General features: G+C 37.4%; 1 long non-coding RNA gene across 1 annotated transcript; it reads right to left on the bottom strand.

Annotated features, from left to right (window-relative positions):
- Positions 1 to 39340: 39340 nt before the first annotated feature.
- On the bottom strand, positions 39341 to 142383 carry LOC117661952 (uncharacterized). The gene is made up of 5 exons (XR_004590179.2): positions 142339 to 142383; positions 113258 to 113391; positions 87010 to 87181; positions 42719 to 42869; positions 39341 to 39633 (listed from the first exon to the last, which is right to left on the bottom strand). It is a non-coding gene; the product is annotated as an uncharacterized LOC117661952 (long non-coding RNA).
- Positions 142384 to 144179: the final 1796 nt, after the last annotated feature.

Genomic DNA, 144179 nt, shown 5'->3' with positions numbered 1-144179 from the left:
ATAATTTGTTTTAGAAAGAAGTTTTATAGTTGAAAATCAACAGCAATAATGCAATTAATACTGCATCAATTCAGAATAAAAATTGAAATCTAGCTAGGAAGAAACACCGTCACTAAAAACATATGGCCACAAGCATACCAATACATATGTTTTAGCTGTTGAAAGAGAGAAAGTAATTTGTGACAACCAGAATTAATATTTTATGCATATCTTTGCTGACATCTTGTGGGTGTCTGGAGTTTTGCAACCCAAATGTAGAAGCTGCAAATAAGTAGTCTCAATTAATCCTCAACCACTTCATTAGGTAACAACTGAAACCAGGCAAACCACACTAAAAGAAACATTGTTGAAAGAAAAATGCCACTCACAGGATAGACACTTCAATGATATAATCCTTTTAAAGATTTTTTCAGAACTTTTTTACAAGATTGGAAAAAGCCAAACTTTGTTTACTTACAAGGATAATTCCACATTAGCCCAGATGGCACAGTTCAGCTAAGTTCTCCTTAAAATATGAAACAAATTAAATCTTAAGCTTCTCAACTGTCAGGGTTTGCCTAACAGTACCTTATTTTTTTGTGCTGTCATTGCAAATAATTCAGATGTGACAGCCGAGATCCAGACATAAATGGACTTATGAAATTTTCTCCCTGAACAGTAAAGAAAAGTGATGTGTCATGACTTATGGAGAAGGATATACAAGCCTACTCTGCTTCTAGGCTAGAGTAGGCTTATTGTTCGTTATATGTTGGTTTTTGGGGTATTCCATTGTATGTGAATTCTTTAAAGTAGTGCATTTGAATAATGTATGCCATTTCAAAGCCACTTGGGAAAGTTGTCAATTAAGCAATAATAACAAGGCAAGTCAGATTATTCCAGAGATAGCATCCATCATCCATTCAAAAACTCGTATTCAAGGTCAGAATCAGAACTCTGACTTTTAACTATGAAACCTCATTCTGGATGCTTCCTTCCACTATCACTGCCAATCTTTAAAACTGATGGCTCCTAAGATAAGAAACTCTGACGTGAGCCTTCTTGATGCCGTTTGAAGGTTAATCATTAATCATTATCAATATTCTACTGTGGTCCACCACTCAATAATCTATTCATTGTTGATTCTTCCTAATACTTCTCAACATGCCAATGCATAAAGAGCAGGTGTTTACAAATGTCTAAGCAGCTGTACTTTTTTGTTGCATTCTCACATGTCTCCCAAAAAAGTTTTCTTGGTGTTTTCTTTCAACTTACTCATGTTTTATTAATGTATTTCTCAAAGTTATTTCTATTTCTGGTTAATAATGTTTCCTATTCTAGTTTTGTTCTTATGCTTTAAGGCAGGGGTGGGTTCTACTTACCATTACTACTGGTTCGCATCGTGCCTGCGCGCCCCCACTTGCTTCACTCGCATGCATGCGCAGATCACCTATGATGACGTCCGGGTCACTGGGTGGAGCCTCCCGCCGGTTTTACTACCGGTTCTTAAAAACCAGTCCAAACCAGGGGCAACCCACCACTGCTTTAAGGTCTCTAATTATTAAACATTCATCATTTTAAAAATTCCAATTTTCCTATTATTCAGATACGTTTCTAGGATGGTAGAAGGATGGTTTTCTAAGATGCTTTTTGGAAAAAGGTCATTTAGAAACCAGTTCTTCTGTTTCTAACAAGAACAAAAATTATTTCTGCTGAAATCAAGTTTGACAGAAATAGAAAATTATTAGGAATCATTGACACATAGTAATTGCTTAGTGGAGCGATGAATGGGTCTCAGAAAGTATCCAATTTCTAATTAGTGTAGAAATATGGGGCTGAATGCACACAGTGTATACCACTGCTATTAATACTAACAATTCAAAAGCCAAGGTATAATGCTCTACCAAGTAGTGACTACTAAAAAGTGGTGGGTTGCCCCCGGTTCAGAAGAACCGGTAGTAAAACCAGCATGAGGCCCCGCCCACCACCCCGGATGTCATCATTGGCGATCTGCGCATGTGATCCCGTTGCGAACTAGTAGTAAAAGTAAGTAGAACCCACCCCTGCTACTAATTAATATGTGTGTACTATGTAACTTTATTTCTCCTACTTTAACACATTATTAAGGTTTCCTGCTCCTTTTCAAAAAGTAAAAGAAATCCCTGCTACATACATGTTTGTGTATATTTCTGTGTATGAGACCGAAATCAAAAGAGACACGGAAACCTGCCAACAGATACTTCTTTTAAGCATTTCAGTGTAATTAATTGGTTTTTTTATCTCCAGACAATGATATTGTACCAATAGTGATATTAATTATTACGAATGATATCACTGCTGGTCAGTGGTGGTATTCAGCTGGTTCTATCTGGATCGGATGAGCCAGTAGCGGCGGCTGAGGGGGGCTCCACCCACCTACCCGGATGTAATCACATCCTGTTTTTGATGCTTTGCGCATGCGCAGAAGGCCCTGCGCATGCATGGAGGTAGTCACATCCGGTAGCGAAGGTAAGTGAATACCACCCCTGCTGCTGGTCCACTCAAGACTTCTTGCTTCCTGAGAATTGCCAACTAAATCATAAGCCAGTTCCATTAATAAAGCAGAGTCATCTACCATATAAGAAAGCATCATACAGTGGACTCTTTTTTTTATTCAGAAGAGAGTTTGTCCTTTTACTAAAGTTTAATTGGAATGTCACCATTCACATAAATTACATCTTTATATAAATGATGTAAATTGAAACAAATGACAAATGCTGCAAATGATGTAAATTCAGATTTAATGAACATCTGGATGTGAAGGATGCCTAGAATGTTCTATTAAATTGAAGAAGAGGATCCGATTATATGAATGTTTTAAGGAAAATGCTGTTAAAAATTAAGATTTCTATTCTAAAGGCTTGGAGTGGGGAGGAATTTAATTTCTTCCTTTATCACAATCTTGTTTTTTATTTTGTTCTGAAATATATGTATGGGGGGCAGGTGTGTGTGTGTGTGTGTGTCTATATGGTGTGTGTGTGTGTGTGATATTATATATGGAAATAATTAGTATAGCATAGCAAGAGAAAAAAGCCTAGAAACTAGTGATTGGGATTTCACTGAACTAGGGCTGCATAAAAATCTTGGTTTACGTAGGAAGAACCTGACTAAAGAGAAATACACATAAAGACCTACGAAAAGAAAAGAAAACAAATACTGTACCTTTACAGGGAGGATACATGGGATGAAGGTGTGGCTAACTGATTAGGGTTTATAAGCCTGAAATAGATCTATCTTAGTCTCCTTAGTCTCCCAATGGGCAGCAGGGAGCTTGCTGGCTACTGGAGAAAAAAAGCCTAGAAACTAGTGGATTGGCATTTCACTGAACTAGGACTGCAGAAAAATCTTGGTTTACGTGGAAGAACCTGGCTAAAGAGAAATACATACATACATATATATACACATACACATACACAATACACACACACATATATATACTTTCCCGTTCTTTATTTTCAGTATAAAGCTTTCATTAAAACAAGGCTTCATTATCACTTAGCTTCATTTCATGATTTAGTCTTTGGTGTCCTTCTGATACCATGCAGCTAGAACCAAAATTCAAACTCGATCCAGTTTTTAACTTTTTAAAATAAAATAAATGGATGAAAAGCTCTCAGTACAACTTAGAACAATATATTACAAAGTACCACTTCATAATGAAAGGTCAAATGATTTTATCTGGTCCACTTTAATCCAAAAAATAGACTAACATCAGATACCTTCAGATACAATTATGGGTTAACCTGAGGGAAAAAATGGACAATCTAAAATAGAATTTTAAAAATCCATTTCATTCTATACAGAGAATGTTGTATCACGAAAATCCTACCTTGTGTTTGTTATCATAAAAATAACAAGCAAATACATAAAATGCGTAGTTATTTATTTATTTATTCATTTATTTATTTATTAGATATATGTGCCACTTATCTCATCTACCTAGGTAAATGAATGTATAAATCAGTATGTGTGACCTTCTGCTCCTAAGCATTTTTTTGTAATTATATACAAATAATGATAAATATGTTGATAATGACAAAAATAAAGAAGTGGTTTGTAACATCAACACGAAGAAATGTATTCTGTATGACAAAACTAGATGTCAGGGGCAAAAATAGACAGCTACAACACTTTCTCTGAATTCAAAGCATGTTAAGAGACGTTCAAATTAGGACCACTGGGCTGACGATTTCTGATGCATTTTCCTTTCTTATCAGTCACTTAGGGTTTATTTCTTTTTCTTGTAAATATGGGGATAATTTTGACTTCACAAATAGCAGAAAGGAAAAATGCCTACAAACAAATGTTCTGCTTCTCATATGCCACACAAAAAATCGTTGCAAATCGCTGGATGGGTTTTTATGATTAACAAACTTAAGGTTCCCCACTCCCCTACCCCTCGCCCTTTGGTGGAGAAATGGACATCTTATAAGCAAATATTTCCCCTCTGTAGATGTCCAGATGGGCAGAAATAGAGACAACAGTGAATTAGTTGGTATAGACCAGGGGTGTCAAACTCAAGGCCTGTGGACCCAAGGATTTGGTCAGATCCAGCCCATGCGGCCGTCTGGGAAAATGTAAGGGACTGGCCCACATTGCTTCAACCTGGTCTACCCAATGTGAAGAGGAAACATCAGGTCAGTGTGGCTTCAGCCCAGTCTACCCAATGCGAAAATGAAAAATCAGGGCAGCATGGCTTTGGCCCAGTCTACCCAGTGCAAAGAGGAAACATGCCAGCACTTTGGGGAGTGGTATCAAGCTGGCCATGTCCACCCAGTTGGCCACACCCTCCTAGTCTGCCATGCCCCCTGCCCTCCCCCCCCAAGGTCAACCACAGTCCTAATGCAGTCCTCAATGAAATCGAGTTTGACACCCCTGGTATAGATCTTTCCTATATGCTGAATTGTAATTATTGTTTCCACTAAAATCCATCATAAGGGAAATAAAGGGTATGATACCCATACATTCTAAGGCAGGGCTGGCAAACTTTCGGCCCGCAGGCCAGATGCGTCACGTGCTGGCCACGCCCATGCCCAGTTTAGCGAAGGGGAAAAAAGTCTCAATACGTCACGTGACATGACAAAGTGAGTTTGATACCCTGTTCTAAGGAATAACTGTTGATAAGATGCATTAAATATCTTGGAAAATATTCTTCTCACATTGTCATGTGGGAATTGTTATACAGTCCAAAGAAATATTCTGCCATCTGGATCATCAAAGAGATTTGATGTGATTTCTCTGAAACTCCATCTTTGGATGGATGACATATTGGATGCAGCCTCGCAATTACTTATGTCTGCTCAGAAATGTTTAAACAAAATTATCTCACACGGAATATATCTATCCATTTAGTGCAGTCATCAGTTTGCTGACTAAACATACATCAAACACAAATATTGCAGTAACTTTCACAAAAGATTTATATAAATACTTGAATTTGCTGGTGCCATTTACGAGACAACTAAAGACAAAGAATTCAATCAGGCTTAAACAGTTACAAAATAACTAAATTGGACCAGTCAAAACAGCATATTTTGATGCAAGAGAAAAGATAGATGTAAGTAGTTCAAGATATAGAAACGATTCAAGATCAAAAATAGTTATGCATAAAGATAAAAAATAACAATAAACATTTAAAAATATGTGTTGGATTGATATAAGAAGTTAATTAAAAGTGATACATTGGCAGAAAGCTAAAGTAAAAGCTAAAAGGTGTAAAATAACTTCAAGGAACGTTTACAAAAAATGCACATACATACTTCAAGTTTTAAAAAATACAGCTGTAACTAAATTTGATAAAATAAATATTTTATATAAAATTACTGTGTGATATGTGAAAATTGGAAAACTAATAATTACAAAATAAAAATGAAACATAATATGTTGTGGAACATGATAGGTTTTATTACTTTATTTATATCAATGTATACACTGATTGCAATGTAATTTCAAACACTGCTTTCTAAATGCTTAGGAATAATGGCTTGAAACTGGCATCTTAAGGCATGTGGTATATAACACGGTAAAAGGACACTGAGAAAGGAACAGGGGCAGTCAGGCCATTGATACAAAAAAATGACACCCGATAAACTTCTGATACATTACAGACTTGAAGATAAGTTAGCCTGCTCCTATTTGGCAGAAATTAGGAGATAGGGAAAGAGCCAAAAGCAAACAAGTAGCTATTGTGAGATTTAGAAAGAAACTGCCAACAAAAAAAGAAAGGCAGCTCCTCTTGAACATAGATAGTGACATTACAGACAGTGCTCTACTTCCGAACAAGGTTGTTTGTAAGGTCAACCAAGCATAAACATGCACAGTTCTTACCTTACAATATGCAAGCAGATCCGTAAACAGTATTAGAGTGGAGAAGGCAGGAAAGCATAAAGAGCATGCTGGAAACTAACTATTTCCCTGATTTCCTGGACCTTCTAGACTGGAGTTGTGGACAGTTTTGTTTGTATTCATAGAACTTTGTAACTTTTGTAAGTTCATAAGTAGAGTAACATCTGTATTCAAATGTGAGTACTGAATAAAAATAATTTGCTCTCCAACAGTGATTGGTCAATTAGGGTGGAAAAATGGTTTACTTCCATATAGCTGGGAGTAAGCACATACAGTATATCCAGTATTAAGTACACTTTATCGCATCTTGCATCTTTTGGCCCACTATAGTGCTGTATGATATATTTTGGATGCTGTTAGATAATAGATGAAATCTAGAATTATCCACTCACCAGCTGGATGGACAGTTCATAGAAAAAAAAATTGCCTGCTCTCTCCAGTTTTATGTCTTCCCCCAAAAACTTCCTTGGAGATTTTTTGGATTGGTTCAAGGGAATGGAGGAGAAACATTTCATTGTACAAGTTGATATCTGTTTACGCTATGGTGGATGTGAACCCTAATATTGTGAGATTTTAATATGATTGTGCTTTCAGGGTTCCAAGTAACAACCCATATGAAATCAAAACTCCAAGGCAGGGTTCCTCAAAATATAGATTTATTAGGCATGTCATACTGGCACAGCTGATAAAAACCCGAATCTGAAGTTCCCCAGGTTTTCCCCACCCAGTTCAAAATCCAAAGTTCTTCCTCCCATCACAAACAACCATCACATTTCCCAATCAGATCTCTCTCTCCATCCTAGATGCCTCCCATCCAGTGCTGGTGAGAGTGTGCTTGGTTCCCAGAAGAAAGAATGCTATTTTGGTTACATTTTGCCCCAGCTATCTCTACTCCACTCTCCCTTTCCCACAGCTCCATCCAGCCTCGCTGTGGCAACCCTATAGACGCTCAAAGATGCCTTCAGAGTTGATGTGCATAGTCAAGAACCATTTTGGAATAATGTTTCAAACATGGATTAATATATAGGGAATGAGGGGAGAAAAGTGCCTGTGTCTGCCATGTACATATCTCCACTTAAATAGAATGTTTACTATAACATTTACTAACTTTCAGCTATGATTCTACAATTAACAAAGCTATAATTAAAACTAAGTTTGTTTGTTTCTTTATTTAGCTTGGTATGCTTAGTACATGCTAAAGACTTTTTAAAATTTCTATGTTTAATGAGTGTCAATAGTGGTTACAGATTGCTTTTATTAAGCTTAAGCAATTTTTAAAATAAAGTATCAGTTAAACCTATAATACAGGTTTACTGATCTTTTGAAATAAGTCTGTTGGCTACCATACTGCTATTCTTAATAAAAAAAAATAAGATCAAGAGCATTCAAAGAATTTGCATATTTTACATTGTCCTTTTTGTATTTCAGGGATTAGTGAAAGTAAAATACTTTCATTATTGAAATAAACCAGCAAATCCTGCCTTTCAGATTCTTTTATATAATTCTGATAGAGGCATTTTGAATAGAAATTAAAATGGAGATTGCTTTTAAATGTAATCTTTAATGGAAACTAGCAACAGTAGATTTATTCATAAGAAACCTATGTATTTGAGTCTTACAAATATAAAGAAAGGAAAACCTGTATGAAAGAAAGAGAATGGAGATATAGGTAGAAAAAGACTAAAAAATATTATACAAGAAAAAAAAACCAACAATAGAAAGCTATTTTTAAAAAAACTTAAATACATTGTATTTATTTATCAAGGGTTGCATAATTTCTGCATGCTAATATTATTGCAGTCTGGTCAACAAAGGGTTTTTTTTTTCAACAAATTGTTTTGTTTTGTTTTTTTGTCTCCTACTTAAAAATTAACACTAAAAATCAAGATACACCTAATTTACAAATTAAGCCATCTTTTATTAGAACTTGAATCAATTACAAAACCCCTAACAACATGGAAAGAGTACTGCTAATGATGGATCAGTTAAATTAAAATGTAAGTTTATCTCTGGGTTAGGGTTACCATATCTGTAAATGTATCGCTGGATGTCTCTTAAAATACAAATGATGATTGCAGAATAGAAATAAATTACTTTTAAAATAAAAATGAAGAAGGATTTCTGAACTTCCTCACAAGTTGGCTGCTGCATGATAAGAGCTTCTTTTTTCTCTTATTGACAATCTTCTGATTCTACTGTCTAAGCTTTCGCAGTGCTGTGCCCTGATTTGAATGGGAGCACTTAGAAATGACCCAAGAAGATTTTTGGATGATCGTGGACCCAGTTGGAGGTGTGGAAGGGGACTTGAAGATTAAAATTCTCTCTGGAAGAGATCAAAGTCACTGGGCATATACATCTTCCTGTCAGCAATTTTGTTTTCTTAAGAATGCCCAGGTACTAACTTTCACTTTTTGAACTTATTGTTTCATTTTGTTTTCTATTTCTAAAGTTGACTAGTGGTTGAATGTTAATTTATTTCAACCCTTTGCTGGTCTGTAATTGTTTTCTTTTTCTTTTTTGATATATATTGTTCTGGATAACCTCTGTCCTCTCCACATAGAAGCACGGCAGGCATTGGGAAGGTGGGGGTGAAGAGTTTTCAGACTCTCACCACAGGATTTCTGTACTTTTTGAACTTGCAAAATATCTGGAGTTTATTTCTATTGGTTTTTTCTTTTAACTCCTAAGTACGCTCAGAAGGCTAGTCCACCTCCTGGAAATTTAGAATAGTGCAAATCACTCCATTTAAGCCTTGCACACTCATATCTATGAAGAGAAAATAGTATTTAACCACCTGCACAATAGAAGAATACAGTATGAGGAATCACCAAGAGTTTACATGGAGATTATTTATGTTTAATTTATTCATTCTATTGGATGCCACCCAACTTCAAATGAAAGGGACCCCATTTCTTTCCAGAATACTGGAAATACTTTAAAATTTTTATTTTAGGGTATTTCCCTAAATTTGGAGAGCCAGATTGATGTCTTAGTTAAGGCATCAGGCTGGAAACCAGCAGACTTTGAATTCTAGTCCCACCTGGGCACAAAGCCACCTGGGTGACCTTGGGCCAGTCACTTTCTCTCAGCCATGAGAAAGAGTGAGTCCACTTCTGAAAAAAATTGCCAGGAAAACTGCATGGACTCCCCTAGGCTGTCTCTGAGAATAGGATATGATTGAATGAGAAAAAAAAAAACACAGTAACATTCTTCCTCAATTTCTTCCATCTATTTTTATAGAATTCTTTTTCTTTTCTTTCTTTCTTTCTTTCTTTCTTTCTTTCTTTCTTTCTTTCTTTCTTTCTTTTGTTTTTTAGGCATAGAATTGAGTGGACCAAACCATGTCAGTAAATATCATTTCATCAATACTAAAAAAAAAAAAAAATTGTCTGTCTTGAGGTTTGCTGAATGATATGGTTTAAAGGCAGGGTGTGAATGAATAGGTACTAATGACCTGTAGAGAGATCCCATAAAACTCTGACTCTCATTAAATCTCTAGGATCACAAAGCAATTTGAAATAGCTGAACAGGAAAACTGTTCAGAGATTAAGGTATTATATGAAATTGCCACAAACTTGGTAATGGATGATTTTAATTACTATTATTGATCGGAGAGCTACCTAATAATAGAGCGAAATACTGTGAGGAGTGAGCAAAAGGAATGTTCTATACATTTTATTAAACAGCCAATGTTGTCTAGGTACTATTATGTATTCTATTCCTCTTAAACCTAGGAAAGAAAGCCAAATATGATGAATTATTGAAGAAACTGCAGATGACATAAGTGGGAATAACCATTGGAGAAAAACATTATAAAGAATTGTGGGATTTCTTCCTTCCTTCCTTCCTTCCTTCCTTCCTTCCTTCCTTCCTTCCTTCCTTCCTTCCTTCCTCCCTCCCTCCCTCCCTCCCTCCCTCCTTCCTTCCTTTCTCTAAATTACCCTAGCACATTCTAAGCATCTTTCTTAAAGCTGAGAGTTGAGTAAATCATTAATAACTGTAAATGATTATGGAATAGTAAGAAGACTTTGTTACTTTGATAGATGCACTACTAAGTCATAGAGCTCATGGTACATGTTCATCCAATGAATTATCCATCCGTATCTGAAAAACAAAGCTAACCATTTTCTAATGAAGTATCAACCTATTACTCTGTGTATCTTCACATCTTGAATGCTCAGGTTTGACAAATTAAAGAGTGAAAAAGAAATCAGCAACATCTTGTCCGCAAATCCAGGTACACATGACTCCTAGGATTCTCTGTGCCATTTTGTATAGTTTGGGTTTTTGTAGTTTAAACTACACCACACTGTTGTATAGACATGGAGTCACCTGCTTCTTAACTTTCTTATTGTCAAGCATGTTTGTGTGTGTGTTTGTATGGGAGAAATGTCAACATGGTGAGCCAAACACACCCCTCTTTGCATGCATTTGATGCAAAGGGCTCAAATTAAAATGGGGCCATAGTTTGATTACCTGGTTGCATCTGCCAGTGATTCCCCACCCCAACCCCCATAGATACTCATGATTACTGTGATGAAATGTATCATATTTCTATTTAAATCATAGTAATTATTTCTAAATTATTTTTAAATTTGCATCTTTACATATTCATAGCACACATTTTATGCAAATCTAGTTTGTCATTCTGGGGAATTTATTTCTGGTGTCCTTTTTTTAATTTGTCCCTTTCTTTCCTTTTTTCCCCACATGTAGGTAAATGAACCTTGCTCTTTGAACATTACCTGTTCCACAGTTGCACCTGTAGCTGAATTATTTTTAACTAATTAAAACAAAACACAAACATCCCAAAGTCAATAAATGATATACTAACTATCAGAAGAAAAGGTATATGATTCCCAACAGAATATGATGTTTAATCTTACAATGATTTAATTCTTAGGAAACAGATGTTTCTTATTAAAATAAATCTCTTAATTTTACTGCATTCTTTTTCTTTGTTTTTCTTGCTCTCTCTTTCTTTCTTTCTGAGAACACACACACACAGCACAAACACAGATGCACATACAATAAGGTGTGTTCTTCACATCACACAATAATTACATCAGACAATAAACACAGATGCACACACAAGTACTCCAGTCCTCTGCTCGCAATAGAATACCTATGCCACCAGGCTTGAAATTTTGGACCTGGACAACCTAGAACTATACCACCTATGGTCTGACCTAAGTTTATTACACAAAATTGTCTGCTACAAGTCCTACCTGTCAATGACTACTTCAATTTTAACTGCAATAATACATGGGCAAACAATATATACAAACTCAAAGTAAACCACTCCAAACTCAATTGCAAAAAATACAATTTCAGCAACAGTGGTCAATGCCTGGAATGCACTACCTAACTCTGTTGTTATATCTACAAACCCTCAAAACTTTAACCTAAACTGTCTACCGTGGACCTCACCCCATTACTAAGTGGTCTGTAAGGGGGCATGCATAAGTGCACCAGCGTGCCTACCATCCCTATCCTACTGTTTCCATTTATTCGTACTCTTTTCTCATATATATGCTTATTCCTGTTTATACTTATATGTTTATATGTTATGTTCATACTTATACTTGTTTTCTCATACATGCTTGACAAACTAAATAAATAAATAAAAATAAAAAATAAATAATACACATACATATTAGCACACATGCACATGATGATTGTTACCGACTTTCACTTTCTCCTTTAATAAGAAATTTAATTACAATTCTAAGAAAGATTTAAAACATGAAGTCTTTTAGAAGTGACTTTTAAAAAAGAAGAAAATTGTCCTTCTAGCGTCAAAAAGAAGAAAAATAAGGCTCAAATTCATTCATTTTTTTATATTCACTCCTTTGTGGTCTTAGCATTTAGAGCAAACAGATTCTCACTTATATGAGGTTTAACTCAGTTTAAAAACTGGAGGTTTTCCTTTGGCAATCATTTCCTGAGAAATAAAATATTGAAAATCCTTCCAAGAATTTGATGTTTTCTAAGTTTACTTTGCATTTCCTAAATATGTATATATCTATACCAAGGGTGAAATCTACTTACCTTCCCAACTGGTTCAGAAGTGCATGCATCATATGAGCGCTTGGCTCCTTTGCGCATGCGCAAACCCTTCTGCACATGCGCAGAGGGTAAAAAAACAGGTTACTTCCTGGTTAAAGCCAGGAAGTAACGATGACCGGGCAGGTGGGCAGAGCCTCATGCCGCCATTGTTAGCAGTTCTCCGAACCACCGGCTGCCATCACTACCAATTCAGCCAAACCGGTCCAAACCGAGAGCATTTCACCCCTGACCTATACCTATATGAGTCCATGCATATAGATATAGGTCTATACCTCATTTTCTATGGGCAGATGTAAATACGTAAAATTTCTTCTGAAAATTTCTGTTAAAACAATTTGGGGCATTTCATTCTCCTTAGTCATTGCAATGGAATAGCCATTAGCATCAAAAGTCCAGCACAATACATAGCTCAACATCCATTCATCATTTCACCCAAATAAACAAATAAAAAATATTTTTGTAAAGTTAGACACAGCTGACTTTAAATGATACATGCATACAAAAAGTCTGTACTGGGAAAATTAATGTTAGGGGACAAAGACAGGTTTGTTTGCTCATTTATTTATTTGAGTTATAAAGTTGCTCATCTCACGTACACACATTTTTTAAAAAAAAAATCATTGTATAATTTATGTTAACAGCTATGAAAATTAAAGGAAGAGGTGTACTACACCTCTATGTTTTCAGGGTAAAAAGCTAGTCTAGAATATTGCCATACTAACACAATTAATAAATGAATCTGAGGTTTAGGTATCCACATACAGTACCTCTACCTGGAGATGAATATACTCAGAAAAGTAATTAATGCAACATTTTAACAGAAGCCCTAATCTTGGGATTTCCATTTTTCATTAGCTTCTCAATGCTAGGATTGATTGACAGAATTCAGAATAATGAGCATATGATTTCCTTCAGAGTACTGGTTTGAGACCATGTCTGGAGAAGAAAAGAACTTTGCTTCCTACCTTGTCACTCTCTGTCACTCTCTTGTCATGTTCTTGTCAATTCCAGCTTGTACTGCCTTTTCTTTCCTTCTATAACATTGGAATTCCAAGATAAGATTTGGCAGATTCTTTGAGAACTAAGAGGCAATTGTAAAGTTAGATCTTTCCACCCACAGAATATTCTTCATTCACAAATCATTTGGCTTCTGAGAAGATTCTTGGGTTCGTTAGATTACACCAACTAATCTTCAGTGACACTTAAAACAAAAGAAAGAAATGGGAAAATCGTTTTCAAAATTCTCTAAAGATCTTCACTGTTTGCCATTCTATTAAAAATAGATCTAATGCTTTGCTTTGTTTTCTTAAAGTGATAGAATGAGTGTTTATTTTTCTAATAAATAGTCATTCAGCTGTATCTAGTAAGGATAGTGGTAACTATTCAATATTTGGTTACACTTTGCTTACAATAATTTCTATCTGTTGCCATTTGCAAAATAAATATTAGAATACCCTTAGTTCCCATTGCCATGTATTTTCATAATTTTCAAAGTTACATATCTATGTTTGTTTTGTGAACTAAATTATGTTTACTATTTCATATCTTCACTTTCAAATCTAAGGCTGGTTGTAATACTTGTCATTGTTTTGGTCTTCTTTATATTTAATCTAATCCATTTTTTTTCACTGTGCTCCTTGACTTTAAATTCTAGATCCTTTTAAACCAGGGGTGGGCAATTAATTTTCCCAAGGGGTCACGTGAGAAACTGAGACTGTTGGGGAGAACCAAACCAACAGGGCTTGTGAAGGTGTGTAAGCACACATACATGCACATATGTAAATAAAGCGGTCAGCTTCAAAATAAAAGTTATGAAGTTGTATTGTGTGCATGACGTATAACTTACTTACATTTGATTTCTAATTTCTGACCTCAGAAGGCCTAGGCAAAGACAGCCAAATGGCTGAATGTGGGTCGGGGGTCTAAAATGCCCAGTTTGTTTTAAGCTATGAGGGTAACATCATCCGCATAGTGCAGGTTATTGAGGTTTCTGCCTCAAATTTTAACTTCTTTCCTTAAAATATATATATAGTGTGTGTGTGTGTGTGTGTGTGTGTGTGTGTGTGTGTTTCACTTTCATGGGAACTAAAGGTATTCTAAGGGAAACAGATAGAAATTATTATAAGCAAAGAGTAATCAAATATTGAATAAGCACCACTGTCCTTGATTTTTGCCCAGAGTAGTATCCTAGAGATGGTCATTCTCAGGTGGGGTCAAACTTGCCAACAACTATGTCTTGGAATTAGATGTTGTAACACTATATCTCATCTCTTCTTACAGTTTTCTGAAACACTCAAGTTCCTTCTTGGCTTTGGTTTCTCTTTTTTCTTGTCAATTTCCATAATATTTCTGACATTCAATTTTATTCCTTCTGTTTAAAATATAACTCTTATGACCATAAGATAAGACTGATTCAACAGTAGAACATTTTTCTATTCTATTATAAGAGTTGAGGTGGCACAGTTGTTAGAGTGTAGTACTGCAGCTACTTCAGCTGACTGCTAGTTCAGCAGATCAGCGGATCAAATCTCAGCAGCTCAAGGTTGACTCAGCCTTCCATCCTTCCGAGTGGGTAAAATGAGGACCCAGATTGTTGGGGGCAATATGCTATTTAGTATACTGTCTTTGGTGTAAGCCGCCCAGAGTCCTCAGAGAGTGGGCGGCATAGAAATAATAATAATAATAATAATAATAATAATAATAATAATAATAATAATAATAATATTCTCTCAATTTTTAAATTTTCTGTATATTGAAACAAATTTTAAAAATAGTTTTTTTAAAAAAAATTAATTCAGGGATCAGCAAACACCACCACACAAGTACAAAATAGCTGACTTTTTCCAAGCTATATCCAGAAGGAATCAATATCTGCTGAAGATAGTATACATGTAAGTACTCATTCCAAAGTTTGTCAACCAACCATGTTAGTCTTCCTGAAATCAAACTAATCCATGGTCAGGAACAACAAAACCATACATATCCAAAAAAGCAATTTAATGGGTATCATGAAAACCTTATTGTTGTGAGATACTTAAAACAATCTGGCAGGGTTAATGTCCTATAATGAATCTATTATGCTTGTTGCTTTCATCCCAGTATAAAACAAGACACAGGTTTGTCATTTTGATCTTCACGTGAATTGAATTATGGCAATTTTTAATAGTACATCCCCAGTTGTGGAATATAAACTGATTTACAAAGACTAAGACAAATTATGAATACTGATTTAACTATAATTCCTTCTCCCTAGAAAGTTCTGGACATTTTTCTTCACTGAAAGGAATGATCTCTTACTAAACGCTTTGCAGCAAACATATACCCTAAGCTACAAGTGCAGCAATTGTTTAAGAGAGTCCTGAGTATAGACTTGTTATAAAAAACAAAAAAGCTATAATGTAGATTCACCCTAATATGAAAGTGGGAGTAATGTTGTAAAATGGTAAAGAAAAGCTCATTCAGATCATGCATAAAAATGATACTATAATATTGCAAATACTTTTTGTAAGTTTTATATAAAATCCAGGCCCACCGTTTTTTTTAATTATTATTATGAACCACACTTATCCATGGAAATTGCCATATGTATGAAGTTGATCAATGAAGGAACAGGATATGAATTTGTCAGGCAATTGTAGAAGCAATGTATTCAACCATCAGCCCTCAACCTTCCTATTCCAATTAAAGTGGATAAAAAAAAAGCTGTTGAATGTATTTTCAACCTACTGTACTCTCTGATTAAGAACTGAGTCACTGCACTTCATCACAATGAAAGAAAAATGTATAGTGCTTGGTAAGAGCTAGCAACTTTGACTTTCTCTGTGGAACAATGAATAGCAAAAGATTATTTCATCCCCTATCTAGGCCTGCAATCAGAAAGTATTTGGAGTGTAGAATAAACATTTTGAGAGCACACTTGAAAATAAAAGCAAATGATTTAACAAGGCATTATGTTTCCTGTTTTGGAAGTTTGCAGTGATTATATGAAGAAGATGAAAAAAGTAGGAAAGCCAGACCTGGACCAAGTTATGAATATTTTATAATTTTGCTTTTAACCTTGAAATACCTCTTTAAAAGCGGTGTTTTTCCAAGTGAATTCCTTGTTCTAGTATTTTTGCTTGAATGGAGACAACTTGCATGTCTTTTTTCATTGTTTGCCCTCTATGTTTTATAAAAATGAGGAAGGTTTTTTTAAAAAATAAAATGGATGGCATAAATATTTATTGTATACTAAGGAGAAGGTATTAGTAACTAAAGAGTTTAGGCGGGATGTTGAGTTGCTTTAGAGATTTGATTAATATGATCTTGCCTTCTGAAATTGACAACAATTTTATCATTTATGCATGTGGAGCTTTGATCTCAGAATTTATGGATTTGTGCAAATTAATGCATATCTCTATGCTGTTCCCGATGCTCTGAAGCACAAATTTGGTAAGGTTGCAGATCCACATTGATGTATTATATTACCTTGATTTTTATTTACTTATTATGCTATTTCTGCTTAACATGTAGTGCATTTACTCCAGGAACTAGAAAAAAATAATTCAGTGTATCCAACAGCTGAACATCAAGTATTGCCTGTTTTTGAACTTCTGCTTATTTCCCTAAATCCATGATGGCGAACCTATGGCACGCGTGCCACAGCTGGCGCACAGAGCCCTCTCTGCAGGCACGCGAGCTGTTGCACAGCTCAGCTCCACCGTGCTTGCATGCATGCGCCTCCTACCAGCCAGCTGATTTTTGGGATGCATGAGGGGTGGGGTGCATGCAGGAGGCGTGCACATGTGCAGGGGGTGTCAAGCACATGTGTGGGGGGCAGGGGCAGAGTGCATTTTTGGAGGCCTGCTAGGCCAAAAACAGGGGGTGGGGGTTGTGTGCGCATGTGCAGTGGGGGGGAGAGTGGGGGAGTCATGCATGCATGCTCAGGGGAGACACGCATTGCATAATGGGTGTCGGCATGCACGCGCGCTTTCAGCACACAATGAGAAAAAGGTTAGCCATCACTGCCGTAAATCTTTATTGGAGATTAAAGTGCAGCCAGAGTTGTGTTTTTAATACTAGTCATGCAGTGCTCTCAAGATATAATCAACAAGGGGTAGACACTTTGTATTAATGTTTGATTATGTAATGTCAGCTCTACTGGGTATGATTTGGTGGAATTTGCACTGAGACATTTTTTCCTTTCACTTGAGTGCTTTTTCATAAATATTTTAATTTTAAAAATGTTCATTCTTATTTTCTCTTAAAATCACCAAAGATAAAATTATTGGTAGAAGATCAGTAGCTGGGGGCCTCATCCTGTATGAACCCCTCTAGGTGGGAGAAACATCAATAATGATATTTTTGCACATACAAAGGGCCAGGTTACTTAAGGAACCATCTCATCCCACTGGGATTGGCCTGCCCCACCAGTACCAGTAGAGGAGTCATTCCGTGGACCCCATTAGCTAAGGAATTCCAGCTGGTGGGCTCCAGGAGAAAGCTTTTCTCTGCCATTGTCCTGCACCCTGAAGCATCTTGCCTCCCAGAGTGAGGTCCACTCCAACTCCCCTGACCTTCCATAAGAGCCTAAAAACCAGGCTCTGCCAGTAGGCTTGGGGCTTCATGTTGGAGGTAATTGATAGGTATCAAATCCCAACTCCCCACCCACCCATCCTACTCTCTCCCTCCCCATCTTTTAGCTATTGTATTTTATATTTCATGTTTTGTAGTATTTATATAGTTTTATCTTTTAATTATTAACGTAAGCCTCTCAGAGTTACCTTGTGGTAAGATGGGCAGCCAATAAATTTGATAAATAAAAATTAGATAGTGATACCAAGGAGACATCTGAGGTAGATATGTACCCCAACTACTAAATATATTTTTTTCTACAATGATCTGTTTTAAGGGATAAATAATATCAATGTTAATGTTACTATTAATGTTACCATTAATTTTTATACATATACTAAAGATACGTAGAATTAAATAGATTCAATATTTGTTATTGTGTTTGTGCCTTAAAGTCAGCCTTGAATCCTGGGCAGCTGCTTGGACAGGTTCCTGCAGTTTTCTTGGCAAGGCTTTTCAGAAGAGGTTTGCCATTGCCTACTTCTTAGGGTGGAGGGAGAGTGACTAACCCAAGATCACACAGCTGACTTTGTACACAAGACAGAATTAGAACTCACAGTCTCCCAGTTTGATACCTTAACCATTGATGTAATTTAACCATTACATCAGATTAGCTCCCTAATATTTATCTGGCTCTATTTCAGTGGTAGGTTGCTACCGGTTTGCCCCGGATCAGGCGAACCCGTAGTGGCGGCGATGGGAGGGTCCACATGCGCAGAAGCAATCCACGCACGCTCCCATGAGCAAACTGGTAGTGACGGGTTTTGAAACCCGCCCCTGCTCTATTTATATGTAACTTGAAGGTCATTTTTCAATTTATTAAATTTAAAACATTGTGGATTGAATTCCTTGTCAGTATAATTTTTCAGTTGTTGCAAGGGAAAAAAAAGGCTTAAACTCATTCTGTTCAACACTCAGTCATGCAGTTATGTTCTACCATTGTTCAACATTTGGGCTTTTTGTGATAGGAGTCCTGGTATTTTTGAAAGCTTTCATTTCCTTTCCTTTTTAAAATTATTAATGAACAAGACTAGGCTCTTTTTCTGAATATCTTACAAATCCTAGATAAACTCTTGTGCAGCACAAGTCCTTTTCAGTTTTCCAGGAGGATTAAAAGTAGGTTTTTGCCTTTGATATTGCCTTACAATATCTCAGGGAGGGAAAAATCTTTTATGTAATGTAAATACAGGCTCATCATAAGACTGTATGTCTGTCATGACTATGGTTTCCGTGACACAAACAATGTTTTCTAATATTATTTTTTTTGTCATTAAACTGGTAGCTTTATCTAAGAAGCAACACTGTAATATATGTTTATTTGATATGTACATATAAAACATCTATTTTTCTCTCAGATGGATCCAGGTTTCCAAAGAACAATGTAGGTATAATGGATCTGAATAGCCTGCTAAATATTTGATAAGATTCCCCTGGAGCAGAATGAATGCTGAATCCCTGAGGTTCATGTATATCACCCTATTCTTAGCAGTCTTATTTTGTAATCATCAGTTTAGGAGAAAAAGAAAGATCTCAGGTAGAAAAGATGCAGCTTAAAGAGTGATATATAAACAACAATCTTGAGATCCCTACAGCCTAACTTCACAAAGTCTCATAACCAGCTACAGAGCAGTGCCCATGAAAGACATCAAGGGGTCAGGGATGGCAATAGTTATTCTCCATACCAGCCCTAGCTTCATGGACATTGCCTGGCAAGGGACATTCAGTGCCCAATTAGGTTCTGCAAACAAGGTCAGCCCCAGAGGTGGGTTTCAGCCGGTTCTGACCAGTTCTGGGGAATCAGTAGTGGAAATTTTGAGTAGTTCGGAAAACCGGTAGTAACCTTCCCTTGGATTGGGGGAGGGAATGAGGATTTTGCAGGATCCTTCTCCTGGAGTGGTATCCTTCCCCTGCCATGCCCACCAAGCTACGCCCACCAAGCCATGCCATGCCCACCAAGCCACACCGATAGAACCGGTAGTAAAAAATTTTTGAAACCCACCATTGGTCAACCCTCTTGTCCTTGGTATATATGTTTGTATGTATGTATGGAGAGAGGGAGGGAGGGAGGGAGGGAGGGAGGGAGGGAGGGAGGGAGATAGAGAGAGAGAATAGCCAATATATGATCCTCCTTAAGATTTACTTAGGAAAATGTAGGCAACTTGAATCCTCTGAATTATGACATGAATAATAATGAATGATTGATTTCATTATGGAATGAAACCACTTTGAACCATTGCTTCAACACAACACAATTCAGCATTTCAGTTTCAAGATTTCAATAGAAGGGATTGCACTGACCATTTTATCTGATTGTCACTTAGCACCAGAAAAAAAGCCATTTCTGATCATCTCAACTCTCATGTAGTAATATGCATCAATAAGAATCTAACTCATTTTACTATTCATGTTATAAGGGTAGAATTCTAGTCCATTTTTAAGGAAGCAAAATTGTTGATATTTAGAGGATCTTCTCATATGGAATTTATTGCTTCCTCTAATTTGTATACTATTTAGTGAGCATTTTGGGGTTATTTTTTTTAAATGCATAACATAAACATTTTTAGATGTAAATTCTCCTGTGTAAAGTCTTCTAAAATATAATTAATATATTCCAATAAGATATCTCATTTCAGAAGCACATTTGTGAGCACGTTACGAGAAATCATAGTGGACTTTGATACAAACATTTATGCATTTCAAAGCCTGTCATGAAATTCTTTAACACCTCTCTTCTGCTGAAAATCACTAGGACACTCAGGTTCCTTTGTATTAAAATAAATGATTATATGTGGGTCAATACAAAGGAACTAAAATCGAAAATCTATTCATTTAACTATGCCTTTAGATCAAAATCTGGTTGGTACCAGTTGTAGACATATTTTAAATTTTAAAATGACCTACATAATATGGTATCTTTCAAACCTATTTATTATCCTCGAGTCTGCAGATGATAAAAAGTGTGTATTGTTCAATGTCTGACACAGAAACCCATATACAGAGAATAGATTTTCCTGTGTGAATTTTGGTACAATGTGTAAGAGACTTTCATTTCACTCCTCTACTATGAATTCCTGGTGGAATCTTACAGAATCCATTAGCATAACCTCCTTGTATCTAATTGGCCACTTACAGGACAGACACCAGAAGGGGTCTGTCAGTAAATTGCTTCCCACATTCATGTTTTAACATTTTATTTTTAAATCTGAAGGATTTCCCCATATCCGCACACATTTGTTTATGAAAGGTTGTTTATTTATTAACTAGATTTATAAGACCGTCTGATTCAAACGATGTGATTATGTATGGTATGCAACAACAACAACAACAAAAACAAGTGCAAAATATATCATGACAACCAAGCACAATGATACAAATAAAAAAAAGGAACTCCATGCAACAGGACCCAAATGCCGAAGGGAGGAAACATAGGTTTTAATGGCTTTCTTAAAGATTAACCAAGTTGAAGCCTGTTGTACTGTATATCAAGGCAAGGGCAAGGGGTCTAGCCTTCCCCTGGAGTCAGGTGGGAATGGAGATTTTGCAGTATCCTTCCCCTGCCACGGCCACCATGCCACGGCCACCAAGCCACGGCCACATAACCAGTAGTAAAAAAAAAAATTAGATTTCACCACTGGAGAGAGCGTTACAAAACACACAGGCAACTGCTGAAAATATATACTACCTAGATTTCCTAATATTACAAGATTTAAAAGAGAAAACATGTAGTATACACTTCCTATGGGAGCCTATGAGGTGGCAGATGTTCATGGAATTAGACAGTCCCACAAATATATTGTAATCGGCAATTATTAAAATACATTCATCAATAAAATTGTTATCCATTTTTGTCAACCAAATTTGTAAACCAAATTAAACCTGTGCAACTCTACGACACCAGTCTGTTTGTCACATGGTGCTAAGGAAGTGAAACTTTAGAGAAAAATAATTGGCAAGCAAGAATGTGAAAGAATTTGACTGCCAGTTCTGAGGGGAGTACGTTTGTGATTTTTAGCCTTCACAAAAACACCATGTGAAGTCCAATTCAATTTCTTCTTTCTCAATTAAAAATCTGCCAAAGTCCAAGACACTGCACTTTTTACATGTAAATAACATTTTAATTTACATCTCACATGCTTTAGTCCATTCAACCTGAATGTATATGACCACCTGGAGATCAGAGAAAACACTGAGACTGAACAAATTTCTTAGGGAAAAAATGCTGTGCCCTTTACATGTAAACAAAGATTGAAAATCCTTTGGTCACCTTTTAAATGCCATCAAGTTAGTACAATCCCCTAAATTGTCCTGAATTTTATATTAAAAAAATTTCCTTCCACACCATATCCAAATATTTCCCTAGGAAAGATACATAAAAGCCCATTTTTACAAGCCTTCTCATTGTTAGTGGCAAGCATAATTTAGCATTACAAACATGGCTGAAAATGCAGTAATACATGCCAAACTTTCATCTTTCTGGATTAAAATTTCTATTTTGCATTCTCCCAATTTTCATCTTTTTTTCAAGTGAAAATTATCTGTTGTGTGAATGAAAAGAAATGTAAAAGGTTTTGTCTATGTTTTGATTTTTAAAACATGAATCAAATACAATGTTCAACTTGACTTGATTGAACTTTGGTCACAGGAAATTATCACATAGCTGGTCCAAATGGAAGGACCTCTGTTGTACAATGTCATTTGCTTGCTCTTCAGCCACCCAACCAGAGCTACAATTTATTGCTCCCATAATACTGCTCTTGGTTTTAGAGTTAGGCATAACTTAATGCCAATTGTGAAATGTTTTATAGAAGTGAAAAGCATTATTTGATGATAATGATGGTGATGGTGATGGTGATGATTAGGAGACAAAAAAATTATTGTAAAGATAAAGTGGGGAAACCTCAGCCAGGCCAAACATAATGGCATATCCTGTTTTCCCCAAAATAAGACATCCCCTGGTAATAAGCCCAATCGGGTTTTTGAAATAAACGTTTTTGGCAAGCGCTTATTTCAGGGTTCAAAAAAATATGAGACAGGGTCTTATTTTCAGGGAAACATGAAAATATTAATATCTGAATACTATTTGGTTTTTGTGATTGTTGTTTTATATCAGTGATGGCTAACCTTTTTGCCATCGTGTGCCAAAGGAAGGGAGAGCATGGGGGGGGGTCATGTGCATGTAGGCTGGTGACCCCCAGGAGGAGGGCCTTCTCTGTGGGGGCTCCTACCCTCTGGAATCAGTTGCCCCCTGAGATAAGGAGAATCCATGACCTCAATGCCTTCTGTCGTGCCCTTAAAACCCATCTTTTCCAGCAAGCCGGGCTGGCTTAAGAAGAAATTTTTAAATTCTTTTAATCAGTTTGTGACTTCTTAACTTTCAGGCCAAATTTATATATATTTTTAACTGTTTTTAATATTTGTATTCTATGTTCTTATCTTGGCTGTACACCGCCCTGAGTCCTCAGGGAGAAGGGCGGTATATAAATTTGAAATTAAATTAAATTAAATGTATGCCCACACCCATAATTATATGTGCCCTGCCCCTGTGCATGCGTGCAGACCCCCTCTGCACTCCCATCACTTTTGGCACACAATGGCATGGTAGGCCCAGTAGGCCCATTTTTTGCTCTTCCCAGGCTCCAGAGCTTTTCTAGGAGCCTGGGAAGGGCAAAAATGGCTTTCCCCACCCCCCGGAGACCCTCTGGGGGCCGGAAACAGCCTGTTTCCCTACTTCTGATGGGCCCAGAAGACCCAAAAATCAGCTGGCCGGTGCGCCGGAGCTGAGCTTGTGTGCCCACTGATATGACTCCGCGTGCCACGAGTGGCACACATGCCATAGGTTCGCCATCACGGTTTTATACAATAAATCATGGGTGTCAAACTCGCGGCATCACTTTACCATCATGTGACATTCTGTAATGTTTTTCCAATTTGCGGAGCTGGGGTGGGCATGTCCTGCACATGACGGATCCAGTCCATGGACCCCTGCAATAGATCATCTATAACTTCATATATTGTAATACAGACCTGGACAGAGTCTTCTGATAGAACCTATGAAAATGTATGGGAAATCCTGGTAGTGAGGAAATCAGTGAACTGCAGCCATGACCAGGTTAGACTAAATGCTCTATTGTGAAGGAGAAAAAATGAAAAAAGAGGATTTTTTTTTTAATGCAATATAACCTGTATGCAGGGGAAACCCTGTTTTATTCTTCTCTCTGAAATGCTAGTTTTCCATCACATGGCCTGAGGATCAGGGGGGGTGAGGGGGTGGAGTTATAAAATGGCTGTATTATTCTTAAATGACTGTGCAATCTATGGATTGTACTATATATCTGTAATTGTTTAATTGTGTTTAATGTTTGTATTATTTGTATGGCTCATTTATTTGGGGAAAAGTATGGTTTATATTTAAATTGTATGACTTCCCAGATTCATAAATATAAATTGAACAAATAAATAATTCTCTCTAAAATATAATTTTATTGAACTCATTAGAATATAATATACAAATTAAATTGAAAATAGGAGTAAAAGGGGAAAGTGGAAAAAAGGAAAGAGAAGTGATAAAGAGGAAAATAAAAAGAAGGGGAAAAAACCATTAACTTCCAACTCTTTTTTGGTGCAGTAGAATCAACATAATAACATTAGAGCCACAACTTTCAACTTTACATACTCAACATATATTGGCCATTTCTGTAACAAGAAGTAAACCCCTCTCATCTAATTAGTAAATCCCAAAATAAAAGTTTCATTTTTTCTGTGTCCAGCACAAACTCTAGAAGCTTCTTTCCAGATAGAAAGAAAATTAGATGCATTTTCCTCTTTAATTAAAGCAGTTAATTTGGCCATCTCTGCTAGTTCCATCAATTTCTCCAACCATTCTTCCCTCATGTGAATTAATACACCTTTCCATTTTTATGCCTAAAGCATTCCCGCTAATAAATAAATAATTCTCTCATGCAAAGCTTCACCACTAGAAAACTGTTAGCGTTTGACATGGCTGATGGTAGAGTCTGGCTCACCATTGGCTCCCAGCATTCTGCAGCATTTACCTGACATGAAGTCAATTGCTGCACAGGCTTCATCAATGGGGGTCCTTGGTGAGTTGTCCCAGCAACAAATGCAGCTGGCTGTCTTTATGCAGACATCTCCCCTGCTTTTAGCTGTATGCTAACTGGGTGCACAGAATCCAGCATGTCTTTTCTGCCTTTAGCGACAGTGGTTCCTTTTCAATTAATTTACCTCATATTTCCTGACACTGTGTTACACTTAAGATCATAAAGATGACACTGGCAGGTTGCATGTTTCTCTCTCTCTCTCTCTCTTCCTGTCTCACAGAGACAGCTACTGAACAGCTTGTTGTGTCCTGTACCACTATGAAGTTGGTTTTTGTCAAAATGACACCATTTCTGGCAACAGCTGTGTGAGGGAATGCAATAACGCCAACACATCTGGAACATCCCACTGTCTCATATTTCAGGAAGAATATTGAAGAGGAAAGGCAGCTGCTTTCATTCTCAGCTGCTTTAGAGAAATACAGTCTACCCTTCAGTTATATATATACACATATATATATATATATATATATATATATATATATATATATATATATATACACACACACACATATATATATATATATATATATATACATATACATATACATATACATATACATATATATATATATATATATATATATATATATATATATATATATATATATATAGTTTGTTTAAAAACTGGCATTCTGGCATAAATTTCAAGGAACAGTGGAGCATATCAACAAAAATAGCCTCTCATGTACAACTCCCTCAAACACTTACATTCATAGGCCACACAACATAATTTAAATTTCTGCACTTGCCCTTGAAAATAATACATAGTTTATTCACGTAAAAACTAATTAGAAATGTTGGCAAGCACTCATGTAGCTGCCCAGCCTGGCTCCATGTGGCAATTAAAATTCTTCTATATTTTAATGATGCACAAAATAAAATGAAACCAATCAAATAATATCACAAGGACACTATGAGGGAATGCAAGTAAGTATTTAAGGGGATTTTTTTTCTTACAACTAATTCATAGAAGTTAAAACAGCCTTTTCCATTGAAAGATTGGGTTTTTCTCTCTCTATCCACACCATTTCTTTGCTTATATATCCTAAATATTAACTATTTTTAAATTTTTAATTTGAACTAATAACAAACCCAAATTCCACAAACCTTAAAAATGTGCATTTTAAAAATGTTCTGATATAGTCTTTTCAAGAAATGGCAGACATAAAAATGCATATATGGTAGAAGAATGAAATGAAAAATATATTACAAAACATTGTTCAAAAAAATTAAAAAAATATTTTTAATCGGATTTCCTATTTACAATAAGAAAATTCATACAAAATTTGATAAAACATTTCATTTTCTCCCCAAATTTTCAGATCAGTGCAGACATGACAAAAAAAAAATACATCTACAATTAGAAGGAAGAAAAACTAAGGGAAACTGAAATTAATTATTTTGTCATATCACTGAAATCTAGTTATACCAGATTATAATGAGGAAAACAATCTATACTTTTTGTTTTCTTTTTGCCATCAGTTTTGACTTTTGGTGACTGCCTGAACAAGTCCATGCAGTTTTCTTGTCAAGGTTCTGCAGAAATTATTTGCCATTGCCTACTTCTTAGAGTTGAGGGAGAATGACTGGCCCAAGGTGTCTCACAGGGGTGAAATCCAGCAGGTTCTGACAGGTTCTGGAGAACCTGCTGGAGAACTAATGGAAATTTTGAGCAGTTCGAAGAACCAGCAAATACCACCTCTGGCTGGTCCCAGAGTGGGGTGGGAATGGAGATTTTGCAATATCCTTCCCCCAGGAGTGGGGAGGGAATGGTGATTTTTCAGTATCTTTCCCCTGCCATGCCCACCAAACCACACCCACAGAACCAGTAGTAAAAAAAATTTGATTTCACCACTGGTCTCTCATCTTATCATTATGCCGAAGGTAGCACTAGAACTCTTCCAGGTTCTAGCTTAGTACTTTAACTTCTGCACTGAAGTTTATTTATTTTATTTTTCATTTTATTTTGAATTTGTATACCGCCCTTCTCCCTGAGGACTCAGGGCGGTGAATATATATATATATATATATATATATATATATATATATATATATATATATATATATATATAAAAATTTGGCCCCATTAATTAAAAACAATAAACAAAACACTTAAAAACACTTTAAAAATTAGGCCAGCCCGGCTTGCTGGAAAAGGAAGGTTTTAAGGGCACGGCGGAAGGCACTGAGGTCTTGGATTCTCCTTATCTCTGGAGGCAATTGATTCCAGAGGGTAGGTGCCCCCACAGAGAAGGCCCTCCCCCTGGGGGTCACCAGCCTGCACTGTTTGGCTGATGGCACCCCAAGGAGGCCCTCTCTGTGGGAGCGCATGGGTCGATGGGAGGTCGTCGGTGGCAGCAGGCGGTCTCGAAGATAGCTAGGCCCTATGCCATGGAGCACTTTAAAGGTGATAACCAACACCTTGAAGCGCACCCGGAAGACCACTGGGAGCCAGTGCAGCTCGCGCAGGAGCGGTGTTACATGGGAGCGCCATGCTGCTCCCGTCACTACCTGCGCTGCTGCGTTCTGGACCAATTGGAGCCTCCGGGTGCTCCTCAAGGGGAGCCCCATGTAGAGACCATTGCAGTAGTCAAGGCGAGAGGTGACAAGGGCATGAGTGACTGTGCACAGGGAATCCCGATCAAGAAAGGGCCGCAACTGTCGGATCAGGCGAACCTGACAAAAGGTCCCCCTGGTTACAGCCGTCAGATGTTCCTCCAAGGACAGCTGCCTATCCAGGAGGACTCCCAGATTGTGAGCCCTCTCTGTGGGGGCCAACGACTCGCCCCCAATAGTCAGTGATGGAGTCAACTGACTATATCGGGATGCCGGGAGCCACAGCCACTCAGTCTTGGAAGGGTTGAGCCTGAGCCTGTTCCTCCCCATCCAGATCCGCACAGCCTCCAGGCACTGGGACATCACTTCAAGGGCATCGTTGGGGTGGCCTGGGGTGGAGATGTACAGCTGGGTGTCATCAGTGTACTGGTGGTATCTCACCCCAAAGCCACGGATGATCTCACCCAGCGGCTTCACATAAATGTTGAACAGGAGGGGCGAGAGGACCGACCCCTGAGGCACTCCACATATAAGAGGCCTTGAGGTCGACCTCTGCCCCCCTGCCAACACGAACTGCGACCGGTCGGAGAGAAAGGAGGAGAACCACCGTAATACGGTGCCCCCCATCCCCAACTCTTCCAACCAGTGCAGCATGATACCATGGTCGATGGTATCAAAAGCCGCTGAGAGGTCTAACAGGACCAGAACAGAGGAACAACCCCTGTACCGAGCCCTCCAGAGATCATGAACCAATGCGACCAATGCCGTTTCCGTGCTGTGTCCAGGCCTGAAACCCGACTGGAACGGATCTAGATAGGATGTTTCCTCCAAGAATTGTGGAAACTGTCGCGCGACCACACTCTCAACAAACTTCGCAAGGAAGCGAAGGTTGGAGACAGGACGATAGTTGGCCAATATTGCCGGATCCAGGGACGGCTTCTTGAGGAGAGACCTCACCACCGCTTCTTTCAAGGCGGCGGGGAAGTGACCCTCACTCAACGAAGCATTGATAACACCCTGGAGCGAGCCTCGTGTAACCTCCCGGGAGGCCAGTACCAACCAGGAAGGACACGGGTCCAGTAAACATGTGGCCGCACTAAGTCTCCCCAAAATCCTGTCCACATCATCGGGAGTCACAGCATCAAACTCCTCCCAGGTAACATTCTCAAGACTATTCCTCGTCACCCCACCCTGATCTACCCAGTCAGAGTCCAAATCCCCCTGGATCTGAGCGATTTTGTCATACAGGTATTGTCCGAAATCCTCCGCCCTGCCTTCCAAGGGATCCTCCCATGCTCCCAGATGGAGCAGGGAGCGGGTTACCCTGAACAGGGCGGCCGGATGATTCCCTGATGACGCAATAGAGGCGGAAAAGTAGTTAAACTTTGCCGTCTTTATCGCCACTAGGTAGGTCTTAATATGCGACCTTACCAGTGTTCGGTCAGATTCAGCGAGACTGGCCCTCCAACCACTCTCTAGGCGTCTTTTCCGGCGTTTCATCTCCCTCAGCTCCTCGGTGAACGAAGGAGCCGCGAGGGATCGACACCGGGTCAGAGGCCGCAAAGGCACGACTCTCTTGAGTACTATGTTTACTTTCATATGAGATTAAAGGCATATTACAAATATTACCTACCTCCAGTGGTGGGTTGCCCCCAGTTCGGACTGGTTCGCACGAACCGGTAGTAAAACTGGCTGGAGGCCCTGCCCACTGCCCCGGATGTTGTCATTGGTGATCTGCACATGCGCAGAAGCTTCTGCGCATGCTCAGAAGCAAGGCACGCGCACTTGCTTCATGCATGCAATCCCGTTGCTAACCGGTAGTAAAGATAAGTAGAACCCACCCCTGCCTACCTGCTATACAAAATGCACCCACAGAGACATGGATGATAGATAGATAGATAGATATTAGATGATAGATAGATAGATAGATAGATAGATAGATAGATAGATAGATTGTCAAACCCCCGCCCGTTGGTAACCTCACAAGGAAAGAACAACTCGAGTCAGCTCTTTGATGCACGAAGTCCTTTAATCTGGGTCACAACGAGAACGGCAGGTGACATCAATGCAAACTGCAGAAAGTCGGCGTTGGGAGCGGCTGCCTTCCAACGCCTTTTAAACTAGCGCGCCGATAAAGAGACCACCCTTCCGGGTTGGGCGGCCACAGCGCATGTGCCAGAGCTCCGCAAGAGCGGAGGGCGCGCAACCGTATTCCTATCCCGGCCGCAGGGTGACCGACCGCCTGAACACCTGGAACATCACCCCCCTTCACCACAGTGAATTATGCACGATCACCCCCACCCCCACCCCGATCCACGCTGCTAGGAGCGAACGAGCGAACGAGCCCAGGTGCGTCCTGAGTGTGGTTGTCGGGGACGCTGCGGTGAGCTGTCGAGGGCTCTTGACAGGCGGCCCCTCCTACCAGTGCTGCTCCTGGAACACAGAAACAAATGTATTACTTTTAACATAGAGAAGCAGATGCTTTCCCCCCTCAGGGCCCAGGTTTGTGTGGATAGTGGGTGTGAAACCGTTTAATCAGCCGATTAGCTTGTATATCATCGGCCCTGACCCACGAGGCATCTTCGAATGGATACCCTTTCCACTTCACTAGATATTGTGTCTTGCCTCTCCAATATCGGGAGTCTAACAGGTCCTCTATTTCATAATGATTCCCGTCCACTGGCCCGGGCCTAGGTAAGGTGTCTCGGACTGCGTCGAGTGGTCTCAGTAGGCTACTATGAAACACAGGATGGACCTTACCTAACAACGGTGGTAACTTCAGTTCCACGGTGACAGGGTTAATAACGCGTACAACAGGGAAAGGGCCTAGATATTTCGGGCCTAGTTTTCTGCTGGGGGTACGGGGTTTAAGGTATTTTGTAGATAAAAAGACTTGATCCCCCACTACAAATGGTTTGTGATCAGCCCTTTTTTTATCCGCCTGGCGTTTATATGTTTCTGTTGCTTTGTCTAAAGCCATTCGTATATGTGGCCACTGTTTCCAGATGTGTGTAGCCCATTTGTCTGGTGCTAGCTGCGTCCGATTTTGGATGTCCAGTTCAGGTATAGCAGGAAACTCTTTACCTGATACAATCTGAAACGGGGTATACCCGGTACTCCCATGAACCGCATTGTTGTATGCTATTTCAGCAAACGGGAGTAGCTCAGACCAATCAGACTGCTGGTATGACACGTAGCAACGTAGATATCGCTCTACCAGTGCATTCGCTCGTTCTGCTGCTCCGTTAGTACACGGATGGAATCCGGAACTCAGGCCCTGTGATGACCCTATCAATTTCACGAACATATGCCAGAATTTCGAGGTAAACTGGACCCCCCTATCTGATATTATACGTTGAGGAGCCCCATGTAACCGATAAATGTGCCAGATAAACAATCGGGCTAATTTGCGAGCTGACGGTAGTCCAACACAGGGAATGAAGTGGGCCTGTTTAGAAAAGAGGTCTATTACGGTCCAAATTACTGTGTGACCATTACTCTCTGGGAGATCGACAATGAAGTCCATTGCGATTTCATCCCAAGGACGTGTAGGCTCCGCTACGGGTTGTAGGAGACCAAGGGGTTTTCCCATACCGGGCCCAATCCCCGGTATACACAGGCTTGCCTTAATTCCCTATCCAGGCCTAACCGGAACTGGTGCACTAACAGCCGTTCAGGCCATGCTCGTAAACGTCCGGCTACAGTACGGAATTCCTTGACGTACTGCCGTGCAGGGCGTCCCCCCTGCTTCAGGGCCACCAGCTCCCCTTCCAACAACTGTGTCCGTGACTGGTCTTCAAAGCGTAGGCGCAATGCCTCTAGGAAACATCCCACATCCGTCAGTTCGTTGGCATGGTCGCTATGGAGGTCAGCGACCCAATCCGCTGCCTCACCCGTCAGCACGGACGTAATAGACACCACGATGGCCCATTGTGACGGGAACAGGTGGCCGTACAAGTCCATATAGCTCAGGACTTGGCTGAGAAACAAGGACACCCTGTCCGCACTCCCATCAAAGGTCGCCTGTAAAGGGGGAGGCCCCCAAAAACGATGCTGGGGTTGGCCTACACCCTGTGCCCATATAGGGGCCGGGGCCCTGAACCGGGCGTCTTGACCGGCTCCGAAAGCAGTCCCCCCTTGAGGCTGCCCTGGCGGCCCCCTAAGAACTCCCTGGGTTTGTCCCCACTGCCGGGGAGCTAACTGATTCCCCCCTTGTGAGGGCAGAGGCGCAGGAAGCGAAGGGCCCCTATTGTCAAGCCGCAACTTTGGGCTAGCTAAACGGAAGCGGGAGTCAGCACTACTCCGGGCCTCACTCCGCCCCTGCCATGTGTCCTGCACTGGCGCCCACGGCTGCCACGAGTGGGCGTCTCTGAAACTTGCCTCACCGAACTTCTCACGCAGTATGTCCAAAGTGGAAACCCCCAGCCCTGTAGAATGACTTCTCTCGGAATCGTCCTCCTCCAGCCATCTTCTTTCCCTCCACCCCTGGAAAGAGGGCTCGCTGGTCTGGGGGGTCGGCTGTCTGACCTCAGCAATTGCGGGGCTTTGCCACCACTCCCCCTTTTCGAGCCGTCCGGTACCAGCCGCCTCCGCGTCCACCAGCGCCGGCTGCTGTACCGTTTCCTTGGGCCTGACCACCGTTTCCTCAGCCTCCTCCTCCTGGCCGTCGACTGTGGGGCCCGTTGTGATGGTCTCTGCTGTATCATCAAGTCCCGATAGACCGCCTGTCGTGCCTTCCGCCATCCTCCAGCACGCTCCAGTCGCTCGTACAGGACGAAAGGTGCAACACCGACTTTTCTGTCAAACCCCCGCCCGTTGGTAACCTCACAAGGAAAGAACAACTCGAGTCAGCTCTTTGATGCACGAAGTCCTTTAATCCGGGTCACAACGAGAACGGCAGGTGACATCAATGCAAACTGCAGAAAGTCAGCGTTGGGAGCGGCTGCCTTCCAACGCCTTTTAAACTAGCGCGCCGATAAAGAGACCACCCTTCCGGGTTGGGCGGCCACAGCGCATGTGCCAGAGCTCCGCAAGAGCGGAGGGCGCGCAACCGTATTCCTATCCCGGCCGCAGGGTGACCGACCGCCTGAACACCTGGAACATCACCCCCCTTCACCACAGTGAATTATGCACGATCACCCCCACCCCCACCCCGATCCACGCTGCTAGGAGCGAACGAGCGAACGAGCCCAGGTGCGTCCTGAGTGTGGTTGTCGGGGACGCTGCGGTGAGCTGTCGAGGGCTCTTGACATAGATATAGAGATATAGAGATCTGTAGGTAGATAGACAGTCAGACAGACAGAGAGATAATTTACTTTCATATATTTATTACATATGAGGTTAAATCAATCTTTTCACTTAAAAAGGGGAATCTGGGTCATTTTTACTTTCAGTTATCATTTTAATTACTTCTACCAAACATCCTCATGAAGTATTAAGAATAAGGGAAAATCCATAATTTTCAAATGATGAACACTTAATGATGGGAACAGCATGAACATTTAATGATAAGGGAATGAAATTTTTATGGTTTTCCATTTTTTTTGTACAGAGTTCATGAAGCAGCATAACAGTAAGGGAAATATAAGTTGTATTTAGCTTAATAAGTATATGTTTATGTTTCCCTGGAAAAAAAAATCTTTTGCACACAGAGATACCCTACAATTTTCATTCAGTTTGATGGAAATACATTTTGGCAATTTTTTGAAGGAGAAACAAGCTTTGATAAAATACTTGCATGCGTTCTAAAGGATTTTTCCACTTTAATTATAAAATAGCTGAGAGCATGGTTGAATAGCATATAATTATTTATTTAGTTAGTGGAGTCTCTTTGGCTTTGGCTTTCCACACTTTCTATGAAAAAAAAACCTTAAAGGAACTTTCCCACTGAACTTTTCAGACTGAGATATACGATTGCCATGGAAATTTTGGAGGGGCAGAGAAAGGTGAAAAGAAAGGTTTTAAAAAGTTGCTATAAGAAACTAAATAATTTTTAAAACATTTCAGGAATAAAATAGCACAAAATGGCACAATTTTTCCCCCTAGGTGGGAAAACATTCCTAGGAGAACATTTTTTGACACCATATTAATTGAAACCTCAGTGTTCCAGGTTGGTAAGCACAAATGGTAAGCGTTATTGGCTGTTCATTAAAATGTTCCAGCTAAATAAGGATTAGAATTATCAAACTAAGATTATAGGAACACAGGAAAGTTGCTGGTTAAACAAGATATTTTTGTGTCCAAAATGGCTGTCAAATACTTCTTGTGAATCTGCAAGATTCAAGATGGGGATTTTCTCCAGTTGCTGCTTCTTAACAATGAATGTTGCCCAGCGTTACAGACAGCATGATAAGCTCATGTTGTTTATACAAATATTACTTGACTTACAACTGTAATGGAGCCTTGAATTTCTATTGTATGTTATTAACTCAATTTTACAACACTTTTTGTGCCCATCATTAAGCTAAGGCGGTAATGGTTAAGTCAATGTGGTGGCCATTAAGCAAATACCATGGTCACTAAGTGAATGCAACACATCTGCAATGGGCATTTTTTTGCTGAAAATTGAAAGTAAACTATGGTTTCCAGCAAAAAAAAAAAAATTGTAAATCGCAGCCACAGAACACAAAAAATGTGATCATGTGACTGTAACTTTGAACACTTCCTAAGTGATGGGCTATAAATCAAGGGGGAACTATATCTATTTTTTCATTGTTGTAAATTGTTTTAGAATTTTCCACCACTGAGAGTCACTGGGTTGAGATGGGTGGCTATAAAAAATAAATTAAAAAGTCACCTAACCGTAAGTATAACTGTATTTAATGAGGAAACTATCAACATACAATTAACATATTTATCAATTAATTAGTTATAAAATGAAATGCAGGGCACTTTTAGTCCAATGTAAACCATCAATCTACATAAACTGCCTCAGGTATTTGTTTTCTATGCATGTTAATAACTTTCTATAACTTTTCGTTAACACATTTCCATTCTTAAGCAATATGCATTGGTTATGTAACTTACTTCCCAAATACTATATGCAAGGCTGCAGTATTTGTTTTTTCTTCTTCTTAATATCTCAGGTGTTTCAGATAAATTTAATTTGCATCTGAAGAAAATGCTAGTGGATTATAAATGATTTTTTCCCACTGCAATCCCACCCTATCTCTTTCCTTTAAATGTATATTTATTCACTGATAGTCAATTCAATAAATTCAGTGCTACTGTATTCAGAATACAGTTTGAATGCAAATTATTCCAATGAAATGTGGTAATGATTTGTTTAAGTTTTTGCTTTATGTTGGCATCAGGTGAACCAGCTCCTCTCTGCTAAATCATGCATAAAAGGCCTAAATCAACCTTTGGGCAATTTGAGTCTTAAGGAAAAAATGGGTTAGTACCCCAGATTTCCTATTTTGAAATTATCCCCTTCTCCCCATGTTCTTTATTCTGATGTATGGCTCCAGTTTGTTTATACTTTTAAAGAACTGTTCTAAAATAATGCATTGCAAATGAATCACGGTACAAGCTAGTAATGCTCATGCACATTTCATTTCTGAGCCTGGGTGCTCAGCAGGAAGCTTAAACTAAATCAGCAGGCTGAAGCTTTTCATGGTAGGATTCATGTTTAGTGAAGCCTTTTTTAAAAAAGCAAGCGAAACTTTTGTATGGGTAAAGTCTTCCCTTCCAAATCCTCTTTTGCTTTTTACCCTATCCGTTTGTTAATAACTTGTTTCTATGTGACCTTTCACTGTTTGTGGATTGTGTTAGATAAATTGTGACTTACATGCTAACATTGAAGTTAAACACTAAAGTTGTCTTATAATATTTATAACATTTTCTGAAAAATCTGCCAGGAGAAGAATACAACTGTGGATGTTGCCTGGTAGAAAAAATCTGTAATTGTAGCTTTCAAAAAGTCTTATGAACCTTTTCTTATTATTAAAAACCTGATTTGGGCATATTCATTTGATAACCCAATGGTTATATTATCTCCAGGGATTCTTGATGCCAAAATCTGTTGTGATGCATCTATTAATCTCTTTGAATCACATCTTATATAATCCATATTTATCAACTGCATTATGCAAGAAGATCCTATGTCTTCTTTATTTTCTCCCATAATATATCATTTCCATTCATATTTTTAAAAATAGCCAGCATTTGATGTTCGTTGTTTACAGCTACTTAAAATTGTAGGATGAGGGAGCTGCTAAATAGCCAGCAGAGCACCATACTTAGCTGCTTCACATGACTTACACTGGAGTTTTTTTGCTTGTTTTGAAAAGAGATAAATCACAGCATTAAGATACCAGTCAAAATCAGTGAGTTTTTTTTCTCCTTTTTTTCCAGCCATTGGTACTTGCTTTCCCATTTAATACCATGGTAAGCTCTATACAACCTTAAAATAATTCCATGTCCTCAAAGTAGATGAAATGTCAACCCCAGATCTTTCATGGAATTAGAGACTATTTCAATTTTTCCTTATCAAAGAGATCTTTTCAGTTCTCTTCATGGGACAAGAAAGCAAAGACATGAATTATTTTGTGCTTCTCAAAGACAGCAAAAGAAAGTCATTTTTTTAATGAAATGGCTTAAAACAAAATTTCTAACATTTCTACGATTGAAACTATACATATGGAAAAAAGTACACCAGTTGATCTCAGAAATTGACAGGAAACATGTTGCACTTTTAACAGATGTAAATTGAAAAATGTAAAATTCAATTATGGCACTGATTTAAACAATGACAATGAGCTAGGATATTTGACAAACTTTTCAGGGAGGTCCATTTTATAAAAACTGACATCATGTATTTAAATATAGGTTCTTATTTTAAAAAATAATTAATTTACTTGGCAACATTTTTCATACAAATTGTGTTTTAACAAGAAATACAAATATATAATAGAACACAGTTCTCAAAACAATAAAGCAAAATCTGGAATTATGAACAAAAAATAGCTTTAATGAGTATTTTGACAATTACATGTAGAAAGAAGTAAACAGAGAATCATTACCACTAACCTTAACATTACTTTAGTTTTGAACAGCAGATTTATAAATGGGTTCCGATTCTGAGCGATCCAATGTAAACAATGTAATAGATGTTGTCACTCAATAAGCTTTATCCTAATTGGAATAGTGTCCTTATCAAACATTGAACAGTTGGACAGAATATAAATTTATCTTTCCTTCCTTTTTCTTGAGTCAATTTGTACCCAGCCTCCCCACCCCTCAGTGAGGATTCAAGGCAGCTAAAATTTAAAAAAACAAAACAAAAAAAGAATATATGAAGTTAGAAACATGGATTAAAATAGCACTGAAATAGGATGTGAAATTTATCTAAACATTAATTTAAAGAGAGCTAGAGAGATCTTTTCAGATTTTCTAAATGTAAAGGTTGAGCCAACACCGTTTTTCCCCAAGCTTGGGAGCAGTGCAGCAGTTACTTAAGGATGGGAAAACCTTGAAAAGACAGGATCAGAATAAGAGAAGCAGTCGTGAAATCCAAATTTTTTTACTATTGGTTCTGTGGGCATGGCTTGGTGGCGTGGTGTGGCTTGGTGGGTGTGGCTTGGTGGGCATGGCAGGAGAAGGATACTGCAAAATCCCCATTCCCTCCCCACTCCTGGGAGAAGAATACTGCAAAATCCCCATTCTCACCCCACTCTGGGGCCAGCCAGAGGTGGTATTTGCCGGTTCTCCGAACTACTCAAAATTTCTGCTACCGGTTCTCTGAACTGCTCAAAATTTCCACTACCGGTTCTCCAGAACCTGTCAGAACCTGCTGGATTTCACCCCTGCCTTAGATGCTTGGCTTCATTTGCTTAAGATTTTAAAAGGTAATAAAATATGGTCTCCAGTGAGCCAACTCAACTCCTGGTTACTTAATAAATACATCCATGTAGTTTTCTTGATAATTACATAGAAGTACTTTACCACTATCTTCTTCCAGGTGTTCTTTTGACTTCCTAATCTAGCCCATTCTGCCCTAGGATTTCCTGATAGTCTTCAATTCAGGTATTAATTAGATCTGATTCTGCTTAGCATTTTCAGATTCCCAGCTTAAAATTCAGTATAAATATTCCACATTGCATACAGAATGTTCAACTTTTTTTGGTGGTCTTATTAGGGATGTGTATATGCTTTCCTTAACTTCTAGGTATAATGTTTTTTTAAAAATTCCTAGCCTTGTTTCTTTCTGCAGGCACACAGCATGCACATACCCCACTTTTAGCACATACATTTGTCATAAAAAATAAACCACAGTACAAGGAACAAGAGGCACTAAAATGCTTGTCTGAATGCCCTTAAGGATGATCAAGTTGATAAATCTACCAAAGGAAATTCTCATTTGTATCCTAGCTTGTATCTCTTAAAAAGTAACTTCAAATAAATCTCATATATACTTTAAAATAATTTCCTTTTGTATTTAATCTGACTGCCACAACAGCAGTCAAATACTGACTTAATTAGACAATTGCCTAGCTTTGCTTGTGATGATGGTATCAAAGAGTAAATCAAGACACATGGCAATGTAATTTTCAATAAAACAAGCAATAGAATAATGGTGTACATTAGATACATTGTCCTTTTGCAGAAAAAGAAACGAATATCATTAAAGGACTTCCAGTAAGGATTGTTATCAGTGTAATAAATATGCAGTTTTCTTACCTGACATTTACAAATGGATGAGCTGCATAAGGTTAGCATTTAGAGATTCAGTTGCTCCTTAATGTTTTACTGATACTTCATCTAGGACTCTGAATTTAACATTGAGAGTGCTGAACCATTTCTGAAATTTAACTCTAGCCATTATAATTTTTCAGTTCATCTTTTAAACACTTTATTTAAATAGTTTTATTTTAATTTCAACTGTGGAAAACTCGGATAGAGTATATGTGTTTCCTCTGATCTTATCACATTTCTTGATTATTTGGAGAGTTCTGCTCAAATGAATGCAAGTAGAATTGATATTTGACCTCTTTCTTGAATGTGGGAAGGTTGAACTTTGAAAGGATGGTATCATTGGAGGTCAAGTTTTATGCATGCATTTTTATCTCCTTAATTTTAGCCCTCATGTAATTTGCCCTTAGGAGAAGAAGAATCAGAAGAGTTTCTGAATCATCTGAACTATGAAATTGCTTTCAGTATCTTTCCAATGAAAGTGGTTCTTAAAATGACTTCTTTTTTCAAGGACATCAGTAACAATCCTTGCCTACTAAAAAGAAATGGAATAAGGTGATAGCTATAGAAATGCCTGCATTTATCAGGGGGATCTTACAACAATAAATTCCCACAAATCCCCTAATAAATCAAGCACTATTCCATTATGCCAAGGTATCAAACTCATTACTCTCCAGATGATGTTGACTCTTATAATACTTCAGGATTAGCTATGCTGGTTGAGAAAACTGCAAAAAGTAATTCAGTAGCATCTGGAAGACTTCATATTCTTCTTCTTTGCATAAACCATGGCCTGTAGAAAACAAAGCCAAGAAAGACCAAAGTATCAGGAAGAAACTTAACCATTTCAGAGAGCACTTAGAAAATACAAGAAGCTATATGACAACATATAAAAATTGTAAAAATTGTAAAAATATGGAAGATGAAACAGACTGATCCAAACACAAAGGGGGCGGGGGAGAAATTTTTCCAAAAAAATCTCTGAACTCAGAAGAAGTTTTAACCTCAAATTGGCCTGCTAAAAAGATGTCAATGGACGGATAATGGATTCAAAGAAGACCAAAGATGAAAGAGTGACAAGGCTGTATAGTTTCTTTTATTTATGCAAGTTATATTCTGAATATATATAGTGAGGGTAGATGGATTGAAAGAAGATGAATATGGTTTTAAAATTAGAGAAAGAAACATCAATACTTGCATTATGCTGGTGACGCTCCTTTGCAGACTGTAGTAATGAAAATCGAGGAACACAATGAAATACAGTGAAAAATGAGATTAAAATTAAATATAAAAGTAATGACAGCAGGCACAGAAACAAGCAAATAGATCATATATAACAAATCAATTCTCATTCAAGGCCAATTTACCTGTACAGAAGGAATCTAGTCATCAAACCATATTAAGAAGGTAAACCACCCCTTTAATTTCAATTTGAAATTCTTTTATAGTGACAACTCCCAGGTAGCATGTAGAGCAAGGTATTTTATATTAACTGAAATTTCTGGGGGTCTTCCAAGGCAATCCCTGCAGAGAGCATAAAGTGTATTTATGTTTATATATACTGTCATATTACCAACTATTATTTTTGTGGGACTATGCAGGAGGACAAATAGTGACCTACACATAACATCATCATGCAAATGATGCAAACTGTGTGAGAATTGACATACAAATTCATAAGGGAGACATTTGTGGGATGATGTAATTATATGCATATTCTTATTTTGGCATCATCACAGTTTGCACTATGATCCTGCCAGCCATCCTACAGTGAATTGAATGTGCAGTTATGGAAAACTGAAAAAAAGGATCCACAATGCTAAGTCTATAGATGTCTCTGCTATGAATATAAGGGAAAAAAATCTTAAAAAAAAAAAAGAAATTACATTATCTGTTTCAACCACCGCTGCAGAGAATGGAAAATTTCTCCTTCCAATGAGAAATATGGTGAATAGTTTTTGCACATTTCTCTATGATTAGTTTGAAAAGGCTATAGGCAAGAGAAATTATGAAGAAAATGACCTTAACATTGACTAAATTTATAAAAGTAGGCTCATTTTGTTTATTAGCTAAGTTCTCTTAAAGTAGAGAACAAAAAAAATGAAGGTTTTTTTTTTCTCTTGCTATAACTGTTAGAAATTGGTTTTTGAAAAGACATTCCATATGAAATAAGCACCTCGTTTATTGACTTAAGCCAAATACAGTATAAATAAATCAAAATTAAAATATAAATCTCAAACTTACTGTTACTTTTTACCAATCATGTTAAATGTGCTTTAGAATTAATCATATTAATTAATACATTAATTAATACATTAATTAACCGGACATTAATACAATTGAGCAAGTACAGAGGTATTTCACGAGAAGAGTACTCCATTCCTTTGCTCACAATTCCTTATGCCACCAAACTTGAAATTTTGGACTTGCACAACCTAGAACTATGCCGCCTATGGTCTGACCTAAGTATAGTACACAAAATTATGTGCTACAATGTCTACCTGTCAATGACTACTTCAGTTTCAACTGCAATATACACAAGCAAACAATAGATACAAACTCAAGGTATACCGCTCCAAACTCAATTGCAGAAAATACAACTTCAGCAACAGAGTTGTCAATGCCTGGAATGCTCTACCTGACTCTGTTATTACATCCTCAAACCCCCATAACTTTAACCTTAAACTGTCTGCTGTGGACCTCACCCCATTCCTAAGAGGTCTATAAGGGGCGTGCATAAGCGCACCAGCGTGCCTACTGTCCCTGTCCTACTGTCCCCATTTATTTGTCCCCATTTCCTGTGTTCATATCCATTTTTATACTTATATCTGTTATCTTGTACATGTTTGATAAAATAAATAAATAAATAACATAAATAAATAACATAAATAAACCTACCCTCTGGAATCAGTTACCCCCAGAGATAAGGAGAATCCAAGACCTTAGTGCCTTCCGCCATGCCCTTAAAACCCACTTTTTCCAGCAAGCCGGGCTGGCTTAAGAAGAAATTTTAAATGTTTTAATTGGTTTGTATTTTTAATTTTGGGCCAAATTTATATATATTTTAATTGTTTTTTAATATTTGTATTTTATGTTTTTTAATTCTGGCTGTACACCCCCCTGAGTCCTCAGGGAGAAGGGCGGTATATAAATTTAAAATAAATAAATAAATAAATGTACTGTATACTTTGTAAAATTATTCTGAAAACCTTTAAGCAATTGCATAAAGATAGCTATGTGAGGTGTCTGGTTGCCTGAAGAAAGCTTTCTACTTATAAATATTGTTTAATTGAATGAAAGTAAACATAAAGAAAAATGGCTAATTACATTAGCTCCTAGAATAATTAGCCAACATCTAGGCTACCTTTCCACAGAAGTTAAAGTCATATATAGACTTCCTTTTTATACCAAGAATACAAAACAAATGTTTTAAAATATTACATGAACATTAAAAATATTGTTCAATTCTTCAGTCACTAGGCCACATGGTAACTTTATTCAGTTGGGATATTTTAGGTCGGTCTCTAGAACATCTGATAGAGCTGATAAACCTAATCTACAAAATATTCAGAAAGCAAGAGCCCAAAAGGAAACAAACAAACCTTCCTTATCATACATCCTGCAATCAACAAGTAGATAACTGAGAACAACACAAAAAGAAGGAAACAGTCTAAGTCACAACAATACAGTCAAGAAGCCAGGCATACAAATTACAACAATCCTGCTGAAGACAGACAGGACAAGCTGCCACCATTTAAAAAAACAACAACAACAGCAAATCCACTTCCTTATGTCAAAATTAGCTTGGCAATGAAAAATTTGCAAAAATAAAGGGAAGAGGGAATGAGCCCATTTCTAGTTCACACAAAGATAAAAGGATGGATGATGGAAGCATATTCACACTTGTAAGATTCAACTCCATTACATTAAAAGAAGTATTGGCCTACATCGATTTTGTTTAAGTCTGGTCTATCTTGAAGGGAAGACACCAAGCTCAGCAAACACCAAGATCGCTATATTTTAACCATGAAATAAATAAATTATATATTTATTTATTTCATGGTTAAAAGATAGCAATCTTGATATATTCTCCATTATAGCTTATAATAAAGTATGCAATAAGTAAACCAACAACTAAAAATACAATGAAATATTCTGGTGATATAACAGTATACATAAAGCTAATGTAATTCTGAGCTATATCAAAAGGGTTATGCAAATGAAACAAATTAAGTTCAAAATACACATTTACATTAGTAGTCAGGCTAAGTCAAAACATTTAGTAAGTTGCCTGTTAATGCCAAACTTACTTTTGACAAAGCTGTCTTCATTGGTGGCAGCTTATCAATAATACACCACTTCTTTCAACTGAAATCTGTCGTTTTATAATGAATGAGTTAAAAATGACATCAAGGATCAATGGCCTTTTCAATGGTGAAGTACAGATGGGAAAGCTGCACCCTGAAAAAAAATGACAGAAAGAAGGCATATATTTTGAATTACAAATTTGGAAAGGTTATAAAAATAAGAATGGAAAAGCTAACGCTTGCTATTGGAGATAATTCAAGAAACCAATCATTTGTCCAAGGGGCAAATTGCTGCTCTATAGTCTAGCTGTCTTGAATATAAAGGTAGACAAATAAAGTGTCTTCAGTTTGTGCTTTGACAAGTAGTTGCTGAAATTGTATTCTCTCCTATCTCCCTTCAATCATGGAAGGATGTAAGTGTGAAAAGTGTGGTTTCTTAAGCACTGCTCTAAAGAAGGCCCCAAAATACCTTTGAGCATCCAATGACACTGAGATTTAACTAGAAAGAAGACTGGGAGTAGGAAGGATGGTCTTGCTTGTGGCCCTATCTAAAGTCACACTGAGTAGTATTTGGCAGTTGTACTTCATGATCTAACTCACCCAGTTATTTCTGAATGAAACCCAAATGGGACAATATGGAGTTTGATGCTTGGAGGATTCACAGAGCATTCCCAATCAGAAGGAAACATCTGTTATAGTCCATGTCTGCCTCTGGCGTTATTCATGTTTCATGCCTGACTGACTCTGCTTTTGGACTTTAGAGGTCCTTTAACCAGGTCTCTCTTGTGCCTACTTTTCCTGGATGCAGGTAGACGATGAATCCCTGGGGCTGTTATTCAGATTATTGCGATTGGCTGATGAGTAAACTCTTGACAAACCATGCTGACTATACTTAAGCAATGCATTGGTTCACTAACCAACAGCAGATTTATAATTTGCTGATAATCCTAATCTTGACAAGCAAAAGTTGCCATACTTTATGCTGTTATTTTTATTTTTTTATTTTTTTGGCTTACTAGTCACTATGTTGGAAATGATAAATCACCACTTCCTGCCTGAATAATTTCTATCTTGAGAAGTAGGAAATGGGAAATGAGGTCAGCATCATTTTAAAAAGGTTTTTTAAAAAAAATCTTGTTTGAACAGTGTTGTTCCAATCAACATACAAGTTTGGGAAAATTGTGTCTAATTCAATTGCTGATATATACTCAAAAGAAAGAAGATAGTGGAACAAGTCAGGGTAGTCTACAGAGATCTTTACCTGTCAAATTCAATAATTGTAAAGGAGGACTCAAACCACTGTAGCCACCATTCATTTAGATCAAAAATGACTCGTTAGTGTTTTCAGTTTTTTTAAAAAAATCTTTGTGATTTAAATGAAAATTTCAAAAATATTTGAAGTTAATCATCTATTTTACTGTGTGTGTATACCAGTGCATATTATACCCATACACCATCCCAACTTATCATTTGCGGCCAAACACAAAATAATAATTTTATATATACTGTATTTCTGTGGGCTCATTTGACAGCAGCACAAAAAGTTAGATCTGAAAAATCAAGAGAATGTAAACACCTAAGAAAAGCTACACATCACACAAAACCTAATTCAGTGCATCTATAGCTTTTTGACCCAAACAAGTCTGGGTGAGATTTATCAGCTATGTATATGCTAAAAAAAGGTGCTAGGCAAGAATTTGGGTCATGTATCTTGAATTTGGGAATCTGAGAATAATAATAATAATAATAATAATAATAATAATAATAATAATGGCACTTAGCAAGTCAGATTAGAGTGCTAATGATTTCATAGGCACAGCATGGAAACAATTAAAATGGTTTGCCATTGTCTTCCTTCGAAATGTGAATCAACCTACATATCTTTTCTACAAATCTAGTAGTTCTTGGTTGTCTCTGATCCATATTCTAGCAAGTCTGACCCTACTTAACTCAATCCCCAAACATATTGGCTAGGTGTTGACCACAAAATCAGTTCTGACATGAATTTAGTTTGTGATTTTGGGGTTCTGTATGTTGGGCTAATTTCTATGAACTTTAAATATTTAGTTGGATTCATTCTTCCTTTCATCTACTCAATAGTTCCTATGATATTGGCTGATATATGATATTGACACAACTCCAAGACATAATAGAGCCACCATTGTGCTTGTCAGTTGGCACTTTTTCAAATGTATTTGGCTGTCCCAACAACTCAATTCATGTTTCATCAATCCACACAGTTTAGGGATTGCAACTATCGTATAGTCAGACCATGTATAATTGACACTGGATTTTAGTATAGATTTTAGTAGTTATTTATCACTTTATACTAGATGTTTTAAGTGTATATATACTGAGTGCTTTTATTTGTTCTAAGTGTAATAATAAATTGTATTGTATTGTAGTCCAAAGCAATTTCTTCAAAAACATTTCAAGATTATCAAAGTGTTATTTTCCATATTTTAGATAAAGTCTTTTGGGAAGACAATGGGGGAAAATTGCTTTTGACAAATGTCCCATAAAGATCACTCTTATATAAGCAATTCTTTTCTATGGACCAGTTTAACCACTACTCCAGCATCATCTAAACTTCTAGTAGTAATGACAGTTGGTTCTTTTTCACAGATATCATCAGTTTTTGGAAAGTTCTGATGACGTTTTTCCGATCTTACCTTGATTTCAATAGATTATTTCTTAATAGTGATTTTTTTTTTTAACAATTGAAACTACTATCTTTTTAATAGCCTTTGTGGGAGTGATTTGTCTTTATTTTTACATGCTTGAAGAACTGCCTAGAAGCACTACTAGTTACTTAAAATAGACAGAAAAGTCACAAACTGAAAGTTTAGAAGGCTCTGAGTAGTTGCTCACCTATGGAATTGTCTGCACCTGGCTAACTATTTTGTATACTGTAGGTGTTACGTACGACATACGGAGCACCCATCTGCATGCCCATTGGCTAATCTAGCTGCAGGAAAAAATAAACCGCTGTCAGTGGCCGGCAAGACTATTGGGGCTCTTTAAAAAGAGAGCTCCGGCAGCCTGCCTCTCTCTTGTTCCTGATCGCGGCTGGAAATAAAGTGCTGAACGGACTATGGCGTCCCGTCTCTTCTATTCACGCCCCTTATCTAACAGTATGTGTATGTGTGGGAAACTTAATAATGTTACAGTTAGCATACAAATCAACTGGAAACTTCTACACTTACCATATTCACTGGGATTTTTTAATTACAGACATTATTCTACTAATGAACTTTCAAGTTGCAAACTTTTGCTAATACAAACAAACCTGTTTGCATCCAGAAAATGAAACCCAGAAAAAAGCCAGTCTTTGGTCCACCACATACATAGGCAGTATGCTGAAACCAACCCTGTCCTATCCTCTCCAGACCCCTGGGAATCTTGGCTGGAGTGGTGACCAGGTGCAGCACAGTTCACACACACACAAACGGCAGCATCACAGCAAGATTTGATGGGCCCAGAGAATCTTGCATGGTAGTGGGAGAAGTGGGAAAGGAAATTGTGAAAATGCAGGAAAGAGCCAGTTTTCAGCACACTACAATATGGCATGCCAGAAACCAACTACCCCCAACCCTCTCCCACTCTTCTTCCCCCACCCAATACTCCCTCCTGCCAACACCCAAAGTCCAATGGACCACCATCCATATAAGGAATGAACTGCATTTTGCATATTTCTTATGCTTGTGGACTTGTGAATAAAACAGACTTAAAGACAGCCTCTTGGAACATAAGCCATTAAATAGTAGGTGATTGTATTATTATTATGAATATTAGAGCTCTGTCCCACGTGTTGTGGCAGAAAAAGGTAGTATTGGCTATAAAGTTTGATATCATAGAGAAAATTAGTGGATTATGTATGATAGAGAAATCTGCACATGGATTAGAGAAGAAACAAAAGTATACAATATTATCAAGAAAGTAAAAGAATGGAAATGGAAATGGGCTGGTCACATAGCAAGAACTTATAGCAGGTGGACCAAGGCAGTCATAGAATGGATCCCACTTGATAAAAAGCATTCACAAAAGAGACTTAAAACAAGATTGGTAAAAGAAAGCTCAGGACCAGATAGGTTGGAAGCATATGGAAGAGGCCTTCATCCTGCAGTGCATAGACAATGGCTAAAATGATGATGATGATGATGATGATGATGATGATGATGATGATGATGATGATCAGAACAATATTCTGATCCCATCTTAGGTCTACCAAAGCTCCAAAAAAGGGTGATAGCTGAATAAAACTTTATTATCAGGACTTGCTCTCAAGTAAATTAATAAAGCAATAGAAACTTTAATTAAATGCAAGTGTCTTCTTGACTTGTAAATCAGCAGCTTAAAACTGATCAGATTTTCATAGCACCTGTTATAGACTTCTGCTGTGATATATCTGATGTAATTTATCAATCCATATTGAAATTAGGGTTACAATAGTTTAGCTTTAAAAAAGAGGACACCCTAGGGAAGGAGTTATAAATGTAATGCATTCCCTTCATTTATTTTTGCTTCTCTACACAGTGAAACTGTGAATGGCTCATTAAATCAGTTATTGTTCCTTTGGTCTTTCCCAAGAGAGCTAACTAAGCCTAAAGCACTATTTCAAAATCAAAAATCTCTGCCACTTATAACCACTTTGATATGCAATGCATACTGCACTAAGTACTTGTGATGTTACACTGATACAATGAATGAGTCATTAATTGATTGTAAACCAAGAGTACCTTTCTAAAAATTACAGTGAAGATAGTTAGCTAGATTCTAAATAGCTAGGCAGCTAGATACCTGGATAACTAGACAGACAGACAGATATTGCTTAGCATTTAATCTATGTCTCTGGGAAGGATAGCAGTGCATTTGGAACCTCATGACCTGGTTCCTAATGCTCAACTGACCACAGTCTTGTGTTGTTATTATTCTCCTGGCAGTGAGATGGGTGGCAAATAAATTTAATAAATAAATATTCTGGAGTCTAAGGTTATATTTGCATTTGCTGAGTTGCTCGATCATGAGTATGGGCTACCAATAGAGTCTGGACAACAGGATCCTTCTATGCCATCTTCTACGTACCTCATGCCCATTGTGAATGCAAATTCCATCCATTTTTTTCCCTCCTCTGAACTGGAAATAGTATTTGTGGGCTTATGCTGATGATCTGATTGCCTTCTGCACATTGCTTTGTTCTGGATCTGATGGCCAAGAGCCAATCTGTGGTTCATTTACGCAGCGTAGGGGCCAATCAATAATGCATGGTCGAGGAAAGTTGAAATTGGTCACTTTATTTCTGATCAAAAGCAAAAGAGCTCTCCATTGACTAACAAAGGAGCTGTGGGTTCCCCTGAGCAAGACTGGCATTCTATTTTTATGCCTGAGGATACAGAAAATTCAAAACAGCAGTAGAATGATTGGTTACAAATTTCTTATCAATATAGCATCAGTGGTGGGTTTCAAATTTTTTTACTACCGGTTCTGTGGGTGTGGCATGGTGGGTGTGGCATGGCTTGGTGGGTGTGGCAAGGGAAGGATACTGTAAAATCTCCATTCCCACCCCACTCCAGGGGAAGGATACTGCAAAATCTCCATTTCCTCCCTACTCCAGGGGAAGGATACTGCAAAATCCCTATTCCCTCCTGATCAGCTGGGACTCAGGAGGCAGAGAATAGATGGGGGCGGGTCCAGTCAGAGGTGGTATTTACTGGTTCTCTGAACTACTCAAAATTTCCACTACCGGTTCTCCAGAACTGGTCAGAACCTGCTGAAACCCACCTCTGTATCAGAAGTGCGCATGTGCACAAGAGCGAAGCGACCGTGCACGTGCAGCCCCATTGCAAACCGGTAGTAAAGGAAGTAGAACCCACCCCTGCTTACAGCCCAAGCTGAACAAGTTCTAGGTACTGTTCTAACCCCATCCTGTGTATCCAGCTATAGTTTCTGTGTGGGATCTTCTTTCAGCATTCCTTATCAAGCATGCAGATCTTATTCTCATCTAGCTAAACTGTTGGCAGCTTCTTGTTCAAAGTTTCTATGCAGACAAGACAAAAACAGATGGAAAAGAATTGAAAAGAGTATGTTCCTTTTAAAATGAAGTGCTTTGAAGGTTGGGGTCTCAGGCTCGTCAGATCTGAAACTCGATTGATTACCGCGTCTTCATTCTCCCAGCTTTCGTCAAGATGGTCTCTTCTGGTCATCCTGTTATAGGACCTTCTTGGCGATTAGAACATTTGCTTGATGTACTGAATATCCATGGTTTGAAACCTGCTCAGAATAATAATTTGCTGAGATGCTTCCTTTATCTCTGTGCTTTTTTTTTTTAGTATACTTGTGCACTGATTTATTTTTTCCACCAGTCTCTTGAGGTGAAAGTTCCCAAATAGTGTATTTGGTTCTGCATAGCAGGATCAATTTAAGAATGCAGTTTTAAACATTAAATTAAGAAGGAAGACTATATCGTAAAGAAAACTGCCAAAAGATATTTCCAATCCCAGTACTCCAGATTTCCTTTTTCTTTATTTACTATTCTAGTGTCATTCTATAATAAGACATTAATAATTCTATCTTCTTATTTGAAAATACTACTTGACACTCACCCACACACAAATATACACATACTATGTTTGAATAAATCTATACTTTTTTCAACTGAAGCCAATTTCTTGCTGTGCTTTTAAAAAACACTTGCTACTATAGGAAGTGAACATGGCGGTAATTTTCTTCCTGTTCTAATTATATTTAGAAAATTAAGTTTGAAGTTTCTAGAATGCCTATGAAATCTGATGTTTAGTTTCCTTCAGCTAAGCCATACTAAAAAGGTGGCAGACATTATTAATTAGGGCTTTCCTATATGGGTAGAAATCAGATTTATCAATAGATAGTAGAAGAAAAATAGAAAATCTCATGTCTTTTCAGTACAAATCCTACAGCCTTGTTACCATTATCATCCCAGATAACAAAATAACATTTCTGTAGTCTCACCCGCTCTTAATATTACCTAGATGTTGATGACATATTACAAAAGCAAGTGGTTCTTCGAAAAGCACTAAGTATAATTTTGCTACTTATAATTCCATAGAATTATCTATCACAATTCCATGGTTTTGTCATTCTTTAAAAAAACAAATCCTGCTAAATGTGAAATAATTCCATAGAAAGGTACTTTGGCGACGAGTAGGTGGATGTTCAGCATCCTTTTGCTGATTTAATGTGTTCTCAATTATCTCCAATATCTTCCCTTATGGAATACTATACAAAGCGTAAGAACCTAAGATGACTAGTTATTGTATTTCTTTAATATATTTTAATGCCTTTCCTTTATTAAAGAAGTTAGCACTCTTATATAACTCTGTGCATATGAGGTAAAGGTTTTTAATAGGAATTTGCTCATACTGAGAAATACATTCTAATACAGATGTGCTAGTTAAGACTACAGACTCCCCAGAGGTGGTATCAGTCCTTTACTAATTGCTGAAAGTATGTGGAACACTGAAATACTTGGATTATTGTACTATAGAAAATGTTAAATACTTGATGTTATAAATCCCTTTGCTAATACTTTTTTCAATAAGATATTGATTTCCTTCTATATAGTTCTGCAGGGATCACTTGCATGCTGCATATATGAAATTTGTTCTGATAACTATGCACGCTTCTTTATCATTATGCTGTCTATTCATTACCATGGTTGCTCTCCCTTATCGGCTGATTTATTATAATACAGAAATCCTGGTCCAATAGGAGAGTGTCTCTAAATATATTCTACTTAAATTATGCTAGTATGAATTATTCCTTTTCTCAGACTATTCCTATTCATTAAAAATCACTTCCTTAAATACAATATCTATATGTAGAATTATAATAATTATGAAGGTTCAATGTAGATTTGGAATGAAAACTATAACAAGATCTCCATACAAGTTGAACTCTGTGTTTAAAATAATAGCTGAGCTTTAAAGTTGTCAACAAGATAATGAATTATGGTAAGGGAAAAAAATTCCCTTACTATTTTAGGTTTCACTTAACAGAATCAAGGAAAAGAATCAAATATATAATTATAAATTAAATTTCAGTCATAGTGAAGATTATTTCAAATGTTCCTATTTTTAGATTAGAAAATCAGAGCTATTACAGAGCTGTGCAGTAATAGCAATTGAGCAGAATTTATCAAGCTTTTCTAGAAATCTGAAATGACAAGCCAATTAGTAGAAAAGTTACATTTGTCTCTGACCTACCATAATGGTTAGTAAGCAGAAGAATTATTAAGTCAAAACTCAAAGTGTAATATTACAATAGAACATGATGAATTCATTCAGTAACTCCCTCTTTCTGGATTGGGCTAAAGATTACCTTATGATGAAATATTTTTCCAATCTCTATTTTCAAATCATGGAAAGCAAAGCATTAACTTTTGCCAAGAAGGACAGCCTTCTTCTTTTCTTGATTTTCTTGAAGAAGAAAACCAAGATCTGGCAGAAAACCTTGACTTTGTGTCGGAATGGTCAAACAATTGGCAACTCCAAATCTCAACAAACAAATGCTCTGTCTTACACATTGGCAAAAAGAATCAGAACACAAAGTTCCCAAGTCCCAGTCTAACAACATCGCCAAAAAGGCATTAAGAGTTGTAAAGCCACCAGACTTGAAATTCTAGGCTTAGAAAACGTAGAACTACACCACCTTCAGTATGACCTAAGCATGGCTCATAAAATTATCTGCTACAATGTCCTACCTGTCAATGACTACTTCAGCTTCAAGCACAACAATACATGAGCACCCAATACAAACATAAAGTGAACCACTCCAAACTTGATTGCAGAAAATATGACTTCAGCAACAGAGTTGTTAACTCCTGGAATGCACTACCTGACTCTGTGGTTTCATTCCAAACCCCCCAAAATTTTAACCTAAGACTATCTACTGTTGACCTCACCCCATTCCTAAAAGGTCTGTAAGGGGTGCGCATAAGAGCACCAGCATGCCTACTGTCCCTGTCCTAATGTTCCCTTTATTTGTATTCATTTTATGTATTCAGTTCATGCTTATAATATATATTATCTAATACGTACTTGACAAATAAATAAATAAAATAAAAGTTTATGCAGGATGGCCAAATTGTTTGAAAGATAATTGGCAGGGGAAAAGCAAATAAACCACTTTTTCAGTATGAGAGGTGTCCCAATCTTTCTGGAAATCAAGACCAAGAATCCATTGTTTTAATTTAAAATTGGCTCTCTGAAGCAAATATTGGTCTGAGGGGCCATAATATCTAGATATGCAAGTACCTCTATCTTCCAGAAGGCTACAAAATTATCATTGGGGATTGGGGATGCCAAAGATGTCTCCATAGGAAGCAGTTTTAACCAGAATTTGAATTGGCACAGACTTGGATAAACTTCAACAGTAACTAGTCCTGATTCCAAGCACAAAATGTATGATAACATTGTGGTACTTAGCTCTAATGAGGTCAAATTGAATTATTTCTAAGGTTTTCAGTCCTCTATAATAGCAGCTTTGTGAACTACAGAGCAAATATTTTTGTTGTCAAGCAGAGTATTCAATCTGGTTTCAATATTATTATTTGTTTTTAAGACTTAAATTGTGTATTACATATACATTTAAAATATTTCCTTTCTATTTACTTGTATGTATCTGATAACTGTTCAAAGCACTATTTCTCTTCCTTGTTCCTCCATAGACAATGAGATATCTTTCTAGCATGTTTTCCAACAGAAACAGTTTCTGCTGTCACTTCTTAGATAGGTGTTGACTAAACATACTTCCCTGCAGGGGATAAGATGAGTTAAAGTGCTATGTCAAACAATATTTATTTATAGACTTACCATATTTTTTGGAGTATAAGACGCACCTTAGTTTTTGGGGAGGAAAATAAGAAAAAAGCTGATTGGTGGATGGATCGGCCTCCCAGAATACCCCCAATCAGCTGTTCCCAGAGGTGAATTTTAGCAACAGGTTCATTGGTTGTGAGCTCCGTGCCTTACTTTTTTTTCAGCCTCTGAAACTTCTGAAACTCCATTTCAGAAAAAAAAAATCTGCCTCTGAAAGCCTCTAAAACAGAGCTTCAGGGGGAAAATAAGCTTTTTTTCTAAAGCTCTGTTTTGGAGGCTTTTTTTCTGAAGCTTCATTTCTGAGGCTTTTTTTTCTGAAGCTTTATTTCTGAGGTTTTTTTTCCTGAAGCTTCATTTCTGAGGCTTTTTTCAGCCTCTGAAACCTCTGCTTGAGAGGCTGGGCGGAGCTATATTCAGAGTATAAGACGCACCCAGATTTTCATCCTCTTTTTTTGGGGGGGGGAAGGTGCATCTTATACTCCAAAAAATACGGTACTTATTTAGGAGGCCACCTAACACAAGAATGATTCTGGGCTCCTTATATATTTTTTTTAAAAAAAGGAAAAACAATATTCACAAAAGAAAAAAATCAAGATCCAGATAAACCACACTCTAGATGCCACAAATACACAACTAACCAGGATTCCATAACTACCTTAAACCAAGATCTGGCAGAATGAACAAATGTTTAAAGACTGAATATCATCAGGGTGGGAAAGAAGGATATAATTCCAAAAGACAGGCATAAGAACAAAGAATGCATGCTTCCTGGGTCCTGATAGCTCTCTTAATCAAGAGGAGCAAAGAAAAAAATGTGTTTTCTAGAAATTTAAAAAGATGCTTATCTTGAATAAAAGAGATTCAAGACAATGACCAAATTACTGAAGTATTGCACCAATTCCTCATGCAAGTAAAGTCTAGTTTACCATTGTAACAAAGAAAGATAGATCCATGCATGGAAAGAGAAATACCAAACAGGGAGGTTTCAGAAAAGATAGAGAAAGATGAGTTTAGATGTTAATGTAAAATGGATAATGGAGAGAGAAAGTAAATACAACAAATAAGCACTTCGTTGACTATAGAAAGATCTCTAGATTTTGCCAGAATATAAAATACATTAAGGTTAGTATCTATAGAGTTTCTCAGTCATCCAGGTCATGGTTGTCCCAAAGGTGCTTTTTCAAGAGGCAACTGGACTTTCTAGTTCTTTGAAGACATTTCACTTCTCATCCAAGAAACTTTGCCAGCTCTGAAGAAGAGTTTGGAAAAGCTTCTTGGATAAGAAGCAAAACATCTTCAAAGAAAAACCAGAAAATCCAGTTGCCTCTTGAAAAAGCACCTTTGGGATTAAAGGTAATAGTTTTCTATTTATGTGGTTGCTAAGAATTGACACAGACTTAATCATTTATAATAATAATTTTTTTAAAAAAAGATCAATGTTTTTCAGAACACAAAATTGTTTTTCTGGAGAATCTGTATAATGACTAAAAAGCTACTCTAAGTTGAATTTGGAAAAATAGAATGGGTCCGAATAAAGAGTGGAGCAAGACAGGAGAGTATATTTTTGCCCATTTGTATTTAATTTGCACAACAAATTAAACAGTGGTCAAATTAGTGGCTGTGGCTCCCGGCGTCCCGATATAGTCAGTTGGTGCCATCTCTGACTATTGAGGGCGAGTCGTTGGTCCCCACGGAGAGGGCTCATAACTTGGGTGTCCTCCTGGATGCATGGCTGTCTTTAGAAGAACATGTGATGGCCGTGGTCAGGGGGGCTTTTTATCAGGTTTGCCTGATTTGCCAGTTGAGTCCTTTTCTGGATTGGGACTCCTTGCACACGGTCACTCATGCCCTTGTCACTTCCCGCCTGAACTACTGTAATGCTCTCTACATGGGGCTCCCCTTGAAGAGCACCTGGAAGCTCCAACTGGTCCAGAACGTGGCCACGCGGGTGATTATGGGAGTGTCATGGCGCTCCTATGTAACACCTCTCCTGCATGAGCTGCACTGGCTCCTGGTGGTCCTCCGGGTGCGATTCAAGGTATTGGTTACCACCTTTAGAGCGCTCCATGGCTTAGGGCCTGGATATTTATGGGACCGCCTTCTGCCACCGAGAGCCTTCCACCGACCAGTACGCTCCCACAGAGAGGGGCTCCTCCGGGTGCCGTCGGCCAAACAATGTCGACTGGCGGCCCCCAGGGGGAGAGCTTTCTCTGTGGGAGCACCTGCCCTATGGAACGAGCTCCCCCCGGAGATACGGACGATTCCAGACTTACATACTTTCCATCAGGCCCTCAAAATTTTTTTATTTCATCAAGCCAGGCTGGCCTGATCTCTCCAATTGTGTAATTTTAATTTGAATCTTTAAATGGGGGATTTTAACTGTTGGGCCAAATTGTTTAATATATTTTTAAATTGTTTTTAAATTTTGTATTTGATGTTTTTTTTTATTTCTGGCTGTTCACCGGCCTGAGTCCTTTGGGAGAAGGGCAGTATATAAATTTAAATATTAAATTTAATTTAATTAATTAATTAAATTAGAAGAGATGATTAGATGGAATAAAAATTACAGAATGAAACATTAGTAGTATAACTTATGTACACAACAGCATTTTAGCAGAAGAAAATACATTACAAAAGTGAAAAAATATGGTTTCATGTTAAATAAAAGGAAACAAAAGTGAAGTCAACTTGCATGTGTAGTGGACTTACAAATGATGGCAAAATGTGAAGTACTCAAGGGTAGGTAAAATCAACAGTATAATATACTGTTGTATATTATATACTGTCAGTTAGTATAATATACAGTATATTAGTATAATATAGATTAATTATTAATTAATTAATTTTAGGGAAGAAGGAAATGACAAACTAACCTTGACTCTAAAAGATGGAGACATTGCAGTTAAAACAAAAATCAGAATAATTGCAGCAGTGGTGCTTCTAATAGTAATGTAAAAAAATAATGTGAAAGCTGTATACTAAGAAAGAGCAAAATAAAAATAAAATAATAAAATAAAATAAAAATAATAAAATAAAATAAAAATAAATAAATTAAAATAGATTTCACTTTTCATTATACATTTGGCAGCCCTTCTCAAAATAGCAAAAAGTGCATGTGAAATTTCCTTGGAACTGGTCTATTGAAGATGGAAGCCTTCTCTAATCTTTTTCCAGATATAAACATACATACCAATTTGTGTTATGCCAAATGCAAAAAAAGAGTAATAGTAAGTGAATAAAATAAAATTCATTAGTTAAAAAAACATAAAAGGAAATATACCTAAATCGAGTTTCCAATAACCCTATTCACTACTCTTTTCCATATCTCTTTATATCTGTGAACCATTCTTGCAAACCACAAGGCTTTCACCATAACCAAAGTTTCATTCACTGTTTTCATTTCTGTAATCGTATTTTTCTCAAAATACATATTATATATTTTTTTTCTTTGCATAATTATTCTATTTTGCTGTATGTATTTTTCCTCTCGCCATTTTCATTCATTCTTAGGTCTACAAATAGCCCAAATACTTGTTCATATTTTTAAAAAATCCCATTCAGCCATTAGCATCTTCTAAAACAATTCCATTTCAACCTCAGATCACATTTAATCCGCATATTACACAATTTTTCCCCAACCTCATGTCTCTCTGAAGTTTTTTTTTTTTACTTCTATCCACATTGTGTACCGCAGCATAATTTGCAGCTATCGCCACTAATGGATTCTTACTGTCATACACATCCACAACAACCTAAGCGATGGCAGTTCATACTTTTCAACATACATTTTAGCTTTTTTTTCATCCATATATGAAACCTACAGCTTCACTTCCTGTGCACTCATCAATTCCACAAGATTAGAACACTTCCATTAAGACCTTCATCATCCCTTTACTCTCTAGTATGTTTCCTCTAAGATCAGTGGTGGGTTTCACTTACCTTTGCTACCGGTTCACTTGCGTGCGTGCCCTCACTTTGCTCACTTGCGCACCACTTCTGTGCATCCGCAGAGCGTATTTGACGACATCCAGGCAGGTGGGCGGAGCCTCCCGCTGCCGCTTCTACCAGTTTGCCTGAACCACGGCAAACCGGTAGCAACCCACAACTGTCTGAGATGCAAAGATTAATGTTTCATTGCTTGAAAAGGCATAGCAGGTAAATGCTAATCCTTGGAAATCAGAGGAAGTCAATGGCGATACATATTGTTTCAAAGGAAACTACATGAATGTGTCGAGGTAATCTCCAGGAATGAAACTTGTCTTGAAGGAATTTATTTATACAGTTTAGGTAAGCAAAAAAAAAAAAAAAAATACTTCTGCTATTTTATGCCATTAGCATTTGGGATTTGTAATTTTGTGAATGGAAGAGTCATACTGACTTTATGTTATATCATATAATATATGTGGGTATATGTGTAATTTTGTATTTATTTATTTTGTCATGTTTATGTAATGTATATAGGAGGTGGTGACCCTTTGAGAGCTGTATGCAACAAAATTTCATTTTAATGTATGCCAATTAGTGTGACATTCAAAGTGACAATAAAGTTATCCTATTCTATTCTATTCTATTCTATTCTATTCTATTCTATTCTATTCTATTCTATTCTATTCTATTCTATTCTGCTGTCTGCTCTGCTCTGCTCTCCTCTGTTGGTCATAAAGGAAAAGGATTCTCATTTCTTTATATTCAACTCAGAAATTTCAAATTCAACTCAAAAACAGAACTATCAGTTTTTACTAAATCCAGGATATAATTCATCATGAAAGATTAGAAATGGTTGTTGGTTAAACAGTGGAAGAAAATATAAAAAAAAGCAAAATAATTTATCCAAATAGGTTTGTTAATGAATTGCTGTTCATTCATTAATTTATCATGCACTATATTATTGTTTTAATATAGAAGGATGGTAGAGCAATCATATATATTTCACTTGGTAGTTTCATGTTCATATTTGCTTTCATTGTCTTTTCTTTTGGATCAGATTCCTTAAAAGGTGCAGAAAATTGGGGTGTAGACATCTATAAGCAAGCTCTGGAATCTTTTATTTTTTTGAGTAGAAAGCCATCAATAATGATTCATATAAAGCTCAAGACTATACAATTTCATATTGAAAGTAAAAACATCTGGCTAGTTTAATTCACTTGAAAGATTTAAAAAAAATGTTCTAGATACTTCCACACACACCCAAAAAATGTTTCTCATTCATAAAATATTTGTCCTAGTCTTCTCAGTTGTGTTTTTGACTGAAATGAATATTGCTGTTCAGAGCAATGTAGAAATGTAACATCCATTTGCTTGTTAGTAAGATATTTTTTCCTGCATTTACAGTGTAATCAACCTATTATGTAAATTTTAAAAGGGAGAATATGTACCATAAACTTGCAAAGTTTTTTGGCATAAGAGTAAAGGAAAAAGCAGTAACATTCATTACAACATCAAGACTTCAATGAATAGGGACAGCTGTTTCCAAATCTGTCACGTGAACTGTATTTTGAATACAGAAAAGTGCTATGAGTTTATGAGAAATTGGGGCTCTTGTATATTTATTGAAACATGCAGTACTTTGATTCAAGTTGTACACTGAATATTTTGTCCTATATTACTTAGCAAATATTGTAAAGAAATAATATATGCACCTGATATGAATTAAGTCATCTAGCAAAAGTCCCATGAAATCAATGGAATTATTATTCTGAAATTGTTATTCATTTTTAAAAGAAGATTGGTTTTCCAGTTCAGGTTATTTCTTGTTGGTATTTGAGTTTGGCACATGAGATACAAGAGCGAGGGAGGGAGGGAGGGAGGGAGCAGGGATGGGATTCAGCCGGTTTGTACCAGTTCGGGTGAACCGGTAGTTGTGACCTGCAGCCGGGCCTCCCCACCCACCCTGGCGCTATGCTGTCCTATTTAGCTCCATTTTTTAAGCCGTGTGCATTTGTGCAAGCATGTGCGTGAGCAAAGCGCATGCGCAGAAGGGAGCAAAGTGATCGTGCACATGGTCACATTTTCAGTGCTGGAGTGAACTGGTTGTTAAATTATGTGAAGCCCATCTCTTTAGGGAGAGACAGGTCTGTGTGTGTATGTTTACTTATCTTCTGTCATATTCCTCTTCTTCCAACGGGAGATTCCCAGTCAGAATTCTCCTTCCTTTTTGAAACTTTGTGAATGATGAAATCATTCATTGTTTGACTCAGTTGTTTGGGGGATTATAAGAGACTGGAAAGGATGAAACAGGTTGTTGATGGAGGTATTGTTTTTTTCTTCAGGGTTTGTTGACATATCTAGTACTCTTGAAGCAAGTACACAACTTGGTTGTCTTTGAGATTCATGACTACTGCTGGATGAACAAGGAGAAACTGTTCCCAACTTTGGCTGGTGGACAATTGGAGCTCTATGTACCAATATTTGTCTGGACTGTTGTAATATGATCTGCTTGAACACTTTGAATATCTCTAGGAAGTTTCACTTAGTCCCAAAAACAGCAAAATAACTGCTGTTATATCATTGACAGCTTTGTTCCAGGTCCTCGGTCCCTGTAGTATATGATGCACTGTGTTAGTTATGAACTTTAAGACCCCACGTGGCTTGTCATTGGAGTACCATGTTATCCAACAGGTTTTGACCTACTTAACTTGGATATTCTAGGAGAATCTACCTGTAGTTCCTGACTTTTATGAAGCAAGAAGGATGGAGAGTTTGGTGTTTCTTTTGCTCTTGTGCGCCTGTACTTCCATCTACCTCTAAAAATCTGATCATTATTAGCTGTCTGTACATTATGAAAAATTAGATTATTTGAGATTCTGAGAATCAGTTGATGCCATTTGTTATAGATGCTTTGTTTTGTGGGCAATTGTATTTATTTTGATGCTTTTTTTTTGTCTTTATACCTCAAATATTGTATTATATTTTGAAAGACATATGTAATTGCTGATAGTCATTCTTGATTGCAGCAGTCCTTAAGTCAAATAATTAAATTATTCACATGTCCCTCATGAAGCTTCAGTATGGTAGTGTTCAAGAAATAAATAAATGAGGAACAAAATGAATCTGTCTCTGAAGAAAAAAAGGTGGAGATAGAAACATGTTCCTGGGCCAAGGATGTTTGTAGCTTTACTTCTCCCATAGTACTTTACTGTACTATGTAATGGGCTTGCAGTAATGATACAAATCAGTCTTACAGTGATGATACAATCTCCAATGCTGTCCAATTCATCCTGCATCAGAGAAATTCTGTCATACCTTGGAGAATGTCCAAGAGCCTCTGAATAAGTCCATATGTTTCCAGGGAAGGCTCACTGGGGTTTCAGTATCTCCAATAAGTTTCATTTCATCTGCTTTCTGTTTCATTTCATTTCATTTCATTTATTGGATTTGTATACCACCCTACTCCCGAAGGACTCAGGGTGGTGAACAGCCACAGAATAAAAACACATAAATACAAAATTTAAAAACAGAATAAAACTGAATTAAACAATTTGGCAGAGACAAATTTAAACCTTGAAGCACACCCGGAAAACCACCGGGAGTCAGTGCAGCTCGCGCAGGAGAGGTGTTACATGGGAACGGCACGTCTCTCCCATAATCACCAGCGTGGCCGCACTCTGCACCAATTGGAGCCTCTGAGTGCTCCTCAAGGAGAGCCCCATGTAGACAGTGTTGTAATAGTCCAGGCGGGAGGTGATGAGGGCATGAGTGACTGTGCGTAAGGAATCCCAATCTAGAAAGGGGCGCAACTGGCGAATCAGGTGGACCTGATGAAAAATCCACCCGGTCATGGCCGTCAAATGCTCTTCTAAAGACAGCCATGAATCCAGGAGGACGCCCAAGTTGCGAGCCCTCTCTGTGGGGGCCAGCGATTCGCCCCCAATAGTCAGTGATGGCGCCAACTGACTATATTGGGATGTCGGAAACCATAGCCACTCAGTCTTGGATGGGTTGAGCCTGAGCCTGTTTCTCCCCATCCAGATCCGCACGGCCTCCAGGCAGCGGGACATCACTTCAAGGGCATCGTTGGGGTGCTCTGGGGTGGAGATGTACAGCTGAGTGTCATCAGCATACTGGTGGTACTTCACCCCGAAACCACGGATGATCTCGCCCAGCGGCTTCACATAAATGTTGAACAAAAGCGGCGAGAGGATCGACCCTTGTGGCACCACACATATGAGGGGCCTCGGGGTCGACCTCTGCCCCCCTGCCAACACAGACTGCGACCGGTCGGAGAGAAAGGAAGAGAACCACCATAGTACGGTGCCTCTCACCCCCAGGTCTTCCAACCGGTGCAGCATGATACCATGGTCGATGGTATCAAAAGCCGCTGAGAGATCTAATAAGACCAGGATAGAGGAACAGCCCCTGTCCTGAGCCCTCCAGAGATCATTAACCAACGTGACCAATGCCATTTCTGTGCTATACCCAGGCCTGAAGCCTGACTGGAATGGATCCAGATACGTCATTTCATCCAGGTGCTGGGGGAGCTGTTGCACAACCACACTCTCAACAACTTTCACCACGAAGCGAAGGTTGGAGACCGGACAATAATTAGCCAATACTGCTGGATCCAAGGAAGGCTTCTTGAGGAGAGGCCTCGCCACCACCTCTTTCAGGGTGGCGGGGAAGACACCCTTGTCCAATGAAGCATTTATAATCCCCTGGAGCCAGCCTCGCATTACCTCCCAGGAAGCCAACACTAACCAGGAGGGACACGGGTCCAATAAACATGTGGTCGCGTTCAGTCTGCCCAGAATCCTGTCCATGTCATCAGGAGTCACAGGATCAAACTCATCCCAGATAACATTCTCAAGACCTGCCTCAGTCATCCCCCCTGGATCTACCCAGTCGGAGTCCAGATCTTCCCGAATCTGAGTGATTTTGTCATACAGATACTGAACAAAATCCTCGGCTCTTCTCTCCAAGGGGTCCTCCTGTGCTCCCTGGTGGAGCAGGGAGTGGGTCAACCTAAACAGGGTGGCCGGGCGATTATCTGATGATGCAATAACAGCAGCAAAATAAATACATTTTGCTGCTTTTATCGCCACTAGGTAATTCTTAATGTGAGATCTTACCAGTGTCCAGTCGGATTCAGAAAGACTGGCCCTCCAACTACTCTCTAGGCATCTTTTCCAGTGCTTCATCTCCCTTAGCTCCTCGGTGAACCAAGGAGCCAGATGAGAATGGCGCTGGGTCAGAGGCCGCAAAGGCATGACTCAATCCAGAGCTCCAGTGGCCGCCCTATCACAGGCGGACACTAGGTCTCCAGTTGAGGCGTGAGCCAGAACCTCGGGGATTGGCCCAAGCTCCATCTGGAACCTATCAGGCTCCATCAGGCACCTGGGGCGATACCATCTTGTTGGTTCCGCCTCCCTGCAGCGGGGTGCAGCGGTTCGAAGGTCAAGGCAAAGGGGAGAGTGATCCGACCATGACAAGGGCTCGATGGTTTCCATTAACCACCGCTCCTATTTCTATTTGTATCCCTTGCCTCTATAAAACATAAAGGGATTTAAGAATAGAGAGCACATGACTGAAAACATAGCTGCCAAGAAATATAAAATATTCACATGAGGAAAAAAGTATCCATAATCACTCAAGCTGAAAATATTTGATAATTCATTGTGATTTTGATCCATATTTTGACAGGAAGTTCCACTGTGGGTTATACTTATTATACCATGCAAAATAATTGGTTATAAAAATAGTCATCAGCAGCCTCATATCATTGTCTTATTTGAGTAGGGAAAAGCTATGATATCAAGCAGAAGGGTGCAGGAGGTGGAAGAAATAATTATACACTAACATTGCTTTGCTCCAACTGCTATTTATAGACGTGACTACAAGACTACTAGAACAAATTAGCTCTTATTTTGATAAAGTGTATACAGATGAAGGGCTAATTAGCCCAGGTTGTTGCTGAGGTGCAACTTCAGATGGATTATGTTTGAAATTTCAGTTACTTGTCTTTGTAGGAATGAACTTTAGACAAATCCAGCTGTTTAACTTTTAGACTAAAAACTGGGGACTTGAGCAGAATTTAAGAAATTAACTACCTCCATTGTGCCAGAAAAGAAAATGCCTGCTTTTAACCTTATAAAATTTAAAATGCTATCTTTTATACAAAAATGATACTATAAATACTGACAGAAAGTTATTATAGCACTACACACATTGATGGATCCAAGGGTGAAGTGATATGATTCTTCCCTCGTTTCACAGAAACAAAAGAATTAAACTATGTTAGTCTGAAAGCATATTTTAAGATGTGGAACTGGTGCCTGCTTAGGAACCCCTTGGGATCCATTACAGAAACTGCTTTTTGAGTTTCTCAAGGAAGTCATCAGTAACATTGAAAATGAGTCTAATACAAATTTGAGATTTGAAAGGAAAAAGAATTAACTTGAACAAGTTCAAGATCTGATTTGATAAAAAATAGCCATTAAAAAACATCAAAATACCAAAAGCAAGATACATGGTCATGACTATAATTCATTCCATAACTTTGGATTTGGTTCAGAGGTGGATTTCAGCAGGTTCTCACCAGTTCTGGAGAACCGGTCGTGGAAATTTTGAGTAGTTCAGAGAACCAGTAGTAAAAATTCTGACTGGCCCCACCCCCATCTATTCTCTGTCTCCCAAGTCCCAGCTGCTTGGGAGGAAATGGGGATTTTGCAGTAACCTTCCCCTGGAGTGGGGAGGGAATGGAGATTTCACAGTATCCTTTCCCTGCCACGCCCACCAAGCCATGCTCACCAAGCTATGCCACACCCACCAAGCCACACCCACAGAACCAGTAGTAAAAAAATGTGAAACCCACCACTGATTTGGTTGTGACCTGAATCTAATTTTAGAAATTTGGCGCCTACAAAAACAATGGCCCAGAAGGGGAAATTGGCCACGAAAAAAAAATATGTGAATTTTTTGGCCAGAACCCGATTTGGTTGTAGTCAGAAGTGTTCATGACCAGAAGTTCTACTGGATAATGAACATAGCAGGAATGGTTGCTGGTTTAAAGGACATTAATTCCGCAAATTTCTGGCTAAATAATTTTATGGGTTTCTCACTGTGTGTTTTTAAAAATATTTCTCCTACCCCTTTTTTAAAGTACAGAAAGAAGCAATATCTAACTGAACTTGGATATATTTGAAGAAAAAAGAAAACCTAAGCACTATTGAAGTTAGTGAATATTTTGATGGGAGAACTCTAAGCAATCCTTGACCTAGAAACTAAACTGGGAATAAAAAAAAAAATCTAAGAAAAAGCACTGACCAATTCATTCTATATTTTTGACAACAAAACAACACAAACATTTCCAAAGATTAATAGGAATTGAGACTGAATTGAGATAGTTTTCACCTCGAGGATAATAGAGGTAGCACAATAGCCTCCAAACTGTCCCAATTCCCTCAACACTGTCAAACTATTTACTAAATTTGCACTATTATCAATCTTCTCATCATTCCCACCACCCATCTCCTTCCACTTATGACTATATGACTGTAATTTTGTTACTTGTATCCTTATGATTTATACTGATATTGTTTCCTGATTGCTTATTTGTACCCTATGACTATCATTAAGTGTTGTACCTTATGATTCTTGATGAACGCATCTTTTCTTTTATGTACACTGACAGCATATGCACCAAGACAAATTCCTTGTGTGTCCAATCACACTTGGCCAATAAAAAATTCTATTCTATTCTATTCTATTCTATTCTATTCTATTCTATTCTATTCTATTCTATTCTATTCTATTCTATTCTATATAGAGCTTAGAATATCCTGCTGAAACAATATAGAATCTGTCCTATTGTCATTTCATGTTACAGACTGAGGATGGCCTGCAATGCCCTGACCATTGGCTTTTTTATTAGTACAGCTACCCTACTACAGTGTGCTCTTAGTATTAAGTTGCCTCTGTGAGGCAACACATATCTGATTTTCACATATCTGTGAAAATTGCAAAAGTATTAGAGCAGAAGATCCTAAAACTGAATCTTGGGAAGTGATTCAGAGGTCCTTGATTCTATTCAGTGTCTCAAATGGTTCCAAGGACAAATTCAGTTGGATGTCCTTCAAACTGAATCTTGCCTACAAACTTCACACAGTTCTAATATAATGAAGACGCGTATTCTACTGTACTCTTAACCACAGAAGCTCAGTGAGTGATGTTAGGATAGTCACTCTGTTTTAGCTAATCTACCTCACAGAATGAAGGTTGTGAAGTTAACAGGAGGACAGAGCACTATCTTAAGTTCTCTGTCTGTAGAACCTGTGCTGAAAGCAATGGCTCAAAGAAAACATCAATACTGCTAAGATACTGTAGTTACATTTCCAATTTGGAGTTCTCATTTCTCCTGAGGCAGCAGGAGAAATACAATCTCACTAAATAACAATTCTCTAGGGAAATTGAACTATGCTTTCAAGGGATTGATAATGCGGCCTTCTGACTTTAGTTGAGGAAGACATCCATTGAAGTTTATGCTTTGCAACTCAGATATATTTTTTTCTCCTCTGTGGATATGGATATGGTTCTGAGAGAGAGAGAGAGAGAGGTGAAGGGAGGGAGGCAGAGAAAGAGAGGGGAGTTATTGTGGGAAAACAATGGGAGGAGAAAAGTTTGCTCTGTAAACTATTTTTGAGCTTCTGGAGGAAAGGATTGAATATAAATGTAACAAAGAAATAATTTAGATTAGAGCCTCTTTTCAAAGTATTGTGGAGAAGGGATGGGAGAGATTTGGCTGCCTGCTTGCTCACATGCCAAACATTAGAGTCCTTTACAGTGCAAAAACTATTTTTGTTTTGTTGTTTCACTGTATAATCATTATTTGGTTTGAATTTACACTGAAACCACACTGGGGTTGAATTCGGTTAATATTTTCGGTCTAATCTGGTAGTTTGTGGGAGGGAAAAGCAGCCTCACATAGAATGCTGATCTAAGTAAAAATATTGTTCATTTACTGTAGTATGTAGGGGAGTAGGTAAAAGATATTGCTGGATCAAAAATTAGAGCAAATACTTTTTTCCCATGCTTGAATTTTGTCTATCCAATTATATACTATATAATTGACACAAAAGAAGAATTCAGGCCTTCAATGGACAGTGAATGAGAGTAAACCTGCCGATTATGGATCATATGTGAGAGATATGTGAGAGATCATATGTTGCCTCTATCCTCGGATTTTATTTTATCCTCTTTCTAGTTCAGCAGTAAACAAGGTATATGAGCCATAGGCCCACACACAGAAATACATGTAGGAAGATTGTCAAATCAAACAATGGTATACAGTATTTCATTGTCCACGCTGCCTATAGCAGCAGAAGCAGCAGCTCACCTTCAGGCCAATATTTCAGATGCGATAATTTTCCTTGACCTCTCATATGTTCAGTGCACAAATTAGTGGGAACAAAACTGTCATCCCTGCAGAGGATGGAGCAGCTGCACACATTCAGCTTAAGATGGAGCAGTTACACACAACCAACTATCAATGAATATAATTTAAATGAATATATCAGCCCAATACAAACAGTGTGACTATATAAGATTTCACTGAGGTATCAAAACAATTCAGTTACATAGACAAATACATAATATTGTGTGATGTCAACTCAGTAAGAAACATTCTGGATAACGTTGAAGTTTCTGCTTGCACACATATACTGCACTCAACATAGCCATTTATTTTTTTTGCTTTCAGCCTACAGATTTTCCCAACCTATGGATAACTGCTTTAGTGATAGGAATTTATATATAATTTTTATTGCACATTTAATTATACATAGGATACTTTTTAATGATATTATCGTTAGATTGAAGAAGAACTAGAAATTGATTAAGAATTTTCCCAAAATTATCAAGGACTATACAAGATCAACTATACTTACAATGGTATAATGTAAATGGTCCAGAAGTTTAATTTTGCCATGTGAATCATGTTGAATCAAAGCCAGGGGTGGGTTCTACTTACCTTTATTACCAGTTCGCAATGGGGCTGCGCGCACACTCTTCTGCGCAAGTACAGAAACTTCTGCACATGCGCAGAAGTGTTTTGATGACATCAGGGTCAGTGGGCGGAGCCTCCCGTCGGTTTTACTACTATAGAACTAGTGCGAGCCGGAGGCAACCCACCACTGATCAAAGCCTATTGCTAACAACTAGGCTTGCTGAGAAAATTCACATTCAGGTGCAGGTTCAAAAGTTCTGGAGGGGTTCCAATCTCAACACATCTGTAACATGTCAGATTGTGGAGATGATTAAGATCTTTCCTATGTCTTCCACACATCCGTACATTTCACTACCTTAAATTATACTACTGTTGGAACCTATAGCAGTATAACTACTGTTTGGAATCATTTAAATAAATCAGACATAAAGATCTCCTAGGAATTTGCAATTTTCTGATTGCAAACAGAACATTTGAACTATCATTAATAATGAGAATGAGCTAAAAAAAAGAATTATATGACAAGTTAATTGGGTTTTGATCAAATACTTTTGCCATTTATAATATATATCCTGCTTGAATAGTTAGGAAACCTTTCTTTTGCTCATGACTGTTTTCCTTCAAGGGATAAATTGGCAACTTTCATTCATGTGAAGAAGCATTTATTCATGCAAGTAGTTCCTTCTATCATTCTGATTTATTCACCAGGCTTTACTAGGTAGTATTTTTATTTTGAGAAAGAATAATGGTAAGAACTGATTTCATTCCACATCCTTATCTTGGCTGCTTGCTTAAGCAAATGTCACTGCATCACCCATATACAAGAAGAATGGCTGAACTGGGGATTGATGTATCAGCCATAATTTGTTTTCCTGCTCTATCCTCCCATTGGCTTCATGAGTCTAGTAGTATAATTGAAGTTATGGACAAAATGTAAACATATTAAGGGCCCTAAGAACCTTTAGATTATTTATTAAGGCTTTTAATTTAACTATATTTCAGGGAATGTGGAAATGTGGGGTTTTTTTCCCAGATTAGAGCATAGTTTCATATAGACGCAGAGGAAAATGACTTCTGATGTCATTTTCCTGAAAGATGGTGGATGGGGAAAACAAGATAATTATGTTTCACCTGCTTTGCTTCCACAAATAATCCCACAGAACCAATGGATGTTTCAGTTTCAGGTTTTCTTGGAAATCGAAAGCTTTTAAAAGTTATAAGGAAAGAATGAGAAAAGAAAGTGCTTATCCTGTTGCCTGACAAAACACTGAGAGAGAAAAATAAATGATGGATAATGGGTAGAGAAAGAGAAAAGGAAAGCAGAGGAGGAAGAAAAAAAGATAGGTGGAAACACCTAGAAATCTGGAGCATCTAACAAGGTGGATGGGTCCCAGCAGACTCCTTGACTCCATGGTCTCTTAACTTTGAATCATCTTTGGAGACATAGCTTGGATTTGGATCTAGAATTGTATGGCTATCAATGCCAGAGTAGAATAAGCAACAGGGTCTACAGCAAACCACAAAGATGACAAAAACACATGCACCAATACTACCATTTTGTAATGTCAGGCTGATATCTATAGAGGGACAATCAAGAGCATCCTATCATATTTCATTATTGTCCAGTTTGGAAGCATTACTGCTTCAGACAGGAAGGCGGTATAGAAAGTGTTGAGGATGGCAGAAAAGATCATTAGTAGTTAATTTCCTTCTATCCAGCATATAAGCAATGCTTGAACAGAGTCAGCAGAATTGTCTGAGACACTACATAACCTCTTCCCGACTTGTTTTCCTTGTTACCTTCTGGGAGGAGGCTTCGTAGTATCTGAAGCAGAACATCTACATTCAGTCAAATTTTGTTCCATATAGCACTAACCTTGTGAACTCTCAAGTTTCCTCTTTCCACTATGTATTCAAAACGGACAGTGATTAATATATAGCAATAGCAATAGCACTTAGACTTACATACCTCTTCATAGTGCTTCCCAGCCCTCTCTAAGCAGTTTACAGAATCAGCATATTACTCCCAACAATTTGGGTCCTCATTTTACCAACCTCAGAAGGATGGATGGCTGAGTCAACCTTGAGCCAGTGAGATTTGAACTGCCAAATTGCAGGCATCCGGCAGTCAGCAGAAGTAGCCTGTAGTACTGCACGCTAACCTCTGCGCCACTGTGGCTCCCAAATGTACAAATATATATTTGTATACATATACATACACATACACATACACATATACATAATTATACATATACATATACATCAGTGATGGGTTTCTCCCAGTTCTGCCCGGTTCTGTTGAGCAGTGATAATATGATGTCACCAAACCGGTTCTGCCTCCCCCACCCCTTGCCCCCCCCACGTTATTCTTACCTTTTATTTGGTCCAACCCCCAATCTATTGTTGCCTCCTGAGTCCCAGCTGATTGTCTAGAAGGAAAGAAACTGTTTAAACTCTTGCCACGGGGCTTCAAAGTGCTGCCCTATAGCTTATCAGTATTAAAAGGCAGTATGTTGGTAGACCGGTGCCTCCCAAAACAAATGAGTAGACTGGTGCCTACAAAAATAAATGGGTAGACCACTGCCTCCAAAAACAAATGAGTAGACCAGACCCTGCAAAAATAAATGGGTAGACCAGTGCCTCCAAAAACAAATGAGTAGACCAGTGCCTGCAAAAATAAATGGCTAGACCACTGCCTCCAAAAACAAATGAGGAGGCTGGTGCCTGCAAAAATAAATGAGTAGACTGGTACAGCTCTGCAAGCAGTTAAAAGCCTGGTAGACCAGTACCTCTGCTAAATCCTAAAGAATTGTCACATGACCATCAAGCCATACCCACAAAATAAGCCACGCCCACAGAACCAGTAGTAAAAAATTTTAGAACCCACCCCTGATATACATGTATACATACATATGTACGTACATACATACCAGTGGTGAGTTGCTCCCGGTTCGGTCCTGTTCTATAGAACTGGTAGTAAAACCGGCGGGAGGCTCCGCCCACCGACTCCGACGTCATCATGGGTGATCTGCACATGGTCCCGTTTGTGAACCGGTAGTAAAGGTAAGTAGAACCCACCCCTGATACATACATACAAACACATACAAACATATACACATACATACACATACACATACACATACACACACATAGATATAGATATATATGTATGTATGCATGTGAATGTGTATCTGTGTGTATGTGTATGTGTATGTGCATGTGTATGTGTGTGTGTGCAGGTATACATTTATGTGTATGTATAGCATGTGTATATGTGTGTTAAGTATGTGTTTGGGTGGATATATACTTTCTTTTGAGAGCAGGCAACAACATTTCATTTTTAATGTGGGTCAATGTACTCACAGTAAAAAAAATGACAATAATCTTATCTAATGCAAGTATTAACGTCACAGCATTTGATGATGAAGTTGTTATGCACGTATCATCATTATTGTCCCTCTCCTTCCTTCTTGGATGTCTATGATGAGAAACATCTGTTGTAGTCAACAGAGTAAGTAGGCTTTCAGGCTAAGCAAAAGAGCTCCTTTTCAAGTTTTCCCAGCTTACATGCAGACTTTTCAAATAGTGGCAACAGAATGAAGAGGAAAGAATGAAAAAACTTCAACAACTTCTTGAGAATAATATAAATCTAAGATGCAATATAAATGATAGAAAAGAGCAAATAACAATTAACAGGATTTAAATCTTAGCATGTAACTGGGTTTACTGAATTACTTAATAAAACTTTCAAGAACACATTGGCCACAAAAATGTAAAATGCATTGGCAGAAAGTAAATTTAATTAAATAGTGAGCTGTTGAGAAAGGAATTAAAGGGATGACGCAGTTACCTGTAGAATGTCCATACAACACTTTGGAGCACTTAAAGAAGAGTTTGAAGATGTAATTAGCATACGGTATTCAATATTCAGGTTTATACACATTTTTAGAAGGTGTTGTGTAGCAAAACACATTACCAAAGAGAAAGAATTAAACCTGCTTGGCTGTTAAAAAATTCAAACAGGCTACATAAATCAGATTTTTTTTATGCATTAAAAAAGCTGCATGAAAGAATTGGGTAAAACACTTTGGTAAAATATGAAAATATCCAGTAATGTAGAACACTTTCTTAAACAATTTTAAAGCCAGACAATGTGAAACTGTGTGTAGATCTGAATAATTTAAAGACTAATGCATTATAATAGATATCACAGCTATGGTACATTTTCATATGTCACAAAATTAGAATTTGCCAATCAATATGGAGCTGGTTAGATATTGTATTTGCTTTCAAATATCTGTTTGTCACAATTACACAATTACACTATTAAGGGCGCTCTTACAGAGCAACTTTCACCAAAATCATAATTGGTGAAATAATAATATTTACTTATCTACTTTAACAAATCTCCTTTATAACATTAGCCCTTTTTGTATCTCCATGTTTCTAACTTCTGTTTTTATTATCTAACCATTGGTAAAATAAGTCCCATATCGAGAAATATTCAGTAATTGTAACTGTTAATCTGTTCATTTCTGCACATTCCAATATTTTTTTTAATTACATTCTCATCGGCTGGGGTGTCTTCCCTTTTCCATTGTTGTGGAAATACAATTCTGGCTGCAGTTAGTACATGTAAAATCAAATATATATTCCCTTTAACAAACTTTTCCGGTAAAATTCCCAACAAAAATATTTCTGGTTTCAAGTTTATATGTTGCTTTATCATTTTTTCCAACCAAGTATGTATTTTCATCCAATATTTTTTTGCCTTTGGGCAGATCCACTACATATGATAATACGAATCAGGTGTCTGGTTACACTTCCAACATTTAGCGGACATGTCTTTAAACATCTTTGCCAATCTTGTTGGTGAAAAATGCCATCTATAAAACATTTTATACAAATTTTCTTTATATGAGCCTAGTTGTTTTTCCCTAAATGGTATCTGACTAGACTCTTGAGACGATGATAGCAGTCTCCATTTCACCCAGGCCCGATCATGTGAAAGCTTTAATCATATAAGGTTTATCATAAGTTCTAGTACCTTACTTTATCATTAATTAGTTAGTTAGTTAACTTTATTGATTAACCCATGGGCCATATCAAAATGCAGAGTTCCAAACACAAATTATTACTAAAATCCAATAAAAACAATTTAAAATGGAATTGGAATAAAATACAATTTAAAATGACATTGGAATAAAATACAATTTAAAATGACATTGGAATAAGATACAATAATTTAATATATGGATAAATAAAATATGACAAAATTATATTTCAGTGTCACCCCTACAATCTACTCCAATCAGTCCCACGTGTGGCAATCTCAACTGAATCATTTTGCTCAAATACTGTGCTGTATTAAATGTTGTTTTCAAATTCTGGCCGCACATAATTTATCATTTGTTTAGTATTTAGATGGAGGTACCTATCTTTCACCCTCTTATATAGGCAACAATCAAATAGGATGTATTCACGCCCAGTTGATTTTTATTGCAATCCATGGTAGTTTTAGTAATCTGTCTCTAATTTCACAATTGAAGGCATATCTCTTCTTTTCACTTCTCTTCCTAAATGTGCAGTTTTTGCAACTATACTTCATTTGAAAGGCCATTACTTTAATCCTTTTGATGCTTGTTATCATTATAAATCCTGTTAAGCCTTCATGATCTTTTTTCTGTTTGTTAATGACCTTTCTCCTTAAGGTTAATCTCTACTACTGAAGCCCACTGACCATTCTTATGCATTCTTGAGCCTTAGAAAGCAAAACTATCTATCACTGTTTCATTGTGAATTGTGAGTTCCCTAAATTATGCTGGCTGACACCTCTTACCATGAACTAATGAGCTAAGAAAATGCCCACTAGAGACTGAAGGGCTATGGCAGGGGTCGCCAACCCATGGCTCTGGAGCCACATGTGGCTCTTTCATCCCTCTGCTGAGGCTCCCTGTCACTCAAAATATAGGTCACAGCCAGTGGTGGGATTCAGCTGGTTCACACTAATCCAGTCAAACCGGTTTTTCTGCAGTTTGGCAAATTGGTTGATCCCACCACTGGCTGGCCCCGCCCCTCACCCCTCTCCTCCCAGTCACTCCTTGCCTGGCCTGAGAAGGTAAAGGCAGCCGCGGGGGTGGGGGGACACAGCAAGGCGATGGTTGGAGCCTTAGTGTGGGAGCAAAACACCTCTGTACTTGCCATACTAGCCACTATGGGTTCAATATGAATTTGCTTCTATCATCCAATTTTGACGAGGGGAAAAAATAGTCTTTGAAATATTGAGCGTCACTGAATAGCAAACCAAAGTTAGTGCTTTTGGAACAGCAGAGCCCTAAAAACAAATGACACTTGGCAATATGACAGCTTTTTATGCAAGTTAGCTTCCCCAAAGTTTAGGAAAAAATCTTTTGAGCTACACATAATATGTTCCCATCAATTTTATTACAGGACAGATTCCCCGAAACCTTACCAACAAAAGCCATCTCTCCAAGTGACTTTGGGAAAATAGAATTGTCTAACATGTATGATTCATTGTGAATTTTACATGGATTTGTGAAAAGAATATAAACCTCTCTGACTGAAACATATCCAGGAAGGACCTAAATGTTCTTACAAAGAAGAACATTTTCCAACTGAAATTTAATATATATAGGTAGATTTTCAAAAAGTGATGCATAAGTAGGGGAACACATAAAACTTAAATTGGAATTTTTAAGAGGAAATTAAATGTCAGCATCTTACCTTGCTGAGATGTACAATGTCTGTCTCAGAGTTATTTCTTAAAGATAAATTGAAGGAAACCTTTGCCTTTTAAGAAACAAGCTCTATTCTGAATCATGTCCAGCTACTTAAGTCAAATTTGAATTGGTGTTCCAATCTCTGCCACTAAGCACAAAACTATAATTGTTTACAGCCAACTCTCAGCAGAGTTGATTGGAAGGCTGAGTTAGAAGGCAAATCAGTGAGATAATAATGTTTTTATGTCATAAACATGTGATACTTTCCCCCTACCTCTTGACGGGTTTTTAAAAGCATGCAATTTGAATTATATTTAAATCTTGAAGGTGAATTATGAATGCTCATCCATTTTAGTTCAAAATTAAGATTATTACATCATGTGGTAGATGTGATAATATTGTTAGCCATTTTAGACAACCCCTTTTCCCCTCTTGTTCCAAATCACAATAAGCAAGCCAAAGAATTAATGAATTGTGATTTAAAACTCATCTATGCCTTCTTAACAATAACATTTTTTTAAAAAAGACCACTTTTAATCTTGTGTAACAGATAATAACACAATTCCTAATGCAAGAAGAAGCCATTTTGAATTCAAATGAAGGCCCTTAACTCATCTAGCTTTTATATTCATCCCATAATTTATGGGGAACAATCTCTTCTAATGCTGGTGCATTAGTTCCCTGATGGAGAAAGAAACCATTGCGAAAACAAGAGATCTCCTACATCTATGAATATATTTCTTTGAAATCCTGGTATTTGTGAGAGTCCTGTGGCGATACACTCAGTTCAAAGGCAAATTCTGTATATTTTCATCAAAGTGTCATGTTGAGAGAATCAGCATTTCTTAAATTAGTTCTTTAAATGAAAAGTTTAACATTTGAAATGTCAAAATAATTAAAGAGTTATCCTGATCTAGAGGATTTTTTTGTGCATATCAAGTATTCAAAGTACAACACATTTCCTCAGTGTGTACCAAAATGGGGGGAAATGTAATTGAAAGCTATTTGTTCAGCTATGAGTGATGCAGTGCTATAATAAAGGAAAGGTTATGTCAACACTATATGTATTTGTCTAAAGATTATTGTAAAATTATAAAAAAGTATGATATTGTTAGTCTTAAGATGTACAGGCACTGATATACACAGGGAAAGAAAATTGCAATCACAGTAAGTCTGGTAAAACTATTACAGTGTATTTTGTGCTTTTACCACAAAGATTTTAAAAAAAGATTTTTAAATCTTTTTTTTTAAAAAACCTACATACTGAAATGTGCAAGTTAGAGAAGTTAAATGCATTTAAGAAGTTGAGATCAGTCAAAAATTAACAGCCTGTTTATTATTTTTACAGTATTTATGTAACAATTCTTCATGACAAGTACCTGTTAGGATTAATGGGAAAAGAGTTAAGATTGAGTCTGTGCACATTTTGCAGAACTTCCTACATTTGAAATTTTTCCATTCCTTAATGCTCATTCTTTTAAATTGGAATGTTAATTAAAAGTGTTGCTTTAGCAGAGTATCAAAACTGAAAGACTAAGTCAGGGCTGTCAAACTCCCGGCCCATGAGTTAGATGCGTCATCCACTGGCCATGCCCATTAGTGAAGGGTTTAGCGAAAGGGGAAAAAGTCCCAATACGTCAGGTCATGACGCCGTGATGACGTGAGTTTGACACCCCTGGACTAAGTGGACAAAACTCCTTTTCTATGAATCCCTTCCACAGCTCAGATGTTTGTTGGTGAGATCAGGTACACTATCACAAATGCAAGTATTTATTAAGTTAGGCAGGACAAGATAATGCCTCTTCTCCTTTACAGAAGGTGACTGGACTGACAGCTCACTTCTAGTGATGGGATGATATCTTCCACCACCACCTTAATAAGCAGGATGCTTTCACTGGCAAAGAGCAAGTTGTGTAATAAGATAAAATTAAGGAATGCTGCCATTGACCTCATCTCCTTCAGCATCTGTTTCCTGAATCTAATGGACCATTGTATCTAGTGATAGAACTGGTCTTGCAACTGGTCCTATTCGTTGCTTAGTGCAGCACACTGGTAGGATGTTAGAATTCTTATGAAGTATTTCCAAGAAGAACTTATTACTTTCAAGATAATCTGTTCTACCATTAGTCCTCTACTGAACTTTTAAAAATGTTTAGTGTAAAAGGTCCATATTCTTCTTTTGGATACACTTTATGTCAGGTTTTCTCAATCTTGGCAACTTTAAACATGTGTATGTCAACTCAGAAACCTTCCTTCCTCTTAAAGTTGCTAATGTTGAGAAACACTGTTCTAGATTATCAAATCTTTTCTTAAATGTAGCAAAAAGAAGGAGAAGTAAGATTTCAGGTGCAGTTTGTCCAGTGGAGATGCAAATGGAAAACTTACTCATCATGATCGGGACACAGCTCTAGACTGACTTCCTAAAATTAGTACTGTTTATTTGTAACATTTTAACTTATTTTATACACTTCCAAACAGAATAAGACATACTGTATATTAAGTTAAATGGCTTGATACATAATTTTACTCCTACGGTAAGTATTCCAATTTAAGTATTCTTGTGATCCACACATGGAAAAATTTGTAGGAGAAATTTGTGCAGAAATTAATTCCCTATCTCAAAGCAAATTACAGCTGGCAATTTCATTTCTTCTCATTAATTCCAAGGGCAAGGAGGACACACTGTTTGATATTTGTATTTACATTTATTGGAGTAGAAGGATTTACAAGTGACTAAACAGACACACAATGGGGAATACACATTGAGAGCAATGTACTAGAAACAACTTTTTGCCTAGGGCACTCACAGCTGCAAGCCATATGCTGGTTAGGAGGCAAAGGCCTTCAGGGTGTAACTGATTAAGATCTTGTCAACTTCAGGTGCAGTTTAACATTTTAAGGAAGTGTTGAACCTCAGAGAAAAGCTGCCCAGGAAGAGATAGTTTGTTAAATACCCCAAAAGCCAGACAATGTTTCAGTTTAAGGTGCTGCCAGATAAAGTGCATGAGGACAAAAAGAATGTCTGTTGTGGCCCGCTGGTGGCCAGCAGAGCTGACAGCAGAGTCAGACAGTGAGGAGCTTCTGGAGGAGCTTGGGCCAGTCCTGGGGGCTGGGGAAAGCTCAGACAAGGGCTCTGCATCGTAGGCGAGAGAGGGCCAAAACCATCTGATAGTTATGTGCAGCCTCCGGAGTCTGACAGCAGCGAGGCAGAAGAACAGCGAGAGCCTGTTCCCAGTGTGTGCATTTGCAGAGCTGCCAGACGACAAGAACAATTAAGAAAAAGGGTTGACGTGGAAATAAGGTTTGGAGATGACTGGCCCCTCCCATAAGACATAAAAGAAGAGTGAACAGGACATGAGCTTTTGCAGGAAGCACTTAGTTCATCTGGCTGATTCAAGATTTGAAATTTCTGTTTGTGACTCTGTGCCAAGTTTGGCCTTGTCCTACATCTGGAAATTAGCTTTCTGGCAGCGTTCCACGTGAAATAGGTGGGTGTTGATAACCTTCCTCTGAAAGACTGTTTATCAAGCCTTGCAGACTGTAAATGAAAGTAATTTACAGTCATATAAATAAAAGAGGTATTGCGGGACTAAGATTGTGCTTTATACTTTCAAAGGAAGCCTAGGTCAGAACAAAGTCCTTCTTTTGCTGGAAATCTGGTAAACCTAGCTTAAAACTCCATGCATTCCTTCTTAGTCATCACTCAGAAGCAGTGACTTTTTGCTGCCATGGCTAGTACTTTTTTGACCCAGTCTTGATTTTGAAATACTGCTGCATTTGGTCAAGGTTTCTGCGGCTATATAGAAAGCTGAAGATTCAGCTGAAGCACATATAATGAGATCAGTATTGAGTTTATTCTTAATTCAATAGCTCTTTAGGTATTAAAAAAATCTCATTTGTTTTACTAAATCCCATTTCACACTCTGCAGTGCTCACTCAGAAAGTGTTAATTGCATTTGAAAGGTGAAGATTATCTCCCATGTGTCAAATTGTATCGTAAAGTAACTGAAATCCTTTATATTCTGAGTAACAGTCAAGAGGACAAAAATGTAAAACCTCCTTTTTATTACTAAGAGCACTTTAGAAACTTCTTTTTAAAAAATGTCCACAGTGGTATATTTATTTTAGTTTACACATTTAAAAACTCTTATCTAGCTCAACTTTTTTAGTTTGTTTATGCTAAATGGGTTTTACTTCCCTGCTTCTAAGTTTACTTTTCTATGAAAATCAGTTTTAAATAACTGATTAACAATCTTTTTTATGTTTTGGTTTTTCTAGTCAAAACATTTTGTTGCATAAAAACTTCTTTTGTCACTTGACCAAGAAGAGCTTTGCCCAATGGCATTTAAGAAGACCACAGACAGGAGATCTCAGTATCTATCTATATGCTACTAAAACTCTCATTGTCATGACTTTTAACTGGGTGAAATGTGCATCATAAGATGATTTTGAACTAAGATACCTCAAATGGGCTAATTTATACAATGTGTCCAAAACCTGGGACACAAAACTTCCAAAGGAATTAAATTAAGTGAAGATGTGGCAGCTTCAGTGCCACTGGCTGCTGCTGCAGTGATGAGATGTTTATTTTCAACATTTCACAACAATTCTTCAGCTGTTCTCACAATCCCACATTCCTTTCCCAATCCAGTAACTAACCTATCATATCTCTACAGCAGAGACTTAAGCTGAGAAATGTCACAACTAGTCCCTTTCCCTATATGTGCATGCACACGTGGACACAGAGACGTCTTTTCCAGAGATGCCTTTAAAAATTGGCTTCTCCCTCCATGATGCTGACCTAATTATCATTAAGCCTCCACTGGTTAAAATGGATCTCAGTAAGATAATCATAGGGAGGCAGTGATTCAGTGGATAAGATGCTGAGCTTGTCGATCAAAAGGTCAGCAATTCAGCGGTTCAAATCCCTAGTGCCGCGTAATGGGGTGAGCTCCCGTTACTTGTCACAGCTTCTGCCAACCTAGCAATTTGAAAGCACATAAAAAATGCAAGTAGAAAAATAGGGACCACCTTTGGTCCCTTTTATGTGCTTTCCTACCTTTGGTGGGAAGGTAGTAGCGTTCAGTGCACCTTTGGCATTTAGTCATGCCAGCCACATGACCATGGAGACGTCTTCGTGCTGGCTCTTTGGCTTTGAAACAGAGATGAGCACCGCCCCCTAGAGTCTGGAACAACTAGCACATATGTGTAAGGGGAACCATTACCTTTAATATAATCATCTCCTCAGCATGTAACAGGGGAATTCAATTTTCAATCTCTAAGAATGTCCCCTTATTCTGTTTAGGAGATGGATGCAAAGTCAGAGTAACTGCTGAAAAATTTTGTGGACCATCACAATCATCCATGGATCTGATGGAGCATTTATTAAATTTACTAGGATTTCATAAGTTAAGTTTCAATTGTGGTTGATAAATCAAGGAAGCATTGACAGTTGTTTCTTCAATAAAATGTGATTGAGCAAACCATGGCTAGGTTTAACAGTGAGAATCCAGATATAAAGTTAGTAATCATATTAAATCATGCACCGATTCAGGTGACACTTACCTCCTTGTCCAAACACTGCTGGTTATACAGTACATTTAGCACCTGGGTATGTTCTCAGCTCATTGCTAAAGAGTCCTGACTCAAAAGCTGAGAATCATATCCAATTAAAAATCTGAAGAGCTGCTGTTACTTCCACTCACTAGAAAATATGGTGCTAAATGGATTAATTTTATGCAATTTCATCTATTTGGATGCCAAAATAATACTGTGCTACTTTTCACTAAATAACATAGGTGTTAATTGTTTTTCCCTTGGGACACTAATAATTGTTGCCCAATAATTTAAAATTTCAATTATTCTCTTTTTTTGTATTTAATGAAGTTCAAATTTCACTACCTCTTTACTCAAGGCAAAGAAAAAATTCTCAAAAGATGCTGAATGTAGTAAGGACATGATTAGAAACCTTTTACTGATATATAAATTCTTTAATCAGTTTGCTGATACTCTGAATAATATTGCTTTGTTATTCAAAGCAGAAGTGGGGGAAATAGTATCCTTACTTAGCATTTGTTAGACGGTTCAAAATCATTTCCCATAATTTTTAATTTATTTTAAATCTGGGTAGGTGGAGACCTGCATTCAACCAACAACTAACCTTTGAAGAGTAATTAAAAGCTAAAGATAGTAAAGACCTTTCAGACCAATCAATTCACCTATAAAAGCTTCCTTTGATTGGAAAAGCAAAATGATTAATGTTTCTGAATGAAACAATTCAGCTGCTATTTCTTTTCACTAATGTGCCAAGCAGAACATGTTCAAAAGTACAAAATACCTAAAAATCTAGCAAATAATGTTCTAGTGCATTCCTGTTTTCTTTTTTCACTGAATGAAATCATTAGATGCCTTCAACCTGTGGCAGCCATTTAGAAAACATGCCTCAATCAATTCTCATGACTACAACCTATATCAAACCAGAGATTTTCAGTGATATTGATGCTTCTTCCACTAACATTAATATTTAATTCTGCTGTATCTGATTTTACAATGGAAAGCGAACAATCCAGGAAAAAAGCAAAATAAATAGTCAGAGTAGTAGCACCCAAGGATCATGATGAGAGATTCAGGCAAGGTTCCCCCATCACTTTAAACCATAGAATTGACTTGCTTGAGGCTGAATTGGGGTCAGTGGAATGTAAGGACTGAAGCAAGTGTATCAAGAAACAAAGGTTTAACATGGTGAATTGGTGTATCATATAAATCTAGTACAGGTCATCTTTTTCCATTCTTTTTTTGATTGAGAATAGCTGGTTCTTGAGTAGCTCAGAAAATCAAACTTGATAATAATCTCCAGCCTCAACCTCTAACCACAATTGTGAAAGTAATATTTCTTAGAAGGGTTTCCAATCCTATGAAAGCAGATGTGAGGCACATTCTATAGAGATGGCAAACCCGTGAAGGAGAGCATCACAAAATTCAAAAAGCCATCTTCACAGCCAATTAGGGGTGAATCTATAATTTTGAAAACTGTAGAAGTCAGTCTCCAGACAGTCTTAAAGAAAGGTAATTAAGGCCAATTTTTAAAAAACATTTCCTTATCATGGTTTCAACATCTAGGCTGGGCTACTTTTTATCACAGTAACAAAACTTCCTGACATGTGTATAAAGATGCTCATACAAAGACTTGTTTTATTCCATCATTTATGAATATCCCAGGCCCAATATCACCCAATATTGAGCAGTATGCTCAATATTGGAAACAAAGCTAACAGAGCAGTCCTGTTTTTGAACCTGATGTTTCTTTAAATCTCATTTATTTCAGAACTATCAATGGGCAAGATCATCATTTTAGCCATTGTCTATCCATTGCAGGATGAAGGCCTCTTCTGCATGTTTCCAACCAATATGGTCCTGATGTTTCTTTTTGCTGATTGGGCCTACAATACTTGCTGATTTTATTGACTCATCTTGTTTTAAGTCTCTTTCATGGATGCTTTTTATCAATAAATGCTATGACTGCCTTGGTCCACCTGCTATCAGTTCATCTTGCTATATGACCAACCCATTTCCATTTCAATTATTTTATTCTTTTGATGATATCATATATTTGTGTTGGTTCAATGGGCAAAATAATTGTACTGATTTAGCTTGCATTGGTTTTATATCATGTTATTTCTATGACATAATAAGTAAACTGTAGCTTTTCAAGCATTGCTATCCTACAACATTCAGCATCCCTTAACTGTTGGCTAGTTGGGTCTTCAAGAGATAAACTGGAAGCAGTCACTTATGAAGAAGAAAGCCAGCACAGAACAAAGCTTGTGGCAGGATAAGGTGGAAAACATCAGTTCAATTAAATGTCAAGTCAGATGGTCTTAGTAATAGACTAGGCATGAGACAAAGGACACATGTCCTTGAAGAACTGTTGATTAAGGCAACAAGTGAAAGCTTTGGTGAGCTCTTCCTGCTTTCATGTACATGGGAAATAAAATCACTTTCTAACTGCTGACTCTGCTACTTTGCCTTTTCTCCTAACTGAGGACATTTATGCTCCTTCTCAAGCGTTTGCCTGGAATAGTTGCAGAAACCCAAAATGTACTTACATTCCATCTGGGGATATTGTAATGTATTTGTGCATCTTTTAAACATCCCAGCAGCCAAGCATTGTTGACATTAATGGAGATACTATAATTACAACACCTAGGAAATTAACCATTTAAAATGTATTTTCAAAATAATTACCTGGTACACACAAAATCTGTTTGGAGTGAAACAATATGCAGCAAATGTTCCAAAATAACCAGCCAGGTGTTGGTGGTTGTTTTTTTTTAAAGGTTGTATGCCGTCTCCATTGAAATGGCAAATTCTGGCTGATTGAATGCTGTTTGCTTGCACAGAAGCAAGTATAAGAGCAATCTGCCAGCTCCCTAATTAGGAAAAATGTACAAACTGTCTGATTTTAATTGAACAATAAAGTCGGGGTTTTTTTTTTTTAGATATGGTAATTGGGTACCCAAAAACATCCATATTCTATTTTGGAATTGTAAACCTTAACTATAATTAATATCACATGTGTGTGTGTGTGGATAGATTAGATTAGATTAGATTAGATTAGATTAGATTAGATTAGATTAGATTAGATTAGATTGACAGTTATTTCAACCGTAATGGACAATTTGAATGGAGAAAAGAAGGAAAGAAAACCACTAGTTCAGTCTAATGTTATGCTTACAGATACATATCTTATGAATATATCTGAGTATAATGTACAGGCAGGCAGGCAGGCAGACAGGAAAGTCATCTTACCCTAGAGCAGTGTTTCTCAACCTTGATAGCTTGAAGATAGGTGGACTTCAACTCCCAGAATCCCCCAGCCAGCAACGCTGGCTGGGGGATTCTGGGAGTTGAAGTCCACCCATCTTCAAGCTACCAAGGTTAGGAAACACTGCCCTAGAGTTTTCAGATAGGATTTGTTGTTCTGTCCTTTAATCTAAAGTAAATAAAAATGGAATAAAGCAGCATCAGCTTCATCATTATCATCACATATATATGGTCAATCACAGTTTCTCTCTAGAAAAGATCACACGAACATAAAACATTGGTCTGGTAATCATCATGCTGTACAGCCAGAAGAGATGCAAGATTGGAAGAAACCTCATGCTAGGAAGAAATGTATTTCTTTATTAGATGGTTGGTTGCTTTAACTAAAAGGAAAAGAAAAAGCTGTATCAACCACCATCAAAGAAAAATGCTTTCCCAACTGATGTTTTATATGCAAAAGACATATACCAAATTCTCTTGAGAGCCTCCTGACCAAGAGTAGAGTCAATAATTTCAGCATTTAACAGAAGATTTTGGACAAAGAACCTAGTGGAAATAGGAGTTTTAATTGAATGTTAATCTTTAAAACCTATTTTCAGTACTTTTGTTTGTGTAGTCAATACATCAAGAAAGATTTAATAGTCTAGAGGTGGGCTGCTGCCGGTTCGGATACATTAGATATATACTTCAGAGAAGTATTTAAAACATTAATTTTGCAAACTTAAGGATTGTTTAAAAATATTTTCTCTATTATGAAAGACATTAAAAAACTACCAAAATTGTTTAGTGTATAAAATAAATAAGCAATAATGCATTTCAGTATCATCAGCTCATATTCTGATCCCAAATATGAAAAACACAAAAATTTCATGTAAAGGAATTATCAACTCACGCTCAGCTATATATTTTATTCTTTTCTTTTATTTTGTCACATTCTTTTGCATAAAGTAGCTATTTCTAAAATGGCCTCATCCATTTCTTCGGTTCCATAAACTTCCATATTTATTTAACCAGACAAGCATATTATGTGAGGCTTAAGAAGAATAATTTTACATTGCTTACAAGAAAAAGACAATTGAAGAGAAGTAATGCATAATTATTAATAAATAGTTAATAAGGAAGGAGACAAAAATATGGAATTAAATTGGAGAAAATGATTCCAGGTCAAAATACACAAAATTATCTTAAAATATCTTGTTAAAAGATACCTATTATCCAAGATATCTGGAACTCTGACAGTCACATACAAGTGACATTTTCTGGCAATTTGTATTAGGTAATGTGCTAATTAAAATGTTTGGATTAAATGTGGGAAAATCAGGCATCAACTCTTTGACACATTACTTAGGAGAAAGTCTCATTAAACTTGGTGGAATCTAGTTCTAAGTAAATGCAGATAGGATTGTATTGACAATATCAAATGCATTGACTTCAGAAGTTTATTAAGGGATCTTGGCAATTTTATAATGTGCTATCACTTGGGGGGAAAACAAAACCCATGAAAAAAAATATGAGCTAGGACAGTTGGAGAATGATCAAGAGCCAGGAACTGGCCAGGAAAAAAAAAACGGAAGTGAATGAAAAAGAATGTTGGCTGACTCCTTAGAACAGGGATGTCTAACCTTGGCAACTTTGTGGGCTTCCCCATGCTGGCTGAGATGACACCTACAAGTCTTAAAGTTGCCAAGGTTGGACAATCCTGCTCTAGAATATAAAAAACAGCACTGCGCTCTGCAGCCCTTTGCTGCAAACCTCATTTGTGTTTGCATTCTAGAAATAATTTTACAATAGAATTGGGTTTGGGTAAGAATATCAAGCAGTCAGCAGTTTTGAAAGTCAAACTTCAGATTACATTTTAAGAACCTATCCTGCTATATTTTATTAGTTTTATTCAGCTTTGCTTCCTATTATTTATGAATGGTCTTCTTTTATTCAAACCATTACATCAAAAGTAATTGAATAAATTAAACTTGGGTTTCACTATTCAGCTCACCGTAGAAATGTATTTATATTATATGTGTCATATATGCCTTCTTTCATTTTTTTTAAAAATGAAGTTAATAAAAAAACCGAGTATTTATGCTTATTACTAAACAAGATCAGTATGCTAATTATATTCTTTCTTTCTCATTCCTTTCATAGCAAGCAAATGCATTTGTTTTCCCTTCCATCTTCTATATTTGTTTTTTTCCCCCCCAGGTCTTAGAGATGTCTAATCAGATGTCTATTGAGCAAAATGGAAGAAAATTGTTTGTTTCATTAATTTTCTGGTTCCCATCCCATTTTGGGGGGGGAAAGCCCTCCAATGTAGTTTAAATAAGCATATCCCTTCAATTTTCCCATGAAAAGTCACCTTATAAAGAAAGGTGAGTTGAAAGAGGAAACATGACTTGATTGTTCCAAAGTCATCTGCAATTTTTCCAACACTAAGGGAGGATTTGAGGCTGGGTTTTCCCTGTGCTAGTCCAATACCTACAAATCTTTACATTCAATTTATTAAATTATATAAATACAATTGATGGTGTTACCTTACAATATTCATATTTAGTTCTGGTTTTGACAGATGCTGTCCAGAAGGGGTGGGCTTCAAAATCTTTAGTAAGGGGCTCTCTGCCCAGTTGCTGGGTGGGTGTGGCCATGGTGGGCATGGCCTAGTTGGCCTCCTGCATCATGGTGGGAGAGTTTGCCCTCCCCAGGTTCCAGAGCCACTCTGGAGGCAGGAAACGGGCCCATTTCTGGCCTTCCCGAACTTCTGGTAGGCCCGTTTTTCATCCTCCCTGATCCTCTGTGCTTGCCCTGCACTTACCTGCATCCAAAATGGGCCACGTGGGGACTCCTGGGAGGGGCGGGGCAGGGTGGGCGGTGCCAGCCAGGAGTGGGATTTGGAGGTTCTCTGAACTGCATAGAATCTTAACTAGAGATTCTCCCAAACCCCTGCGAATCACTAGCAGCCCACCCCTGCTGTCCAGTGAATTAAATATTCAATAAATGTTGGCATTTTGATTATAAATAAACAGTGAAAACTTATTACTGTCTACAAAACTTCGTTCTTATTCTGCATGTTATACACATTGATCCAGAGTTGGTAGTTTACAAGTTTATTTCAACTAAAACTTCACGTAATCCAAAACAAGTATTTTCAATATCCAAGTTGACAATCTCCTATACATTTGGATTTGATTTATACCTATATCTGTCAAATGAACCAAAAACTTACATTCAGTCTGTTTATTTTGGCATCACAAGTTCTATTATAAATTGTTTCCAGTATCACCTCAACTCAAAATCACAAGACTTGCATTGTCTCAACCCAATTTGCTTGCAGCAATTATACATAGACAATTTGCTACCTTGTAAATAGTCTTGAGCCAGAGCATATTACAATATTTGGTACTAATGCAGTTTCACAATAAAAATAAAATATATTCTGTGACCTAGATAACAATATTTTTTATTGCAGACTGAAACAATGCAGTCTGATGCATTGTTTGAAGCCTCAAATAATGCTGTTTGATGCAGGCTACTATGAAGTCATCCAAACTTCAGAGCCATTTTGCATTTCTGAGAAATGTACTTTTCAACTAAAAGATAATTATTTACAGTGCCTTTAATTAAAAGACCTCAAGGGTTTTTCCTCATATCGGAAGAATATTCAATGAAACAAAAGATCAATAATTTTTTTTTTAAAAAAAATATTTTGTTCTCTCAGAAAAAAGATGGTTTATAATTTATGATTATTTCTTAATTATAAAATGAATGCAATAGGGACCACAAAGGCCAGTTTAATATAGAAAAGAACCTCCTCCAGAGGGTTTTTAGTGGCATATTAGCATAGTCTAGTGAATGCTAACCTTTTTGCCATCACGTGCCAGGAGTGGGGGGCTGGGGGGGTGCGCGCACATGTCCACACCCATTATTCCCCCCCATGCATGCGCCCCCCACACACTCCCCTCCCCCTCCGTTTCTGACATGTGCTGACCCAGTAGGCACATTTTTCTCTCTCCCCTGGCTCCAGAGCCTCTCTAGGAGTCTGGGGAGGGCGAAAATGGCCTTCCCTCCCCCCCCCGGGAGGCCCTCTGGAGGACAGAAACAGCCCATTTGCCAACTTCTGGTGGGCCCAGAAGGCCTGAAAATTAGTTGGCCAGCACACCAGAGCTGAGCTCATGTGCCCACTGATAAGGCTACACATGCCACCTGTGGCACACGTGCCATAGGTTCGCCATCACAGGCATAGTCAATCCAATATCTTCTTCTGTACATTGGCACTCCTTCTGTGAACCAATTCAGCTTGATTAGCAAAAGACTTATTCTTTAAGTCTGATGTTGCAGGGAAAATAGGAAGAGGAAAGAGTACTATGTATGTTCGCTGCCTTATAAAGTAATAAAGACAGAACAAAATGCCAACAAATAAATGAATAAAATAAACCTCAGGGATAAAGGAGCACGTTTGCTGATATGTGAGTGATATGAATGAATAGATGCATTGAAAATCAAATCAGATCCAGTGATCTGAATTTGAATTCAAGCTTTGGAAATGCAAGATTCCATTTGAACAGTTTCAAACATTCAGTTTGATAAAATATTCAGCTATGGGTTCTAAAGGGAAATATCCATACTCGGTCTCATTTTCTGGCAGAATAGAATGAGAAAAATAGCAATGGCAAATCAAATACAGAACACTACCTCTACAATGCTTCATCAAGACAGCTTCAAGATTTTTCACTGCAAAAAATGTGTGAAATATTTTCCTTTCTTTGCAAAGATAGCAGAGGTGAGTAAAGGATGATGCTAATTTTCCAGCAAAGAGCCTATACAGAAGCTACACTGAACCAATGGAGAAAGTGCATGCTGATTATGTTTATGCATTTTACTTATATCCTTCCTTTCATTAAGGAGCTCATGGTGCCATACATAACACTCTATCCTCCTATTTTTTCTTACCACATACTGTATAACCCCATAACAACCATCCTTGAACTGAGAGAAAGCGATTGGCTTCAAATCACACAGAGAGTTTCTGTAGCTTTGTGTAGAGTAGAACTTGGGCCTTCCTGCTTCTAGTGCAGTTTATATTCCATTTTGATGCAAGAATGTGAATTTATATCAAAGAAACCTATAGAAGACAAGACAAAGATAGAATAGAAAGAAAGAAAACAACATGAATACATGCACACACACAGAGTGATGAATGAATCAGACTTAAGAGGATATTTAAAAAAAGCTGAATAACTGCAGGCAAATTGGATACTTACACTAAAAAGGACTATACTACAAATCAGATAAAGGAAAGACAAAATTAAGGGTATTGTCTGAGAAAAGTTCACCCAAGCAAAAGAAAAGTATTTCTTTATTTAATTTATTTACAGAACTTCATCTACGACTCCAGTCCAGCAGAACTTAGATTTCCTTCTCATGGCAAAATATTAAAATAGTAGAATAATATCACAAAAGGAAGAGTAGCAAAAAATTGGAAATGTACAGCTTATTCTGATTTTAGGAGGTAAATTAGAATAGAATAACAGAGTTGGAAGGCACCTTGGAGGTCTTCTAGTCCAACCCCCTGCTTAGACAGGATACCCTACACCACTTCAGACAAATGGTTATCCAATCTCTTAAAAACTTCCAGTGGAGGCAAGTTGTTCCACTGATTAATTGTTCAAACTGTCAGGAAATTTCTCCTTAGTTCTAAATTGCTTCTCTCCTTGATTAGTTTCCATCCATTGCTTCTTATCCTGCGCTCAGATGCTTTGGAGAATAGCTTGACTCCCTCTTCTTTGTGGCAGCCCCTGAGATATTGGATCACTGCTACCATGTCTCCCCTAGTCCTTCTTTTCATTAAACTAGACATACCCAGTTCCTGCAACTGTTCTTTATATGTTTTAGCCTCCAGTCCCCTAATCATCTTTGTTGCTCTTCTCTGCACTCTTTCTAGAGTCTCAACATCCTACACTGTGGTGATCAAAACTGGATGCAGTATTCCAAGTGTGGCCTTACCAAGACATTATAAAATGGTATTAACACATCATGTGATCTTGATTCTATCCCTCTGTTTATGCAAACTAGAACTGTGTTGGTTTTTCTGGCAGCTGCAGCATACTGCTGGCTCATATTTAAATGATTGTCCACTAGGACTCCAAGATCCCTCTCAAGTTACTGTTGAGCCAGGTACCACCTATACTATACCTGTGCATTTGATTTTTCTTGCCTAAATGTAAAACCTTACTTTTTTCACCATTAAATTTCATTTTGTTAGTTAGCACCCAATATTCAAGTCTGTCAAGATCCTTCTGTATCTTAAGCCTATCTTCTGGAGTGTTAGCTATTCCTGCTAGCTTGGTGTTGTTTGCAAATTTGATGAGTTCCCCATCTATCCCCTCTTTGAAATCATTGATGAAGATGTTGAAGAGAACTGGGCCTAAAACAGAGCCTTGGGGTACTCCACTGCATACTTCCCTCCATGTAGATGCAGTTCCATTGAAGACTACACGTTGAGTACAGTTTGTCATCCAGTTACCAATCCATCTGGTGATGATGCTGTCTAACCCACATTTTTCTATTTTATCAAGTAGTAAGTTATGGTCTACTTTATCAAATGCCTTACTGAAGTCCAAGTAAATTATATTGACAACATTCCTCTGGCCCACTAATTTTATCACTTTGTCAAAGAATGCAATAAAATTAGTCTGGCATGATCTGTTTTTGACAAACCCATGTTGGCTTTTGGTTATTACTTTGTTGGTCTGTAGTTTCCTGGATCTATTTTTCCCCTTTTTTGAAAATGGGAACTACACCTGCTCTTTGCCAGTCCTCTGGCAGCCCCCTGGTGCTTCAGGATCTTTGAAAAATATAGTTCAGTGCAATGGTGGGTTCCTCCCGGTTCGGCACGGTTCGGTCGAGCCGGTAGCAGTGACAATATGATGTCACCAAACCGGTTCTCTTTGTTCGGGAGCTGGGTCCTCCTGCCCCTCCTCCCACATTATTCTTATCTTTTATTTGGCCCCACCCCCAATTTTTCGCTGCCTCCTGAGTCCCAGCTGATCGTCTAGAAGGAAAAAAACTGTTTAAACTCTTGTTGCGGGGCTTCAAGGGGCCACCCTACAGCTGATCAATGTTAAAAGGCAGTGTGTGGTAGATCAGTGCGCTCGAAAAACAAATGGGTAGACCAGGATGCTCCAAAAACAAATGGGTAGACCAGGACTCTCCAAGAACATGGGTAGACCAGGATGCTCGAAAAACAAATGGGTAGACAGGTACAGCTCTATAAGCAGTTAAAAGCCTGGTAGAGCAGTACCTCTGCTAAATCCTAAAGAATTGTCACATGACCATCAAACCATGCCCACAAAATAAGCCACGCCCACAGAACCGGTGTAAAAAAAATTAGAATCCACCCCTGGTTCAGTGGTTGTGAGATCTCATCTGCCAGTTCCTTCAGAACCTTGGGATGTAATCCATCTGGTCCTGGTGATTTGAACTCATCTAGGATAGATAGGTGCTCAATTACCATTATCTTCCCTATTTTAACTTGTGTTCCTAATCTGTTTTTTGTGGTGCTATTTTTGATAGGTTGGACTATTTTTTCCCTTTGTGTAAAGAAAGATACAAAAAATGAGTTAAGTAGTTCTGTTTTCTCCGTGTTACTTATCACCTTCTTGCCACTTTCTCCCATCAATGGACCAATTGTTTCCTTGACTTTTTTCTTGTTTTTAACATGTTGGAAGAAGCTTTTTTTTTTGTTATTTTTTACTTTTGTCACAAGCCTTTGTTCATTGTGATTATTTGAGAAGTCTGACTTCTGGGACCATGCAAATAATTATCCAAGACAAGCCCCACCTACTTAATCTTCAGGAATACATGGTTCCATAGTTATCTGGATCCTAAGTTTACATAAGGCTGTAAAGTCGATTTTAGGCCTGTTCACCAGAAAGTTTTGGGGTCTGTGTGAAGACAAATACGATACCTATCTAAAATAGTTCAGTGTTTTTTAGAATTGCACAGCATAAACATATTGTTGTGGTCCACCAGCGGCCAGCAGAGCTGGCAGCAGAGTCAGACAGTGAGGAGGTTGGGGAGGAACATGGGCCTGTCCTGGAGTCTGGGGAAGGCTCAGACAATGGCTCTGAGTTGGAAGCAGAGAGGGGGCCAAAGCTATCTCCGGAGTCTGACATCAGTGAGGCAGAAGAACTGCGTGAGCCTGTTCCCAGTGTGTGCATGCGCAGAGCTGCTAGGAGACACGAACAATTAAGGAAACAGGATCGACTTGGGAGTAAGGCTTAGAGATGATTGGCCCCTCCCATAAGACATAAAAGAGAAGTGAACAGGCCGTGAGCTTTTGCAGGAAGCAATTAGTTAATCTGGCCGATTCAAGATTTGAAAATTGTTTGTGACTCTGTGCCAAGTTTGGCCTTGCCCTGTGTCTGGAAATGAGCTCTTTGGCAGTGGTCCATGTGAGACAGGTGGGTGTTGATAACCTTCCTCTGAAAGACTGTTTATCAAGCCTTGCGGACTGTAAATGAAAGTAATTTACAGCCGTATGAATTTAAGAGGTTTGCCAGGACTAAGTTTGTGCTGTTTAATTTCTAAGGAAGCCTAGGTCAGAACAATATGTAGCGGGGGGGGGGGGAGAAGGGAATAAAAGGAAGAGTTTTTAGCGGGAAGAGGAGACAAAGGGAATGTGAGACGAGGAAGGAGGGGGTTGCTGGGGAAAAAGCCAGAAGGTAAGGATAGGAAAAAGGAGGCCTAAGAGGATAGGAGAAGAGGCTTAAGGGGGAAATGGAAAAAGAGGCCTGGGGAAAGGGAGAGGTAGTGAAGGCAATAGGGACGATAGGAGAGGCTTCTGTGGGGCAAGCAGAGGAATCCATGAAGGAGCAGAGACAGTGGAAGGAGAGCCCAGTAGGCAATTCAAGAGAGAGAGGAGAGGAGAGAGAGAGAGAGGGAGAGAGGGAGAGAGGGAGAGAGAAAGAATGGCCGACCAGCCACATGAATATCATCTCATCACATGACCCACCTGCTGGGAAAAGACTGATAATCACCCCACCATGTGACCTGCCTGCTGAGAGTAGACTGACCACCACAACACTACATGACCCAGGCCAGTAAAGGTGACTGAATGAGGGACCAGTGTGGACCGGCAGCCATACCAAGAGGGCCAGGAGAAACCAGACTTCAGCCACCCTTTCGGGATAGCACTACACATACAATCCCAGGAAAGGACATTGCTTTGTTGGAAACAGTTATCAAACCCATGTTCTCATGCTCAAAACACTCCTTTTGGAAATTGAATCTGAAATGCTCTGCAGCTCAAATAGAGATAAAAAGAATACCAGAATAAAATTCCCCTTCCGTTTTTCTTCCTCTCTGTGCCTCCAAATGAATCTGTCTGTACAGATTGTAGAAAGGAGAGGCACCAAAAGAAGGGCAGACATCCCACCAAAGCTGATAATCAGAGGTTGCAGGGGTGATAAAATCCATTGATTGCCTACTCACATTGCTATCAAAGACCCTATCAGTCACAACTGCCTCTCAGCTTTGTCCATGTAACGCCTGAAGCACTACAAAGCCAGAAGCACTGAAAAATCCATTGAATCTCTGAATTGCCTTCAAATCTCTCCAAAGTACTTCAAAGGCACCTGATTGGATTTGAAGGGGATATTTAATTGACTTGTCCTACTAATTAAATCACCCATTTGAAGCTTCACAAAACCTCGTGCATTAGGCAGGAGATCTTTATGCCTGCCAATGCTCATGTAGACATTACAGCCCTTACTGCACCTGAACCATGGCAAGATTATATTATATTATCATTATATTACCCAGGCATTGATTGTGGGATTGTGGAAAGTTTTTCTAAAGCTTCTTTATTGCTTTGGGATACTATTGCAAATCCATTTTTAAAAGATGTTCGGCTAACAAGCTTTATATAACTGTATACAATTATCTAAGTACTTATTTACTGTAGAAGAATATCACTATTTTGTATCTTAATTTTGTATCTTTGGAGGTTTCTTCTTTCAATGTCATGTAATTCAAGTTTACAAAAGCAGAAATAATAGTAATTGTTCTAAAGTTCTCAATGCCATGGCTGTGCGTACTTCCTTATGGGAAAAGACAAGACTTATGCCAATTCTCAAATTAACCTTAGATAGAAAGAACTGTGGGTTTTTTTCATTCAGGAGGGCTGAAAAATTTGCCTCAATAGTACCGTATTTTTCAGAGTATAAGAGGCACCTTTTTTTCCTCTAAAAGGGGTTGAAAATTTAGGTGTGGCTTATACACTGAATGTAGCCCCACCCACCCACTGGCCCCCACTCTTTGGTCTCTGCCTCCCAGCAGTTTACCTCCTTGCAGCAAGCAGCAAGAAGAAACAGCCCGTTTCACCTTCAGCACAGCCTACTTAGCACAAGTTGATTAGATCAGCCTCCCAACTCTCAACTGTTTTGCTCTCAGCTGTTTTGCTTGCTGCAAAGAGATAAATTGCTGGGAGTAGATTTTTTTTTTCTTGTGCTAATCAAGCTATGCTGAAAACGAAAATGAAAGTAAAGTAGGCTATTTGCTGTTTGCTGCAACTAAGCAAAATTGCTGGGAGACAGAGGTAGAGGCAGATTTCTTTTTTCTTGCTTTCCTCACCAAAAAAGGTAGGTCCAGAGCCTCTTATACTTCAAGAACTATGGTATGTCTTTGAGCTCAGTGGATATCCAACCTGGATTTAATAGAAAGATTTGTTTACTTAACTTCCTCCAGGAAGCATCAGTTATACTGAATGCCTACCTAACTGACTGCCTCTTTCACAATCATTATACTGACACATATTTGAATATAAATCATATAATTCCTACATTGCATGAATATAAGTTTATGATATTTTCTGTATTGAGGTTTTAAATTAAAAATTATGGAAATGTGGCTGGAATATTCACAGACTGAATTTTCTTTTCTTTCTTTTTTTAGTTTCCTTTTAGATATTTCTAAGTTATAAAGTAAAACAGAGATTTAATGTGACACTTATTAAATCACTCTGCTAAAGTAACAGTGACATGTTTGAAGATCCTAGGACATCCTTGCTCTTTGTCTTCAACTAAAATTGGCTATTGGGGGTCTCCTTGGATTTTAATAAAGTTTTAATAAATTTAATGAACTGCCAGTATCCAAAGAGAACTCATTTTATTTAAAATCCCACCTGCAGTAAGTGCAAGTTAACACCAGAACAATTGTCCCAGGTACCCCGAACTTTTATGTCATGTATTTTATTGTGAAACACGTTCTTGCAATATCAAGTCCTTGTCATAAAGCTTCGAAACTTCAACCTTTGCTTGTTTCATATGATGGATGATGCCTTGCTCCATGAACTTTGGTTATTGGTAGGAACACTATTGAACTTGGACTGTATTTATGACTATGCCTTTGCACGCTGGATTTATAACCTTAAAATTCCTAAGTAATTGATTCCAGCCTGAAGGGGTCAAGACACAAAAGTTTCACTGAAATATATTTTTGAAATATTTCCCCTGTACTACTTTAAGCAGAGTATACCACTGCAAACTCCAAATTGTGCAGCAAATAACTTATATAGAAGTTGAATTAAACCAATGTAACAAGTGGATTATTCCAATTCTAAAATAGAATTTTTTTAAAAAAAATCCTATGCTTTTACCAAAAGTTTGAGTTCTGATCTCTGTTTACCTACGTAAACTAAGATGTTCTTCAGCCCTAGTTCTGTGAAATCTCATTCACAAGTTTCTGGGCTTTTTGTATCTTGCTGCAGCCCCAGCTCAGTAGAATCACATCCACTCGATTCTGGGCTTTTTTCTTTTCTAATAGCTAGCAAGCTCTTCCTGCTAGGTGGGAGACCTATATAGATCCATTTCTAGCTCGTTTGCTTTCATCAGTAGGCCACACCCAGAATCACACCAAGCCCAGAATCGAATGGATGTGATTCTACTGAGCTGGGGCTGCAGAAAAACCTTGGTTACGTAGGGAAAACCTGGCTAGAGGAAAAACACATATAAACCCTACGAAGAAGTAAGAATATATATATATATATATATATATATATATATATATATATATATATATATATATATATATATATATATATCCCGCGTAAAGTTGGAAGTGTCTTGGCAACGAACTGATTGGGTGGGAGCTTGGCTGTGTTCTGATTGGGTGGAGGTGAGTTCTGATTGGTTGGGGGTTTGACTGTGCTCTGATTGGATGGGGGGTTAGCTGTGCTCTGATTGGATGGGGGTGTGTTCTGTTTAGGTGGGGGCTTGGTTGTGCTCATGTTAGTCTAACACGACATCATGCCAATGTCAAATTTCTCTGAATCAAATAACATATCCAAGGCTTTACTAAATATTTCAGCATTATACCAAATAAATAAGAAACAAGAAAAAAATCAATACTGAACAGTGAACAACTTTTCGAAAAGGGTCCATGACTATCAAATACTTCATTAAGGAATCAAAAATGAAACCCACTATTTTGCTAATATTTTTTAAATACTAAAATTGATTTTTTTGGGGTGGGTGGGATACTCTCTTCTTCCCTTCCCTAATTACTGCACAATTGTTTATTGTTCTTTTGAAGAATTTGTCTTTCTTGGGATGTAGTTCTCAGGGTTTATTCTTAAAGATTATGCATGATTTTAAAGTTTCCCACAGTAAGGATTCACTCTTCTCAAGAGAGAATAATTCAATATTGTTATTTAAAAAAAGAAACTTCCACAAACCCCATTTCTCCGAAATGTAAATTGATTTGAAAGATGAAGAATTAAAAAAAAGTATATTTAAGCATAACCTCCTAAGAAAAAATGATTTTACAAAATTAATGGAAGAAAAATACTACTATTTATGAAAGCTAGTTTAATTTTCAAGTTTTGACCTTTCAAAGGATATCAATCATTTGGACAACACTGAATATCCCATTATTTCTAGCAAATATAAGTAGAGATTATATTACTTTGCTTAAAATAAAATAAAAGTGGTTTAGTGCACCCTGTTATTAACACAGCTGCCTGCAATTTCTGCTGGTTCGAATCTCTCCAAGGCTCAGGGTTGACTCAGCCTTCCATCCTTTCTAAGGTAGGTGAAATGAGGACCCAGTTTGTGGGGGCAATAAGCTGACTTTGTATAAAAAAATATACAAAAGAATGAAGGCTATTGCTTAACGCATTGTAAGCCGCCCTGAGTCTCCGGAGAAGGGCGGCATATAAATTAAATTTTAAAAAAAATGTTATACCATGATAGCAGTGTTCCAATATCTGAGGAGTTGCCAGAAAGAAGTGGAGGCCAACCTATTTTCCAAAGTTCCAGAAAGCAAAACAAGAACCAATGGATGGAAACTAATCAAGGAGAGAAGCAACCTAGAACTAAGGAGAAATTTCCCAGTGGTGAGAACAATCAACCAGTGGAATGGCTTGTCTTTAGAAGTTGTGGATGCCCCATCACTGGAGGCTTTTAGGAAGAGTCTGCTTGAACAGAGGATTGGACTAGATGACCTCCAAGGTCCCTTCCAACTCTGTCATTTTATGTTTTTGAAGAGAGGAGAATATCAAACAGAATAGAACAAATATTTTATATTCCAAAACTAAAAATAAATAAATAAAAAGCACTGCAAACCTGTTTCACAAGACCATTAAATAAACATGTGCCTTATTAAAGATTAAAGATAAAGTCGATACTGTTTCTCAGGACAAAACTTAGCTATTTCTTTCATCATCCCTACTTTTTCTCAAATGGCAGACAAGTGAATATTTTAATTTGCCACTGGCCCCATTACTCAGGTAGCCAGGTTAGACCAACTTTAAAATTCAAAAGTGAAACTCAGATTTCTAGAACTCACCTTTGTATCAAATTGTCTCCCTTCCCCTCTGACATGCATGTAGGGTGTAGAGTCTTTAGGGAGTTGCTTTGTACATGAATCAGGGACTATCTCAATGTCTACTGCTCAGGAAATCTGACGAAGCAGATCTCTCCATAATGTAGGCACATTATAAGCACTCTCTGGATGAAGAGCAGAGAAATCAAGGCGGCATCTAGGCATATAGGATAGTGGAAATGTGTCTGGAACTGTCAGACATTCTCTCCCCCCCACCCAAATGGCTGCTCCTTTCGGTTGGGTGGGGGGGAGGGAACAAGGCAAAAACTTGCCTATCTGTATCTCCCTCGCTCATAAGTTAACAGCCCCTTCTTGTTAGTAGTTCCATTGCACTGCATTCAAACTCCATGTTCACGACAGTTGAATATGGATAAATGCATTTTTTTTGAACCTGAATTTCACATTCCAGAATAGGACTTGAAATAATTAAAGATGGTTCAATAACAGGAGACTTTACTGTTTAAAAAAACAGTAGGAAAAAAAGAAGAAGGAATAGGTTCCTCATTATAGCCACAAGGCAGGAATAGTTTTAAATTATTTCAACCAGATTTTTATATTTAACAGTTAATCCATAGCTAACCAGAGAGATCAATCCATGCTGCCTGCTGCTTTATCACTCCATTTTTTTTCCAAATGTAGACTTTGGAAATGTAGACTTTGGAAATGTAGACTTTGGAAAGTAATGTAGACTACATTATTACATTTCTATATTTCTTTTTCTAAAGGAAACCTTTAAAACAGCTAAATAAATTAAAAATAAAAAGTTCTGCAGAAATTTTCTGGAGCATTTCTCATTTTAGAAAGGTAATCTAACTTATTTATAAAATCAAAACTCTCAAAGAATCCATAATTATGCTTAGACATCCTCAATTTTTTAATCCTAGATGGCTCATGTGTAAAAAAAATTTTGAAACAAGTTTTATTGGTTTTTTTCTTTTAACACATATTTTATGAACATAGTGTTGACCAAATCATATCTTATATAATTTATCATATCCAAATACACTTTACATAATTTCAATTTCTGCCAAAGTATTCTTTTTCCCTACTTTTTTATCTTGTCTTAATACTTCTATACTTATTATATAAACAGTATCACCATCCGCTCTCAAATCCTAATTTCTTAACATTATTTCAGTTGGTTATCTTATTTTATCCATTGTTAATCATATATATTCTCTTTTAACTTTCATATTAGTTCATTCTTCATCCTAATAAGTTTGAGTATACTCGGGGTTGCCCTTCTACCATTCTATCTCTCTTGTTTTACAACAATCCTTTTTCTTCTTTGTAAAATTGAGAGAATAACAGGGGTGTCAAACTGGCAGCCTGGGGACCGGATCCGTCATGCACAGGCCATGCCCTTCCCAGTTCTGCAAAGGCAAAAAACATCGTGGTATATCATCATACATCACATGACGTGATCAGGTTTGACACCCATGATTTATAAGAATAGGACACTTTGGTGAGTGCCAAAGGATCATACAGGTATACTGGCTATCAGAGGTACCAGCCTAACACACAATGCAGCTCCACCTCATTGTAAATTTACATCCTCTCTACCACTTAGTAAGATGATACAAATAGCCATTTCTTTTCAAAAAGGTGGACAAAGCAAGCAGAGGATACCTTTTGGAATTCCAGTTAATCCACTAATAGCAGCTCTGCCTTGAGTCAAGTTACCAGGAGGGAAGGTAGCTTAAGACTGGTGGAGTCAACAACATCTGAAGCCACTGCCCAGATGCTTCATCCATAAGGATACATTTGGGGAAATTGATTGGATTCTTTTTTTTTCTGAAGCCCCCTCCCCCCCCCAACCTGATCCAGTTCATTTTCCAAATCAGCTTCTTCCCTGGAACCAAATTTGCTCCTATTCTGTTTTTGGAAAGTTATCCTGCTCTTGGGCAGATAAACTCCTGAGCCCTTTTACATAACTCCTTTCCAACATTCCATTGGGGTGAAAACAATAAGAAAACAGACTCATTGCAGAAGGTTTTAAGACTATACATTATCCATGTGCATAATATATAAGGTTATTGTGAAGTGACAAAGGCTTCTATTCTCTATAGAAAATTGCTCAAGTTCAACAAAGAATGTAGTTGCTTGGATTAAACAAAGAATAAGGTGTAGCAACTGGGTTGAAATAAACCATGTTTTGGGGAAAATAGGAATTTATATTGGAAAATACCTAAAAACATATCAGATGCAACCCAGTGAAGTTTGTGTATTCAATGCCTGTAGATTGTGAATGAATATCCTGTTTCCCCCCAAATAAGCCATCCCCTGATAATAAACCCAATCGGGCTTTTGAGCACATGACAATAAGGCCAAACGCTTATTTCAGGGTTCAAAAAAAATATATAATACAGGGTCTTATTTTGGGGGAAACACGGTATATACATTAGGAATTGATAGAATGGAATGTTGGATTGGAATATCCTGAAAAAAGGCAAACATTGAATAATAAGAGCACCAAAGAGGAATGCTTGAATTCTGCAAATACTTTGTTGCATGTCTCATTCTTTCATTTTGCTTATTCAAAGTATATTATAACTTCCTAATCCAGCAACTATAGTTGTTATATTTCACAGCTAAAACTATCAAAATATTTGTAGATAAGGAGGATCCATTTTATAAAAGAACATATGCTTCATGTAAAATACTCAACTATCCCTTTCTCCAAGAAGTTTTTCATGTATTAAATTATACACAAAAACATACATATAAGATATTTATCGAGCTATTCCATTTTCAGATAAGGAATATTAAGAGCAAAGAATAGGAGCAAGTAATAGTAAGCAAAGATAATTAAAGGCATGAAATAAGAAAAAGAAAAATAACCACATGAAATTTATGCCAATGTTGACCATATTTCACCATTCTGTCTCTTCATGCTATTTTAGTTTATGTACCGTGTATACTACAATTTCTCCTCTAAACATCTCACCTCACAAACTCTGTCTTTCCCTTCTTTTTGAATTCATTCTCATTCATTGTGCATGATCAAAGCACTTCAATATAATTACTTTGTTGTGGTTGTTTACTTTTGTACACATCCCGCAATCATTCAGCATCTATCTATTAATTCCAAACCTGTGCCTCCTTGATTTTATATATATATATGTACCCCATTCAGTTTGCTGTTATATTTTTCCTGATGTACTCTACTTCTATTCAATAAAGAAGCATATTTTTGCTTCTTTCAAAATTTCATTCCTTGTAACAAAACACATAGGGCGGTATACAAATTTAAATAAAATAAATAAATAGTGTCCACCAACAGTAAAACCTATTATTATTATTATTATTATTATTATTATTATTATTATTATTAAAAAATTTTATACCGCCCCTCTCCCGAAGGACTCAGGGCGGTGAACAGCTAGGATTAAAAAACATACAATATAAACTTTAAAATACTTTAAAACATAATTAAATCTATATTGGCTTCGCCCAATTTAAAATACCTTACCCACAAAATTAACCAATTAAAAATTTTAAGCCAGCCCGGCTTGCTGAAATAAAAAAGACTTTAGAGCCCGGCGAAAGGTCCGGAGGTCCGGGATCAGTCGTATCCCTGGGGGTAGGTCATTCTAGAGGGTGGGTGTCCCCACAGAGAAGGCTCTTCCCCTGGGGGTCACCAGCCGACATTGCCTGACCGACGGCACCCTGAGGAGACCCTCTCTGTGGGAGCGTATTGGCTGGTGGGAGGTTATCGGTGGCAGAAGGTGGTCTCGTAAATAACCGGGCCCTAAGCCATGGAGCGCCTTGAAAATGAGAACCAATACCTTGAAGCGCATTTAATGGATATTTTGGGACAATGAGCACCCATTATGGTAGAATGCCTCATAAATATGGAAACACATTACTAAGGAAGCTGTCAGTTATGTTATCATATCATTATGGAATATTTCTTAGAGACATTTTAAATTTAAGACAAAATGAATGCAAATTTAACTAACTCATCCAGATTACTTGAGAATCCTTTATTTTTAAGGGGATGATTGAGTATAGAACTGATAAATTACATCTAAAGATTCCCAAATTGGGGTCAGCTAAAACAGTAAGTTTTCTTACAATATTTGCAAATCTCAAAATTTCCCATTTACCTTTAATAAACCTTTTAAAAAGATTCATCTAATTGTTTTGTTTTTCATCATTTGTGTACAATTGTCAATCCTATCTTACATCATTTACAATATCTTGATCTTTCATACTTTGTATTGCATCATACATCAGTAGCTGAAAATCATTTAGATTCTCAGCTGACAACATAGTATTTACCTGCATACAAAAGAACATGAATATTCATGACACCAACCACCTCCCTTATGGGTTTCCCAGGCACAAAACTTTCATTCATTCATTTCATTTAACTCATGCTCTACTATTTATTTCATTTACAATATAAGTTATAGTTTTCCATATGCCACAATCACCAGATGGGCCCATAGATACTAATTTCTATTGAATGACACTTTTTAATAAGACAGAGAAAGATATAGACTAGATTTCCAACTTAATCATATTTGTACTTCCTGCACCGTTCCCTATTCAATATGGGTACCATTTGATCAAATATGTCTCAAGTGCAAACAAAGCTCAGTTCACCAAGCATGCCCTCATTACTCTACAAAAGCTAGAATATCTAATCTAGACACTATCTTGCAAGTCAACATGCTGTTAACTGATCTCACCAAGTCGGATGTGTATGAAGTATAATGACACACATAGGTTATAACATCCACATAAATAGATTTCTCAAGCATCCATTGAATTAGACACAGCAGAATTCCACAAAACTAATTTTTTTTTAAATAACAAGACAATTTTGAGACATTTTTCTTTAGGAATCTTTAAAAATAAAGGTTTTTTCCCCCCAGGAGGCAAGGGTGAATAATGAGATTTTCAGTATCACAATTTTTATGCTTTTTTTCTCTCTCCTGAGATCAGCCAGGAAAATAAGAATCAAATGCAGCTAATACAGAAATCAGAATTTGTCTCTTTATTTTGGCTCACACAAGTGCCCTAAACCACCTTGGTAGTTCTTTTAGGAAAGTAAAAGCTAATCAAAAATGCCATAAAACACAACATCAAAAGTTACTCAACAGAAAAGTTTTCCTATGCAGATGTAATAATTTTGGAGAAAGAGTTATTCTCTCCCTAGTAGAATTAAACAGATATAATCCAGATTTTTGGAAGATATTTTCCATCATGCAAACAGACCAGATTGTCCTAACTGAAGAATTTACTCATGCCATGAGAAACAGCAAGGATAAACTCATCAGCATTTTCAGAGCTTTCATAGCAACATCTACATCACCTTTTAAAAGCCAGATACAAATCATTGTAGCAAGCAGACTTCTCTACTTTAAAAAGATTTAGTTTGGAGTTTCAAATCTTAAAAATATCAGAGGGTTCCTCCTAAAACAACATAGTTTTTAGGGTGCAGCACTTTCACAGAAAGTCTTTTGCTTCTAAAGTATGAAGAAGCCAAGAGAATACTGATGGAAATTATTCTAGACATGGACAGACAACAATCTCAGTCACGTCTCCCCATCAACATTTTCCTAAGCAGTCAAAGTCCCTTGATCATACTGCAAGATACTCAAAACTTCATCCCAGTTTCCAAACTCTACAGTACCTTGATTTAATACTTTGGTCCTCGGCTTATGACCAAAATTGAGCCTGGAATATGGATCATAAGTTGTTGCAGTCATTTTGTGCAGGACAAAATCAATATGGCAGATTGTCCTTTTGGCAGCCAAAAGTCCATGTCAAAAGCCAAGCAAGAGTTTAGCATGGGGTGTCTATAACCAGGCTGGCTTCAAATGCCCCATCCTATAAGTGCCCCATGCCAAAATCCCACCTAGCTTTTGGCACAGACTTTTTCAGCCAGCATCCTTGACAGCAGAAGAGCTGCTTCATGGAAGGACAACAATCCAACAATTTGATTAGAACAAAATAGTTAAAATCAGAAATACTGGGGTTGAATATGAGTTCAACCTAATAACAAAATAAGACAAAATATTATTCCACTAATGTGATCACTCTTAAGACTAAAATAACTATTGATGTTAATACTGATACTATAACTTTGAAATTCATATTAAATCTATATTCTTGGCTATAAAGTAGTGATTAGATCTAAAGTATGTGAGATGAAAAGGAAGACTGTAATCTAAAATTTCCATATTTATTAAGAAAAAAGAGCAATCACCACTTGTCTGATTTCACTGTTAGGAGTTGTCTGTAAATTACATTAGTAAAGCTTGAATATTTTATCAAATAAGGGAAAATAAAACAGACTCCAATGTCCCTATAACCAGCAATACAATACAATATGGACAGTCTATTCTATATCAGTTGTATCAATTGAACATAATCGAAGCTGAGAATAAAGTATTAAATCAAGGTATTGTAAAGGTTCTCAACAGTTTGGAAATTGTGATCAAGTCTTAAGTATCTTATAAGTTTTAAGTATCAGAGGAGAATGTCTGCTTAGGAAAATATTGAGTTGTAGGCAGGACTGAGAAAGTTGATTGTTCATGTCCATAACACTTTGCATCAGTATTCTCTTGGCTTCTTCATACTTAAGAAACAGAAGGGTTTTCCAAGAGTAACCGTAACAAAGCAATTTTTCTTTATGACATCTCTTCTACCAAGCATTATGATTGTCTATTATATTTATTAAAAAGTCCAGGTGGCACAACGTTTAACAGTATTGCAGACAAACTCTGCCCATAGTCTGGAGTTCGATCCTGATGGGCTCAAGGTTAACTCAGCCTTCCATCGGTCAATAAACAAGGACCCATATTGTTGGGGGCAATATGCTGACTCTGTAAACCACAGAGTGCTCCAGAGTGCCGTAAAGCACTATGGAGTGGTATATAAGTCTATCTGCTATTGCTATTACTCTCAGAGGGAGAAATCCTGTGGACAGGAAATTCAATGTTAGCAGCCAATATTCAAAGAAAAGTAACCAGACTTTAATCCTAATTTTACTGTGTCGTCCCACCACAGAGGACAACATTGACGACACTGTTTGGTACTTGATACATACTTCTCAAAAGTTTAAATCACACAGTTTCTATCTTGGAATAGTTGCTGAGATAGGCACCATGCTGAAGTTCAGAACATGTTTAAATGGTAAATAGTTTTAAAGCTTTGGGAATAAATAAATCATCTCTGGTTTGGTAAAAGATGCCAATGCCAAAGCTGATTTCTGAGCATTCTAAATCTATAATTTGAGTATGTGATTCTCCTGGGCCTGAAAAAATAATTCCAAGGTATTTAAACATCTTGAGTTGCTCAATTTTGTGGTCATTTAATTGCCATGTACAGATTCTTTGATGCTTAGCAAAGACCTTTATTACTGACCTTTTTATAGTTTAGCATTATATCTGAATCCTTTCAGTAAACAGCAAGAGATCTTACAGCATGTTTTAAGCCAATTGGTGCCTGCGATAGGAAAAATGCATCCTCAGCATATAAGAGTATTAGGATGGCCTCTAAGCTAATTTCAGAGTAAAGACATTGGGACTGTTCTTGAGGGGCAACCAAAGAGTTATATAGAAGTGAAACAATGACGGGGTTAGCCCCAGCCTAAATCCCCTCACAGAAGGAAATGCTTTCAGTAAGATAGTATTTTTAGGAGAAATCGAAGTTTTAAGTAGATTTAATGTAGCTTATATAAGCAACAATAGTAAACAGCTGCCTGCTGCAGAGTTAATGAGATTATCCCATAATCAAAACTCTGGATACTGAATCAAAAGCAAAACCAAAAGTCAAAGAAAGTGGGAGGGAGGGTCTTGCTTTGCTCTCAAATGCTACAAATCAAAAGAACTCAGTCCAAATGAAAGAACTCAGCATATACACAACACCTGCCCGAAAGTCTCTAAAGCAAACACATCTGCTGGCTACACTGCAGCTGCAGAAGGCAGTTATATGATCACGGAAAAGGAGGAATTGCAAACAGTTGTTTATGAGTGCTCCTTCATACTCTGAAACTCCTTTTTCCTTTGAATGCAAAACACTGCCCAATATTAATCTATAGGGCTCATGTTGCGCTGCCTTCTAAGAAACAACAATAATGATCTATGATACTTCTAACACGGGGGTCTCCAAACTTGGCAACTTTAAGACATGGGGACTTCAACACCCAGAATTCCTCAGCCAGTTTTGCTGGCTGAGAAATTCTGGGAGTTGAAGTCCACAAGTCTTAAAGTTGCCAAGTTTGGAGACCCCTGTAAATCTTACAGTTTGCAGAAGCACAAATAAGGCTAAATTTTTAGAAAGAAGTTGAAGATAAAAATTAGAAACTATAACTGTGAAAGACGGTCTAGGAGCCTTTCTGCATATGCAGTGTTTTAGTACAGAAGAACCTTTATAGAACACAAGGAAGAATTCCTCATACGTTTAGTCCTGAACTTACAACCACAATTGAGCCCAAAATTTATGTTGTTAAGCGAGAAATTTGTTAAGTGAGTTTTGCCCCATTTTATGGCTTTTCTCACCATCCTTGTTAAGTGCAGTTTTTAAATTAACAATATGGTTGTTAAGTGAATCTGGTTTCCCCGTTGACTTTGCTTGTCAGAAGGTCGCAAAAGGGGATGACATCACTTGGGTACTGCAATTATCATATATGTGAATTAGTTGTCAAGCATCCCAATGTAAATCACATGACCATGGGGGTACCGGGACAGTTATAAGTGTGATAAATTGTCATAGGTCACTTTTTTTAGTGCCATTGTAACTTTGAACGGTCACTAAATGAGCTGTTGTAAGTCGAGGAGTACCTGTACTGTCTTATCTTGTATTCTTGTATAAAATGGGTTCCTCCTTCAGTATTGGTGTGATAGCCACCTTGCCATGCACATCGTTCACAGAGGAATGGGCATCATTGGCCAAATGGATTCTCCGGTTTCTTCCTTTCTCCAATCATCCAGGAAGATTGAAAGTTTAGAGGCATAGGCAGGAGAAGAGTAGAAATTACAAGCACATCATTAGATGCAGAGTCAGGCAACTCCCCATACTCTCTTAATGTTTTCAGCCCTGCTGAACATTTTATCTTCCCTTTTAACACCTCATGCAGGCAGTCTAATTCAGGGACAGGGTTGTGTGGCAAAATGCTGTCAGGACATAAAATATTTCAAACTGCATCTTAAAAGGACAGAAGTTAATTGAAACACCTGGCATTCAATTTTGCACCAATTCCATTTGACCAGGCGAAGTTGGTTAGTCTTTTCCATTTAACTACCACAGATGGGTTTTACTGTGCTCGCTAGCTGTACGTCCATTTGTCTTCTGCTTTTCACTGGTACATTTTTCAGTAATATGATTTAGAAAGATAGATTTGTTTTGTTTGCAACATGTTCTGTCCTTCCCGAGATAAAAGGTTCCAAAGAAAATTATTACTTGTTGTGATCAATCTTTTAAAATACTGGAACATTTCCAGGATGCATTTTATCTTAGATTTGTCAGTAACATCATATAACTGTGTTGTTTTTTTGGTTTCAGCGCATTAAGAACCGCTGTAAACCATTGTGCTAAAAACTGAATTAATTCCACTTGGGTTTTGCTCTCCGAAATCTAGCAGGAAATTGAAAAACACAAACGGACAGATGTTTTTAAAGGTGAGCATTCTCTGTAGTTTGCCGTCTGCAAGCAAACTTCTTTATCAGCCAGCAGTAGAAATGCTCCCCACTTGTCTGCCATTTGACCAGCTGGGTGCTTGATCTAAGTCAAAGACTAACTAACTTTAATGTGCAGATTTCTTCAGTGGCTCTGCAGGCATTTCCCACCGGCATGTTTTCACACAGAGAGACTTTTATTGTATTGCTACCCTTCATTATTCACAGCATATGCAGTCATGTAGAGAATAAAGATGGTGGAGCTTATTCTTCATTGGCAACATGCTGCTCTGCCTTCACTGTTGACTGCCTGTTTAGAGTTTGCACATCCCCAAGAAGTGGTGTTTAATGTTCTCTTTTTCCTGTCTCTCCATCTATCATCTCTATTGTAATTATTGTTTATTATTTTTATCAATTTTACTTGAGGATTTCCCCCAAGCAATTTGGATCAATGTATGAACCTGTTGGATTCACAATTGATTTTCCCCCCATGTCTCTGACACAGGCTTACAATGGAAACTTAAGGAAGCTACTTTACATCTTTGTTGGAATTGTTGGGTGTTTTGGTTTCTCTGGGCATTTTCTATTATGCAAAAGCTTTGAAAAGATAATTAATATAAAAGCAATGTTTTTGTTTTCTGCAAGAATATAAATATCAGTAGGAACAGGCAGGGATTTTTTTAAAAAAGGATAGAAATGGGACAAATGACTTTGGAGGATGTAGGGAATGACCTTGAAGGGAAGGAGGAAGAGGCACTATCAAGGCAAAGGGCAAATGAGCATGGAGTGAGCCCGAGCCAAAAAATAATTTGAAAAAATGTCTCAGATAAGCCACTCTGTAGTTCATGTGGTGAAAAAGAGAGGAAGAGGAACGCACAAGCAGACTTACAAGATCCCGTTAGTACAGCTGTTACAGTAAAAGCATCCAGACCTATATGGCATTGCCTTCTTAATCTGGTCTATTTTGTAGGATCGACTCCTACATGGATGGACCTGACTCCAACCAACTTATGAGTATTATATATTATGTTACCAGTGCAGGCCACAATCTACCCAAACAGGATTTGAGAGCAACATATCTTCCGGAGGCATAATTTGGATTAAATTGTTAATGAAATAGCTCAAGTTAAACATGGAAAAATTGCCTGAATGTCACCCTCAGGAAAACAGCTGTTCATTTATTCTGTTGCTGCTTCTTTGTTCCAGGGCAGATCTGCTCCCCTTTCCCTACCAAAGTTTGCAATATGTGTTTGCCTCTCCACAACATATGGCAAGAGAGGAAAGTGAACTCAAACATTTTAATTTTCAGGACCTCAGTTCTATCTGCCATACTTCCTAACATCACTTTCCCCCATTACTGATCACAGTCCCATTACTATGGTTTATCTGTCTAGTACCTAGTTATCTCCTTTTTGAGCAAAAAATAAATAAAATAAAATAAAAATTGTGGGCCATTAGCATCAAACAATCCAAATACAATAACGGGTATTGATTACTGACACCCAATCACCGGTTCTGCATTCCAAAACTGTTCATATCTTTTCTAAAACCAATTTAGCCAGTTAACCTTCTACTAGTAATGCATCTGTCCCTCCCAAAGCCCTCAAAACTGACTACAGTGATCACTAGAGAGAGAGAGGGGCAGGGTGTATATATATTGTAACTAATAATGTGGGATTCAAATCTACACATTACTAACTTAATATTTGCTATCTCTCTGGTGCAACTATAAATACAATTTTCTTATGACACATCTTGTCTCTTTGATCAGGGTGAACACTATTAGTCAGGGATTTTTCTGTTTAGAATTGGAAATTTGTCCAAAGACTAGAATTTTAGATTAGGGTTGAAATGTGCAAGAGGACAGGAATAAAAAGGAGAAGTATAAAAAGAAAAGATGAAGGATGTTGTCACTTCACAACAGCTTTTAATAAAATGTATTTTCATGATTTTGAATTAAATGAGAATAATATATTTTAAAAGGTACTGAACTACAAAAAAATGAACTATAAAAATACAATAGTGTATTTAAGGGAATATATGTAACAATACACATTTATATTCAAATGTATTATGTTGCAATTATCAATATTAATATTGGAGCTGCTGAACTGTTGTAGAAATAACACTCAAAATGTGGTTTTTTTCAATACTTTTTCTTAAACACTATTAGCTTAACATGCATTCTCAATATCTAGAAAGTATAATCTGTTACCCCAATCCAGTGTTATCATATAATTTGTTCCCAAAGCTTATATTGCAGGTTTGTGGATGAACTCACAGACTAGTTGATCCATCCACTCACCATGTGATCAAAATAAAAACTATAATAGTTATTATACTGTGATCACAATAGGCAAAACATGCTATGATCACGATAGACTAATTGTGCGGTAAGAAGCTTATTATTTATTTCATTTATCTGACATACATACCTGCCTTTTGATTCTTATGGATATTCAAAAGAAAAGTAGAAGCTAAATGGGTTCAAAAAGAATTAATTCAAAAGCAGTGAACAAGAATAATCTTGATGAAAGTGATGTATCTTTACAGTTTTTCTAATGGCTGAAAAATGAGGCCAAACATAACTCAGAATAACAGAGTTGGAAGGGAACGTGGAGGTCTTCTAGTCCAACCCCTTCTCAGGCAGGAAACCCTATATCATTTCAAATAAGTGGTTGCATAGTTTCTTTTTAAAAGCTTCCAATGTTGGAGCAACCACAACCTCTGCCAGCAAGCCGTTTAACTGGTTATTTGTTCTCACTGTTAGGAAATTTCTCCTCTCCTTGATCAGTTTCTATCTACTGTTGCTTGGGCAGGACGGAAACAAGCAAGCAATAAACTTGGGACCACAAAAAAAATTAGATATCATTCCCAAATATTATCTTGAAACAAATGCAGTTATAGGATGTTTATTTCATATCCAGTTGTAAGAAGACATTAAATGTACAGAAATATTTGCTATGTACTATTCCCTTGGTATTTTAGCATTTTCTTTTATTTCAGACTCCAAATCTCTTCAGAAGGAAGCTAAAACAAAGAATGTACTCATGTGCTTTTATACTAGGCAAAATTCCTTGTTATTAAAATGGTAATTTTTATAGCCCTGATGCATTGTTTTATTTATTAAAGGATAGTCTTTCTTTTGCTATCTATTTTATTGTGCTCCTAAATAAATGTTAAAGTTGCCTGAATGGCTATTTATTTTATTTATTGCTTTTAATATTTATAATTGCCTTTCACTTAAAAGTATCTGAGGCTACCTTTTCCTATAAATCTCTCTACATCTCTTGAAGTCTCTACAAAATTGTGCTTTAGAAACTTGCATTCAAAGAGAATGCATCACAATCCTCATTTCTAGGGGGAAAAAAGTGCCAAATAAGGCCAACTCCCCCTCATTTCATATTGTTCACCAGATTGTTTTATTGGCAGGATTTAAAACAGTTTATTTCGTTTCATTTATTAAATGAATTTTACTGAAAATTTAATGGATTTTTGAAAGGATCTTAGATAGCTATATTGAAAATGTAAAACCAACTTATTTTGCTAGGTTTTTCTGATATGGCCAACATCTGTTATATGTCTTGATTAACCCAAAGGTGTTTTTTTCAAGAGGCAACTGGACTTCCTTGTTTTTCTTTGAAGATGTTTCACTTCTCATCCAGGAACCTTCTTCAGCTCTGACTGGAAGCTTCTTGGATGAGAAGCAAAACATCTTCAATGAAAAACAAGGAAGTCCAGTTGCCTCTTGTAAAAAGCACCTTTGGGACAATCATGACCTAGTTGTTTGAGAATCTCCATAGACATGTCTTGATTAACTTCAGGCTACTCTAGCATAGTCTGTATGGAGTTATCACGGAAAGTTGTCAGAAATTTAAATTGTTCTCCATCCATGATATTATGACTTTTTATTTTACTGTAAAGCTGGGGAAAAAAATCTTATTTCATCTCAACAATTACTGTATTTTTCAGAGTATAAGATGTTCTGGAGTATAAGACGCACCTTATTTTGGGGGAAGGAAAATAAGAAAAAAAGATTCTGCTTGAGAGGCTCTCCATTTGAGAGGCTGCGTTTGCAGCCTCCAAAAGCTCCAAAAGCTCAGTTTGCAAAGGAGCTTCTCTTTGCAAAGGCAGCTTCTCAAACGGACCTGTTTGGGAGGCTCCAAAAGCTCCAAAAGGGTGGGGCTGGCGGGTGGGAAGGTATAAGTGTATAAGATTCAGTGTATAAGATGCACCCAAATTTTCACCCTCTTTGCGGGGGGGGAATGCATCTTATACTCTGAAAAATACGGCTTAAGCTGAACTGATAAAGGATGAATGGCCAAAATAACCCATTAAGTTCTTACAGCTGAAGCTAGACTTGAATCTTAGCTAGTGCACAAAACTGGTTTTCACCATGTAATGTTGAATTATGTTCCTGGGGATGGTTTTAATCAGAAATTGTTCACCTTTAGCATGAGGACCACTTGCAGCCTTCAGAATACCAAGTGAACAGGGCTAAAATTAGGATATTATATTTGTGGGGAAGGGAAAGGTCAAAAAGGATCCCTCAAACTTTGCAAAGGCTCCTCTTTGAATCCCTCCCCACATAGGCCATCTAGAGAGGCTAAAAGGGACAAAATCAAATACGTTAATTTTCCATAAAGGTTAAATCACAACTTCTCCTTGCAACTACTACACCTCTTAAGTAAAATACAGGGCAGAGTGTATCTCCAAAGTGGGAGAAAATACTACTTTCTTCTGATTTTAACCTTAAAAGCTTTAAAATGTTAAGAGACTGCCTGTGTCAGAAGCATCCCCTCTTATTTCATTGATAAGTTAAAAATGTGATTAGTAAAGTATGTGTCCAAAAGGGTTCAAAAATTGCTAAAGACTAAACTGAATGGTGGGAATCATTCAGTCGAAGCCATCAATAGCAGAAAATAGTAGAATAGAAGACAAAGAATTGGACATTACAAAATATCAAGATTTGAAAATCTAAACTGCCTACACCAAAAAAATGCATTAGAAAATCTGTGCATTGACAATATTTCCATCTGTCAGTTGCAAAAAAAGAAACTGCTTGGATCTCCATTATGACATCTTAGGTTGTTGGGAAGAACTCAATGCATATAAGGCAGCTATGAATTCACATTGCTGTTAACAGATAATGATAATAAAGGACTCCCACAGATGAAACAAATTGTGGAGGAAGGAAAAAATGGCTTCAATGACTACATTAAGAAAAACCAAGAACCTTCCTGAAGGAAGTCAATCAAAGAAAGCTCTTGAAAACAAGAAAGGGAAGGCTGAATATAAAGAAGAAACCATTGAGAACTGATTTGTTAATTGGAAGAACAAGCCAATGCATAGTCAATACTTGAAGGATAGTGAAGGAAAAGCTGATCAAAAAAACTGCATAGAGTTGTTTAAGATCGAGAGTATTTTTTTTAAAAAAAAACCGTAATTGAAAGCTTTATTTTCAACATGTTGAACTAATTCAACATGTAACAAACAACAGCTAATGTCACATTTGTAGTGAAATGGATGAAACAATTGATCAGTTTAGATCAATATGATCAGTGGTTGCTGCAAAATTTCACAAATTGATTAGAAATAGTGTCATAGCCAAATTTCCAGAATTATTAATCAGAAAGTCTATAGAGATTCTCAGCCATCCAAGTCACGATTGTCCCAAAGGTGCTTTTTTTCAAGAGGAAACTGGACTTTCTGTTTTTTCTTTGAAGACGTTTCATTTCTCATCAAAGGGGAGGCTTTCTCTGTGTTAGGGTGAGAAGGGATTAACCCCTGTGGTTGTTGTCAGACACAAATCACCAGGAACATTCATTGAGGTCAAAGCACAGAGAAGTTTATCATTGCTACATGTCTCAAAGGTCCTTTTTCAAGAGGCAACCGGACTTTCTGGTTTTTCTTTGAAGACGTTTCACTTCTCATCCAAGAAGCTTCTTCAGCTTCTTGGATGTGAAGCAAAACGTCTTCAAAGAAAAACCAGAAAGTCCAGTTGCCTCTTGCAAAAAAAAAAGCATCTTTGGCATATTAATCAGAAACTTTGTCAGAGGTTTCGATTTGAAGGTAGTAAAAACTCCTGAGGCCATCATATTGACAAGATTTTAGAAAATGGTGAGGTTAAGATATTATGAGATTTTAAAATCACACAAACAGGCATCTTGTTCATAATGGTTATTGAAAAAAATCTGGCTTCATTGATGTTACTATGCTAGGTGATGGTAGGATTGAAGAAAAAGTGTTGGAAAAAAATAGCAGTAGCAATAGCACATAGACTTATATACCGCTTTTTACAGCCCTCTCTAAGCAGTTTACCGAGTCAGCTGATTGCCCCCAACAATCTGGGTCCTCATTTTACTGACCTCAGAAGGATGGAAGTCTGGGTCAACCTTGAGCCTGGTGATCTGGCAGCTGGCAGGCAGCCGAAGTATCCTGCAGTACTGCATTCTAACCACAGTGCCACCACAGCTCTTATAATTATAAATTATATCTTAAAATTATAAAATTCTGAAACTTGCAGGTCAAGGTTGAACATTTATGGAAAAATAAATCCATTGTTATACAAATCATGATTGGAGACCTTGAAGTGAGACCCAAAGAATTTCCTTGATATCTGGAACTACTGCATTTATCAGTCCTGAACACCCCCATTAAAAGAAAAATAGAATCAAGGCTTTTGGAACTGCCTATCTTCTTAGATGCTACCTTAATAATTCTTAAGTCTGTGGTTAGGATTTGAATTGTTAAGTTTTGTAAACTGTGAGTCTAATTGTAGATTAGCAATATATATATAATATGACATAGCACCACAAAGGAAGCAAAGTATCTGGCATGACATTGGAATATCATGTTCACTAGACTGATGAAAGCATCAATTTCTATGGATATGTCTGACTGGCTCCCCACTAGAGACTAATTTGGACCAACCCTGCTTAGCTTCATAAATCATCTAGCCCTTGTCTTGTGGTCTGCCAATTTTTCTCCTTCTTCAGTGATCAAATCTTAAAAAGCACTCCTATCAACTTGGACTATGATCATTCCTTTATTTCTTAAGCCTAAAATCAAGATTATATTAACCATATTTGAATAAAACAGCTGTTGGGTTTTTTTTCTATTTTCAAACATTATTGTGTACTGAAAAAGCTTATTTAAAAAAAAAAAAAGTATAACTATCTCCAATGTAATCACCCATTCCCAACACTTAAATATTCACAAGGGTTGAATATCAAAGGTGGCATTCAGCTATTCGGACTGGTTCACCCGAACCGGTAGGGGAAATCGCGGGTGGGCCTGTCCACCTGCCCCAGCTCTATGCCATCCTATTTAGGCACATTTTTTAGGCTGGGCGCATGCATGGAAGGTGCATGTACGAGCAAAGCGCATGCGAGGAAAGCTGATTGCATATGTGGAAGGCAGGCACACGCGCAAACCTGGCAAATGCGTACATGAAGCGAGCCGGCACCTGGGTGGCAAACCAATAGTAGCATTATGTGAAACCCACCCTTGTTGAATGCGTTCCTGGAGGAACACTGCAATAAATCTTCATGTGCACCCAGCGAGGAACACATTTGTGTTTTGTGCTTGTAGGCTCTCAGAAACAGATCTAAATATTCAATTTAGGATTGAATTAGCCTCTTGTAGTACAGGGAACTATTGATCAAAGAGGATATATTACTTACTGTTTGGTTCGGTATTTAGCATCCTATATGCAGTACAGCATTTTATTCTTTAAGGAACTGTGGATCATGAATTATTACATTCATTTGAAAGAAGACATTACTCCCAGGAGTAGCTTAGCAACTTCCACGGCTGACTGTTAAAAAAAATATATTTCAAAAGAATCAGTGGGTACATCAGACAGAACTAGAGCAAACTGGTTCCAATCTCTTGGCAAGTAGAATGAACATTAAAAAACAATAATAATAATGATTGGTCTTTTGGGGTTGTTTATTTTTTTCCCAGATTCAAGCACTGAAAAGCACAGAAAAGAAGAAGAAGAACAGAAAAACAATAATAATTGGTAGACCTGGGCATTTTAAATGATTTAAAAAAAAAAATGCTGCCTTGTGACTCAGGGCAATTTGATCAGAACTCTTGTGAAATCAACATGCTAAATTCACAATTTTTTTAAAAAGAAAAATCTTAATTTAAATATTTCACATTGTGAATGACTCCCAGGGTCAGGTAGTCCTCACCTACTGAATGTATTTGAGACGGGAAACTCCATCACTAAGTGACAAAGCCACAAAGTGCAATGACTGTGCTGACTTACAGCAGTAATGGCAGCAGTCCCCATTGCTGTCATTAGAAAAATCTTGTGCAGTCCACAGCATTCGCAATCACAGGATCACCATTTGCAACCTCCTGCCAGCTTCCTCATTGACTCTGCTTGTCAGAAGCTGGCAGTGAAGGTTACAATGGCAATCAGTGACCATGGGACACTGCAACATCATAATTTGAAGCCAGTCACTGAGAGCCCAATTTGCCATCACATACTAGGGGATGCTGTGACAGCCACAACTACAAGGACCTGTTGTAAGTCCGCCTCATTCAATACTGTTGTAACTTAGAATAGTCACCGAAAAAGTTTACCTTAAGTGAAGACTATGTAAGTGTAATATGCAAATTACACTGGCTTAAATATTTACTATCCAGTACAGCTGTTGAGGGGGCTTTTCCATTCCCTCAGCAGACAACCATTTCCTCAGCTTAAATAACTATAGGATCTGGTTGAAATAATAGAAGGTTTAGACAAATAAATTCATCAGACTTAGCATTATAGCATATGAACGCTGTAAATTATCAAATAATCTCTCAATTCAATAGCTAAAGTTCAAGTTCAAACACCCTGTTCTACAAATGCTTGTTCAGATGGAGGGATAGTCAAACTATGATCATTCTCAATGTAAATTCCTTGCCATGTGTTCAAAGGTGAAAACATCCAGTTACTGTGACACACTTGGTGAACAAAGCTCATATTTCTGTTCTTTACTTGATGACATTGGAAGGTATTTTAAACAAATTACTAGTTCTCCCTCTCTGTTTGAGTTTATGTGCATGTGTTACTGAACAGCGCTATCTTTAATAGTAATACCTCAGATTTTACAGGGAAATATAGTTTTAACTTCTATTGAATAAAACCCAGTTGTCCTAATTTAAATGTTCTTCTTTTTCATATTGTTTTTCTCAGGTTAGAACAAAAAGAAAATAACATTCAGTTGACACAAAAAGGACAATATACTTTCAGTGAGCACTGGATTTAAACAAAACAGCTAAACAGAGCTTATAAGGAGCTAAGAAAGAAATCTCAAAGAGACATGTTTAGAAGCTGTGCAGAAAGTAGATAAGCAAAGCAGGGATGGGTTCTACTTATCTTTACTACTGGTTTGCAATGGGGCCGCATGCACACATGCGCAGAAGCATTTTGATGACGTTGGGGTCGGTGGGCAGAACCTCCCACTGGTTTTACTACCAGTTCTATAAAACCAGTGTGAACCGGGGGCAACCCACCACTGAAGCAAAGATAATCTGTGGCACACACAATTTTGTTCCCAAAATATTGTTCAGGTCAGTGTTCCTTCAATCTGCTGCTGTTACTGACATTTAAATAAATATTTTTGGAATATGTGGGGACCTCCCTATTAAATGAACGCCCTCTCTATATTTCTTGCTAGATTTCTACTTAAAAAGTAGGAGATTCATGTTTTTCAAGACTTAAATTTATACCCTCAGGTAAATTCAAAATTAGTTATATGATTACCATTAGAAAAGCACTTCCCACTTCTTTACATAGCATACTGAAAGAGTGGGGGCTTAAAGGCTGAAATTTAATTGCATCTACAGTTTGCACCACTTGCTTCAGGGATGAATCAAGAGGAAGAGGCAGTATTTGACCTGTACCTCTTCTCTCTGTGAACACAGCAATATGTGCCTGGTTTTGAGGTCCATGTACTGCTGTGCATATAGCAGTGCACTTCCTTCCTGGGCATATAGATGGTGCTCCATCAATACTTCTCCATTCCATGTCATGGCTTGCAAATTAACTCTCAAATCGGTACACCTGTCATTGTGCAGGAGGGGGTGATAAAGTGAGTGGATTTGATGCTTGACAGTGAATGTGGGATGGATATAGTGAGCATTTTTATTTAATTTAAAACATTTACAAGCTACCCATCTTAATTCTCCATTCAATTGGCCCATTGCAAACCAGTTTTTTAAAAAATCATTTGTATCCCATCTTCATTATTTTTACAAATAATTCAAGTTAGGTAGTGAACATATCCAATATACTTTCTTCCTCCTATTTCTCCACAACAACAGCCCTGTGAGGTGAGTTGGACTGAAAGAAAATGACTGGCCCAAAGCCACCCAACTGGTTTTCATGAATAAGGCATGGTCTCCCGCTTTCTAGCCTGCTGCCTTAAATACTAGACCAAATTAGCTCTTGGACTCCTATGATATGGACCAATCAGAGATCAGCTTTCCAGGTTCAAATACAATCAGTCAGCTCAGTTCAGTTGCCTAGAAATACAGCACAGAGGAGCCACAACAGCTGGCAAAACATCAGAATAAAAGACAATTAGACTATGTCCATGCAGCCCCAAAACTCAACAATGTTCAGAAAGCAGAATCTGAGAAACAATGTCCCATTTTTGACAGTTCCAACAGAATTTGTCTGAAAAAAAATGAATATTTTGCTAGCTCCCAATTTCTCATTAAAATGTTCTTTTTATGGACTGTCTGTCAACTCTGAAGCCATCTTGTGCTGCCGCATAAGTTGCCACAAACTCTGAGAGGGGGAAGGGAGGAGGGAAATAGATATGCTTGCTAGTAGTCAAAACAAAAACTTTTCTTGTGGAAACCAAGGTCATCCCAACAGGTGGCAGTTGAGGGAAGTGACCAAGCACCCTGCCAGCTACTCACATGGGACAATGTGACCGGTGATATCTGGGAAGAGAAATATTTCCTCTTTTAAGTAGGGAAAAACCGCAGGAACTTTTAGAGTTGGTTTCACTAGCTGTGCCGATATGATGTATCCAATAAACATGTTCTTTGAAGAATCTACCTGCCTTGGAATTCTGATTTTAGTGGGTGCGTTACTTGGAACACTGACACTCTCCTCTCAGATCAACCCCATTCTCCTGTGATATTTTCTAGTGGCATCATTCCATGTATAAAATAGTAATAAAATAAAATGTACTAGTTATGATTTTGCAGGATTAACTAAGAGAACAAGTGGGCTGTTTAGTTAGTTCAATGCTATTCCTCAAAGAAGATTGTAATTATGGAGTTATGCTATGGGTTCATGGACCATCTGTTTCAAAGGATTTTACATCCTATTTCTGGAGGGGAGAACAGTTAGTAGTATTTAAGAAACAACTGGGGTTCAATTAGTCACTGTAACAGTATGAATGGTTCTTTAGATTGTCATAACCTGAGGAATAACCTAAGATGAACTATACCAATTATATTCACTGGAACAGTTCAGGTAGTCCTCGACTTACAATAGTTTATTTAGTGACTATTTAAATTACAACAGTGCTGAAAAAAATGACTTATGACATATTTCACACTTATGACTGTTACAGCATCCCCATGATCACACGGTCAAAATTTAGATGCTTGGCAACTGACTAGTATTTATTATGGTTGCAGTGTCCCTGGATTATGTGATCACCTTTTGCAACCTTCTGACAAGCAAATTCAATGGGGACTTAACTTGTGCTGCTAACTTAAGAAGAGCCATGGTGATTAGAGTGCAGTAGTGCAGGCTACTTCTGCTGACTGCTGGCTGCCTGCAATTTGCCAATTCAAATCTCACAAGGTTCAAGGTTGACTTAGCCTTCCATTCTTCTGAGGTGGGTAAAATGAAGACCCAAATGAAGACCGCTTAGAGAGGGCTGTAAAGTAGTATATAAGTCTAAGTGCCATTGATATTGCTATTAATAGCTGCATCTATTCATTTAACATCTGTGACAAGAAAGGTCATAAAATGGGGCAAAATTCACTTAACAACTGTCTCACATAGCAACAGAAATTTTGGGTTGAATTGTGATCCTAAATTGAGAATATCTGTACTAAACTGTGAAGGCCTCTACGACTCTCTAATTAGCAATAATAATTTCTAAATGTCTTTTGACTTGGCTCATTTTTTGACTTTTCTACTTTGTCTACTCCTTCTGAAGTTATTGTCTCAACGAATCTGCTTATACTGAATGCTGAACCTGGACTGAATATGTGACAACAAGATTAACTTGATGGATTTATTATAGCATATGAACTGCTGTTCTTGAGGCCAGGTCATTCAATTAAATTGGTGTCTCAGTTATCCAGAAGCTTCCCACAGAACATTATTAAGTTGGTTGTTTTGATAAGGAGAACAGTAAGATCAGTGAAGGTGATCGATAAAATGAGTGGGGAATTCCTAATTTGTCACTGTTCTACATCTTTTCTTCCCAAACTCTTTCAGTGTCAACAATACTCTCATATCTCAACATACTCTCAGTAATTCCAAATGGTCTATCCACTAATCCTTTTGCTCTGATCCATTGCTCGCCAGCCTATGTCTTCCCCAACCTGCTGCATTCTAATTATACTAGAGTAAAATTCACATCATCCCCACCGAGCACAGTCGTTCTGAGTTAGGAATGATGAGAATTGTAATTTAGCATAGTTTTTACTGAAAAGCCTTTGATCAAAATTAGTATCTTTGGCTACTCTGCAAACTGCAGCACAAACCACCCATATGGTAATATTTCCTTCACTGGACTATCCTTAGTATTTAAAAATAAAAGAAAATTACAATTAACAGGGAATCAAAAAGAAGCTAGAGGCACAAATTTGGAGCGGGGGGAATTCATATGCATCACATCTTTATGAAATACATATCAAAATCCACAGATAAATTAAATAAAAGGATAGCAGGAGGACATGGGGAATACACTGTAGCCTGCTAGATATGCTCATGTTACAGCCCTGCCCTGTGAACTGCACAGGTTTTTCTTCCAGGTGGGATTCAAAGTGTTAATTATGACTTATAAAGCCATATCTGGCATAGGACCTGGTTATTTGAAGCACTACTTATTTCCGTGGATGTCCACCCTGCCAGTTTGATCTAGTTTTAGCATGCTCTTAGTTTCTTTGATTATGCAGTGTCATATATTGGAGCCCAGGAAGCATGCTTTCTCTCTCATGATGCTTTTCTTCTGGAATGAAGTTCCTCAGAGAATGGGGTAGCTCCCACCATGATGGGATTAAAGACCTTGCTCTTCTTCCAGGCTTTGAGGCTAGAGTGGTTGGGTGTATGATCTGACTGTTGCTGATTGGATTTCTCTTCTTTGTGTGTGTGTGTGTGTGAGAGAGAGAGAGAGAGAGAGAGAGAAAGAGAGAGAGACGGGGGGGCGAGGGGGGAGGGAGGGAGGGAGTTGCTCAATTGATTATGGTTGGGCACATCTCAGAGAAGGAAAGGAAAAAAGGGAAGGGGGAAGAAAGAAAAGAAAGAAAGAAAGAAAGAAAGAAAGAAAGAAAGAAAGAAAGAAAGAAAGAAAGAAAGAAAGAAAGAAAGAGAACTTTACCCTTAGTCACAAGAGGTATAAACAATTTTAACAAGTTAGCACCTTATCTTAAAATACAACAAACTTTTCATCCCATATCTTATTGCTTATCTATAAATAAATCCTTAAAACTTTATCTTTTACTCCTGGTCAGCAAAAGTCCAATAGGGATTATATATAACAATATAGAAATAACAATATAAACAGTAAAACAATAAAATAACTACTTTAATCTTGATCAAATAAACCAACTTTACCTTCAAATAATATTCCATAGAGAACATAGAGAAAGAAAAAGAAAAAGAGAGAGCGAAAGAGAAAAAGAGAAAGGGAAAGAGAAAGAAAGAGAAAAAGAAAGAGAGAGAGAAAGAGAGAAAGGGAAAGGGAAAGAGAAAGAGAGAAAAAGAAAAAGAGAGAAAGGAGAGAGCGAGAGAAAGAAGGAAGGAAGGAAGGAAGGAAGGAAGGAAGGAAGGAAGGAAGGAAGGAAGGAAGGAAGGAGAGAGAGAGATCAAGATCTTGTAATTGGCCAAGCTGACCTATATTATTAAAAGTTTGAAATTCAAGATACCTGAAAGATATCAGATCGCCTATTTCCTTGTAGTAACATACCATTTCCAGTCTTTTTTCTACTAAGAGCTCCTGCTTTAAAACCATGCACTTTTATCAATTTATATATCAAATATAGAGTTGCCAAGGAATTCAGGATTATCCCAACTAGCCTATAAATGTTAATGGCTTTACAACATAATGGAAAATTCAACTCCTGTGCCCTGCTATAGAAGTATTACTATACTGTCCCAACATCCTGAGAATTTCCTCAGATGGTTCAATAAAAACCTGAAATGAAAGATTCAGAGAAGTGAACCCATCTGTTCTCGTTTAAGCATCCAAGGTCTAAGAAAGACATAGTTAATTAGAATGCTTTACAACCTCAACCCAAGTGTGAGAATAATCTAAATAAACAAGCTTTTGTATTGTGAACAAACTGGCTGAAGGTCAATTGTTTCAGATTTGTAGTTCAGGATTCATAATAAAAAAGAAAATGCTATATGTGCCCTGCTACAATTTCATAAACCCATAACTCGCTGTAAGTATACTACTAGACTTATTTCCCCAGTGGTTATATTTTATGGGCATCCTCTGTTCTCCCATTAAGTCTTGGTAGAATAAAATATTTATAAACATCATCAATATTTATAGAAGCCAACCGGAGTAGCAGAAATCTTTGCAATGTCTCTCCAGAATGAAGGATTTTAAATGGAGCTGCACAACTCCGGATGAACTGCTTGAGATTCATCTGTCCATCAGTCTCTTTAAAAGATTTTACAATCTAAAATAAACTGGGGACAGTCCAGTAGTGGGATTCAAATTTTTTTACTACCGGTTCTGTGGGTGTGGCTTGGTGGGCGTGGCATGGCATGACATGGCTTGGTGGGCGTGGTTTTGTGGGTGTGGCAGGGCAAGGATGCTGCAAAATCTTCATTCCCACCCCACTTCAGGGGAAGGTTACTGCAAAATCCCCATTTTCTACCCATCAGCTGGGACTCAGGAGGCAGAGAATAGATGTGGGCAGGGCCAGTCAGAGGTGGTATTTCCCAGTTCTCCGAACTACTCAAAGTTTCCACTACCGGTTCTCCAGAATATCTGCTGAATACCACCTCTGGAACAATCCCATCCCTTTCTACTAAAACTGGAAAGTTCTTCCTTATCACGGAGATGCCCTCTCTTCAATTGCTTCCTTGAATCTTCCTCAGAAATAAATAACCCATGATTTCTTCTTCTGAGAATGACCTTTCTTTGCAGAATTATATCATCTATGAGAGTACAAGTAGCTCAAACTAAGCCATTTGCTGCAACAACTACTCTTCTTCTTTGTTTGCAAAGGGCCCTTGATCTAATTTGGTCAGACATTCCAAGTCATTCTTCATCTGAATGGTTACATTTACAATAACTTCCCACCAGAAAATGAATATGTAACCTCTTGTAACCTGGCTTGATTGCTGTAACTTCACTGGTATTGTCCCTGATTTTTTTTAGCAACTATAGGAAAGTAATTTCCCATTTCTTTATTTCTAGGATTTTTTTTTTTTACATTTCAGTGTAATTTGAAGTTTTTATAGTCCCTAGAATATAATCCAAATATCATCTAGGCTGATTCAAGTTAGTTCCCATGCCCATATAAGGTCATCCAGATGCTGCCAATGCCTAGTAGCATTTCTTTAATAAAATCTCTATTTTGTTTTTCATGACTTTTTATTTCTACTAGGAACAAAGTGTTTTCCAAATGCCAATATTTACAGACCATCTTTGAATTTTTGTAGAAAGGGACCAATGTCAAGTTTGAGTAGAGTATTTTCTCAGTGTAGAGTTTCTGTATTTGGTCTAAATAAGATCACCTTGTGCATTATCAACAGACTTGAGTAATATATTACTCAATAAAATATATAATATAAAATATTATATAATAAAATATATTTTAGTAAACTCACCTGCTCTATTGATTGACCTACCTAAATTAATTAGGGAGTTGAGTTGTATCTGTGAAAATCTAATTAACTAAGATTTTCTTCCCGTTCTATAATATTTTGAATTTGTGTTCTCCTGGTGAGACGAATGAGAATATGTATAAATAGGATTTCGAGTGGAATGTAGGTTACCCCTTCATCATCAATCAAACTACCAAATGTATAGACAATAGACATTCTGGGGAAGGATGAGTCTTTATTTTGGGAGTGCTGCAATAGCTAATAAATTGTTCCATGACATCCCCTTCAGCTTTAAGGAACCAGAGTGCTCACTTGACAGAAACCTGAGTTTTGTGTGTTTTGATATTTTGGTATAGTATTTTTGACAATGGTGCTGACAACATTCTCCAATATTGCTGGACTCCTACTAAAGCATGTTACAATGAAGCTGCTGCCAGGAGTGCAATCTGTCTTTTAAAACTGGATAAGACAGCAACAAAATCTTTTGGACTGTATAAATAAACAGAAAACATACATGATTCTCTTTGGATATTCTGCTTTCTGCTCCTGAACGTCCATCCCAATATTTGGCACGGCTTTAAAGGGATAGGTCCTAACATTACATCCTGAGAAGTGTTGCTATTTCTATTATGCCAGATTTGAACAGATGTATAGTATAATACCCTCACATATAGTTTCTCCCAGCTCATGAAACTGGCAGAAAAATACCCTTTCCAGCTTTCCAAGCCTTAGAGAATGAAGCAAGCTACTGTTGCCAAATCTTAAGAAAAGAAGCTTTTGAAAAATTCATTCCTATGAATTACATAGAAGTTTGCTATGCCTCAAATCGAGGAAGGGAGATTTGGAATGGTGTTTGGTTGGATTAACTAGTAGGATTTTTTTCCCTACTGTGTACAAATCTGAGTTCTTTATCCTTTAAAGCTGAAAGAGATGTTTAAAACAATGGCATCTCAATGAATACTTTAATACATACTATATGACTTTCACCAAGAATATAATGAAGTGAAGAAGAACATGACATGTCATGATGGAGCAGGTATGACTGCCATTAATATCAAGGCAAGTTGAACAGCTAATGAATGATTCTTTGAAAATAGATCTTACAATGTCCTCAACAAACCCAAGGATGTGGAGGCATCTGCCAATAATGTACATCAAAAAAAAAATCTAAAGATTTCATCTATGAATAGGATTTTTTTACAATTCCCACATAATGGTAAACTCTGTAAAATATTGTATTACTTTTCCATGGGAACCTAGTCAGTTTACCTGATGGTGAATTGTTAAGAAATTGATCATATGTTTTTCTAAGAACATGTTATTCTACATCCTATGCAACACCAAATATCTAATATCTTTCTGTCTGTCTATCTCTATCAATAGTTATTATAGGATTATTGTAAATCTTTTGTGGAAGTCTTTCAGTGTTTCTCGTTTGCTATGATGTATGCCTACATTTTATTTTAGTACTACTACTAAAATGTATATCACATGGTAGAACATGAAGCAAAACATAATTCATCATCAGATGTTGAACTATTCAACAGGTTGCAATCATATTTTTTTTCAAAATAAAGGTAGAAATTTAAATATGTTACCGTAATAAAAAGAAAACTTTTTAATCTGCCCGTAAGTCTAAGTATCTAAAATTATTACTGAGCACCATTACAGTCTTAGTACAGTAGGACATAAGGTAGTCTTTTAAACACAATAGAGCCTGCAATTTAAACACAATAGAGCCTGCAATTACGGTTGTAAGTTGTGGCAGTTATTAAGTGATGTGCCCATGTGATCACCTCACTTAACAACCACAATCCTGGCTCTTCCCATTACAGTGATTAGATGACTGTGTAGGTTGTTAAGCAGAGCATGGTCTGCCTGAGGAAAGGAGGGAGGCCTTGAGAGTCTCATGCCCAGGCCAGGCTCATGTTGTAGGGCCTCCTCATGGATGGCCTGCACTGGTCCTCCCAGGGATCTCCGCTCTCCCAAGGGATTCCTTGCACAGCTCTCAGGTGGTAGAATTGTGGCTGCTTCCAAAATGGTGTCTGGTTCTGTAATGGTACATGAGGTGGCTTCCATATAAGAAGGTCACCTCTCTTTTGAAAGGTGAACTTCAGAAAAGATAAGTAGAGCAAGGCATGATTGGGTGGTTAGGAGACCCATGAATCTGGGACCCAACAGGAAACAAAAAAAGCAGGCCCAAGGCCTGTGGGGATCCACCCAAGTGAAAAGTAGATCCAAGGGATTCAGCAGGGTGGGATGGGAGAAGGCTTGCAGAATCCCTTGTGGCATCAGTCATAAGAGCAGACAGATCTCCAAGCAACCAAATTGTGATCCCATGACTTCAAAGTTACTGCAGCAGTTGTAACTTCAAGTATAAGTCATAAACCCATATGCTGATTCAGTAAATTGCTTAGAGAGGGCTGTAAAGCACTGTGAAGCAGTATATAAGTCTAAGTACTATTGCTATTGCTATTAGCTGTGGGATTCTTATGTTTATGGAAATGATGTTTCCCATCGTTTGTTATTTAAGCAGCTACATCTGATGTTTTGTTTCATTTAAAACCCAAAGGGTTTTTCAATAGCATAGTCAAAAATAGAACATAATAATAAATACAATGCAACAGAAGCCATAAATTAAAAGCCAATGCTGTTAAAGGCAGCTAACAATAAGGTATGGTAGTTCAGAAAATCTCTCTGTCACATCTAAATCGGGAGCAGAGCTATGGAAAGCACTTTAAAAAGGTACATAGAAAGACTCCAAAATCTTTTCAAACATTATAGAAGACACAACTTTTACAAGACCAATATGGCTATTACAGTCTATGTATACAGGAATTTCATTTAATTAGCATAGCATAAATGCCCTAACAGTTCTTCTCGGGGATAATATGCAGAATCAAAGTTGTCCTAAAGATGTCTATTGGTTAAATTTCATTGAATTTTGTAATAGTTCTTTTCAAAGATATGAAAAAGGGTAGCATGGAATGGAAACAGTTCCTGACTCTGGAGCAGAGGTGGGTTTCAGCAGGTTCTGACCAGTTCTGGAGAACCGGTAGCAGAAATTTTGAATAGTTTGGAGAACCGGTAGTAAAAAATTCTGACTGGCCCCACCCCCATCTATTCTCTGCCTCCCAAGTCCCAGCTGATCGGAAGGAAATGGGGATTTTGCAGTAACCTTCCCCTGGAGTGCAGTGGGAATGGAGATTTTACAGTATCCTGCCACACCCACCAAGCCATGCCCACCAAGACATGCCATGCCCACCAAGACATGCCACGCCCACCAAGCTATGCCCACCAAGCCATGCCCACAGAACCGGTAGTAAAAAAAATTGAAACCCACCACTGGTCTGGAGCATTAAAATTGTATACAGCCCGATGTGGTTGCAACTTAATTTGAATTGTACTCTTCCAGGTATCTGTATCTCACACAAATGTGTTTGAGGTTGTTATCTTAAGAGACATTCCCTTGGAGTAATGTCTTACCCTGAGTTTAGAAGGTTCAGTAATTAAAGGGAAGCACAAGAGAGTCCAAATTCTTTTTATCTTCTTCAAGATGAATTAGAAGGATAGTTAGAATTCATAAGATGAAGTGCATTAGATGAATTGAATCGGTAAAAGGTATATTACATATTCTAGGCAGTCATAGGAGGAAAATATGGTACCAATTTGGGAAAGTAAAACAAAGCAAAATATCACTCTCTCCAATTATAGACTTGCATGTAGGTCTCTAGTTTAAAATGAACTCTTGGGAAAAATAGGGAAATAAATTTTTCCTGGTTTTGAGAGTGGATTTAAGGAAGATGATCCATAAGCATTTTTTCGTATTACAAAATAATATCACTTTTCATAACTTCTATCACTTATTCATTTCTAATGTAACTTAGTGGAAAATGAGCAAGCATTTACTTGATCTCCTTTTTATACCTGGCAGTTGCATTTAGTGTCTTTGTATGTTTGTGTGTGTGAGAGAGAGAGAGAAAGAGAGGATGGGGTCCTCTCTCTCTCTCTCTCTCTCTCTCTCTCTCTCTCTCTCTCTCTCTCTCTCTCTCTCTCTCCCTCTCTCTCTCTCTCTCTCTGTGTGTGTGTGTGTGTGTGTGTGTGTCTCTGTCTGTCTGTCTGTGTGTGTGCATGTAGCTTTCATAACCAAAGCTTCTTGCTTTCTGTTGTGAAAGAGTAAATCATCAATACTTTAGTGATCGGGAGCGTCTGTGCAGAAATGGGGGAAATGATTACACCTGAGTGATTTTATCATCAAGAAACTACCACAAATGGACTTCCGGTTTGCGAGCTTCGGCGACGGCGGTGACTTTTTAAAGACCGCCAGCCCCGCCGCCTGTAGAGCCGCCCCGCGAACGAGGTGCGGCTCGAAAACTCCGAAATCTTGAAGATTGCAGGAGCAGAGATAGCAGGGTACAGGTTGAGCCCCTGTAACCCCCCCAGGGAATTGCTTCTGGGGGTGAAAACAGGTGTGGCTCCCTTCCAACCTGCGGAGACTCCGGGCGGCGTGGGACGATTCTGCCTTCAGCAGAACAAGCCGGCAGCAGCAAACTTTTAAAGTGAGAGGAATTAATTTTAACAAACAGCGGAAATATCAACTTGAATCCAGAAACTTGAAAACTGCAAGTATTGGTGCTTTGTTGACTTTTTAAATCAAAAGAGAAAGTGAGCGAGTGAAAGTGATTTGAAAAAATATGGCGTCCAGCGTTTGAGTTAACGAGCTAGTGAAAGTGGATTTGTGAAGCCTCCCTGCTTTGCTACAAAGTTGTAAAATTGCTACAAAGTTGCTCTATCTAAAGAAAAAATTTCTTTTGCTAAAATTTGACTTTGCTTTACTTTAGTTCTACCTGATTAAATCTGGGGGACTTTTTTAGAAGTTTCTGTGGAAGAGGGAAAGGAAAAAGAACTTCCCTCTTCAAAAAAACTAGTTTACGTGGCACGATGGCTTCAAAGAAGCAGGAAGGGAAGGCATCAGGGGGGGGATCCCCCACACATAAACATCAAACGCAACTTCCCCCTGCTCAACAGTTACAAACTCAGAAAAAAGAATTTGATGTGGCAGATTTAAAAGAATTTATTTCTAAAACTTTGGATGATAAATTTCAAGAATCACAACAGGAGATAGATGATAAACTTCAAAAATCACATCAGGAATTTTTGCAGGAAATTAATGAAGTTAAAGACATGGTGAAACAGAATCAAATTATGGTGACCAAAAAAATATCTGAAGTGGCGTCTGGCCTGGCAGATTTTATTGGGAAAGTTGATTTTAAAGTTGAAGAATTTAAATCAGAAGTGAATGTTAGGATGAAAGACAATGACTATAAAATTGATGAAGTTGACAATAAAATGCAGAGAATTGAAGATGAGATTGTTATGATACAATTCCGGGCGATGGAATTTGCCATACGGCTTCGGGGAATTCGAGAGGAGGAAAGACAGGATCTGAGACAAGTTTGCTCTGAAGCCCTGGCTAAGATTTTACAAGTTAATCCTGATTTGGTATTTCATAAAATAGACAAAATTTACAGAGTGAACTCTTGGGTGGCCAGGCAAAGACAACTACCCAGAGATGTGGTCATATACTTCACTGAGAGAGAAATTAGAAATGATATCCTGCAAAAATCTTTTCACACTTCTGTACAAGTGGGGGGCTCACGGCTTGTAATTTTTAAAGAATTACCTCCTAAAATGCTGAAAGCTAGAAAAGAATTTGGTTTTCTTGTTAAGGAATTGAAAAATTTACAGATACCCTTCCGGTGGGATGCACCAGCTGGGGTAATTTTTAGATATAAGGGAGAAGGATATCGGTTGAATACCGTGGAGAAGGCACAACACTTTTACAGTACTATTCTTAAGGAAAGAACACCATCTCCACGTACATCTACAGTTTTGGAGATTAAGGAGAGTGAAGAGAGGCAATTGAAAGAACAGTCTAAGCAGGAATTAGAAAACGTGCAAGGTGCAGAAGGAGGTATTCTGAGTGAGCCCTTGCTGGATTCTTCTCCAATTTTGGATTTGATTCAGTTGACTGAAGTTAAAGATCAACGTATAACTAGAGCTCAATCCAAGCTACTTAAACAAAAGCAACAACAACAACAGGAAAGACAAGACAAGAAGGCAGTTAAGAGCACTGCACAAGAGATTGGAGCTATGGGAGGAGCGAGATCGAAGCTCTCGGATGAACTTCAAGCATATTGCTCTGCGCTCCAGAAAGAGGCTAATGACCTTTAAGTGTTTATCTTGGAATGTCAATGGGTTGAATTCAGCACAGAAAAGGAAGAAATTATTTACATATTTGAAACAATTTAATAATGATATAATATGTTTACAAGAAACGCATATCACAACTCAAGATCAAAAATATTTGATAAACTCAAAACTAGGAGCACATTATATATCTTCAACTTCGCAGAAAAAGAATGGTGTGGTTATTTATGTAAATAAAAAATTAACAGCAAAAGTTATAGAAGTAGATCAAGATGGTAGATTTGTAGCAATTGAATTGTTCACAGCAAATGGTCAAATTCTTTTGATTGGAATTTATGCTCCCAACCAACAACAGGATTATTTTTACAAGATGTTACATACTAAAATATTGCATTGGGACTACAGATCTATTTTAATCATGGGAGATTGGAATGGAGTAATTGATTCTAAATTAGATAAAAAGAGCTTGGCAAAGTCTAGAATTAGATTACCACAGACCTTTTTTGATATGAAAGAAGATATGGAACTAAAAGATGTTTGGAGAATACATAATCCAAATGAATTGGATTACACTTTCTTTTCTGATAGACATAGATCCTTTTCTAGGATTGATTTTATCTTGTTGTCAAATGATCTACTTGTTAAGACAAAAAGAACAAAGATTTTTCCAAGAACTTTGACTGATCATAGTCCTGTATGGATAGAAATCGAGATGGAAAAGGTTGAGAGACGTTCTTGGAGATTAAATGAGAACTTGTTTAGATATGAAAAAAATATAACAGAACTTAAAAAGCATTTGAAAGAATTTTTTGAAATAAATTTGAATAAAGGTACCCCAGTTGAAATTGTTTGGGACGCAAGTAAAGCTTATATGAGAGGGGTACTTATCTACATGAATTCTAAACATAGACTGTTCCGACAAAAGAAAAGATCTGAGTTGGAAATGGAAATAAAGAATAAAGAACAGTTACTTATTAAAAACCCAACAGATGAAAGAATACGAAGTGCTATAAAACTTTTGAAAGACCAATTCCAAATGCTTATGGCGGAACAAGTTGCAACAAGCTTACAATACGCGAAGCATAATACATTTTGCAATGCTAATAAACCGGGCAGATGGTTGGCCTACACATTGAGGAAAAAACAAAGTATACGGACTATTGACAGTATTGATATTGGAGGGAAAGAAATCTTTCAACAAAAATTAATTAAAGAAGCTTTTGTGGATTATTATACTAAACTATATGCTAAAGAAGAGGTGCAGAATGGACTTATAGAAAAATATTTAAAGGATAAGAGAGTTACAAAAATTACTGATCAACAAAAGGAAAGAATGAATTATCTTATAACAGAGGAGGAGATAATAGCAGCAATTAAACAGCTAAAAACAGCCAAAGCTCCTGGCACGGATGGTTTGACTGCAGTGTATTACAAAACTTTACAAGCTGAAATGGTGGGACAACTTAGAGATTTATTTTGCAATATTCAACAAGGGGGTAAAATACCCCCATCTTGGACAACTGCTTATATATCTTTGATACCAAAGGAACAAGTTGGTCCTAAAAAACCAGAGAACTACAGACCAATATCTCTTTTGAACACAGACTATAAAATTTATGCGAAGGTATTAGCCAACAGGTTGATGCCAGTAATCCAAAAGGTGATTCATGAGGACCAAGCGGGATTTATTGAGGGCAGATACATGAAGGACAATGTAAGGCAAGTAATAGACTTATTGGAATATCTTGATAAGAATAAACAGATTTCTGCAGTGCTGGTTTTTTTGGATGCGGAGAAGGCCTTTGATAGAGTGGACTGGAATTTTCTACTAAAGACTTTAAAAAAGATGGGCTTTGGGGACCAATTTATACAGGCAATCTCAGCAATTTATCAAGAGCAAAAAGCACAGATTATTATTAATGGAAGTTTGACGACAGAGTTTAAAATTGAAAAAGGAACAAGACAGGGATGTCCGTTGTCCCCACTCTTATTTATTTTAACATTGGAAGTCTTGCTAAATACAATACGGGACTCAAAAATTTTGAAAGGCATAATGATAAGGCAAGAGGATTATAGAATAAAGGCATTTGCAGATGATCTGGTGGTTACCCTATCACAACCAATGGAATCAATAATCCTGATGAACGACATTATACAAGACTATGGTAGAGTTTCAGGTTTTAGACTGAATTCAAAAAAGACTAAAATGATAATCAAAAATATGACACAAGATCGTAAACATGAGCTTGAAAGGAGGGCAGGTTTTGAAATTGTACCTAAGGTAAAATATCTTGGAGTTCAGGTTGCAGAATCAAATATGAAATTGTTTCAAAATAACTATGAGGTGTTGTGGCGAGAGGTTCAGAAAGACATGGAGACTTGGAAAAAGCTGCAACTGTCTTTACTTGGAAGAATAGCAGCAGTTAAGATGAACATTTTGCCAAGATTTCTGTTTTTGTTTCAAATGATTCTGGTGCTTAAAAGTGATAAACAACTGAAAGTTTGGCAAACTGGACTTAATAAGTTTGTCTGGAACGAGAAAAAGCCGAGAGTGAAATTGAAAATTATGCAAGATGTTCCAGAAAGAGGAGGCCTTAAACTTCCAAACCTGCAGTTATATTATGATGCAGTAGCTTTAACTTTAACAAGTGATTGGTTTGGAAGTAAAAAGGCTGGAATATTGAATGCAGAAAGTTTTGATCTTGAATTTGGATGGCATGCTTACCTATTTTATGATGACAAAGTTGATAAAGTATTTAAAAGTCATATACTTAGAGACTCTTTGATGAGAGTTTGGAAGAAGCACCGACTCAAATGGGATTATAAAATACCGCTATGGCTGGATCTTGGTCATACCTTGTGGAATACAAATATAATGTCACTCGGGGGGTTTTTATACAAAGAGGTTCTTTTTACAGATGCGGGCAGATGGCAGCTGAAGACATTGCAGACACTGTTGGACGAAGGGATTAATTTAACCTGGTTACAATATAATCAATTACAATTGAGATGGAAAGAGGACCAAAAAACTGGTATTATGTTGCATGAGGAAGAATTGGTTAGACATATAAGAGAGAAAGGTCCAATGCATATTAAAAGGCTTTACAATGTTTTGCTAGAAAGGGATTCAGAAACGGAATTAGTTAAAGATTGCATGATTAAGTGGGCACAAAATTTTGAAGAACCAGTGATGTTGGAAACATGGGAAAAAATTTGGGTTCAGAATGTTAAATTTACACAGTCGCAGAATCTGAGGGAAAATTTCTATAAAATGTTTTATAGATGGCATTTAGATCCTAAAAAGTTGTCATGTATGTACCCTAATGTTCAGCCAAAATGTTGGAGATGTGAATGTTTGGATGCTACGTATTATCATATTTGGTGGACCTGTAGGAAAGTTAAGGCTTTTTGGATAAAAATTTGGTGGGTCATGCAGAATGTATTGAAGAAAAAAATTCAATTTTCTCCACAACTGTTTTTATTGGGCATAGTTAAGGGTTTTACATTGGGTGAAACAAAGTTGATATTGTATATGATAACAGCAGCAAGATTGTTGATAGGTAAATATTGGAAGAATGAAGTTTTGCCTACTATCGAGGAATGGACTTCGAAGATGGCCAATTTTGCAGAGATGGCGAAGATTTCAGCATATTTAAAAGATTGTTCACAAGAGACTTATGAATGGGAATGGAAAAGGTGGATAGAATATGTTCAGAACAAATATCAAATTAGAAAGTATCAAATAGCTTTTATTTGAAAACAATGTATTAGAAATATCTTAATGTAAAGAGACAAAGAGGGAAAATTATATAGGGGGAGGGATGGGTTCAGGTATATATATTAGTGTTATTAGTTATGAGTACATAATAGGGAAGTCCGGGGGGGGAGGGTTAGGGAGGGTTAGGGAGGACGGGAAGTTTGGGGAGGGAGGTGGGGGGGTGAAAAAAAAAGGGTGAAAATGTAATTGTAAAACTTTTGCAATAAAAAAAAAAAAAAGAAAGAAACTACCACAAATTATGTACTTGTGTTAGATGTTGGGATGCTGTGTTACAGGGATGGCATTTACATGATGTTAATGAGCATGTCTATGCTTTTTAGATCACCGTGGTTTGCTGCAAATTCTGCCTGAAGTATTTCAGTGAACAAATCAGATGTATATTCCATACTAACTTCTGAAGGTTGGCTTACTAACAGAAGAACTGCTCTTATTTATGTTTTCATATTTCATATCTTGCAAGAAAGCTCACTGCAGACCTCCTCCATCAACAAGAAAAGGTTCTAAAGAGAGTGATCAGATCAAGTATTGCCTGCATATACTCTTCACACTTCCATTTAAAAAAATAATGGAAAGAATTACAGTCTGCGTGCCTGTTTTTCCTTGAACCACGTTCATATGCTTGCGGGGGGGGGGGGGATGGAGATGGAAATGCTAGGAACTAACTAACATCTGTTTAAGTAATTTCATCTATTATTTTGATCTCATAAACATTTTTTCAAGAAACTATATTCCAAATATCTACGTTTACATTGCTGTGTGCTATGAAGTATATAAGAAATGCATTCCTGCTTAAATTTGGTAGAAGTCTACAGCCAAATAAATGTGTACAGTTAGTTTTGCTATTGTTGAATACTCTCCAATTTTGGTCTTCCAGGGTTGTGCTAAATATGTCCTTGCAGCTGTCAACATGTACCTTAGTAATACTGTTCATCTGCTTATTCCAGGTCCTTGGGAAGGACTTCCTACTAGGTAGATTAGCGTCCCAAATTCAGTCCACAGATTTGACTGACTATGCAACCAATCATAATAATATATATAATATAAATACTATGAAATCCACTAGTTAAGCCAGTTCTTTCTATTATTGACATTCTGCTGTTTAGAGATTTTATCCACGTTGTTACCAATGACAGACAGTTTACAGAACTACCTTATACAATAATATAATTTAAAGTCACTTAATGCAAGCCTATTTCTTTTGAGTCTTGCAAAAGTTTGAAATTTTACACTTGTTTCTTTTTCAGTTTCTACATATATCTATTATTTTTTGTCTGCCAATCTGGCAAACATTTGTAGTGAATTGGAATTGGTGCCATTTGGAATAGGAAATTTAACTTGGGTTGTATATTTTTACCATTGCAATAACTTCCAACTAGGAAAGTTTTAGATTTTTCCACCTATCTGCCTACATATATTTAAGAGTTGGCTTATGCATTTGCCCTCTGCTTGTATGTGCAAATAAGATTTTACAGATGAGATATCTCCCATGCCCCATGTGCTCTCATTTAAAGAAACCAAACCTTATAATATCATTTTGGAACTTCTCCCCTGTTAGATAGTTTAGAAAGGTGATCGATATAATTCACCAAGTAGTAAACTGAGAAATGAAATTTGAATTGGTGTTCAGCTACTTTCAGAGGCCATAAAGATAGTAAGAAAAGTAGTGTCAAATTTTATTATATGCCAACCTGAATTTTATTGTCAGCAAAAACTTTCGATTCATTTCTGATATATTCTCAGTCAACTTGTATCAGAGGAAACCAAAGATATATAGCAAATTTTTAAAACGTTTGTTTAGGAATGCAAACATCCTAAACATTACTTTTTTAAAAAATGGAATAAATGCCAGGATGATAGAATACAGAATACAAAAATATCTGCGATTTCTATTTAGTGTTTTTAATCATCTTACAACAGAAAAAAGATATGTTTCCAAGAATGTAAGTATTAGCAACCAAAAAGAAGAAAATATTAGCATGCATAACATACTTTTTTAGAATATCAAATGATATTTATTGTTACACTTGAAGATCAGTAATATTAAAAGATGTTAAACAATAAGAATAAAATGGAATAAATTTGTAAAATTAATATTTTTTTTTCCACATGGAGATCGCTTCTGAACTTTGTGCTTGAAGTGGAAAAGAATGAAACTTTGATTTTGGGTTTTACCGATTTGATTGATATTTTTATAGAAATGATTTGTTTATATTATTATGAAAAAACAAAAAGTTGTGATTTGATGTTAATGCCTTATTTTACTGCAACAGAGAATCAGAAGTCAATGTTTCTTTTTATTTTTTTTCCCACCCTTCCTCACTTCTCTTCCCCCTCTCCCGATTGTTCTCCTATTTTCTTTTCTATTTTGTAATCTTATTTTATCTTATAACTCAATAAAAATGCTAAACAGGACAACACAGAAAACACAGTAATATCTGAGATTTCTATTTAGTATTTCTAATCATTTTAGCAACAGAAAAAAGATATGTTGCCATCAGCCAAACAGTGCAGGCTGGTGACCCCCAGGGGGAGGGCCTTCTCTGTGGGGGCACCTACCCTCTGGAATCAATTGCCTCCAGAGATAAGGAGAATCCAAGACCTCAGTGCCTTCCGCCGTGCCCTTAAAACCTTCCTTTTCCAGCAATCCGGGCTGGCCTAATTTTTTAAGTGTTTTTAAGTGTTTTGTTTATTGTTTTTAATTAATGGGGCCAAATTTATATATGTATATTTTAACTGTATTTTAATATTTGTACTTGATGTTTTTACTTGGCTGTTCACCGCCCTGAGTCCTCAGGGAGAAGGACGGTATACAAATCCAAAATAAAATAAATAAAAAATAAAATAAATGTTTCCAATAATATAGGTATTAGCAACCAAAAAGAAGAAAATATTAGCATGCATAATATACTTGTTTAGAATATCAAATCAAATTTATTATTACACTTAACAATAAACAGTAATATTAAAAGACATTAAACAATAAAAATGAAATGAAATAATTTTTAAAAATTAATAGTAATAAGATGGTAAAATTAATAAAATTGTCACTTAGAACAGTGACTTTAAAATGTATGGACTTTAACTCCCAGAAGAAAGTCAGAGAAAGTCTAATTTAGAATATTAAAATCAATATAATCCAATTCATTATGAAATTGCCTTACACAGCATGAATGATGGCTTATAACCAAAAAATAACTTCTCCCAAGAGTGGTTTACAATTGAACCAGATGTTTTGCATTGTTAGCAAGTAAGCTAATAGAATGGAGTAGTTCAGCTACCTGTATCCTTTGGACCAAATGAAGGTGCTAAAATATCCTAGAAACTGCACAGTGCAGCTTGAGTGATAAATGGCGAGGAGAGAATTTAGGATGGTGTACTATCAGCAGTATGTTGTCACATGAAAGCTGGGCAAATAGCGTAAATGGCAGTCTATTCCCATCACACCCATGAGGCCCTGATAACAGCTAGTTGCTGTGATGACTTGGGACTTTAAAGCTCTTCCTGATATTTCTCTGCCCTCAAATTCCTGTCTTCAGAAAGCAGGAGAAATGCTCCACTCCCAGCTTTGTCTTGAAGTACATGTGGATCAGTGGTGGGTTTCAAAATTTTTTACTACCATTTTGTGGGCGTGGCTTGTGGCCGTGGCAGGGGAAGGATACTGTAAAATCTCCATTTCCACTCCACTCCAGGGGAAGGTTACAGCAAAATCCCCATTTCCTCCCAATCAGCTGGGACCTTGGAGGCAGAAAATAGATGGGGGCAGGACCAGGTCAGAGGTTGTATTTACCAGTTTTCTGAACTACTCAAAATTTTCACTACCGGTTTTCCAGAATTGGTCAGAACCTGCTGAAACCCACCTCTGATGTGGAGGAACAAAGGGCTGCCCCTTTCAGGCCCAAGATCTGTTGTTGTTTTTCTTGTTCTTACTTATTCCCACCTTTATATTTCTATATATAATATATCTTGTCTGTCTCTCTGTCTATCTGTCTCTCTCTCTCTGTCTGTCTCTCTGTCTGTCTATCATCTATCTCTGTCTCTCTGTCTCTGTCTGTCTGTCTATTTATCTATCTATCTTTCTATCTATCTATCTATCTATCTATCTATCTATCTATCTATCTATCTCTGTCAAGGTGGCAAACATATTTAATATTCCTGCCTTCTATTTCTCCACAATAACAACTGTGAGGTATGTTGGATTGAGAGAGAATGTGATTGTCCCAAAGTCACCTAGCCAGCTTTCATTTCTAGGATGTTATTACCAAAGGTGTCAGCTGCTAATCAATCATTTCTAAACTAGGTTTCTCCTATTTCATCTTATTCAATCTTCTGGTTTCTCATGGGTTGTTCCATGGTGAAGTTAAAGGCCATTTCAAACTATAGCATAAAAGAAAAAGGGAAAAGTGAAAAAAAGTTTTCTTAATGTGATATGCTTAATATAAACATAGCCAACGTGGTATAAAAATCATGTTTTGACTTATCACTGTTTATGAACAAGGCTGCTGTAATAGCTAAAATAAGGTGTCTTTATGCTAAGCCATTGTTTGTTTCTAATCACCTGCTAGTAGGATTTTAACAATTCACCCCAATTTCCTATATGAGATGCCTGCCCACTAAAGGCTAACTAGAAAATCAGATGCTTGGTGAGGGCCTTCACTGTTTCAGTGAAGGCCCTTACCAATCATCTGATTTTCTAATTAGCATTCCCCATTTGGTTCTAAATGGGGTTTTGATGAACATAGGATACAAAGCAGTGGTGAAATGTAAAATTTGTTACTAACAGTTCTGTGGGTGTAGCTTGGTGGATGGGGGGTAATGTGACTGGGTGGGCGTGGCCAACTTTTTTTTTTAACTTTTAAAATCATTTTTTCTACAACCTCTTCAGCCGAAGAGGTTGTAGAAAAAATGCTTTTAAAAGCCTCTGACGATCCCAGCTGAGCCACGCAATCATCAGAGGCTTTTTTTTTTTTACTTTTAAAAGCATTTTTTCAGCGGAAAAGGTTATAGAAAAAATGCTTTTAAATTCTTTTTAAAAGCCTCTGGTGATAGCATGGTTCAGCTGGGCATGGGTGGTGGCAGGGATTTTTGCTACTGGTTCTCCGAACCACCCACTGCCACCGCTACCAGATCAGGCAATCCGATCCAAACTGGGAGCATTTCACCCCTGTTACAAAGGAAGAGCTGTTGATAGCTCATTAATGCAGCTGCCTCTGTTTCTGAAATTCAATTGCTGCAGCAGCCACACAAATCCCTTTAATGCAGAGCTGTCAAACTCCCAACCCTCGTGCCAGATGCGTCACATGCTGGCCACCCCACACCCAGTTTAGCGAAGGGGGGGAAAGTCCCAATATGTCATATGATGCCATCATGATGACGTGAGTTTGACACACTTGCTTTAATGAATCCCTGTGTGGTATTGTATTGTGATCTGTGCAAGCATTGCACAGCCATAAAGGACCTAAACTCACCTATTTAGGAAACATGCCTAAAAATATCATGAGTGGTTAGAAGAATGTTCAGCTTCTTAATACAATGTAATATTGGAGTGTTTGATGCTGTTACACAAATTATTACCTTGTTTTTACTTTGCTACAGGTAATGAGAACAAGATGACCATAGGAACCTTTCCATAAAATATTGTAACCTCTTGCATAGTGGCCAAATAAAGTTAATCTTCAAATTATGGAGGAATAGGATAGTTTGTACCTGCTGAAGGCACTGTGGAAATCTATTAATCTCAAACCATGAACTTTTACATGTAATTTAGACCTTGTTGATATGTTTTTATAGGTCTAAAGTTCCCACAAGTACAAAGCAATTTATAAAAAGCAAAGCCTCAGGTGACATAACTATATAAGAAAGTTCTTTTCTTTAATGTTTGAGTCCTATTAAGCTGAGCCCATAATATTAGAATCGTTTGTTTTATGCGAGTAAATATAGCTGTGGTTAAGATACAAAATTTAGGACTGGATTTTGTGGAGATACAAAATTCAGCTTTCTAGACAGAATTGCCAAGCAGAAATGACTGTAAAGACTACAAATTAGAAAACTGGGGAAGGGTATATGTTCAGCCGTTCAGCAAAATCAATCCAGAGAGGTTTTTTAAAAAACCCTACTTTATATGCATTTCTGAACTTGAATATATTAATGAATGGATAGTTTCTCCCAATGAAACAGGGAAATAATATTACTGAACATTAGAATTAAATTGATTGCCATGCACAATATCTAGTGAAACTATGCGAAGCACACAGGGGCAGGAATTTCATTTGACCTGTGCAATAGAAAAATAATCCATAAATATCTGCCAGCAGTTTATGATCTTTTCACAAAATATTTCAGTGCCTCAGCATAGCTGAGGGGGGGGGAGAGAGAAAATATTCAAAGCCAATAGCTTCAGAATTTATTACAGTTGTCTATTTCTTACCATTGAATTAGAAAATGCTGAACTAAACAGTTTGTAATTACAAGAGGAAATATTCCTCAAGAGCCTTCATCTGTGGTAAATTATAAGCGCATAGTAGTTCTCGGGGTTTATAGAGTAAGTTGGAGTAAGTAAGAAATGAATAAATCTTGTAGGCAAAATGAAAACAAGACTGAACTCAGAAAGCATATAAAAGCAATATATAGACTCAAACCCCCCACACATAATTTTCAATTAAACCTTAATGAAAGGAATATTATCTAAAATATCTTTAGATTCCTCAAATCATTCAGTAAAATGAATATTATTATGGTGGGTCACCCAGTTAGCCAGATGTTTAGACTAGATACGCAGATGTTGTTTGATAATGTTAAAAGTATCATCATAGGATGTGAAATGCTCCAAGTAGAGTGCCATTAATTGACTGGTGATAATTTAATTAATTCCAAAGATGTTTAACTGGTGGTCCAGGTATTTTGGGATTGCACCCAAGGTGCCCATCATTATTGATACTATCATTGCTTTCTTTTGCCACAGACATCCTACATCTGTTTGCACATCTTTGTATTTTGTGATTCCCCTCCCAATTCTTTCCCATTTATTTTGCTGTCTCTATATACTGCTACAATTAGTAATCAGAGATTTTTGTCTTTCTTGTCTACAATTGTTCAGTCTGGAGTGTTATGTGACAGGTGTTAGTCTGTTTCAATAGTAAAGTCCCAGAGCACTTTAGTTTCTTCATTTTCTCTTACGTTGTCACTTTTGTGATCCTTCCAGTTCTTGCATACAGGGAAATGGTATTTCTTGCAGAAACTGTATGTATGCATAACTTGTTCAGCCTTGTTGACAGAGGAATGGAATGACAAAAAATAGGGGTGATAGTCTTCTTGAAGTATTCCTCTCTTCATATTAACTTCTCCCAGACTATCACCACTGAACAGCAATTGTGCCATTGATTTTTGCACAAAGCTTCTGATGTTTCTACTGCCTCCGGGTATTTCTAGGCACTTGATTATCCAATCATGTGGCAGGGAATTGAATGCCTTCTTGTAATTAATTCAAACTACATTCAAATTAGTCTTCCTTTTGCTGAAGATTTCCAAAATCATCTTGTCAGTTAGGAGATGATCTTTTGTTCCTCTGATGTTTGGGCAGTTTCTTTTCTGCTCAGGTGGAAAGAGTTTGTTTTCAAATAGATGCTGTTGGATTGCATTAGCCACTGCACCAGTTAACAATTTGAAAGTAGTTGGTAAGCAGGATGCAGTTATCCGGTGCTGTCCTTTTTGTCGGATCCTTCATTATCAGGTAGGTTTTGACAGATGTTGACCAATCTTCAATTTCACCTCTTTGCAATATGCAGCAGTAAACTGATTGGCAATGATTTGTGTCAGACGTTTATAAAGTTCATTATTATTACTATTATTATATGGAAGGATAAAGGACTAAATTATTGCTTTTTGTAAACCATATAGAACTCCTAAATTTAAGGTAGAGCATAAATGTTTAAAAAACAGAAAAGTTAAAAATAAGGTTAATGCAATAATCAGAGGCATATTCATAGAAGACATATGCAATTTTATATTCCTTTTCTACATTTACTTACTTTGTATAAAGCAATAAATTGCTGACGAAATTAGTGTATCAACACCATGCCCAAGCTTCCATCAAACCTGGCATGCCATGACTATTTCTTCTGAGATGAATAATCATTCAGTGCCTCATAAGCCATAACAACTTTCACAATGTTGGTGAGCTTCTAGAATGGGTGGGCAGCTATGGCCCCCTTATGATTTGTAGACTTCAACTCCCAGAATTCCTGAACTAGCCATTCTGGCAGTCTACAGCAGGGGTGTCAAACTGGTGGCCCATGGGCAGGATGCATCACATGCAGGCCACGCCCACACCAGCTCTGCAAAGGGAAAAACATCACAATATGTCATGTGACGGCAATGTGATGTGGCGAGTTTCATACCCGTGGTCTACAGATTGTAAAGGGAGCATAGTTGCCCATTCCTGATCTAGAATAAACTTTAGAGATCAGGATATACAATTTTCTTATTTTCTTATTTTCTATTTTCTATGCCATATTTTAATTCAACACTGTTCTAACTATCTAGATAAATAATTCCATGTTTGCCATCACAGTATAATGACCTTTTGACTTTCATTTCCAATATGAAAGAGCTGTTTCTAATTCTTTCTTGGGCTTTCCCCCCACCTACTCCTCATGTCTAGCTGAGGAAGTCCAAAATGAGTGTTTTTTGATGAGGTTTGATTCACTGGCCTGTTTTGGATGTGATTCACCTTGATCATGCTCACCAGGCTCCATTGCTTCCTTCCTCCTTTATTTACTCTTATCATCAATCTTTCCTGCATATGTCTTAGTACATTTTAGTCTATATTCAATTATGTTGTCCTTTTCTGTAGACATTTCTCCATTCTTCATTTTACTTTTTGCCAATAGCTTTAGGAAATGGAACACTAAATCAATCAACTTTTGCCCATTACTCTTCTTCCATATATGTGATGCTCAGATCAGTTCATCCCATTCTAACCATCCTTAAAACAGATTGGCCAGTAGATATATTTAGATTTATTATAGAATTTTAGGGGATTTCAGTAAATCTGAACAGTTTTGACTCTCAAGGGTTTAAAATAGCAGGAAAAAAATTATTTCTGCACCTTGCTACTTCATGGTAAAGCTGAAATGAAGAAATGTTGGATTAATCTAGTTTTTGTGTGGAAATATTATATATATATGTTTTCTGCCTTGGGCATTTCATGATGGATCTTCAGATTCCAGTACAAAATGGACAGAGCCTGAAAGTCTGAAATCTACTCATTCCTCCCTAAACATTTCTAATTGTACTTGCCATAGGTTTTTGGGAAAAGTTCCTTTAAAATAATGATGAAATATGTAGATCTAGACAGGATTATTAAAACTCTGTATGAACTTTCGGGGGTGTGGGATCATGAATTATGATAGATGCTTGGTAACATTATGACACAAATGCCTGACCTAATTGCTTCAAACATTGTGACATAAACACCTAAGTTTGACATTTGAAAGATGATACCATGGCCATTGTGTCATTATATTATTGTCAAACAGAAACCTCTGAGACTACTACTTTCATTATGGAAACCTTGCCTTGAATTATCCTTGTAACTTTTTGGTACATTTGTTTCAGTAACATGATTGCTTTCCCAAATCTGCTCCCCTACCTAACCTGATTCCAGTCAATACCCACACCCACCTAGATGCACAAAATAAGATGTAATCACTTTATTGGCATGGGAAAGACAGGCTGGCCAAATGGAACAATCAGTCACTTGCACATCCCAAGTGAATCACAACTGCCAGCTGCCTTGAGCAGCTTGTCTGAAGGGAGATACTAGCACACAAGTCCAGAAGAGTGGGAAGAATCATTGTCTTGGGTCATTCCAAAAGTACAGGATATAATAATAGTTTGTACTTCAATCTGAACTTCAAAGCAGGATGTCAACAGGGACAGGCTTCCACAAAGTCAAAATTAAAATCACAAAAACAATAGGGCTGAAATGGATGCCTTAGGCCAACCACCAGCGATTCTGGGCATCTACTTCACTGAAGTAGTACTTCAGCCCTGACACTGCCATGATTGCCACCAAGGAGTGCCATCTTGAGCCCCACATCTACGCTACAGTACAGTGTCCCAGTTGTTCTCACTGTCTGTGTTCTGTTCATTCTAGCAACCTGCCAGACTTCCATCCTGCATTTCATCTGCCTGCAACTTTGTTGGCCCTGCAGATCTTGCCACCTTACACTCCATCTTTTAGCCAGCCTCCTTGTAATGTGCTCTGTTTGCCTCAGCAGCATGGCAGTCCTACCAGTCCTGTCACTGCCAGATGACTGTTGCCATCTTCCTCCTCCTGCTGGCAAGACACACCTGGCATGGTCCTTTTAAGATGACCACTGGTCATGCCAGGCCTTCTTCCCAAGAATGCTTGCACCTTCCTCCAAATCACAGAGACAATTTTCACAATTCCTTCCTAATCATTACAAGAAAAAGCTCATGTGATTTGGAAAACAGTGGGCATGGACTTCTTGCAAGATTTTTGAAGGTCTCAGATGCCTGCTAAGCAGCTGCCTTACACAGGACCAGGCCATATACACCACAGCAGAAGGAAGACAATGAAGATCAGCTGGGGACTGCAAGGCTGGAATGGTGAGTGGAGCATAGGGCAGCAAAGCCAGCAGATGTGGCAGAGTGCAGGAGAGCTGGAAGGGAAGAGACGGATGGGGTATAGGTGAGTGGGAATAGTCTCTTACCTTACTGAAGCTTGAGGCTGGCTGGGAGGAAGTCAAGAGTGGCTTGGATCAGGGTGGGTCTTCACCTAACATCCCATCGGATTTGGTTAACAATGGCAATGGTGACTGTCAGGATTACTATAGGTCATGTGTCATACTTTATGACCACATCACTTAGTGATAGAAATGCAGGTCCCTTATTATAACTTGAAAAAGCCATAAGGTGCTGTTATTGTGTGGCTCTGCTTGCACCATGAAATAGCCTCAAATTTGATCAGTTTCCATATTGGCTTTCCACAACTTTCTAAAAATTCCACAGAGTGTCATCATCAATTTTATTGGTTCTGCAATTTTTTATATTTTAACATACTCTTTAAAGGTGACTGCTTAGCTTCATTTTGTTTTATCTGTGTATTATGACTCTTATATTAGACTACTTGAGTTGTCATTTTTATTTATTGTATTGTCGATATTGTATTGTGTTGTGCTGTAGAAGGATAGATTTCTTTGATTGTGGTGGGCATCCATCAAAATCAAAAATAAACATAGAGGTCAGATTTTTGCAGCCCATCTTTGGTAGTTCTCATATTCAGTGCAAAGGGAAGCTCAAAATTTACTATTGCTGAACCTTATGAACAGGCATTTCTGCAGAGCAGACTGAATCTTTATAAGGTAAAGTCAAGATAGGTCAGTTTGTGAGATTTCCTTCATTCCTTCCTCTTTCCCTTTGTTTTCCTTGTAACTGCATGATGTTTTTGCAAAAAGACTTCCTTCAACTTCTTACTTCAATTTCCTAGGTGCTCTTTGCTCTAGTTGGATGGACTTTTTCTCCTTGACAGGTGTCAACTGCTTACAATACCAAGGAAGCCAGGAAGTCAACAATTTCCAGCCCCTATTCTGATAGTAAGTGGCTGTCCTAGTAAATAACTGCAATGAAGAAAAACAGCGATGAAGGAAATTGCCAATTGAGTGTAGGAGCCTTTGTGTGAATGTAAGACTAGGTTGAAATTGACAAATTGCAACCATAACCTAAAAATGCAATAGGCATGGAACAGAGAGGATAAAACTAGGAACTAATGCATGCCTTCAGAAAGTTGATAATAAGGTACCAAATTGTTAAAGAGACAGAGCACATATAAAAACCCTTCAGCAGAAGATGAAGAAGAGAGATTGGGCAAGGGGAAGACTTTAATCCCATCAGCAGCTGCCAAATTTGCAGATCAATAAAGCAAGGACTTTGGGAAATAAAAAGGAATCTTTGAAGTGTGCCAGCATATTGAGTCGTTCTGGGTCCTGACCTGGTGGCTTCTGTTGTTCTAACTAGTGTTTGGTCAGGCTAGTTGAGTACAATTTGGGTAGGGCTGTGCATGGGAGCAACAACATACTTAAATTCAGTACAACCTTGCTCTGGCTTTACATTTGGGTTGTCTCCATATATTGCATTAGAACCTCGACAGCTTCAGCATTTAGCTGAAAGTGATTTCAAAATATTTCCAATTTCTTATCTTGCTATCCACTATGTTTTGTATCTGTTTGGATTGCTCAGGTACAGAATCCATATGCCTCAACTATTTCTGTGAATAGAGTGATAAACCATTAACCAAATAAATTTCTACAAGTCTGAGAAGAACTTGTTCTCTTGTTTAACCTGTTTAAGAAGGTTAACTTGAAGAAATGTGAGTGTCAGAGAATTCGGTGAAGGAAAGCTTCGGAGATTTAGTAGCAACATCCAACTCCCACAAAAATAAATACGTTAATTATTCATTGCTATTGCTCCTTGCCCTCTAGCTCCAAAAAAGCAATCCGTGCCCTTCAACTATCTAATATTAATAATGGGTTAGATGAGGGAGAAGACACTAAAA

The sequence above is a fragment of the Pantherophis guttatus genome, chromosome 2, assembly GCF_059756535.1.
Source record: "Pantherophis guttatus breed Tessera chromosome 2, ASM5975653v1, whole genome shotgun sequence".
In the NCBI taxonomy this organism is placed as follows: Eukaryota; Metazoa; Chordata; class Lepidosauria; order Squamata; family Colubridae; genus Pantherophis; species Pantherophis guttatus.
This window is presented reverse-complemented; position numbering and strand designations above follow the sequence as displayed.